This window comes from Podarcis erhardii (assembly GCF_964252035.2).
Source record: "Podarcis erhardii genome assembly, chromosome: 9".
Classification (NCBI taxonomy): domain Eukaryota; kingdom Metazoa; phylum Chordata; class Lepidosauria; order Squamata; family Lacertidae; genus Podarcis; species Podarcis erhardii.
The window spans coordinates 5,413,723-5,557,901 of NC_138512.1; the positions used below are offsets into that span (position 1 = coordinate 5,413,723).

General features: G+C 43.4%; 3 protein-coding genes across 7 annotated transcripts; 2 read left to right on the top strand and 1 right to left on the bottom strand.

Moving 5' to 3' along the window:
* Nucleotides 1–16,953: 16,953 nt before the first annotated feature.
* Nucleotides 16,954–41,511, bottom strand: ACOX3 (acyl-CoA oxidase 3, pristanoyl). Of its 4 annotated transcripts, none has more exons than XM_081876257.1 (18): nt 41,395–41,511; nt 39,849–40,023; nt 38,892–39,125; nt 35,665–35,739; nt 33,653–33,742; nt 32,797–32,940; nt 31,791–31,879; nt 29,738–29,834; nt 29,297–29,479; nt 28,454–28,576; nt 26,699–26,819; nt 26,454–26,576; nt 25,010–25,123; nt 24,019–24,134; nt 21,975–22,149; nt 21,082–21,149; nt 20,432–20,518; nt 16,954–17,846 (listed from the first exon to the last, which is right to left on the bottom strand). In XM_081876257.1, the coding sequence occupies exons 2-18, from the start codon at nt 40,005–40,007 to the stop codon at nt 17,727–17,729; spliced, it is 2,118 nt and encodes a 705-aa protein (XP_081732383.1). In that variant the 5' UTR covers nt 40,008–40,023; nt 41,395–41,511; the 3' UTR covers nt 16,954–17,726. The 4 variants fall into 4 exon arrangements, with proteins under 4 accessions (XP_081732383.1, XP_081732382.1, XP_081732381.1 ...); XM_081876256.1 differs by lacking the exon at nt 41,395–41,511 and adding an exon at nt 41,223–41,387; XM_081876255.1 differs by lacking the exon at nt 41,395–41,511 and adding an exon at nt 41,156–41,387.
* A 421-nt stretch (nt 41,512–41,932) lies between these two features.
* Nucleotides 41,933–64,743, top strand: TRMT44 (tRNA methyltransferase 44 homolog). Of its 2 annotated transcripts, none has more exons than XM_081876270.1 (11): nt 41,933–42,112; nt 42,369–42,868; nt 47,706–47,925; nt 48,579–48,647; nt 49,327–49,434; nt 50,489–50,560; nt 52,057–52,157; nt 54,446–54,629; nt 56,214–56,598; nt 62,109–62,225; nt 64,357–64,743. In XM_081876270.1, the coding sequence occupies exons 1-11, from the start codon at nt 42,056–42,058 to the stop codon at nt 64,599–64,601; spliced, it is 2,058 nt and encodes a 685-aa protein (XP_081732396.1). In that variant the 5' UTR covers nt 41,933–42,055; the 3' UTR covers nt 64,602–64,743. The 2 variants fall into 2 exon arrangements, with proteins under 2 accessions (XP_081732396.1, XP_081732397.1); XM_081876271.1 differs by lacking the exon at nt 41,933–42,112 and adding an exon at nt 43,984–44,101 and having other exon boundaries at nt 42,391–42,868.
* Nucleotides 64,744–66,782: 2,039 nt separating this feature from the next.
* On the top strand, nt 66,783–97,784 carry CPZ (carboxypeptidase Z). Its single transcript, XM_081876289.1, has 11 exons — nt 66,783–66,980; nt 77,253–77,282; nt 77,782–78,156; nt 79,548–79,757; nt 80,311–80,507; nt 81,413–81,574; nt 82,694–82,852; nt 87,490–87,625; nt 92,473–92,612; nt 96,011–96,110; nt 97,231–97,784. Exons 1-11 carry the CDS (start codon nt 66,896–66,898, stop codon nt 97,593–97,595), a joined length of 1,959 nt encoding a protein of 652 aa, XP_081732415.1. The 5' UTR covers nt 66,783–66,895; the 3' UTR covers nt 97,596–97,784.
* The last annotated feature ends 46,395 nt before the right edge of the window (nt 97,785–144,179 follow it).

Sequence of the window (144,179 nt, forward strand, 5' to 3'; positions counted from 1 at the left end):
CCCCCCCACTACGCTCTGGTGGGGAAGCTGGTCCTGATCTCCAACTGCTGCTCTGGGAGTCCCCGCTGGCCCCTTGCTTCTGGAGTGTCCCCCTTGGGACCCCCCTTGCCCTGGCCACCAGCGCCCCCTTCTGTGAATCTTCTGATTCGCTGGAGAAGCTCATGGAATCTCTCGGGCCACTGTCATATTCCCCTACGCTGCCCTCAGATTCTTCCCCTTCGCTCTCCATTTCCTCTCTTCCCTGTGCCTCTGCTCCTGAGCCCCTGACACTCACGTTTAAGCTTAAGCCATTGCCAAAGAGGAGTATAGTACTTGTAATGTTAGCTGGAGCTGGTGTCCTTTGGGACGAAGGGCAGGATATTCATTCAACAAATTAATAAATAATTCTATATAGTATCTCTGTTCTGGATTCACTAGAGGGAAGGGTGAAAAGAAGAATGCACATCTGTCACTACTGTTCACTTAAGTGTCTGTTGCGCAGCAAAATGTTCTATGAACATTTCCCCAAGAAAAATAATAGAATCATAGAAATTTAGGCACCAGCAAAAATGTTTCTCCTTAACCAGGACTTTGGCTAATTGACAGTCTCTGTCTTTCTAAATGTGTTTGTGGAAAGGGAGGTTATTGGTTTGTTTTTGTTTTGGATCTTATTTTCTTCTTTTTGTGTTCTCATCTTGTACTTTTATGTCATGAACTGCCCTGTGATCTTTGGAGGAAGGGCAGTATACAGATTTAATAAATAGTAGTATTTGTAGTAGTAGTAATAATAATAAAATAAATAAACAATTAATAAAAAGAATTGTAGAGCTGGAAGGGATGCATCCAATCCAACCCCTGAAGAGAGGAATAGATTAATTTTATTAACAATTATTTAGGCTCTACTGAGAGGGAACTAAGTGGAAAGGACCTTGTCACACCCTCAATCTAATGCACAAAACTGCTATCTAGCCTGCCAGAAGCCTGCAGGCCACAAAGCTATTTCTAAGTACCAGAGCAGGGGTCCTCAACCTTTTTCAGCAGTGGCCTGGTCCACTGTCCCTCAGACCATGTGGTGGGCCCGGCTATATTTTGAACGGAAAAAAAATGAATGAATTCCTATGCCCCACAACAAAACTTTATAGTCCCACTCCTATGTCAACTCAGCTTCCTACCTGGAGAAAACCAGGTTTTACACTTGCTGAATAATGTCACTAGAGCTATACCTTTCTTGGTGGCCAAATTTCTTTTTTTTTTAGCCTTTAAGCGTCGCAAGACCATAATTGACTGTATTGACATGGGGCTATCTGTTTAGCCCTTTTAGTGTTGGCTAAGCTCTAAAATCTTCCTGGATGATTTAACTGTGTATTGACAAATGTATTTGTATTTTTTTTCTGACTGACGGTCGAATAAAAAGGTTGTTGTTGTACTCATGTAAAACCACGTTGATTCCTGGACCGTCCATGGGCCAGATTTAGAAGGCGATTGGGCCGGATCTGGCCCCCGGGCCTTAGGTTGCCTACCCCTGTACTAGAGAGATCCTGCATTTGTGTGCGCAGACTGGCTGAACCACTCTCAAGCGGAGGCAGCAGCCTTAACTGATGATGGGGTGTGTATCTGAAGAAGTGTGCATGCACACGAAAGCTCATACCAAGAACTGACTTAGTTGGTCTTTAAGGTGCTACTGGAAGGAATTTGTTTTGTTTTGACTGTGGCAGACCAACACGGCTACCTATCTGTAACTGATGATGGGGGTTAGTAGCAGCACTCCCACTTTCCTCCTGAGCTTGGTACACACCTCAACAGAGAATCAGGTTGCATATTTATTAGTTTACTTATTCATTTATTTATTATTATCATTATTATTATACTTTCCACCTGACATGGCTCAAGGCAGCTTCCTGATAAAAATAAGGACTGCTTAAAAACACAGGAAAAAAACAGTCATAAAAAACAATTCAACATTAATAGAATTAGAACGATATACATATATAAAATCTTAAAACCATACAAATAATTGCAGTAAAAACAGCAGGGCACCAGCATTTTCATTAAAAAGTAGTGAGTTCCCCAATAATTAATAATAATAATAATTTTTTATTTTATACCCCGCCCCTCCCGGTTTAAAAACCGGGCTCAGGGCGGCTAACAGCAAATATAAAACATTGATTAAAATGTGACTATAAAACAGCATAAAACACAACATAAAATGCAGCATCAATATCAATCAAATTCAAAAATTCAGGGGTCATTTTGGGGAGGGGAAAAAACAACAACCCAAACAGTAGACATCGAATGATCACCAGGGCTAACTGGCCCAAAGCCTGTTGCAACAGGAAAGTCCACCTGCCTGAGGAAGGACAGCAAGGAGGGAGCCAGTTTGGTTTCTCTAGGGAAGGAGGTCCAAACCACGGAGCCACCACTGAGAAGGCCCTCCCTCTCCCGCGTCCCCACCAAGCTAGCCAGTGAAGGTGGCGGGACTGAGAGAAGGGCCTTCCTTGAAGATCTCAGAGGCCCATGAGGGCATGAAGTCCTTCACCTAGCTTGGACCTAAGCCATGTAGGGCTTTATAGATCATAGCCAGCACTTTGCATTGTGCCTGAAAACTGAGCTGCTGTAGGATTTACCACAAGAAGTGGCACATGCGCACCGTTTCAGCATCACAAGGGGGTGTGGCAGGGCAGAGTTACACGTGTCCTGCTGGTGCGTGTGGTGGCCAGGAACGCGAGTGTTGCCTGCAGGGGCGGAGGAAGGGGGGTTCGGTAGGTGCGGTGTGCCCCAGGTGTCCCCACTGGGGGGTGATAAAATGCCAGGCGGCACTCACCACAGGGCCTGCAGTGCACCCAAAACACACGCCTCTCCTGGAAGTGACACGGTGGCGTGAGCACCTGCAGGCTCCGCGATGCCCCAAATGGTCCACCTGCAGCCTGCCCCTCAGCTGTAGGGCTGAGTGGGAGGAGGCAGGCAGACTCCTCGCAGGCCCTGTGGAGTGTCCTGGCCCTGCCCCACGGGTGGGTGGCCCCGCCCCTGGGTGCAGGGCACATGCGCCGACCCAGACGCCCAATCAGCTTGCTCTGCCACTGGTTGCCTCTACCGTAATGGATAAAAAGGTAAAGGTAAAGGGACCCCTAACCATTAGGTCCAGTTGTGACCGACTCTGGGGTTGTGGCGCTCATCTCGCTTTATTGGCCGAGGGAGCCAGCGTATAGCTTCCGGGTCATGTGGCCAGCATGACTAAGCCGCTTCTGGCAAACCAGAGCAGCGCACGGAAACGCTTTTTACCTACATATTTATCTACTTGCACTTTGTGCTTTTGAACTGCTAGGTGGGCAGGAGCAGGGACCGAGCAATGGGAGCTCACCCCGTCGCAGGGATTCGAACTGCCGACCTTCTGATCGGCAAGTGCTAGGCATTGTGGTTTAGACCACAGCGCCACCCATAATGGATAGTCTTTAGCAAATACTTATCTCTGGCCCCACATATTTATCTCTGGTACAATTTTGTGCATTATACTTGCTCTACTTACTGATCTGAAATAAAAGGCTCCTTTAAATCTTGCTCTGGGCATGTAGTATGGCTGCAAATGACTAGGGCCTGCTTTGGGTGTGCCTGCATTCACTTTCAAATATAGGACCGGAGAGTAAACACTGGGAGAACAACAGCTAAAAGTGAGCAACTTCTTTTTAGAAATAGAAGTGTTGCTTTATGCCACCGCATCGCATGATTTGCGCATGTTCGGTTTGTTGCCCATTACAGATTTGAAACCTCTGAAATCCTGCCACCTGGTTCCTTAAACCCATAGTCTTTCCTCTGCAGAACCCTTCGCATTTGCTGCTGCTATCTGCCCAGCTAATTTTGAATGTATCACCTTTCTCTAATGGTGAGCCTACAAATGTCTTGACAGATGTCACGAAAAAGAGATGAATTCTTTCTTCCCTGAAAAAATGTCTGAAAAGTGTTTCAGGGAAAATAATTGAGAAAACTTGCTAACCAAATAAGGAGCTCTTGGAGCTTTTATGTTCTGATATTGTTATTGTAAGCTAGTTAGCACACATATTTTATTGGGCAGCCGTATAAATATAGGTTAACAATAATAAATGGTTTCCCTCCACCTTCTTTTCTTACAACTCATTTTGAAGCCTTACTTTTGGACGGTTAAGTACTTGAGGCTTTGTTTAAAGCAAGATGTTCAATTGATTTAAAATAAATAACAAAGTAAGCACCCAGTTACTCTTTCTGTGTCTGTGTCAAAGACAAAAAAAATAGGCTTATCACCAAGTCTGGGCTTTGTCTGAGGAAAAACTCTGGCAGCAGTAACTTGTTTCGGTCAAGTTTAGGTCAAGAGAATGAAAGCATGAGAGCTTCATTAGCTAGCTTATTATGTTATTCCCAGAAAGAGGTATCACAAGTCCATCACATTACTCAGAATTTGATCAGAGTCCCAGCATAGTTAATGAGAAAACTGTAGTGGAAACTTGATATGAATCTTCTTAAAGTTAACATAGAAATTTGTGAGACCTCATGTATGCATAAAAGAGGTAGTTGTTCCATAAGAATGAGTGCAATACAATGATCCTATAGATGGGGTTATCAACCAAGAGAGGTTTTCTTTCAGTTTAACCGGTTCTGCACAACCTGCTAGATAGTATATTTGACTGCTAAAACAAGTGAGAGGGGGCTGTGCAATATTTACCCAGGATCCTGGCACAAAGTGGGTTGTGCTCAGTTCATCACAAAAAGGGGGCTCTTGTGCAAGTGCTGCTTCTGGGTCAGGGACCCTCTTGTGATGCAGGTCCAGTTCCACCAATGGTGCCACAGAGGAGTTCCTTGGTCCTGTTCCCTGTCTTCTCTTGAGTTAGGGGTCCCATGGGTTGTGGTGGTCAGGTATGGATTTCATGCTCTTTATTCAGCTCATAGTAGTGAGGAATGGAAGTTCCCCCAGAATGTCTGCTTTATATACGGTACATTATTTACACAATGGGCCCCACACTAATTCACCTGTAGGCCAATAAGGTTGCAGATTCACTTCCACCTGGAGCTGGATTGGGTGGCTCCTGTGGACCAATCAGACTGCTGCATTCTGGACCCTATTGTTCTAGGACCAATCAGACTGCTGCATTCTGAATCCTATTGTTCTAGGACTAATCAGACTGCTGCCTTTAGGATCCTATTCAACTCAGAACATAACAACAGGGAACTCACTGGTTCAGCATAGTGGCTAGGTCTTGAAGAACAGGAACCAAATAAGATAAGTCCAGAAGTTCAGTCTGGGCCAAGTGAAAGATTACAGAGAACCCTGGAGAGCTCCCTCGAAGCTCGTTAGCCTGATACCTCCTGTTAGGCCTGGTCCCTCTGAAGAGCTGTTTGTTATTCAAAGGGCTGTGGTTCTGTTTTGCAGCCACTGGCTCCTAGAGGTGGTCAAGAGGGATGTCCTCTAAGCTGCAGCAGGTGGGCAAGGATGGTCCAGAAGTGGAGGACAATGGTGTCCTCTGCTTCTGAGCTGGATTGCATATTGTTGGCCCAAGAACAGGATACCTAAACATTTTGTTAGTGTCATTGAGTCCTGAGGTGTTGGCAGAGGAGGAGGAACAGAAGAGTGGCATTGCAGGGTGGGCTAAGACTGGGCAAGAGGCGGGAGGAGGCCTGGTAATCCCCCTTCCAAGGAGATGGCTGCCTTGGCTGAGGATGCAGGACTCTCCCCTGGGGAAAGGAGCACAGCAACAGACTCCAGGGAGGCTGTCAGACCAGTGCTGGGGGCTGAGGAACCAGAAAAGGGAAGGGCACAGCCTGGCTGCCCAGGGCCTGGCAGTGCTCCCTTCTCTGGGGATCGGTGCATCTTCCCCAATGCAGTGAGCATTTGCACACTCAGCCATCTCACAAGGCACGCGGATCTTGTGAGTAAATGCTCGGCAGGTGGGAGTGCCAACCCGTTGGGACCATTCTGTTATTATTTGCTGATGTTTTGTGCATTATAATATTCTAAGGTTATTGATTACTTTATTTGATACAAGTTGTTTATTTTAAGTCATATCTTTTATTGTGCCTTATTTGTATGGGATTGGGTTATTACATGATGCATGGTCTTTGCTGTATATTTTGTAGCTTCTTCAGCTTGCAAACTGCCTTGTATATAGAAATATAGCAAGGCAGTGTACAAATTAAAAGTTTGGGTGCTGATGAAGAGGTTGGATCACCGCTTCTAGCCTGGCTGGCCTCACATTTCCTGCATCAATCCTGAGCCTAACAGCTACTGTGATTCATCACCTATTCCTGTCTGCAAGTCTTCTTCGCTTCAACAAATGTCTCTTCCTTACTCTCAAGTAAGAGTCTCTGTTGCCTCAGCCTGGATAGGCATCAGGAGAGCGAGGACAATAGTGGGAGAATATGACAAGATCAATGGGATGCCAGGGAAGGGTGGCATTTAACAAGGATAATTCACACACACACATGCTTCCACACATTTGGGCCCTCTCCATTAGAAAGCCGATTCTGACTTGGTGCCACATGTGTAAAGCCAACTTAGAATGTGACAGGTCAAACAAGTCGTACATAAGATCAGGGTGTCTCCTTGGCCCCCAGTTTAACATTTACTGGAAGCAAATAACCAGTAGTCTAATGACTTAAGTACAAAACCAGTCAAAGGAAGAAAATGTTCCTTGCCTCCTTCTCAGCCTGCCATTGAATGAGTTAAGAATGAAGTCAGAAGGTGCCACAGCGCTGACTAGCAACTGCCTCATCCTTCAGTTGTTTCAAAACAATGTCTTGGCAATTCCTACATTTCTATGGTTACTAGAGAATAATGGGAAAATAGCTGAACTGAGTTGCTACAACCTGCTGGCAAAAAATAGTTCTGTAGGAAAAATACTATGAAAGAAAAACCGTGAGTTGTACATGACTACCCAACCAACAAATTTTGGGGACTTTAGCTTACAATTATAGTGCACCAAGGGGCCAAATTACACTTCTCTCAGGAGGACATAGCAATCAGACAACAGGCAAAAGTTTAGACTCAAAGAATATACTATTAGTGCAAAAGATAATTCTGTTTTTATGTTTGGATTGGGTTGGGGAATTTCCAGTTGACATGCCAATTTTGGTCTACCATGCATGCAAAATTGCAAAGATAATGTGTGGCTACTTCCCCCAAATTACGTCCTCCTACCCATCAGGTGGGACATCATTAATGAAGTCCCACTTGATGGGAAGGAGGGGAGGGATAAATCCTGTGTTGGCTGTCCGTATCTGTTCCCAACCCAGCTCATCAGGTTAAGTCCTGCTCAGTTTGGCAACTTCGAAGCAAACCCCTCCCAGGTTCAGAAAGGGGGTTGCATTAAAAACCAGGCTCAAACAACCCACTTCCCACAGACATTTTAGCAGGGCTTTCCATATATCCGGAAGGGTTTTACATTCAAGCCTGCTGAACCTTTGCTTTAGCAATGGCTTGCAGGGTGCTTATACATTTATATTGTGTCATTGTGTTGTCAGGTGACCGACAGGTTGGAAGCCCCACCCAATATGATAAGGATCTGGCTTGGTAAGCGTCAGATTAATCTATGATATGTAGCTATGGCAGGTGAAAATATGAATCGCTGACAAAAATGGGAATCAGGTTACTTGCAGGAGCATGACCAACTTCAAGTTGATGAAGCCCAGGGGGCTGACGGGATGGGTCCAAAGAGCCTGGCACCTTGGAAGAGGCAGTGAGGAATCCTGTCCTTAAGAGGTCCTCCCTGGATTCTGAGGATTTAAATAGCTACCACCCAGCCACCAGTACCTCAAGTATGCTACTCAAGAGGACTGTGGCCACCCAACTCCAGGCACCCTTGGATTGAACTGATTATCTTCACCCATTCCATCATCATTGTCAGGGAGAGGCAAACGGGGAAAGAGCTAAGGGGAGAGACCAGCACTTATAGAGAGCCAAAAGAGATAATTAGTAGTCTGTCGTCTGACAGCGAAGAGGAGGCAGGGAGGGGGGAGGCTGAGCCCGGAACTAGTCATTCTTTGAACAGAGGAAATCAGAGGCGGGGTTTCCGCTGACTTGCATGTTGGGCAAAAAAAAGTAAAAAGAAACCAAACGAGGCATCTTTGCCGACAGGGTCGGACATGCTTTGAAGCTCTGGAGATGTTCTTTTGAACTTTGTAAATAAATCAAAAAGATTGTAACTGGCAGCGAGCCTGGAGTTTTATCTATGGCAGCACACACCTCTCACAATCATCATCACCATCATCATCATCATCATCATCATTTATTTATACCCCGTCCATCTGGCTGGGTTCCAACAAAATATTAAAATACATTAAAAGCTTCCCTAAAGAGGGCTGCCTTCAGATGTCTTCTGAGAGTCTGGTAGTTGTTTTTCTCTTTCACATCTGGTGGGAGGGCGTTTCACAGGGCGGGTGCCACTACCAAGAAGGCCCTCTGCCTGGTTCCCTGTAACTTGGCTTCTCACAGCGAGGGAACCGCGAGAAGGCCCTCGGCGCTGGACCTCAGTGTCCTTTGACTTTTAGACCTGGTTCTGGCATTGATACAGCTTTGGTTGTTGTGGTGGATAGGAGAAAGACCAGAGGAGGACAACCCTGTCAGTTCTTCTTGAGCCCGCAGCTACTTTGATACAATTGGTCATGCTATTCTCCTGGAGCAGCTCTGTTGGTTGGGAGTGAAACCACAGAAATATGGTGGTTTCACTCCTATCTGGGGGCCATTTCCAGAAAGTAACTTACAGTTAATTCTGCTCAGCCCCAGAGCAGTTATTCTGTGGGGTCTCACAGGGCTCCATCTTTTCACCGAGGCTATTTAACATTTATGAAGAGCCGTTAGCTGCAGTGGTCATCAAAGAGTTTGCAATTCGGTGTCATAAATGTGCTGATGGCACCCAGCTCCAGCTCTCTCTATCATCTCATCCAGATGAATCTCTGTCTGTGATGAATCAGTTCCCGGAGGCAATCATGGGTTGGATGAGAGCCAATAAACTGAAAATGAGTCCCAGCATCTGCATCCAAGATTTAATCCGATGTTCCAGTGTTTTGCAATAGTACTCCAAGATTCAGTGGCTTGATAACATGACAACTTGGATCCTTAAGTCTGAACAGGCACACGCATTATTATCTGACTACAATTCACCTTAATTGCCTTATCTGGATTCGACAGCCATATTTCCAAGAAATACGGACCTCACTTAGCAGGTTGGCACCATGTTCTTTGAGGCACATTCAGCAAAGGGAAGAAACAAGAATCCACCACAGGACCCACTCATCTCACATGGAAGCTATTTTGATCCTCTTTTCACAACACCCACTTTTCCCTGAGGAATTAAAGGTACCAGCCATGATGGCAATGTTCTGCCCATATGTTCTGTTTACTAGTTGAGAGTTGTGAAGGGAACACTGTTGCCCTCAGGGCCTGCTTGCAGGCTTCCTCTTGGCATGTGGCTGGTCAATGTGGGAACAGGAGGCTGAGCTAGATTCAGGAGGGCTTCTCACTTAATGGAGCTGGGTCCTTAATCCCCCACCTGTAAACGCAGGGCTCCTAATCTAACAGCAGCAGCAGTCTGGGAGAGCGAGGCCATTGACCCTTTTCATCCTTGGTTATTTCTGCCATCTAAAGTGCCCACAAACCTCTGCTGTCAGTTTCCCATGTGTGTGTGTGTGGGGGGGAGACAGTAGCTTCTGGTATTGGTGGGGATTTAGTTTGGGGAAATGGTGAAGGAAGGAAGAGGCAGGTACCTTTATCCTCAGTCCTGCTCATCCAAACAATTTAGGTCAGGCTTGGTAGTAGAGCAACTGTTTTGCATGCAGAAGGTCCCAGGTTAAATCCCCAGGATCTCTTCTGCTTCTTCTTCTTTGGCGATTCCTCATAGCCGAGTAAGATTGTCTTCCATAAATATTGTTTTAGCCGTGAGTCCGTAAGTGACTGTGGAGGCCAATTCTGGATCCACACGTCCTTCCACAGTGGGAACATAGGTTCCCAGGTGGGAGTTGATCAGGTGAGTGGTTGGCAAGCATGCCTTCCTCTTAGCACTTTTCTCCCTTTCGTCCTGAGTTTGTGCTTCTTCAAAGTCAATGACACCTTTGGTAAAGGCTGTTCTCCAACTGGAGTGCTCGCAGGCCAGTGTTTCCTAATTGTCAGTGTTTATACTACATTTTTTTTTTTAGATTTGCCTTGAGAGAGTCTTTAAACCTCTTTTGTTGACCACCAGCATTATGCTTTCCATTTTTAAGTTCAGAATAGAGTAGTTGCTTTGGAAGACAATAATCAGACCTTCGAACAATATGACCAGTCCAATGAAGTTGATGTTGAAGAATCATTACTTTGACACTGGTGATCTTTGCTTCTTCCAGTACACTGGCATTGGTTTGCCTGTCTTCCCAAGTGATATGTACATTTTTTCAGAGACACTGTTGATGGAATCTTTTGAGGAGTTGGAGGTGGTGTATATAAGTTCATGTTTCCCAAGTATATAAGTATATAAGTTTCCCATGTATATAAGTATATAAGTCCATGTTTCCCAAGCATACAGTAAGGTTGATAAGTACAATAGCTTTGTAAGCAAGCATTTTTGTTTTCCTGCGAATGTCCCGATCCTCAAACACTCTGCACTTCAGTTGGGAGAAAGCTGCACTCGCAGAGCTCAGGCAATGTTGGATTTGGGCATTAGTGTCGGCCCTTGTGGAAAGATAACTGCCCAGGTAGGAGAAGTGATTGACACTTTCCAACGCTACACCATTGAGTTTGATTTGTGGTGCTGCTGAGGGGTTGATTTGTGCTTGGTGCAGCACTTTGGTTTTTTGGATGTTGAGCAATAAGCCGAGCTTTTCGTAAGCTTCTGCAAATATATTTAGGATGGTTTGGAGGTCATCCTCTGAGTGTGCACACACTACGTTGTCATCAACATATTGAAGCTCTATTATGGAAGTTACGGTAACCGTACTCTTTGCTTTCAGCCTACACAGATTAAAGAGCTTTCCATCTGTTCTATATATGATTTCCCTTTGACAGTGTAGGATCATGGCACTGAAAATAATAAATAGAGTTGGGGTGATAAAACAACCCTGTTTAACACCTGATCCCATAGTGAATGGTTCACTTTGAGAGCCATTGTTATCTGCAATTGTTGCTGTCATATTATCATGGAGGAGCCGAATGATGTTCACAAATTTATCTGGGCAGTCCACAGGACACTCCGATTTACAGTGTCGAAGGCCTTAGCCAGGTCAATAAATGCCATGTGCAGCAGTTGGTTTTGCTCCCTGAATTTTTCTTGAAGCTGCTGAGCAGTGAAAATCATGTCCACTGTCCCCCTAGAAGGTGGAAACCATTTTGGGATTCAGGAAGCCTCAAATATTGTTAGGAGACAGTGTGCTAAGATCCTTGCAAGGATTTTGCCAGCCACAGCTAATAAAGAGATGCCGCAATAGTTTCCGCAATCCGTTCTATCACCTTTTTTTAAAGAGATTGATAATTTTGGCATCCCTAAAGTCTGCTGGGATCTCCTCTGTCTCCCATTTTCCCCCGATGAGCTTGTGAAGTTGTTGTGTTAGTTCAGTTCCACCCACTTTGAAGACTTTGGCAGGTATCCCATCAGGACCACTGGCTTTGTGGTTTTTCATTTGGTTAATAGCTGTACACAACTCACCAAGATTTGGAGATACTGAAAGCTCATCTCCAATTTGTTTTTGTGGAATTTGTGAGAGGACCTCGGCAGCTGTGAAAGACTCCAGCATGAAGCCTTGGAGAGCTGCCAGTCACTGGAGACAGCAAAGAGCCAGATGAACCAAGGGTGTGACTCAGTTTAGGGCAGCTTCCTATGTTCCTAACCCCAAACAGCTGCACCGAAGCTTCAAAAAACAAACAAAAGCACCCGGTGGAGATCCTGATCCCAGTCCTTCTGCGTCATGTCTAGTTTGTCTCCAAGAGAACACGACTAATTGAAAACTGACAGACCCTTCTAAGCATATTAGTGGCAGCTTGGGGGAGGGGGGAGAGAAATAAGATCTTTAGCATCTCTTTAAAGTAGGTCTAGCATCAGATTCATTGGCCTTGTCTTCTCAGGACAGAGATGATGACTTCCATTTGTGCCTGATCTTTTATCATGATTAAAGCACAGGTTGTCGTCATAGAGACTGTAAATGTGTACGGTACAAAAGTGGGTGTCATAAGTATACATTAAATAAATAATGCTTTTTAAAAAAATATGCTCAGCACTGACCACTTTCTTTCTCAGTTGCATTCAATTTCCACCAAGGGGATACCAGCTCAGCTCAGCAAAACTTTACATGCTCACTTGCCTCATTTTATTTGCTGGCCGCCACTATGGTAGCAGAAGTTGTCTTTCATAAATATGTTATCACTCCATTTCAAGGGCCAACTTACTAATGACAAAGAACATGCATGGTTTGGATCTGTCTTCCAGTGTTGCAGGATGAAGGTTTTGGTTTCTTTCTTTGTTTGTAAACAGTTTCCATCATGTGCAAATGTTGCTCCCAAGAGCTTTTGGGAGAAAATTATTATTATTATTATTATTATTATTTATTAATTTTTATACGGCCCTTCCTCCAAAGGTCACAGGTCTGTTCACAAATACAGACATATTGTGCCATCATGTTTCGTCTGCCGCAGCTAACAGTCGCTCTGGGGTGGGGCAATTTGCATATGCAATTGCTCCCACCCCAGTTGTATGCAATAGCTCCAATGCAACCCCCTCCTATGGCTACTTCTTTAAAAAGAAAACAGCATTTGATAGATCTCTTATATTAAATCTGGCTTTAAGTGAGGCATGGCAAATATTTATCAGAAAATAATAGCTCAGACTTGCAGGTAACAGTTCTGCCCCACCCCTGAGGCTTGCCAGCCGGCGAGGTCCTTAATCCCAAAGTTGGCAAATCAGCTTTTTATCATACAAGTGAGCCAAGCAAAGGGCTGTTAACCCACAACTCCCTCCTCCAGAGTAAATGGCAACAATGAAGGCCGCCAGAAATAATTCAACCCACATTATCTGCCTCAGAAAGGGCCAAACTATACATGACACTAAATCTATCCCTTGGAAGCAGGATAGGTTTTTAAAATATTTGTTTGTTTATTCACTAAATTTATACACTGCTTGAGTGTAAAAAAACCCACAACAACTTCAAAGCGGTTTACAAAAAGTTAAAACAAGGAAACGCAGAAAAAAATACAATACTTTAAAACATACAAAAAATTAAAATACTCAAACAGATTAAAATTCATATGAGCACTGCTAAGCAAGTGTGTTTTTAGCCAGTGCTGAAAAGAACAGAGTGAAAGTGCCTACTTGATATCAATAAGCAGGGAGTTCCACAGTAAAGGACAGAATCCTTTGCTGTGATCCTGGTGATTATTAGCAGTTAGTCTTGAAAGAAAAGCTCCCATTGGTTCCCAGGCCCTGAGCAGCTGAAGCACATATGGAGAGCAGCTCTGCCAAAGCCTTGTTCCCACTGTAGAAAAGGGGATTAAAGAGCTTTGCCTTTGTTTTGGCTTGGGTGGGAGTGAGTCAGTAGGTGGAGCCCATATTGCTGGCGGTTCAGCACTTGCTCCATTCAAATATGGCCCCTGGTATAAATTAAGCCCTGCTATTGCCAGCAAAGCCAATTTACACATTGGATCTGCCTAGCCCCATGTGGGGATATATGTCTCCAGTATATAATATGTGAAGCCCAGCACAACACTCTCACCCCAAGCTAGAGGGTCCAGATAGGGCAGTGGTTGCACACAATGGTTTGGCTTGAGATGAGATTTCTGGTGAGGCAGTAAGAAATCATAGATCCAGCCAGAAGATTTGCAAGGCAAGGTGCATAAGAACTTCCTAAAGTCCTATAGCCTGGGTTATTCACCATAGAAAAGTATCAGGGCAACAGGTAGCCAAAGTACTGGTATCATCACTCTCAACCCTTGTGCGTTTAAAAGTATGTTTGCTTAACCTAAACCATAAGGTATTCATTACATTAGATGTACAATAGATTGTTCTGCACAGACTCTACAGTGAAGTCCCTCGAGCTGCCCTAGTTTCCTCAAACCTATTAATCACTGACAAGATGTCTCACACATCCAGTAAAACGGTTTCATCCAAATTCTATGAGTTTTATTCCACATTAAACATTTTTAATAGGAATTTTATGTCCAGCTATTGAGATATAACATTCTAATAACACGTTATTGGATCTCCACCAACTCTAACATATGCTTAACATATGATGATGGTGATGATATAATCTTTATTGTAACAACTATCATTTCAACTGCTCAAAATACACCCCACCCTGATATAAAAGGAAGTGTTTCTGTTTTTAGAACATCTCGCCTAGTGCCCATCACATCTTTGGGCAGCAAATTCCTCGTTAACAATGAAGTATTTTCTTTTTGTCTGCCCTGAACCTGCTGCTAAAGGTGAGTCAAAGGAGCAAATTTCACCGCCCTGGGCACCTTCAGGAGGAAGGATGGGCTATAGCATGGGTTGGCAAACTATGGCCCGGGGCCCAGATCTGGCCCAATTGCCTTCTGGATCTGACCCATGGACAGTCTGGGAATCGCTGTGTGAATTGGCGTGGGGATTCTGATAGTTCGGGCTGCGCCATTCCCCCCTCCCCACTGCGGTGGCGCCTCCTCCCTCCCTCCTCCTGGCTGATCCCCGCCCTGCCTAGAGGAGGAAGGGGGCTGGGCTTTGTTGAGCCAATGTTGGCCGAGCGCCATTTTAAGCAGCCCCTCTCTGGAGCCAGCCCTTTCGCACCACTTATCGTCCCTCCGCTGCTGCCAGCCCCTGCCGCTCGCAAGGCACAGGGAAGCAGCCACTGGGGCTCGTCCGGTGCTGTGGAGAAGGGAGGGGAGAGTCGTGGGGGGGATATCTATTTTCCCCCAAAATGTAGTCCGCCCCCCCACAAGGTCTGAGGAACAGTGGACTGGTCCCCTGCAAAAAAAGTTTGCTGACCCCTGGGATATAGAGTGATTTAATTAATAAATCCAGGCCCCCTTTAAGGCAGGGGCACAGGGGGGAATTATTCCAAGCCACACATGGTGTGTGTGTGTGTCTTTACACATGGAAGCCACATCAACTCTCCAAATGTGCTTCAGCTGTTTGTTACGCATCTATGAGAATTTGGACAATAACACTAAAGGCTTCAGTGTCTAGTTTGCCAAGACGTCAAATGTTCAACTGGGGGAAGAATGCGAAGCTGTAGAGAATACTGCTCTCCAACAAGCAGACAGAGTAGAGAAAACATAGTGTCTGAACCCGGCACGCCATGTTTATTTGCACATTGGACAGAGTTGCACACCATTATTTTTTTGTAATGGTTAACAAAGCGAAGGTTGCCTGGGCCACTTGCAGCTCCTTGTCAAGCCACTGATGTTGGTTTGACCTGAAGATAAGTGCCCTCTGGAGAGCAGGACCACAGATCCTTCAGGGAGACAGGGCATTTTCTGCTTGTGAAGAAGAGAAGCTTGAAGGTCTCAACTGGTCTCCTGTAGAAGAATGCTTCCACTAGAGGGGAATGCTGAGCTTCTTTGGCTGAAAAACTACCAGTTGAAATTGACCTAGGAGAGGAAGCTTAGCACTACCCTAGACTCGGTTTAGCCATTTTTACTGCCTTCAGCTGCAGAGCCACAGAAACCGCCGTCTGCTGCCACCTACTGGAAGCTCCCCATTTGGGGCTGCAGCCTCTCTGCTGCCACCTGCTGCTTGGAATTCCTTATTGCGTGGCTCTCAAATTCTGCTGTCATTGCTTGCATCCCCAAACTAACTGTCAGTAAAGCCCAAGGGCACAGACTTCCTTTGGCAAAGCAGCATCTTGGGAGAAGGTGGAACATTCTGGACTAAAATCTATTTGTGTACTGCACCTTATATTTTCAATCTCCAGTTGATACAGAGATTAGTGTGGTTGTCAGAATATCCCCTATACACTTGAACCTGGTCCTGGGTGCTAAACCAAGGGTTACACCACAATTTCCATTCATTCTATTCTGCCTCTGTGTGGGTCTCTCCCTCCCACACACACCACTCACACAATTTTACCTAAAACGTTTGTGAAAACAGCAGAAATCCCAGGAAATAAAACTGAGGAACCCATTTTCTCAGGTTTCCTATAGAAAAAAACCTAAAACTCAATTGGTCTTCGTGTCCCTGAGTTTGCATTCTTTAAAGACAAGAACTAGAGCATAGTGGAAACCAAACAGGTAGAGCACTGTGTGATGGTTATGCTCAAACTGCGTGCTGATGTACATGATCCTACAGGAAATAAATGTGACTTCCATGTATGAACCTGCAGTAAGTAAAACCTGGAGGTGGCAAGTCCACTTGGATAATAGGCCACAATTCTGTTAAAGTACATTTTGCAGGTAATCAGTAAAATCTCTGACTCTGTTTCCAGCTTTGTAAAAGGTGCTTGTCATCAAAAGTGATTTGTGAAAAGAAGAAGCAGATAAGCTTTTGCAAAACTGCAGAAGTATATCCCAGTGCTGGTTGTTGGTAGGGGTATATAGCCAAGTGTTGCTTATCAGGTAATGGAGGTAGTAGGCATAGGGATAAATAATAAAAGCGTTCCATGCAATATTTGGATTCAGAGTGTGCAGTGAGAATTTGTGACTTGTTTTTCCTGGAGGTGGCCAATGTGTTTGTGGACACAACCTGCAGAAATGACTGAATGCTCTTATGTGCATTCTCTGCACATAAAAACTAGAGGTCAGGAAGAGGTAAGGTTGAAGCCATTCTCTCTGACATCTATCAAAGTCATCTTGTGAAATAACATGCTGACTTTACCTTGTTAAAAACAACAACGGTCTTCTGAACAGTGTGAACAGAAAAGATCCTTGTGAGAGGCTGAGGTTTCTGCACTCAGCATTCAAGATTGTACTTCAAACTGCTTTTTTATTTTCAGCATGTTTATCCTTTTAAAGGGAACCAATAGTGTAGCAGAAAATTAAAGCAGAAATGTTCACTAATTTGATGGATTTAAAAAAAATGCATATAAAATAAAACTATTTTATTCATCATTGTTAACATTTGCTGTATCTTGTCAGCACAAAACATTTTCCCCCAAATATGTAGCAGGTATAACATATATTATGTTTACTAATATTACTAAACTAGGATTTTCTGACACCAACTTACACTTAAAATTAAAAAGTGCGGATAAAATGCAGACTGTTGGTAAGGTGATATAAAGTTCAACATTTTTATTAACTTCAATTGGACCATGAATTAAACAAGAAACTAAAAACATTTGACTACAGATGTACAAGATACGACAATTAATCAAAGTTAGAAAGTCCTTATCTGCTCTGTATTCCAGGAGACTGAACTTGTTTTAGGTCTTTGGGCGAAATTGTGCATGCCCAGTGCCTCTTGTGGCCTCTGCAGGAACTCCAAGGGAACTACATAAGTTTACATGAACAGAGCACACTGCCGACTTTACAAAGGTATAATTTCCCTTCAATTTGTTATAGCTATTTCCATACCTGGAATTCAGACTTCAACTATCATGGCCACTTCAGGCTCTGAGTTGCAGCCCATTTTAAAGTGACTTCATTTCCGCAAGTCCTGACTGGCTGACGCAAGTGAGAAAGGTGTAAACTAAGCTGCACTGTCCCTCACTGGGCCAGTAGTCATGGAAAAGGGCTAAAATGCTATTTCAAAGGCCTTTCCTTCACAAAAATTACCTTCTTCAACATGATCCTTTATCTAATAATTTCAGATTACGATTAATTATCCACGCCCTTGCTGGGCCTCTCCAATTTACATTTACATTCTTGATCTTAGTCTACCTACAACAGGTTTATTAGTACAAAATTCTGACCACCAGGATGGCCTCTCCAACACCTTACTGCCTTGAAGAACGGTGCTCCACAGGTTTTTATACAGCTGGAGGGGGAGAAAAACAGAAATGGTTTCAGCAACAGCATTCATTTCCAAAATGTTCAGTCTTTGCAGTGGTGTCACCTTGATCTCAAGGAGGCACAATGAGACCTTCATTTAATAGTTTCCCTGTATCTTTACATTTGCCCATATCTCTTTTCTAGGGCGTTAGAAAGCACTGCTAATAACAAGGCGAGTGGAAGTGATGATATTCCAGCTGAACTATTTAAAATTTTAAAAGATGATGCTGTTAAGATGCTACACTCAATATGCCAGCAAGTTTGGAAAACTCAGCAGTGGCCAGAGGATTGGAGAAGATCAGTCTACATCCCAATCCCAAAGAAGGGCAGTGCCAAAGAATGCTCCAACTACCGCACAATTGCACTCATTTCACACGCTAGCAAGGTTATGCTTAAAATTCTACAAGTAAGGCTCAAGCAGTATGTGGACCGAGAACTCCCAAAAGTGCAAGCTGGATTTAGAAGAGGCAGAGGAACCAGAGACCAAATTGCAAACATGCGCTGGATTATGGAGAAAGCTAGAGAGTTCCAGAAAGACATCTACTTCTGCTTCATTGACTATGCAAAAGCCTTTGACTGTGTCGACCACAGCAAACTATGGCAATTTCTTAAAGAAATGGGAGTGCCTGATCACCTCATCTGTCTCCTGAGAAATCTCTATGTGGGACAAGAAGCTACAGTTAGAACTGCATATGGAACAACTGATTGGTTCAAAATTGGGAAAGGAGTACGGTAAGGCTGTATATTGTCTCCCTGCTTATTTAACTTATATGCAGAATTCATCATGCGAAAGGCTGGGCTGGATGAATCCCAAGCTGGAATTAAGATTGCCGGAAGAAATATCAACAACCTCAGATATGCAGATGACACAACCTTGATGGCAGAAAGTGAGGAGGAATTAAAGAACCTTTTAATGAGGGTGAAAGAGGAGAGCGCAAAATATGGTCTGAAGCTCAACATCAAAAAAACGAAGATCATGGCCACTGGTCCCATCACCTCCTGGCAAATAGAAGGGGAAGAAATGGAGGTAGTGAGAGATTTTACTTTCTTGGGCTCCATGATCACTGCAAATGGTGACAGCAGTCACGAAATTAAAAGACGCCTGCTCCTTGGGAGAAAGGCGATGGCAAACTTAGACAGTATCTTAAAAAGCAGAGACATCACCTTACCAACAAAGGTCCGTATAGTTAAAGCTATGGTTTTCCCAGTAGTGATGTATGGAAGTGAGAGCTGGACCATAAAGAAGGCTGATCACGGAAGAATTGATGCTTTTGAATTATGGTGCTGGAGGAGACTCTTGAGAGTCCCATGGACTGCAAGAAGATCAAACCTCTCCATTCTTAAGGAAATCAGCCCTGAGTGCTCACTGGAAGGACAGATCGTGAAGCTGAGGCTCCAATACTTTGGCCACCTCATGAGAAGACTCCCTGGAAAAGACCCTGATGCTGGGAAAGATGGAGGGCACAAGGAGAAGGGGACGACAGAGGATGAGATGGTTGGACAGTGTTCTCGAAGCTACAAACATGGGTCTGACCAAACTGCAGGAGGCAGTGGAAGACAGAAGTGCCTGGCTGCTCTGGTCCATGGGGTCACAAAGAGTCGGACACAACTAAATGACTAAACAACAACAACAACTTTTCTAGGGTGACTCAACAAAATAGAGAATTCTGCAGGTGCCGTTCAGCAGAGGCTAAAAGTCCTGCTAAAATTCTCCTTTCTATGCAACAAATGAAAGGAAAAGAGCTCTGCCTTCCCTCACTCTCTTTCTCAGGGTTTCTCAACTTAATAATAATAATAATAATAATAATAATAATAATACCACCTTTATTGTCAATGTACAACCTGTGTACAATGAAATTAAGCGAGCCTCCCCCCCAAACACTCAATCTCATGGTACTCTGTGTGCTTGTCGCACAACACACCAACCCCGAAAGTCAGTTGCACTATATTATTTTCTGTTCATATTTCTGCCTCTCTCCTTAAAACCCCCAAAAGCTAGATAAAAAAAGAGGGAATGGTGATGCCACCCCAGCTTGTGCTAGGGCCCACTTGTGGGTATCAAGGTATCAGGAGAAGACCAATGTTTAGAGCAAATAAACAGATAAATCATTTCAAAAGAACATTATGGCTAAATTGAATTGAGCTGCAGAGTCTGAACAATGCAGTCAGGTTCCGAGATTATCAAAGAGCTGGTGAGCACATCAAATGGTTTCCTCTGTAGCCTGTGCTTACAGTCAAAGTTCTTCAGTTTGTTAAGTTACTTCATTTACTTTGGCCTGGTGGAACGGTTTCCTGGACACCTCTTCTAAAACGGTTACCTTCCCCAAGCAGAGGTGCCTCAAACTCAAGGATCAGAAAGGCTGGAATGTGCGGTTTGAAGTGGATTTACTTCCAGCATCAGAAGAATGCAACATATATTCATGCTGCTAGACTGTGGGTCTTCCCTCTCTGCCACTCCCAAACACACACAGTTTCTAGCTGTGACACAACAGAGCACAAATATTGAAAACACAAAGTTCAAAAAGAGGCACAGTAAACCTGAGTCAGAGCTTTGCAAAAAGACTTGTTTACCTCTCCATCAGCCCTGCCGATTGGCGAGTTGAGAATGAAGTCCGGAGGAGCAATCACATCTACCAAAGCCACAGCCTCTTGCTTCAGCTGTGCAGGAAAAAAAGTTAGACTAGAAACTGATTAGGTTTCTACAACAAGAAATAAACTACAGAGCTGTAGCGTAACTATTTTGGCAAGCCACTAACAGCCAGCAGTTTCATATTTCTAATATGGAAAGCTCCATAATCTTCTCCAATTTTCATAGAACCTCATGGGCCATTGCGTCCAACCCCCTGCAATGCAGGAATCAAGTGTAAAAGAAGCTCAACTATTTTGGGGGTTTCCTAAAAAAACACTAAGAAGGATGTTCCAGGTCATTTTGGGGTCTTCACTTGGGCCTGTATGCTTCCAAATTTCTCTGTAGTGCTCATAAATCACAGCTCTGACTTCACTCATAAGCTAACAACAATGAAAGGCAAGAGTAGGCTCATATACCTTGCAAACCAATTGCTTTGAATGATGCCCACACATTTTACTTCAGAGCTTTCAATCTAAAGGCTAGAGACTTGCACTTTTTGTTTAAAGGAAGCTCAGAGTCTGGGGCCCCTGCTGCCCTTGGACTCTTATTCTACAGTTACTCAGCATAATATTTAAGCCAAAAGGGAACATACCTTTGAACACAGTTCTAGAATTGCATCTTGCACAAATCTGCCAGCATTTGCACCTGAAATGTAGCCACCTGAAAGATATTTATCATGATAATGAAGCTAAAGGACTCATTTTGGATCAAAAAATCTGCTAGATCTGTGGGGTATGAAGAATGTTATCTGAAAGTGAGCAGGTTTCCCCTTCATGGATGAATGGGAAGAGGACTTGGAGTCTGGTGTCCAAGTGCCTCATTGTGGCTCTCTGGACAGGGAAGAATACTGCCGAGTGCCAAAGCTGAGCTGGCCATGGTCAGCGACAGTCCTGGGAGGAACAGACAGAGTTGAGGCAAAAACTTTGTTTTCTACCTTCGAGTTCCTATTCTCCTCACAGAGCTACAATTCTCATAATGGTTTAACAAACAGATCCTCTTCCCAGGGAACTCTGGGAACTGTGGCTGTGTGAGGGGAATGGGGGTTTCCTAACAACTCTCAGCACACTTAACAAACTACAGTTCCCAGGATGCTTTGAGGGAGGCCATGGCTGTTTAAAGTGGTATGGTACTGCTTCAGATGTGCAGTGCAGATGGGGCCTTTAGTTACCTTGCTAGTTTTGCCTTTAAGAAGATTGCACTCCACAGCTTAAGGCAAGTTTTGTAAGAGGCTGGATGTCAGAAGAAAAGGTTTAGGAAATTCAGTATTGTATCTTAAAGCACAGCTCCCCCAAGCTGTGCAATAGAAGAGGACTGGGGCTAAAAGACCAGAGCTGTAAGACTGTATAACACATTTACTGGTTCCTTGGTGCAGAAACTACACTGGGTGCCTGAACTTACTTACTTAAATGCAGTAGTAAATTTGTAAGGGCATTGAAGTGTTTGCAGATTCTAAATTTTACCATGTAGGCAGAATGTTGATCTCACCTTGGTAGAGCACTGCCATGTGCTTATTTAAAGACCATAATCCATACAGCGAACATATATTCTTCAGTACCGGCTGGAGGCTAGCTGGTGTGTTGGAACTGTGAACGTAGTCATGATATCTTTGCAAAACAGTGTGCTCAATAAAAGCTATAGCTAAAGAACGACAATAGTACACCTTGAAAAAAGAAAGAAAAATTCAACCGTAGCTACAAATCCAGGCAAACTGTTCAAAAGCAATAAAGTAAAAGGCACCCAAAAAGAAGTTGAAAGGCCCGTTCTTACTATCCTCTCTATATCCTTCAGGGCAATCTGTGCTGCATAAAAGTGATGCAGATTGTACTCTGAAGCAACTGTGTGAAGGAATGCTGGTGGCATATATAGAACTCAACACGACTGCACCCCAGCTGAACATCTCTCATGCGATTTCAGGGGGACAGGTATGCAAGACGGATCGTGACACTTCTGTAATATGAGGCAAGGTTGGGCATCATGTCTTGCAACTTTCATCACTAATCCGTTATCTGCAATTCTCTTGTTCCTCCCCCGGAGCTTCCTTACAGTGGCTGGGCCTGAGAACGAGGCTACTGTCTCTGGAGTTCTGGTTGGGAAGGCCTTGAGATCCTGCCTCCAGGGGTACTGTACATCACATGGTGTTAGTCTGTTACAGCAAACAAGGAAGCCCTGTGGTACCTTAATGAGTAACAGCACTGTGGGACTCTCTGCTGTATTTAATAAACTGTAGGTACCCTGGCAAATATTAAACTAGGATGAACCATCATAACCAAGTGATAATATTGGTTCCTCCAGCTCTTTAGAAACGTCCATTTCCAACCTCTAGCTTCATGAACTCTTAATTTGGATTGGTCTGCCACCATGACCCACTTTCCCCTTTTCTCGCTAGTATCCGTTCCTGACTTACCCCCACTATTTGACATGCCCATTCATGCGCTGGAGCTCCTGGACATTTTGGAGGCAGTCCAAACACTGGACTTTTTTCTGCTCCTGCTATTTTCTCATGCTCTGCTCCTTCTCTGTTATCTTCCTGATGGAGCAACCCTGAGCCACACTCACTTGTAACCGTCCTCAGCACCTCTTCTCTACCTTTGACTCTCTTCCAAAGGCTTTTGTCATACTCGTTTCCCACCAATGGCAGACTTGAGTACTATAGCACGATGTGCGAGGCCAAAATTTGGTGCCCCCCCCCAGCCCTTGCACTGCCTTCCCAAAGCTGGCTAAGTGAGGTACTGGGTTTGGGAAAGGAGGCACAGGGCTCTGGCAGGGTCCTAGAGCCCTCCCATCTCCTTCCCAAAGCTGGGAAGTGCTAACTAGGCTTTGGGAAAAAGGCAAAAGGCAGGAGGACCCTAGGACCTTCTCAGAGCCCTGTGCCTCCTTCCCAAAGCCCAGTCCCTCACTTACTGGGCTCTGAGATGGTGCCCCCTTGGCTAAGCACCCAGTGCATGAGCATCGCTTGCAAAGCCCTAAATCCATCCCTGTTCCTATATTCACTGGAATCTCTCTGCCTCAAGCTCTTAGGGAAGGCAATAGCATAGTGGGCATGGAACTGAATTATTATTGTTGTCATAGAGAGGGAAGGAACTGTTACTGCCTGGACACAAAACTTAATGCAGGACTTGGGATGCCCTGGACACATTCCATAAGGTTTCAGCCCAGCATTTGGGAGAAAGAAGGTTGTGGCTCATTACACAAGAAATCACCTGATGTGTAGATCACATTTTCCACCACTTGGTGTTAATCTCACTAGTTATTTCTTTTAAAGTAAAAAATGCATGCAGGAGGTTATTTGGCTGTAAGCCTGATGGCAGGGTTTATTCGTTTTAACTTAGTTGCTGCACAACAAAGCATGAAATTTAGCTCCAGCTGAGTTTGAGGTCCTAGGTGCTTTACTTTTCATATTTTTGTGAAAGGAAGTGTGCAATGTATAGTGCGTATGTGTAGGGGAGAGGCAGCGGAAAAGGGCAACATCCATTAAAATAGCCCCGTGCATGAAATTGGTCCGCAACATAAAATCATACAATGTGTTTACCTGACTGTTGTTCCTTGCCTCAAATTCATTGCAACCACATTTTTCTTGGTTCCTCAGCTTCTGGAAACTCTCTCGGAGCAAGTAACAAACCAGCCACTTGTATCCTCTCAGAAGTACTGAAAAAAGAAAGGTCAAAGGTTTAATGTTTTCATTCAAGATAAAATGATAAAAAATCCTTATAAAGCAGACGGCAAATGATGCTGATAGTTTGCATCAGAATCTGAGTTTCTGTAATGCACAGTCTGCGTTTTGCAGAAATAAGGTTGAAAAGCATCCACAAAGTTAAATATTTTGCTGCTGAAACTTAGCTGTCCTTCCTCTGCTCCAACCACAACAACTTGCTGTTCATATAAAGACAGAAGAAATAATTTGGCATTATACCAACTAAATAGAGGATAGACTTGCTTTCATTTTTGATACTTCTATTTAAGGCTAGTGAACTAATTCATGAGCACTTCAAAGCCCCATTTTTCCTATGTAAGACTGTATTCTCCTTCATCTCCAAAGCAGTATCCTCTCCACTCTCATGTTCATCACTAACAACATCGTCTGTACTGAACGTCTTTCCCAGGCATCATCCGCCCACAGGTCCCCTTTTCCCTGCTGATTTACATGCTCCCTTGTTCCCATGCCTCAAGCCCATTCGCTCCTCACAGAGTTTTCGTTTCCACTGTAACATATGGCATAAAGCTCCAGTCATCAAAAGCTCAGTCAATCTCTACAAAAGAATTTAAAATTTATTATGTCAAGATGTTCCCTCCCATTCTACTGTCTCCAAGATGGGACAACCTTCTTCCTCTAGCAACCCACCCTCTAAACTGGTACTTGCCATAACAACCCCAGGGGGCTGGTGTGTGAATTGAAGGGAAGAGAGAATGCACAAGGACTTAACCGTAAGCACTGAGAGGAAGAATAGTCAACGGTTTGTAGGGGAAAGGGGCCACACTCAAAATTATAAGCACATGACAAGAGATGCAATTTGAACAGTTACCGGAAGAATCCATGCAATCTTGAACATTTGACACTGTAAACTTCTGGCAGAGAATATGATCACAGTCTTCCAAAAAATCTACCGATCCCAATGGTGAAGCAATAGGACCTTTGTCTGAAATGCCAATGATACGAAAACTAAATACCAAGTCAAAGTGTGTTAATGTCTACGCACTAATGGCTTTGAAAGTCAATGCAAGTCAAAAATCAGCTCATCGGTGCATTCAGCGTGGATAATCTGATTAAGCTATTTCCCCCATTTCTCCAATTTCAACCAAGCAAACTCTTTAACACATCTATGCTTCTGAGACACGGCCCTTTTATTTCTAAGTTGGAAGCCTTAAAAACCTCTATTAACCTGTATTTTGCACATGATGCACAACTGTGCACTCCTTAGCCTAACTTAACGTTTTAAGTTAATTGGTTTAGGAACTTGAGTCAACTCTTCTTGAACTCACCCTAAGCAGAATAAAAACAAGGTACTCAGCGTGAAACAGTAGTCAGCCCTCCCTGGTATTCTCACATGACAATTAGATTGCTGTTCTGTTGTTTGAGGACACCAGGGAGCACAGACTACTGTTCCACACTAAGTACCTTGTTTTTATTCTGCTTGGGATTAGTTCAAGAAGAGTTGACCCAGGTTCCCAAACTACAGAATATTATGGGTGCTAATTAAGTACAAACACCAATGTGTGTTAAAAATCATGCTCTCTACAGGATGTGCATGCTTAGTTGTGAGGCAGCAAAGTTACAGGTCACCCTCAGTGAAAGTCCAAAACCTGCCAGAAGGAACAAGGATGGCGTCCAAGCTAGATCTTGAACCAGATTCCATGAGAAACCTCTAAAATGCATCAAGACCGCAAAGCCCACAGTTGGGTATTGCCTTTATCAGAATCAAGCAAAAAGGTCACAAAAATCTGGCAAGCTGTTACGCAAAACAGTGAGAGGAGGAAAAACCAAGCTTGTTCAAACAAAGACCACAGGCTGAGTTAAGCCCATACCAGGTGCTACTGATAGCAGGTTACACACACTCTTTGAGAAAACAAAGCCTAGCTTTTAACTTTTGGGTCTGTTCTTAAAAAGGCATCATCCAACTGTGGACTTCTGGATTTCTGCTTACACTGCTTTTTTGGAAATATTTCAGTTTCTGATTGGGAGGTTTCTCTCACCTCTAAAATTAAAACCATCAAAGACACTAACATTTGCATCTACGGAGTCCAACGAACTCAAATTAAGAGTTCAAGTAAGGTCATTGTGACCCCAAACAGTACTAAGAATAGTTAAAAACAGGGTGCTTGAGTGCTGACCACCATTTCAACAGAAACACTGATAGGAATGCAGTAGTTCAACTTTGCAAACACACAACTGCATCTGCTGGCAGTTTTACCCTGTCTCCACTTGGTGGGCTTCTGAGTCAGTGCAACATGCAAGTTCTACATACTAACCTTGGTGTTTGGCGTTCATCCAGCCCAATAAGTAGTTGCTAGTTTGCTGTAGCAGAACATTATTGTCTCCTTCGTAGGTGCAATTTGGGTCGTTGTCGTTACGGATATCACCCAGCCGATTCACTTTTGGAAAGAACAGTTAACATATAGGGACCTTGTATCAGCGAGCTGTGCTTGTGATTTAAAATTTTATAAAACCACTTACTGACAATTATGGGAAACAATTATCCGTCAAGTTCACTTACTGGCCAGATAGCCATGTCCTCCACAAGCTTCTCTGCATTCCTGAGTTCCTTGTTGAGTCAGCCAGGAGGCCAGCGGTTTCCCCGAAGTAGATAAAGCATGGATTTCACGCCCGAGTTCCGCCTAGTAGAACCAGAGCGAACAATGAATATAGAACACAACAGCCAACATGCTGCATTAACCCTTCTGGGTCCTCCTAGGCCTGAGGAACCATCAACTTCAGCACAGAGCAGAGCAGCTATGACGGGCCAAACCAGAGGCCAAGGATGTAAATCAGGGGTTGGCAAGGTTTACCTTGCCTGGGCTGGTTCACTCCAGCGGAGATCCCTCTGTGGGCCGGATCGTGTGCGTGCGCTCGTGCCCGCGATTTTCGGCATCTGCACAGACGTGATTTCCGGCATCTGTGCATGCGCAGACGCAATTTTCAGCAGTGTGGAAGCAAGTCCCCACCTCGTGCTGGTTTAGCGCAGCATGCGGGGACTTGCCAAGCGAGCAGCTCGGTTCGGATCGTGGGCTAGTTAAACAACCCCTGTGGGCCGCTTGCGGTCCATGGGCCTTAGGTTGCCGCCCCCTGACGTAAATGCTCAACTCTAAGCCTCTTTGTGCAGGCTTCTGGGTTACCAACAACCAGTGTTTTTTCTGGGGGGACTTGGGGGTACACATACCCCTAAACATTTTGTGAATCTAAGTTTGGCCTCATTGAGGGGCAGTATTTCAACATGAGTAGGAAAATGAGAGTACCCCTAAACATTTTTTTTAGAAAAAAAAGCACTGCCAACAACTGTGGGAAACTGAACAAGCAGGATTACCAACAAACGTACTAGCAATTTCCTGCTCTTTAGAGAATACAGCTCAGTGCCTGTGCATTTAGAACATGCAACACCTCCCTCCCCCCAAAAGGGGTCAACTGTAAAGTTACTGTACTATTAAATTTATAGATGCAGTTAAAAGAAATTAAAAGCCTAGCAACATCCGTGCCCCTCCTCCATGCTTACAAGTGATGTGTTTTAAAGAATAAATGAAAGATGCATCAGGGAAGAAGAGAAGGAATGTAAAAGGGGAGGAGATTCACTTGAGGTAAACCCAAGACTATTTCTTTTATTTAACAAAATCTAGATATCGCTTGATTGTAATACGGTAAAACCTCTAGGCAGTTTACAAGAATAGTAAATGTATCATTAAGAACAATTTAAAATGTTTAAAGATAAACAAAAAACAACAACAACAACCTGTTTCACAGTTAATTAAAATGTAATTCAGATATTACGAGATGCTCTTCCCCAAACAAATAATAAAATTGGCTTTCATGATGTGTTCTTCTTTACTGCATTATCTTCTCACTATTTATTTGGAAAATACAACCTTTGTACTGCTCCTATGTTGTGTAACTTTGATTAAGTAGTTTATCAACTGTACTTTTGGTTTCACATTAATAAAAAAAAAAGAAGGCACTGAAGAAACAATAGGCTATATTTGTGAAATTTGTTGTGCATACAGAACTGGGTGTTTTGCTCATATTCAGAAAGGTAACAGTGCTGTGCATTTTCCCACAGCTGGCAATATAGTTACTGTTTTCCTCTCATGAAATTGGGGTGCAAGTTGCCATGTTCTGGGCTGCAAAGCGTTTAGAGCCCTCTGGTGAGCAGAATAGGTACACTCTTCAGACAGCAGAATGCTTGAATCCTGCCAGTCCAATAATGGACCAACTCATTTTCCACGCAATGGCTTATAACCAACAATTACTGACAAATCCTTACCTGCTGTGGACTTTTGTCCTTCATGAGGAGACCCATGTGGAATTCTATGGAGTTTATGAACAACATTTTGGAGAAGTGGTCTAAGACATAGGTGGCTGCTAAATACGGCAGCAAGCGCCATTGCTGGAACAAAAATGAAATTTGCATGAGGAAAAACTGAGAGATACACATCCTTTTAAAACACCTTTAAAACACACAGAGGAGACATTTTTGTCCCCTTTGTAAAAGTGGTAATTTTCTTAACTTAATTTCAGTGATCGATTACTCTGAGGGCCTTCTGGCGGTTCCCTCATTGCAAGAAGTGAGGTTACAGGGAACCAGGCAAAGGGCCTTCTTGGTAGTGGCATCTACCCTGTGGAACACCCTCCCACCACATGTCAAGGAAATAAACAATTATCTGACTTTTAGAAGACATCTGAAGGTAGCCCTGTATCGGGAGGGTTTTAAATGTGTGATGTTTTACTGTGGTTTTATAATTTGCTGGAAGCCACCCAGAGTGGCTGGTACAACCCAGTCAAATCGGTGGCATGTAAAAAAAAAATACAATCCTGCTTTATTCTGCCCCTGCAGCCCTCCTCCGCAAGCACTACTTTGGATTTTTCTGAGCCAGGGTTTTTAAAACTCCAAATAGCAAAACAAAAGCACCCCTCCTCATTTAACAAGGAGCCACCATCCAGTTCCAACAAAACAGTTATCCTTGTTCATGGAGGATGTTTGTTTCTAAGGTGTTATATGTTAAAGGTGGACCCACTGACCTATGTCTAAGTCTTATGTTTAATTAAGAGTCTCACTGGGTGCAAAATCTAGCACTTCAGGCTTTTAAAGAGCACTCTAGATTTTCACCTGCATTTGGTATTCAAGAACAGGTATTTCTTCATCATCTGTTGGTCCAAATTGGCGCCGGGTAGCTGAGAAGCGAATTGCTATTGATATGGCGAGCTTTAAATTGACCACAGACATGGATATAATCATAACTCTTCCATTGGACAAAGCACCAAGAGAAACTCCTAAACGCTGCTTGCGATCCTGGAGAAATAAGATAGGATAAGCGGAAAGGCTTTAAGGATTTGTTTGAACATTTTGTACCCGGCAAATTCTCCCCAAGTACACCAACTGTAAACATTCAAAGTATAATATTGTGTTTATGTTCTTAATTATACTGTGATAAACTCTGGAGAGCATGTGTGGAAGAACTAAACGGATTAGGCAATAAAAGGAATCCTTAGTTAAGCGCAATTAAGTTTTGCATTAAGCACACGGAAGTTAGTTAAGCACAATTCATACCTTAAAGGCACTTGCATACGCTCCCTCAGCTGTGACATCTCCGGTTTGGTTCAGCAAGTTGCTTTTGGGTATCCTGACATTGTGGAACATTGCAAAGCTGCCAATCCAAAAAGAATGAATTAAAAGATAACACCTGCACATCCGATGAGCTGTAGAAATCAAATGCTGAATACAGAGACAGTTATTAGTTTCACAGAACCAAGAGCAGACATGATGTTAAATGCATGAATGCATTTAGTGTGCCTGCTTCTCCTTTCAGAATAACAGCTGCAGGGGGACTCCTGAGAAGGATCACGCTGCACGGGGCACTTTCGGTTGCAGTCAAGAGGTCCTGTTGCACTACGAGATCCATCATCCCTGACCACTGGCCATGTGGCTGGGGTTACAGGAGTTCAACATCTGGAGGCACACGGTTGGTTCCATGTGACTTAACTCTATCCTTCTTACATTTCAGTTCTGGTTATAGGCCTCCCTGGAGATGTGAAGGCTCAGGGGGAAATATGGAAAAATTGCAGGAGGGGACTGTTCCCCATTAACAGCTGTAACCACTGCCACAATTTACTAGTTGTGCCATTTTAAAGGAAGCAATCAGGAAAACGATGTGCAGCACAATTCAACTGTCTCTTGGCAGGTGATGTGTGTGTGCACATGCGCGTGAGTGTAACGCAAGGAAGTGACAGTGAGCAACACGTATTTTCTGGAAAGTAAATTCCACAAATAATCCACAGTCGGTGTCTTGCTTCACTTCCTCGCTCAATCTGATTTGCATTTGTTTTGAAGCTTTGCTGGTCATCCTTGGGACCAGACTCTTCAACTCAGTGCTTCCAACCTATAAAATGAGGGTTTTCTAGAACACCTGTTAAATGTTTGTCCATAATAGGCTGTGCATATGCAATCTGTTAATCTCTCGTGTGCTTGTGTTATGGATTCTGCTCGCGCTTTAGCCTTTGCTTTACGCTGGTGACACAGCTGTAGTCCTGTGCCACTAGGCCACTATGCGGAAGTTTAATAACATGTATGGATAGTTTTGCTTGGTGGGCTTGTAAGCACATGCAGGAACTGTGCACTTCAGACGCTGTCCACCCAACCTGCAGATGCAGAGCATTTGAGGACAGGCCAAGGGAGCACTCTGACTGCAGGGAGTCTAAGCCATAGGCAAGAAGGAGAGAGTCTGCAGAACATCTTTACTGCTCAAGTGGTGTGGAAGTTAAGGTGGGCAATCTCCATACTTTTTGGCATATGAATGGGTTTACACAGCCCTTAGCTTTTCTACTAGCTGAAGTTTTTGATCCTAAAATTGTTTCTGCTTTGTGGTCTTGTTCATTCAAATACAATAGAATGAAACTGCATTACTGAATTAATTGTAAAAGGTAAATGTAAAGGGACCCCTGACCGTTAGGTCCAGTCATGGACGACTCTGGGGTTGTGGCGCTCATCTCACTTTATTGGCTGAGGGGGCCGGCATACAGCTTCTGGGTCATGTGGCCAGCATGACTAAGCCACTTCTGGCGAACCAGAGCAGTGCACGGAAACACTGTTTACCTTCCCACCGGAGTGGTACCTATTTATCTATTTGCACTTGACGTGCTTTCAAACTGCTAGGTTGGCAGGAGCTGGGACCGAGCAACGGGAGCTCACCCCATTGCAGGGATTTGAACCGCCGACCTTCTGATTGGCAAGCCCTAGGCTCTGTGGTTTAGAACACAGCGCTACCCACGTCCTGAATTAATTGTACCACTCTCCAATTTGGAATATTTCTGCTCTTTAGACTATCTTTTAGTTGACTTTGCAAAAATGTTTGGGTTTTGCAATCATTCCTTGAGAGGGAGCAGAGATGACTGTGAGATCCCAAAGCTTCTCTCCACTCTTTCATGTAATGGTGCACAATGATGCGGCAATGTGCTTGAACCATCTCAGACTGGGACAGATCAACCTGAAGGTCCTTTCTCTGTGCAATGCACATGCTAGGATTTCTGTTCTCGAGGTCTGCAGAAGTGACTTGTAACTTTTGCAACATTACTTTGAAGTTCAGAGTATTTTGGTTTACACTTACCCATTATCTAATCCATTCTGCCCAAGTTTTCTACCTATATCACCAACCAACACCCCTGGCATGGGAAGAAGCGTTTTCGGATCTCGGATCTGTAACAAATGCCTCCATTAAAACATTTACAAGAAGTCATTGAACCACCTTTTTGTTCCGGTTCAGAACTCTATACAATTAATTAGGAAAATGTGCACATCTGTTTCAATGCATGCAACTGGTTGGATTATATAGCTATGATCTAAAAGGCTCTCACATAGTTCCCTGGGACAAGACCTAAGCTGAGAAGTGAATATATATACTTCTCCGCCCCTGGGGTTATCGGAGGCTGGGGGGAAATGTACTCACCAGAGGGGTGTCTAAGTAGACCCCTTCACTTTCTCTCACATAAATAAGTGTAACTGGGAACCATGCAGCACTAGGGTGGGGAGAACCCACTTAAAACCCAATACACAACTTCACATTTCCCACAGGCGCTTCTATAGGGCTCACGATGTCTCTCAGTACACAGCTCATTGTACGATTGCACTGTCAGGTGTCCTTCAGAGAAATATTTTTGAATCTGCTACAAGGGCATATGATGCTCCCCATCTTCATGGGTCTAAAGTAACACAGGACTCAGCAGCACAGAGCTGTGCTCATCTACAGCTGCAGTGTCTCTGAACCTACTGTCCAAACGCACAAAGAGGGAAAGCAAATTCAAGCCCCGGTAGATCTAGTTTTGCACTGGGTTGTACATTACTTTCTGCTTGGCCAAAGCAGGGCAAGGGCACTTGCAAGCCTTTCATACCCAGTAGAAAGATGTTTGCCTGAAGAGGCACACATTTTAAGCACCCCCCACACCTTTATTGATGCCAGAGTGATCTTATGCAATTCCCAGGCTAGCAAGTGACCGTTCCACAAAAAGTGTTTACAACTAGGATATAGTAATAGGCAAATGCCACTAATGATCCTGGTTAATGAAAAAGCTCTTGGCTTATTCCAAAATTCTAGATTTAGACGAATTCATTCTCACCTGTACGACAAAGGAATGCAATCCATGGCACAGGCCATCCGGAGTATATAGCTGTGCGTAGACAACTGCATGAGTGGCATTCTTCCCCATGTTGCCAACCCAGAACTTTGCTGCTTCAAAATCCGGTGAGTGAATAATGAATTCCTACATAGTTGATAAGAGGGGGATGGGGAGAAAAATTCTAAACACACTGTATATCTTCTCTGAAATATGAAGTTGGATGAATCTATTGACAACCTCTGTTCTGTGCTGTCGCAGCACAACCCCTGTCTACTTGGCGTTCAGCGGGGCTTTCTAAATGGGCACAGGACTGCAGCCTCAGTGAGCAGGACAGAAACGCAATGGAAAATGGTTTCACAGGAGTAAATAATACGTACATTTTAGGAGAAAGGCTTCAAACAAAGCCACAGAGGCATTTTTCTTTTTACCACTGCGCCACAGTCATGGAGCTCTTTTCCAAACTATTTACCAGCAGCAATGTGAGGTTGTAGGGTAGGGCACTTCCCATGACAGGTCCCAATACAGTGGCCTGTCTGGATCAGGCCTTGCCCTCCACCCAGCTTACTGCACAAGGGCTCCGGAAGCATCTCAGGGCCCTTGTACCATCTTCTCAGAGCCTAGCCAGCAAGGCAAAGGACTAAAAAAAGCTCTTTCCAGGCTGGAATTCTCCCGTGCCTCATTCATTCATTCATTGGACCTGAGCCTACGTTTGTGATCATATAAATAGGTTACATATGAGTTGCAGGCCCACTGAATATTAAAGATTAGAGTACCTGGGTTCAGAAGTACAATGTCCTATTTTAATAAAAAGTTAAGTGAAGAATATTAGAGAACTTTACAGGGCACTGCTACTAACTTGCGTAGTCGGGTCATATCTAGCAGTAGTCCGCATGTTCTTGGTATTGCTGCCATGGCTTAATTCTGTCAGAGCAAAACATCCAAAGTTCTGGAGACAAAAGACACAAACTGAGTAAGAACTTGTATGATTCAAACTGGGGTAGCGTAAACATTAGGGCAATGGGGGATCTCTGTTGTAAAAGAGCTGCCCTGGAGCTCCAGCTTACAAACTTAAAGATGTTCATCTGTGAACTTCAAAGTCTAGTCCTTAAATGATTCAGAGTGTGCACACTGCCCTGCAGCCGGGTAGAGGTCACCCACTGACCAGCGGCTGCCCTTTGGGAAAGGGCATCTCCTCTGGCGTGTTAGGACAAAAAGGGGCCAACCCTCTGCCGACTGCATTTGACAGGTGTGTGTGTGTGTGTCGGGTGTGGGGTGTGCCCATCTTTCAAGCTCCTGTCAGGTGGATCTGATCTCTGCAGAAATGCATGGCAAATGCTTCCAGGCATGATCAGTTCCACTCAGGAGCTCTCAACTGAAGTTTTGATCCCTTCTGGAAGCTGCAGGGCTTGCATTAGGATGCTGTTTAAATTTGGCACCCAGTGCAAATGCCAGCATCCTTCTTTCAGCAAGGATTACAGCTACTGTCAAGAGTTCCTGACTGGAACTGGTCCTGCTTGGAAGTAGCGGGCAGCAGGGCAGCATCGTAATGCAAATGAATTATCTGGATTGTCGTCTGCCTCCTGATTTTTCCTTTGAAGCCACGGCTGTGCTTGTCCCACACCTGGCTAGGGACAGGTGGCCACACATGGCTATTGTGAGGCTGCAGCAGCTCTAAAGTGAGCCCTGAAATGTACTATATCTATCATTTTTTAGCCATTTATTAAATTTGGATACCGCCCTTCATCTGCAAATCTCAGGGCAGTTCCTCCTTTCCCTCTCCTCCCACCCATCTGAGCTCAGTGTTCATATTACAATTCACAGGTGTAAACGTTTAGGATCAAGTCAAAAGGTAAATGTTAACACCAGGTCACCACAGCAACAAGCAAAATCCAAAGCAGGCATAGGCAAACTTGGCCCTCCAGATGTTTTGGGACTACAACTCCCATCATCCCTAGCTAACAGGACCAGTGCTCAGGGGTGATGGGAATTGTAGTCCCAAAACATCTGGAGGGCCGAGTTTGCCTATGCCTGATCCAAAGCTTAGTCAATGTATTAACAGTGAAAAAACACAAAATGAAAAAGTTTCCTTAAGAAGTTAAAAGAAAACTCTTTGCTTTATCCAAAGGAGTGTGCATAGAGTCCTTTAGAAGGAGGATCAGCTTTCTCAAATCCCACTGTTCAGAGAAGCACTACTTCCCTTTCTGAACATTTTTTTTATGCCAGGGTGGGGATTCTGTGGCCCTGTACATGTTGCCAGACTACAACTCCCATAATCCCTGACTGCTGGTTGCACTAGCTGGTGCTAATGGGAACTGGAGTTCAACAACATCTACACGGCAACAGGCTTTTCATCCCTTGGCTAAGTTTACACCTTTTGAAAACTGTTTGGTTGTGGGAATAGGGGTCATGCACACAGAATTGACGTATACAGCTTGGGATACGCATGTGGAATCCTGCTTCTACCTGCATCACCCTTAACTGAAGCAAGGTGAGCATCTTTTGGACAGGTAAGTTTGTGGCTTTGTGCTGAAGGACTGCACTCTGCTGATTTGATGGTGCAAGGCACTTCTTGAACTATTGCCTTATAAATTTGTATTAGATATTGGTGCTGATGATCCTGCAATAGTTTCATAAATGATGAATAAGCAAACTGATCCAGATAATTCATCACTTCCACTCTAAGAAACTTTAATTATGGTTTTCCGACAGAAACAGAGAAGCACTAGTAAATCAAAATGAAGTAACTCCATATGAGATACTATTTTACAAGAGATTTGCAGATATTGCTTCATTAGAATATGTAGCTAATAATCTTGTTTTTAGAAACACCATTAACTCAAAGATTGATTTAGGTAGTTCAAAGAGTACCTTCATATTTGCATTATCTTTAATAAATTCTTCATGTCTTTCAGAGCCAGAACTCTCAATTGCACTTTTGAACACCTGTAAACATTAAAGACAATTAGCTAATGTAAATGATAAATAGTAAAAACCTTTTTGTTAAAGTAGAGGAAGGGGTCAAAATGACATGTTCAATAAAGATTTGAGATAGCAAAGCATCACTGTTCACAGCTCAAACCACAAGTCAAGTATTAAGTTGCTCCCTTCCTAGGAGAAAATGCTATTCTGTGATATTTTACGCTATTCTGCATCAGGAAACACAACTTCATTACAAGAAAATAATTTTCCTCCTGGTTTCAGCTGCAAAGTGAAATAATGAAAATAAAAATGAATGATTCCTTGATCTCTGGATTATTATTAAGCAATAGTACAATATCTTCTCAAGGCCGGTGAAGAGAACAGGTTTCATCCTAGAGCACTTGCCACCATCCCAAAAAGGGGGTATTTGCAACTGGGCAGTAGTCGTCACAAAGCAATGGGCCCAGGGTGATTTTTTCTGGGAGTGGCTGGATCACTGCCTCTTTCAAGATGACCAGAACCACTCCGTCCCAAAAGGATGTGTTGGCCACACCCAGGATGCATGTGATCACACACCCAACATGAAAAGAAGGGCAAGAGCCATGAAAATATGTCCCCAGGACACATCCATTGATCCCAAAAGGGTGATGAGGCTGAATTGAACTGTTGAGTAAGTTTGACAATCACAATAAAATCAAACATGGAAGATGTTCGTTTTCAACCTTTGACACGCAAAGGCTCTGGTAAAGATCTAGTGAGGATATAGAGGTAAATCCTTCCACTGCCATGATGATGATGACGACCATGACGACAACAACAACAACGATAATTAATAATAATAATAATAATAATAATAATAATAATAATAATAATGTGTTTATATCCCGTCCTCCCCAGCCAAAGCCGGGCTCAGAGCGGCTAACAACAGTAAAATAATACAGCATTCTAAAATTAATTCGTTATAAAATCAGTTCAAATCAAATTAATGGCAACCATTGGGCTAGAGTTCTGTGGGGATTACCAAAGGAGGGGGTCAGGCTGTGCCCTGACCAAAGGCCTGGTGCAACAGCTCTGTCTTGCAGGCCCTGCGGAAAGATGTCAAGTCCCGCAGGGCCCTAGTCTCTTGGGACAGTGTTCCACCAGATCAGGGCCACAGCCAAAAAGCCCTGGCTCTGGTTGAGGCCAGCCTAACCTCCCTGTGGCCCGGGGCCTCCTAGATGTTTTTGTTTGAAGACCGTAAGGACCTCCGTGGGTCATACCAGGAGACATACCATGTTTCAGGTCTTCCCATCATGCCTTCTCCTCCTCCTAATGGGAAGCTGGGGAGCGTTTATTCTTCCTATTCATCAGGACTTTTGTGTTCAAGGCACTGCTGCCCACTGGTGTCAGAATAATGATACTACTTGTTTAAAAGGGTTTAGAGAAGCCGAAACATCTGCCAGAACTAAGCATTTTTATTTTTTTTTAAAGTAAGTTGCTTGGAGACCTTTCAGGCAGTGCTATTTGTTCTAGAAAAAGAGATGCCAGAACTCACCATGAACACCTCCCTCGTTCTCTTAGAATGGCAATGGCGCCCACCTGAGAGGTGCCAGAACAGTGTTCCTGTAAGTTCCCCCGGAAAAAATGCCCTGATTTTAGGCAACAAGCAACTGATAATAAAAACAGTAATGGGATGTCAGGTGGGAATTCAGGTGGCACCATCCGTGTCTGTCCAAAAGGGAAAACTTGAGGAAGATGCTACATAACTCTTTACACCATTAGGTGCTTCTTAACCCTAAAGGTTTCTTGGCCAGCTCTGATCACTGCTGTGTGCGACTAGGAGGTTTTGTAGACTGTCTGCTTTGCTCTCTCCATGACAAAACCCACCTTAGCTTAAACCCAAAGGAGACAGTGCAATTCTGTTAGCTTCAATCAGAATCTGACCAAGCTCTGTATCAACACAGGGAAATAGTTTAAATAAAAGTAGAGAAATAGTAGTTTAATCATTTCTCACAGTTAGATGATTAAATGACATGATGAGATAATGGTTTATAATTCTGATACCAGTTTTATAAATTTATTTATAAAAATATTTATATACCACTGTATCATAAAAACATATCACAATGGTTTTCAACCATATAAAAATATACCGTAAAACCAAAGAATTGTTACAATATGAGTACATCGCAGCTGCAAACTGGCAGCTTGTTTACATCACATGATGTGGCTAGTCCTGGGAAAGAATCTTCCAGGCAGTTCACGGGATACACAAGGCTTTGTTCAGTGGGTAATATGAGACCTTCCTGTTGCGTTTGTAAAGGAAGTCTGAGTCACTTACTTGGAGAAGTTTGAACTGATCGGACATGTTTTCTGTAGAGTTGTACAGTCAGAAATAAACAAGATGTAAAAGGACTTTCTGACTATTCTTCTTTCCCCTGTGAAAGGGGAGATGGGGGTGTGCATCTTCCCCACTGGGAGATGTCGCCTATCAAGATCTCCCTGGTCTGTCTGGGATGCCAGCCAGAGGAAGATCACCGGTAAACAAGCTCCGGGAGCGGGGAGAGAGGCCAGCCTCTCCCGAGGCGGCTAGTTTTCCAACAAGAATAACATCCTAAAACCACCCTGAGACCTCCGGGTATAGGGTGGTATATAAATTCAATACTAATAATAATGATACAGTGGTACCTCTAGTTGTGGACACGATCTGTTTCGGGGTGCCATTCACACCCCAAAAAGTCCGCAACTAGAGCGGCGCTTCTGCGCAAGTGCGGAGTGCAATAGAGCGCTTCTGCGCATGTGCAAAGCGCACAGAACGCTGTGTATACACTTCCGGGTTTGCCACGTTCGCAACCCCAAAATCCACAGCATGAAGCGAATGCAACTAGAGGTATGACTGTAATAATAAGCGAAATAATAATAAGTGAAAAGCAATTTAAAAGCAAAAAGAAATTAAAAACAAATATCAATAGACTATTATGGAGGGTGCATTTTCAAGCAATGAAGTTTTCACTACAATTACCACGTGAAAAAAGTGTCAAGCCACTATAGCCTCTAAATCAAAAGCGTACATAGAGCAGCTCAGATGCAATCTCCAAAAATATTTATCCAAAATAAAAATGGAATGGAATGCTTCGCTAGTAGGCTTGAGTCTTTAAGGAAATCTATAAAAGAGCTTACACCTGCATTGTACATACCTGGGAATTTAGCAAATATTTGGCTCCTAGAGACCAGTCATACATCCCCAGGCAAGTAATCAGCGCTACAACTTTTAATGGTTTCTCAATTATGTCTTCTAGCCGTAGAAAATCATATTCAAAGAGTTTCCTACAGCGGAGGAAGGTTAGTTCACGGTATTTCTCAAGAGGTAATTCTTCTCCAGTGTGACGAGCAAAGAGAGGGTCATTTTCAAGAGCTGAGAATATTCTGTTCTTCATGGAAGAAACACATCAGAATAGTTGAACGTCAGATTTGAATTTAACATTGAACTGAAGTATTCGTATTTTATATATTAACACATTCAGTCATTTCCCAATGCCATAAGAAATGTACAAGGACAAGGACAATCAGGAAGCCGTTTAAAACTTAATAAATGTCAACCATCTTAAAAGCAATATTACATAACTTCACATCCAAATGTTGCCTCACTGATTAAAAGCTCTTTGAATCATTATTATAGATATTGCATTTCATGTACTGCACTAAAAGCAGTAGAAGTTTGGATCTGATAAAGAAGTGCATAATTTCAATTTTATACCAATATAATTGTGTGGTTTTCCTCCAGATCAAAAACACAATACAAAAGAAACCTATCCCCTCCTCAAAAGGCTTCCAATATTTTTGAGAATATTGTTTTTACCCAGTCCTAGATGGAAAACCCTTTAAGCATGAACATCATGCACAGTCCTATCAAAATGTAAAGTAACTTACTGGACGGCCATTTACACTGACAAAAACACCTCAAATCTCTGTTTATCAAGGATCATGGCTCACTTGACCTAAGAAAATGTCCCTGGCCATGTGAATCCCTTGGCCAGACAGGCCTCACAGGAACCAGAATTTAATGGTACATATTGGATACTTTAAGGGGGGTTATGGCAGATTGTGTTTAATTTGCAACATCGTTTTTAAAGAAATATTATTCTAAGCCTTACTTTAAAACGGAGGAGATCTTCTTCCTCTACGAAGAGTGCCATCTCTTTCCAGTTGAAGGATGCTTTCTTCCGGTAGGCATCCAGCGGTCCACTGGGTAGGTCTGCGAGCACCAAAGTGTTCCAAGAGCTGACCTTTTCCCGATCACTGACAGATGCCATCTTAACATGCAATGTTCTGTAAGCAAACCCAAACATCATTCAAAACAAATGCCTGTTCAAAAAAGAAGAAATCCTTCAAAAGTTACTTGTGGAGGATAACGGAGCCAGTGTAGACCATCCTCTCAGTGTACATTAACAGCTCCTGGTGCTGTGGGTTAAACCACAGAGCCTAGGACTTGCCCATCAGCAGTTCAAATGGGGTGAGCTCCCGTTGCTCGGTCCCTGCTCCTGCCAACCTAGCAGTTCGAAAGCACGTCAAAGTGCAAGTAGTACGCCGGCTCCCTCCGCCAATAAAGCAAGATGAGCGCCGCAACCCCAGAGTCGGTCACGACTGGACCTAATGGTCAGGGGTCCCTTTATCTTTAAAAAAGAGGTTGCTGCTGCTAAAAACTTTCCCTTTTCTCTCTCTGACTGGATAGGGGAACTGCCTTTGGTCAATGTAAATAAACTTCGACCCTGCACAAAGTAAGCTACAAGGGGCAGTGGCGTAGCGTGGGTTGTCAGCACCCGGGGCAAGGCAAGTAATTTGCACCCCCTAACCCGTGGATTTGCACCCCCTAACCCGTGGATTTGCACCCCCTAACCCTAACCCCCAGATGTTGCGCCCGGTGTGGCCGCCCCCCCCCGCACCCCCCATGCTACGCCCCTGACAAGGGGTGCTTAGATACACGAAGGAGCAGCTGGTTTGTGGGCCTGTTGACACGTCCACTGCCTCTCACGCCATTGCTTTCATAAGCAGATAATCGCTAGTTATGCAAGGCAGCGCCCGAGTCCAACTTGCACGGACTGCGCAATCGGACAGGTTCGTTGGGCAAGCAGCTCCCACTCCGGGCAAGGGCGCTTCCCCGGCCAAGGCGCGCAGGGCGGCCCCCCAGCCCCCGCGGAGCAGCCAGCGATGCGTTTGCGCCCCTCCCAGCGATGCGTTTGCGCCCCTCCGCCTTCCCACGCGCGGCAAAGGTTCCCGAGGGGATCTTGCGGCGAGTCGCGCAAGTGAGCAGGAGGCTTGGCGGGGTTGGGGGGGGGGAGAGAAGGCGGGACGCGCCGCCAAGCAGCCGTTGGGGGAAAGAGGTGGGGGAGGCCCCTGCCGACTCCCCCGGGGCTTGACGCACCCGCACCCACCGTCTCTCCCCGGTCGCCGCGCTGCGCACCTTCCCCGACGGCGACAGACTTCACTCCGCGCCCCGCCCCGCGCGCGCGCAGAGAAACAGGCGCCACCCTCTCGTGGGACGCGCGCAGAAGCGCCAGCGCCGCCTCCCGCGGAGCCCCGAGGCAGGGCGACGAGGCCCCGGGGCGCGCATCCAAGCCAGCCCCGGACGGAACGGGCTTCCTGCAGCGCGCCTGGGCTCTTCATCGCCGCTGATGGGTCTCAATTCGTGTTTGAACTTACGAGACGCCGCCTCTCCCCCCAAGATCCCAGGGCGGTTTGCGGCGCGGAGAATCGCGCTGCGCGGGACTTGCGCCCCTGCGGCTGCCTTTTCTTCCGCGGTGAAAGCTTTGCAGCCGCCGTGAAAGTTTCATGGAAATCCTTCCAGTAGCACCTTAAAGACCAACTGAGTTAGTTCTAGGTATGAGCTTTCGTGTGCATGCACACTTCTTCAGATACACTGAAACAGAAGTCACCAGACCCTTCTATACAGTGAGAAGGTGGGGAGGGGTATTACTCAGAAGGGTGGTGGGATTGGGTGATTGGCAGATAGCTGCGATGAGCCTGTTGACGACTCTTAACGACTGCAATAGGTCTTACAGGAAAAAGCGAGGGGTGAGAAGGTGAAAAATGGCTTTGTCATGTATAATGAGATAAGAATCCAAGGTCTTTGTTCAGACCAGGTCTCTCCATGGTTTTAAGTTTGGTGATAAGTTGCAATTCAGCAGCTTCTCTTTCCAGTCTATTTGTGAAATCTGTCTATTTCCATCTGTAACTGGAAATCCTGCCTTGCCCCCTGGTTGGTGGATGGCCACCTGCCGTGGATGCTTTGGTTCAGAGTCCTGCCTTGCCCGGGGGTTGGGCTAGATGACCTCTGGAGGTCCCTCCCAACTCCCCCCCCATCATGCTATGTTGCTATGACTTCCTCCAAATGGTGCCAAAGGGGAAGAGGTTTCTTATCTCTCATTCAAAACAAAATAAAAAAATTCCTTCCAGTAGCACCTTAAAGACCAACTGAGTTAGTTCTAGGTATGAGCTTTCGTGTGCATGCACACTTCTTCAGATACCTTATCTGAAGAAGTGTGCATGCACACGAAAGCTCATACCTAGAACTAACTCAGTTGGTCTTTAAGGTGCTACTGGAAGGAATTTTTTTATTTTGTTTTGACCATGGCAGACCAACGGCTACCTATCTGTAACTTATCTCTCATTGTTGTTCTTGCAAGCGACTCCTCCCGGAATATCCCCATGAGCAAGGGAAGCGCGCCGCTCTTGGCCTTTTTCATAGCTCTCTGGGTGGGATGGAGCGGAAGAGCGGGGCGGGGACAGCTCCTTGCCCGGACGTGACGTCGTCATCCCGCGCCGGCCGCCATGGAGCTGCTGGCGGAGGCCTCCCTGCGGGACTCGGCGCTGCTCCCGGGGGGCTTCTGGGCGGCGGTGGGCGTGTGGCTGGAGAAGCCCCAGGTGGCCAACAAGCGGCTGGGCGGCGCCCGGCAGGACGGGGCTTGGCGGGCCGCTCGGCCCGGGGCAGGCGGGGAGGGGAGCCCCGGGAGGCCGGCGCTGGAGGCCGCGTGCCAGGCCTTCTGCCGCTGCTGCCGCGAGGACTTCGAAGCCCTGGGCCTGGCCGGCCCCGCCGAGGAGGAGCTGGAGGTGGTGCTCCGGACGCTCGTGCCCAAGGCTTGCCCTCCCGCGCCCGCCAGGGAGGTGGTCGTCAAAGGTGACTTCGGGGCGGGAGGAGGAGGAGGAGGAGGGATCGGGGCCAGCCTCGCGCCGGCTGCGGCTCCCCAGGGCGAGCTCGGCCTTGGGGCGGCTTGAGGGGCTTGGCTTATATGCCCCGCCGCCAAAGTTAGCGCTGAGTGACAACAGAAGGCAGTCAGGTTTTCCGCCATGGAAGGCAAAACTATTCTGCGGGGCAAGCGGAGAACAAGCTAAGGGCTTGTCCACAGTTCCACTTGGCCCATGCCTAAAAAGCACAGGTCTGAGCAGTTTCCCGTTTGTCCCACCGCTTCCCCCAGCAAAACTTGCTCTTGGCTGCAGAATTGGGAGCAGTTGCCCATCCGTGGAAAATCCAGTTGACGTTTGCACTGATTCAGCGGTAAAAAGTGGGTTTCTTGGGGCGGGTGGAAGCAATGTGGCGAGCAGGAGTGTGGGTGAGCCCTAGCTTTGTCCAAAGTGGCCCAAAGCAAAGAGAAAACATTCAGAACATCAAAAATGAAAAGCATTGGATATATATATATATATATATCAATCACACACACACACACACACACACACGGAGAGAGGAAGTCAGTAAATTCAAAAATCAGCTCTGTGCTTGATCTTGGTGGGCAGAGACACCTTATTACTACAGTGGTACCTCAGGTTACATACGCTTCAGGTTACAGACTCCGCTAACCCAGAAATAGTACCTCGGGTTAAGAATTTTGCTTCAGGATGAGAACAGAAATCGCATGGCGGCGGCAGCAGGAGGCCCCATTAGCTAAAGTGGTGCTTCAGGTTAAGAACAGACCTCCAGAACAAATTAAGTATGTAACCAGAGGTACCACTGTATAGGCAATGGCTTTCCTGTATCAGTGTGGCTCCGCTAACTAGCAGCACTGTGTATTTCTATGTTCAACGCAGGTGGGGAATTAAGCATTGGGCCTTGAAAGGGTTTGAGCATCAAAGGGCAAGAGCCTCCACAGCCATCCACAATAGGGTGTTGATAATAATGCTGGCCTGCTTACAATGTTATTGTAAAGGTTGTAGTAATATGATGTATACTACGTAAGTCTTAAACACTACTATGTTTCCCAAAGGTAAATAAAACCTACTGTTGTGAAATATTTACAGATACATTTAATGGGACCGTAACTTTTTTGCCGTTGGTACAAACCCATGATGGGAAATACAAGATCAAGAAGAGCAATATTTATCAAATTCGACTTCTGCATACACAAGACAATGAATGGTGGGTGCTGAGAAGATTTTTCACTCTTTGGAATGTATTTGTCATGTGGAATTATTACGGTGTGTGTGGTGGCTAGAGTATAACATTTTTGGAAATTTATGAAACCATTAAATAAAAATCATGCACACCCAACTTACACATTGAAATATAAGCAGTTGACTGCTTCCTGACACACCTAAACCTATTTCACTACTTTGGTAGCATAAAAAGCATTTATAACTGAGGTGGCATACAGGCAACTCCCCATTTATGTGTGGGTTCAACTGCAGGTCTATCCTCTTCTGGGGCTGAAAACAGCATATGTGTCAGCAGTCACGCATCACTTAAGTGCACAGAAAATAATTGGCACCTGTATATAATTTTTACTATTTAGCCTATATATGAAATTTAAAAAGCAGTCCTATCTCTGTATGTTTACTCAGTCTTACCCTGATATATGGAGTGTTTCCCAGTTGTACACATAGGACTGCAGCCTCAAAAGTATGGATGTCCAAATTAAGTCAAGCAAAATCATGAATACTCCCAATCCTAGAGAAGAGTGCTCCAAACTTCTGCACGGTGCTACAATAAAATTTATTTATTCCAAAATTGTCTCCTGCTGTCATGGTATTAAGGGCAGAGCACAGCATATTATTTGTGGCAAATAAACACCCTTAAATGCTAGTATGCAAAATAGTAATATAGTAAGCCCACAACTTACATCATAGGAGTTACATTCCAAGGATTTGCCTGCAAAGGCAAAACTTTGCAAAGTCCAGAAGACCCCTGGAACCACCCCTGCATTACTTCCTGCATTACTAGGTTCTGGAAAGGTGGTCTGGAAGGCTGTGGGAGGCTCCCATGAGATCCAGTAAGCAAGGTGGTGGGCTTAAAAGCCCTTTTTGGGCAGGAAAATCTGGCACAGGAAAAGCTTTTTAAGTAATCTGTCTCTGGTAAACCCAGCTCTGGGGAGGTCATGCAAGATCTAATGAGGCCTTTTGAGATCTTGAGACGGCCCATTCTGACCCGTGATAGAAACTCAGATATGTCAGCTAATCACCAAATGGTACCTTAAACCTAAGTTATGGTCGCCATAATGGAACGTATTTTTTTTTAAATGAAATTTATTATTATTATTACTTTCATTTCTACACTTTATAGTTTAAAGAAAATAATCTCAAAGTGGTTTGCCAGCGTGGTGTAGTGGTTAGAGTGTCAGACTAGGATCAGGGAGATTGGGGTTCAAATCCCCACTCAGTCATAAAGCTCATAGGGTGACCTTGGGCCAGGCACAGCCTCTTAACCTACCTCACAGGGTTGTCGTAGGGATTAACTGAGCAGGGTTTAACTGAGCAGGGTTTAATCAGGATTAACTGTGTACTCCTTGGAGAAAAAGGTGGGAGATAAATGCAATAAATAATCTCCTCTTACCTACTTAAGAAAGCTGGAGGGGCCAGCCAGGAGGAGACATCAGTTGACAGTCTGGCATCCAGAGATCTCCACATGGTCACAATTGGACCCCCGGCAGTTGCAAAATGTGCCTGGCACCTGGGGAATTTCCAACATTGCTTCTGACACTCTTCCCTACTCTCCATTTATTAATTTTTCTGCCACTCATTCAAAGCTGCAATCGCATAAGTAAGCCATGTGTAAGTTGCAGCTCTGCGGTACCATAAATACTATCATCTGTAATCAGAATCTGTTTCTCCATGATTAATAACTGAATCCGAGGCTTCATTTTTATCCCCATGGATGGCAAAAAAAGTTGAGTTTTGCACAAATGGGACCAATGTTTCCATCACATCTTGGTCATATCATTTGGTGTGAGAATTCTAAACATGGGTCAGTTTATTTCATGTGGAGGAGTCTGAAGCATGTACATAACAGGAGTCGGAGGCTGCATCACACAGATCTAAGTGTTGTATATCTCTACAGAATACACAGAACTACAGGCGTCCCACATTTACGTGAGGGTTACCTTCCGGGCCCCCACATGAATAAGCGGAAATCGCATAAGTGGGAAGCACCCTCTAGAAAGCCTCTAAATGCCATTCCTGCCCCCCTCTCCTACTCTCTCTCCAATCTACTTTTCTTTCAACTAAAGTTGAAGTTCTGCTGGCTGGAGGACATATGGAAAGTGGCGGCAGCTGCTGTGCTACCACCTGCGTCAGCTGCTAGACCTAAATGAAGCCCCACTGTGCCGCCAAGTGTCTGGAGCTTCTACCATCCCTGAAGTCCTCTTTGGGCTCCCGGGGAGCCAGAAGAACGCTCCAGCTCTCTCTTGCCATTTCCTGGTTTGAATCTATTTCCAGACCCCAAACGTCTACACGGTCATGTGCAAATCAATTGCACTTAAGTTGGACGCCTGTATCATTCTATAATGCTATTGATTGTATTACCTAAAACGCTTCCTGCAACACATTCTTTGAGAGTGTAAACCATTGTCTTAAAAAGGATTTCACTAAAACAAAATTCTTTATCGTCCTAATTTATCAGTTTTATCACTGGGGGGCAAGGTGACATGCCCTCTCCCCCCCCCATTGTTTTCCTCATAGACCTCTGAATCTCTTATCCAGACAGCTAACTTGGGAAAAAATATTTCTTCAAAGTTTATTGAATTTTTTCCATTAATGTGGTTCAGTTATGCCAAGCTTCTCTCTTTTAAAAATAGCCAGCCTAAAACTTAAAATTGCATTTAATAGAAATTAGGAAGGTTGGACCCAGCCATGATGACATAGACCTTTGTTACTGCCAGATTGGTTTTGTTGCAATGTGTTTTGCATGGGGAAGTCCATGGAAACATAACCTCTGGCCACCTTTAAATCCCTAAGTGGTTTGGGCCCATGATACCTAAAGGACCATTTCTTTCCGATACGAGTCTGACCCTTCAGGGTCTAAAGGAGAGGCTGTTCTTCACATTCCCAGGAAAGTGGAGGCATGATTGCTTGGGATGCCAGAGATCGTATTCTCTATGGCTATTCCCAAACTGGAATTCCCTTTTCCAAGAAATTTGGTTGACCTCCCTTCTTCCAGACTTGTGGTCAAACATTTTTCCAGCAGGTGTTTTGGCCTTGTCAGACTGAGTAGTTTTTAAGAGACCAGTCCTCTGTAGGTTTTGAGGTTTATCTACTTTTCTTGCCTTTGATCTTCAAGGTTTTATGATTGTATTGATTTGTTTAATGGATTTTGTGGGTGTTTCTAAAAGCATTGTGTTTGCAGTGCGAGAGCAGGGTATATATATTTGTATATAAACCAAGAAAAATAGGTGGCATAAGTCCAGCTTGGCTTGTCTGTCATTTTTCTGCCTTGTCTTCTGATAGGAATGAGCACATACAAAATTGAGTAAGGTAGGCTAATTAGGTAGTGTGCTACGCCTTCAAGTCATCTCAAAACCTATTAGCCTTCCGCTTATTTCTTTCCCCATTTCCTGGAAAGAAAGGTTTAGCTGACAGAGTTAAATTCATGCATCCATACCATAAACATGCAAGAGCCATTCCTCAGAGGTAGCTTCCTATTTTTGATACCTGATAAATTCATAGTCAGACACACACTGAGCCACAGATGATCTCAAGCATTTTATTACTGAGGAGCTCTGATTTCTTTTTTTCTTTTTTTAACGTTGAAGGTCTATTTCAATGTTTACATCACCTCCAGAAAACTACATTTCAGATGGAATTCTGTGCCCTAAAACAACATGGCTTGGAAGTGAACTGCTGCCAAAACTTGCTAAATGGTCCACAGAGACCACAAAACGTGAATTTAAGAACACTCTCTCTCTCATTTCTGTTGCTAGATACAGCAAAATTTATCAAGATCTAAAGGAAAAGTACAAAGACATTGTAAAGGTAAAGAGCAGAACGACCAGATAAACTTTCTGCTATTCAATTTTTTAAATTAAAATGTATGTGACAGTGTTTGTATTTCAAATCTGAATCCATGCTAAAGAAACTTCATTGGAATCTTTCACTCCATATCTAGATATTTGTGTGGTGGGGAATGTTAGTATTTGTAATATGGCACAGTGATGAGCAAAAAGCCTTGACTTTAGGGATTTTCAAGACAGCTTGCCTCCAAAACATCCCTCCCTCAAAATGCTCCAACCTTGCCAAAGAGGCAAACTGCCATTGCTCAATTCCCGTCTTCTTATTCGTACAACTGGCTCTGTGGACCTGCAAAATCTACAAAATGGAATCTACAAAATGGGGCTCTTTCTAGAAAGGCCCACCATTCTGGTGAGTTTTCTGTGGGCTGTATATGTGTGTATATTTCCTGCCCGGAAACCTATGTCCCCACTGTGGAAGGAACTGTGGATCCAGAATTGGCCTCCACAGTCACTTAGGGACACACTGTTAACACCATATTCATGGAAGACAATCTTTCTCAGCTATGAGAAAGAGTGATACTACTATCTACTATGTGTGGGTTTTTTTGTATGTGTGTGTACAATTCTGAATATTCACAGTTAAATTAATTGTCATTTTTGCTTGTTTACCTGCAGATATGGCCTGAAGTAACAGATCCAGAAAAATTTGTATATGAAGATGTTGCTATAGCGTCATACCTGCTGGTGCGTGGTGGTACAAAATATCTCTTAAAATGTAGATTTATCTTTTTTTAAAGAAACAGATTTCACATAGTGCTTGTAAAAGACAGGATGGAATTTTAACGAATGGAAATGTGAATTTGACTTTAAAATGCACAGTTGATATAAAAGTCTGAAACAGAGACAGAATAATGGTCTCAGCTTGGAAATGCATTTCCAAGGGATGACTGATAATGAGAGATGATGGCTTTGGGTTTTAAAATATTTGATTTACCATGTGTATGTTACATCTATGAAAAGGAAAAGTACAAAACTCAGTGCACAAAAAGAAGAAAATGCATTGGCACACAAGAAGACAAAGCAGTAAGAGCTAAACATTTGTCTTCTTGTGTGTCTGCATTTTTTTTCTTTTTTGCGCACTGAGTTATGTACTTTTCCTTTAAGAGCTATTCTTAGTACAGGCAACGCCCCACTTATGCGGGGGTTAATGGAGTCTCTGATTAACTTACATTTCTTAAATAATGTAGATGGACATTTCTTTATCCTTCTTGTCAAAATAGAATGTAGCCACGTATCCCTGTTGCAAACACCATTAGAAAATCATCTTGATTTCTGTAAACTAACAAACCTATTTATAGTTTTCATTAATGCTGGTTTTGCCACCAGTGGTTTTTTTAAAAAATGGGTTTTGTCTTTTTCTTAGATCCTTTGGGAAGATGAGAGAGCTGAGAGAGGATTGTCCAGGAAACAGTCTTTTGTGGATCTTGGCTGTGGAAATGGTCTCCTGGTTCACATTTTAAGCAACGAGGGGGTACATAATTTGAAGTTGTCAGCTTATTTTATTTCTTTATAAAACATCTATATACTGCTACCTCATTATTGTGAATAACTTCAATATTTTTTATAATACAATAAAAGCACACAAAAATTTAAAACTCAAGGCTATCAACTAACTATTATAGAAAGATTTTGCTTCAATGTCTGCAACAACCCAGCAGCATAGACAAGTTTTCAGCAGGCATTTAAAGGTTGAAACAGAAGGTTTCTGCTGTTACTCATGCATTCTGCTATATAAGCTGAATTACTACTGGGTTTCTATGTCCCTTAGTCCTATGCCTGCCTGCCCAGAGTATATTTTCTCTCACTTCTGCAATCTCAGGACAATGGGCAGTTGGAGCAGAACGGTTTTCCTGGTAAGGTGGGGAAAAGCAGGTTCTCTGCAGCTGCTCCTTGCCTGGCTGATGGTTGTGGCTCGAATGATATTTTATTTGGGATTGAAGGCTTGCAGCCTCTAAATGGGCTTTTGGCTGCTGGCTAAGGCCATAGGGGACGTGGATCTGTTTATTTTTTAAATGTATGCGTCTATTTTTGTGTTATAATTTCTTTTAAGCTTTCGGAGACCTTTTGGCAGAAAATCAGCTCCCAGATATGTATAATCACTGCTTCAGCCTCTAACAGTGCATAGCATTCTCGAAGGGGCTTCAATAGGGGCATTCTTATTAACAGGAGACAACTGCAACATTTTGTTGTAGGACTCACATAAACACTGTATAAAAACTTGTCTTAGCGCTGATGAAGTAGAATCAGGCAATACATTGGGATGAGGGGTAAGGTAAAAATATGGTTTTACAATCAGGCATCAGTCCTGTGAGAGTCCCCTACTTTCTTTACAGTTTGTGCTCCATGTGCCTCGCTGGACTCCTTTAGGAGGAAGCATGGGATATGAATTGAACAAATACTAGAAGAATTTATGCTGATTTCAGGATGTATGGTGGCATTCTGTTCACTGTTTGTATCTTTTTTGGAAGGAGCGTCTAAAAAGTAAGGTACAGTTTAACTGATAATTCACACATGGAATCTTTCAGCATCCAGGCAAAGGGATTGATGTCAGAAGAAGAAAAATATGGGACATGTACGGCCCACAGACACACTTGGAGGTATTGTTGAAACATGGGCTTTCTGGATTGCATCTTTATAAACTGCATCTTACTCAAAACTGCCTTTTGCAAACAAGCTCACTTCCAGTTTTGTCCTGTGCATGATTACTAGGAAGTAAGTTTCATTGAGTTCAGTGAGGTTTATTCCAGGAAAATGGATATAGGATTGCAGCAGAAGGGCAAAAGACCCACAGCTTTATGTAAAGCATATCAAAATGTAGCCTAGCCCATTTTGTAAGTCTGTATTTGTGCACAAGATTGTGCAGAGAAAACATTATATCAGCTTCCCTTCTCCACACCCCCCCCCCAATTGGTTCTGTTGTTAACACTGGATACTTATATTTTGATTTCTCAAACGGAATAAGAGTAGTGAACAGGAGGCAGAGAAGAGGGTGAAACTGCAGCCTTGCTGAGCAGTCTTAGGTTGACCATTTGTAGGGTTTCCACAGAGACCTGATGTTCATATACTTTATAAGGACTCTTTGTATTACCTGTGTCATTTGTAACTAAGCTTTTGTCGTTGCATTGTTTTATGCTGTAAGCTGTCCTAGTTTCTTTTTAAAGAAGAGTGAGGTAGAAACTTTGTACAATGAAGAAGTAAAAAAACAAATTAATCTGGCAGTCACTTTAATTTGGATTGTTGATTCCTTCTCTCTCTCTCTGTCTCAACCTGTCTCAACCTTCCCCATCAATGTGAGAGAGAATACCACAGTAATTGACCTATACATTATGAGAGAATACATAACATATTAAGGTGGTTTAGGGGAAAGGTTGCATTTTTTTATTTTTAATAGCCTTTGGAATTTGCTATGACCCATTGCATAAAAGAATCTTGCTCATAGTATAAGCTGCAATGGATACAGAGAAAGGGGGTGTATTAAACAGTCTTTTTGCCTCAGGTGTGAGGTGGCACTGAAGTGAAGACCCTTTGCCGAAGTGATCAAGAAGAAATCCAGATTTTCTATTTAGTAGGAGTGGATGATATGAAAAGCCCTATGGGCTACAACCTAGAGTTCTCAAAAGAGATTTTGAGTCTTAAAGGTTTACTACCAAAACTTCTGTTAGAATTTCTCAGAAGGTAAAATAACCTTCCGTTTTCAACTTCCCTCTTGTTTTCAAAGAATAAGCTTAAATACATTTGAATTGTTTTTTTAAATGTGAAAATAAGAGTGGTATAAATGTAGGCTTTGAAACATATAAGAAACATAAGACTGCAAGGAGATCTCCTGGGTCAAAACAGAGGCCCCCACCCCATCCAGTACTGTGTTTTCACCATGGCCTCTGAGAAACCCATGGGAAGCCCAGAGAGATGAGTAAATCAAATTGTGGACCATTCTCAAAATGCACAACATCACTAACTCTAGCTATTTTGGAAATGTAATCAAACTGTAAATCTGATGTGAATGATAATGGATTTCAGTAGTAAAACACTACTACCAGTTTTGTTTACTTTATGTGACATACTGTGTAAAAGACATTGTTTTGTTTCCTTTTAGGAAAATACAGTTAGTCCAGACAATCTGTATCCGGATGTTGACTGGCTGATTGGAAATCATTCTGATGAGCTGACACCATGGATACCCGTAATTGCAGCCAGGTACCAAACCTCCGTGCTTTTAAAAACAAAGTGGACGCTCTTATCTTAGGATGAAGAACCAGTATGGAATGATATATCTACTAATCGCCTTTCTGCCATGCTTCATGGAACAAATAAAAGCAGAATAAGGATAGTATAAAAATCAACTACAGCGGTACCTCGGGTTACATATGCTTCTGTTTACAGACTCCGCTAACCCAGAAATGTTACCTTGGGTTAAGAACTTTGCCTCAGGATGAGAACAAAAATCGTGCTCCAGCGGCGCGGCAGCAGCAGGAGGCCCCATTAGCTAAAGTGCTTCAGGTTAAGAACAGTTTCAGGTTAAGAACGGATCTCCGGAACAAATTAAGTACTTAACCCGAGGTACCACTGTATGTCAAAAACAACAACACACACCACAAAATATGGTTTTTGGGGAGAGGATCTGAGCTGAAGTAATGACGCCAGTGAAAATGGCAACAAAAGCTTCAGTAAACGCAAGTGTTGCAGAAATGAACTTTGGGTGAAAGAAACTCCTCTGAAGCCTAGGAAAGTTGGGTTTCTTTAGAACAGGCTTCCTCAACCTTGGCCCTCCAGATGTTTTGAGACTACAATTCCCATCATCCCTGACCACTGGTCCTGCTAGCTAGGGATCATGGGAGTTGTAGGCCAAAAACATCTGGCGGGCCGAGGTTGAGGAAGCCTGCTTTAGAACATAATCCAGAGAAAAGAGCAACATAGGTTTGAGTTTGCTTCAAGGGCCCTAAATACCTGAAAGGTTCCTCCACATTTGCTGTACACCAAACGCCACGAGAATATGGCTATTGGTGGGAGATGGACAGCCTTGGAAGGGCAGAGAAGCAAACTGAAGCAGTTGCTAAGGGATTGATGTGGAACTGCTAGTGGGTGGGTTGTTTATGGTAATGATCTCTGTGTGTTCTATTAATGTATAATTGTTTTAAATGACGTTTTTAGCTATTTCTGTTTTATCTGTAAGCTGCCTTGAGTCCTTGCCAGAGAAAAGGACAGGATATAAAATTTTAAAACTATTGTTATTTAAATTCTTACTTCCTCTTCACCATAACTTCCCAGGGCAGGTTAAACCAGTGTAAAATGCAATATTTAGGTGAGCTAAAACCATCTGAAAACGGAAGAATAATAGGTAGAGGTTGGTGGTGATGGGGAGCAGAATTTTTGGTGACGGATAGTAGTGTGAACAGCCACCAGGGGGCAGCAGTCCATTTAGATGAGGTACATCAGCTCAATTCAGTTTTATTTCTGTATTGGCTGCGGGCCATGAAAGAATACAACATTCTACTTAAAAGAATATCTATATCTTACTGATTATTATAGAAAATGAGTCAAGAAAAGAATATTTAAACGATTCCATTAGCAGTCTACAACTGCAAGGGAAATTGGAGCTTGAGATGGAATAGAATAAAAAGCTTTCGAGAATCTGGTGTCCTTTTAGCTGGAAGCCAAATTCCAGGAAGTCAAGGCAGCCTTGGCTCTTCTATAGTCCAGCTTGCCAGGAAAATGCTCTGACCCAGGCTTCCTCAACCTCAGCCCTCCAGATGTTTTTGACCTACAACTCCCATGATCCCTAGCTAGCAGGACCAGTGGCCAGGGATGATGGGAATTGTAGACTAAAACATCTGGAGGGCCAAGGTTGGGGAAGCCTGCTCTGACCTTAGACTGCATGGCAGAGTGAAAGGGGAAATAGGAGATCAGTCTGATCTTCATAAACCCTAAACTGTGACAACAGCTTGTAGATTTTGCATAAGTATTTGCAGATGTATTTTCAATAGACCACATAACACCAGTCTTGAAAGACCTACATTGGCTCCCAGTACGTTTCCGAGCACAATTCAAAGTGCTGGTGTTGACCTTTAAAGCCCTAAACGGCCTCGGCCCAGTATACCTGAAGGAGCATGTCCACCCCCATCATTCTGCCCGGACGCTGAGGTCCAGCGCCGAGGGCCTTCTGTCGGTTCCCTCATTGCGAGAAGCAAAGCTACAGGGAACCAGGCAGAGGGCCTTTTCGGTAGTGGCGCCTGCCCTGTGGAACGCCCTCCTATCAGATGTCAAAGCGATAAATAACTACCTGACAATCAGAAGACATCTTAAGGCAGCCCTGTTCAGGGAAGTTTTTAATCTGTGATATTTTAGTGTATTTTTTGTTTCTATGGAAGCCGTCCAGAGTGGCTGGGGAAACCCAGCCAGATGGGCGGGGTACAAATAATAAATTATTATTATTATTATTATTATTATTATTATTATTATTATTCAGCACATTTCCCTTTTTGCAGGTCTTCCTATTCTTGCCGCTATTTTCTGTTGCCTTGCTGCTTCTTTGATTTCTATGGAAAGTACAACCGAAGGCAAAGTAAGAAGACCCAGTATAGAGAGTATCTTGATTTTGTTATGGAAGTGGGATTTGTATGTGGCTTTCGTGTGGAAGAAGATTGCCTTAGAATTCCTTCAACGAAAAGGGTAACTTCCACATGCATTGTTCTTAATCCATTTTAATTGCTTCATATAGCCTTGAGTTTTAAAAGAAGATCTTGCTGTAGCCTGGCTGAATGGGTGGTCTTGAAAGTAGTGGTGGGAAGCTCTTGCTCCCCCCCCCCCCCCGTAATTGCAATTCTCCCAGTAAATGTCTAATAATCCTGATGGGTTGGATTTCCTTTGAAATAACAAAGTAAGGCAGGAAAGTGTTTGGTTAAGGAAGGCTGCATGGTCAAAGAGCTAAAACTGGCGGCATCTTAATAAACCTAGATTGTAAAGCTGTAGCAGACCTATCAGTGCAATACATTTTAGCAACTATCTCAGACAGAACAGTTGAGAGTATAGAATCTCACTGGTTTCAAAATGGACTTGAGTCCATTTCAAAATAGACACTGAAATTATCCAGACTAATTGGACATTTAAAATACAGTGGTGCCTCGCAAGACGAAAATAATTCGTTCCGCGAGTCTCTTCGTCTTGTGGTTTTTTTCATCTTGCGAAGCACCCCTATTAGCGGATTAGCGGCTTAGCGGCTTTGAAAAAGGGGGGGGGGAGCGAAAAAATCTCAAGACTCGCAAGACGAAAACGTCTTGCGAAGCAAGCCCATAGGGAAATTCGTCTTGCGAAGCGCCTCGAAAAACAGAAAACCCTTTCGTCTAGCGGGTTTTTCGTCTTGTGAGGCATTCGTCTTGCAGGGCACCACTGTATGTTATTAAGTTGTGTGTTTTTAATCACTTCTTGTTTGCTGCCCTGGACTCCTTTGAGAGGTAGGGCAGGATATAAATGCGGTAATTATTAATAAGAATCAGTCATGTGGACCCTGCATAACACTTGCATGGATGAGGAGCACCAATCCCACCAGAAACACCTCTCTGTAGAGAAGTTTTCTTAGTGAGATAGGTGTTGCTTATCTATAAATGTTTTATACTGCATCCACATGAAGTTGGCATCAAAATGCACAGTATGTTGTTTTGAACCTTGTAAGCTCAAATCAACTATTGTAAAGCAGACATCACAGATGGGGCTTTCATGTCATCTAATACCCCGCTGAACAATGCATCACACTGTAGGCGCATCAGAAATGCAACTTAAAATGATCAAGTTATTACATGGTAGACTTTTAAGGTTAGGAGGGATGCTGTTCTCTCTTGGTGGTCCTTTTCCCCTCTGAGTCTTCCACAGCCAAAGACTGAATATTAAGACAGGTTGGGCTAGTATCCCGAGGAGTGGTGAAGTTCTGATTGCATAGTTCCTTATTCTGGGATTGCGGGAGTGGAGGCTGAAGCAACTTCCTAGCCCCGTTTGGCTGGTGATTCTGCTGAGTTTTCCCCATCCCCGAAGCTATAGTCACTTTAAACAAGAGGATCATGCTCTGATGTGCTGAACATTGTCTGATCCAGATTTAATGTGGGAGGATAATACATTGGTTGTTGTTTGGAGGAGAGTGTTGCCTTATGGCCCTATAATACAATAAAATTGAGGCAAGCTGCTTGAGTGGGAGGGTCTCTTTGTTCAGGGCATATAATTTTGTGTTTTGTGTCTAACTAGCATTAATTCTGCTGCTCTTAGGTATGCCTCATTGGGACGTCTAGAACATATCTAGCAACGCAAGGTGCTGTACTTGATGAACAGCGAGCGCAGTATATCAGTCGGCGCCAGTCAAACTTCATGGTAGCACCAGATCATCAAACAGATGGATTTCATCAACATGACAGCCTCCCAGCTGCAAGCGATGTCACCATCTGCCCAGCAGCAGATACAAAAGTATCCCAAAAGACAGATGTGGGGAAAGTCCTAATATCTGGATTTCTGCCCAGGGGAAAAGAACAAGTGAGAAACTGTACTACTCTCCCCCAGGATTTGGTAGACAAAGTGGTTTTGAAGGTAGCAAAGTTACTGTTAAAGGAAACCAAAGGGAATCCGCTTGAAATGTCCAACACGTGGAATCGAGGAGGTGAGATTTTTGCTTCATATATTATTTTAAAATGGAAGTTTCATATAAATTGAAATTGTCTATTATATTTGAATTCACAAACCTCATCTGAAGGATGTTAGAAAGCATGCTGAATTCATCATCATACAGAACTGTAAATTGCAGGCACCCATTGTTTAACAACGCAAATATTATGGAGTTTCTGGAATGGAAAAAGTTGACATCCAGCAAGTCGTAAAAATATATTGTGTTATAATGTCACAGTAAAGGCTTGACACAGACAGCATGCCTGGAAAGAAATTATTCTTTAGATACAGCCCTTTATTAACCAGAGATTTCTAGGCTTATTTGGGCCATAGCCCTCCTTGGGTGCACCCAAATAATGGTAGAATTGCTAATGTTTTGGGGAGAGGGTATTTCTTGGAGATAGGGGAGAAACCAAGAGTGGATTTTTGTAGGTGATAAATGTGTATAATTCTAGTAGAGGAGATGGTGCTTCATTTCCACAAAGAGGGGCTGGGGGCCGGGCCTGAGTAATATGTCTGGTGGTGAGCCTGGATTCTTGATTTTAAATGTATGTGGGTGGATAAGTTGTTATTCTTAGCAGTGTGTGAAATGCATTATTCACATGCTCATAAGCAGTTCTTCCTCTTATATTCTAGGACTTAGCCCAAGTATCATAAACAGATTTTAGGATTCATCCCTGGGATGCTCAGCGTAAATAGTACTCTGTCCAAGGCTTTGTTTTGTCTGTTTTCAACTTTTTGTTTTTGTACTGAATAAATGTGAGCATACAGCAGAGAGAAAGTTTTTGGAGACCTTGCCTCAGTTGGTTGAGATGTAACCAAAAAATAAATGGTTTGATTCTGTGTGGACAAGGCTTGTGCTCTGACTTCCCTGCTTACATCTGACCTAATTTTCTGTTAGTCCAGTTCAGATTCAATGGTCTGTTCACACTATAGATTACCCACTTAGGGTGCAACTTTAACTATAATTACCTAGTTGTTCCAAGGTAAGGAAGCCTTTAGTCCTGGCATGTACCACTTCTTCCATGGCAGGCTGGATCCTCTAGCAAGAACATCACCATGGAGGGGTGTCCATCAGCTTCAGGATCAGCCCTGCTTGGTTAGGGGCAGCAGGGCTCTAGCATCGTTCATATCACATCGTTTGAATTATACTTCTGCTTTTGCTTTTCTGGGGGAAAGACACAGTTATAGGGAGGGACTCAGGTGATCATTTTATTGCACCGCAGCCCTGAAGTTCTTGGCTCCCCACTCTCAGTTTCTCCCTTGGAGCAGGAAAGCAGTTGGTGCTGAACTAAAGTGTTACTATTCGTTTCTCTCGGCTTCCAGCAGAAGAGGGGTAAAAGGACTGCTTGGTTGCAGAAACCACAGTCTGTCACTTGGCCAGATCCCCTGCTGTTCTTCACGCAAGCGGCCATCAGTTTGTCTTGGAGGCACCATTGCTCTCCTCAACAACTAGGGAACACAGATGCCAAGAAAGCAGTGAGAAGTGTTACGAGTGATATCCCCAAGAAGTTTGATGCGTATTCTCTTGCTTTCTTTGCTTTATAAACACCAACATGGTTACCAGCAGTGAGATCACCACTTTCCCTGCAGTGATGGTACCTTGGGAAAGGATGGTAGATCTCAGTTTCTCCTCTCTTTAGCAACATCTCTTCCTTCAGTCCTCAGCTTCAAAAGGGGAAGTGTAGCATGAGCAGCAGCCCTGAGGGCTGGCGGATCAAGTATCAACAAAAAAGGAGGAAGATGGCACCTCTGGGTCTCCCTTCCTCTCCTGAGTAAGCAGCTCCCCCTTCGCATTCTGAACACTGGGTTGTAATTCAGTATGAGTAAATAACAGAGTCGAGGGTGCATTCTTTTTGAAATCAATGGAGAAATTAATCCAATAGGCCCCATTTATTTCAGTTGAAAACAAATGTTACCATAAGTTCCAAATGGAAATGTGTTTCTCATTTGCCCTTATGTCTGTTTCCCATCTGCTCAGCTTCGCCCCTTGGCCAGAGGATCCTCTTGCTTGTTCCCTTGTCTCCTATAGAAGACCGTAACCTCCCAAGTACACCAATACTTGCAGATTCTCCCTTTTCAGATTTATTGTGTAAATTGTTAAGAGATGTTGTAAATTTACCACGACATCCTTTATTACGTTCATGACAGCTAGGAGACATGAGTTTCTCATTGAGTTTCTGTCTGTTCTACCCAAAAGCCTTTTTATGTTGACTATTGCTGCTTTACCACATTTGTAGAATCAGAGAACTGTAGAGTTGAAAGGGACGTCGAGGGCCATCTAGTCCACTCCCTGCCATGCAGGAATCTCAACTAAAGTATCCATGGCAGATGACCATCCAACCTCTGCTTAAAAACCTCCAACGAAGGAGAGTAGGAGAGTCCACAATTTCCCAAGGGAGGCCAATTTCCCGAGTTGAGCAGCTCTTACTGTCAGAAAGCTCTTCTGCATGTTATTCAGAACCATTTTTCTTGTAACTTGAATCCATTGGTTTGGTCCTAGGCTTCAAAGCAGGAGAAAATAAGCTTGCTCCATCTTCCACGTGACAGCCCTTGAGATATTTGAAGCAGAGTGTCATAAGTCCTCTCAGTCTCCTCTTTTCCAGGCTAAACATACCCAACTCCCTCAACCATTCTTCACCAGTCTTGCTTTCCAGACCCTTGATCCTCTTGGTTCCCCTCCTATGCACAGGTTCCAACTTGCCAATATTCTTCTTAAATTGTGGCACGGTCTGACCAAGGCAGAAGAAAGTAGTACCATTGCTTCCCTTGATCGGGACTCTATTCTTCTGTTGATGTAGTCTAGAATAACATTAGCCAGTGGTTTTATTTCCAATATTGTCCTCTCTCTCCCTGGGCCATGATCTTCAACAGGAAGGATGAAAAAACCACCTGTGCCCCAAGGCCCTTCAGCTTCCTGCCCAGAGTTTCATAGTCCCTTGCCATGTGTCAAAGGCTCTGTCTGGCATTTGTCTGGTACTTGTACCCACGTGAATCAGAAGGAAGGCGTTGCAGTCAGAAGGCTTTATAAAACTTGGCAACTTTTCTGTCACATTGTGAATCTTTGCACCTGGAAGACAGCACACCTCCCAGGACATCCTGTTAACTCCGCACACCGCTGCCTCTGTCCCTCTCAGTAGTGAGTCACTTACCAAAACCCTACGTCTCTTCCTCCTCTGGGGTGTGGCAAGAATTGTTCTGTGCACCGTACCTTCCACAGCCACCTGTTTTCTGAGGTCTGCAACTGCTGTTCTTGCTTCTCTGGCCCAGAATCAGTGACCGAGGTAAGGGCATGGAATCAATTTTGCAGCTCCAGTGACACAGCATGGCTTCTAACGGTTCTGCTTCTGTGTGTCAGGCTCCTCCAGAGGGTTGACTCCCCCATTGAGTGATCTTCTTCCTCCCCTAGGGGTACCCCGCCTACGTCTCTGTTCCACTCTGGTCTAGTGAGAAATTCCTCATGTGGATACTTGGGCTTCAAGTTGCTGTACCTTCTCTTCCAGCAAGGCAACCAACTTGCACTTGCTGCAGGTGTACCTTTGCACATTCCTAGGCAGGAAGACAAACATGGCACAGGTGTTGCCCATCACTTCAGCAGCTCCTTCGCCATCCATGTCTCTTGGTCCTACATACACCATGAGGCAGCACTCCAGGCTCTGCTTCCAGAGACTGCAATAAGCTAAACAGAATAGCTGCTGGCTGCTAATGCCTCTGCCAGCTCACTTGCATTCAACTGATGGTCGTAGGTTTTCTATAATACCAAATTGGTCACATGGTAAGTTTAATGGTAGATTAATAGCAAACCAATTTGTTAGTTTTACCTCTTTGTTCTTGACGTGTTTCTCATAATACTTGCATACATGTTCTGACCCTGTAGAACAAATTTCAAGGAAGTCCTCCATTGCCTTGTAAGCCAAAGGTCACAGGGCAGAGCAAGATTCCCTCAGCACTATTACCATCTGGCAGCACCCATCCAGAAATGACCAGAACCACTGTAAGCCCTCTAAGCCCAACGATAATAGACAATCCAGAAGGATACCATGACTGATGGTCTTGAAAGTCTCCAAAGTGTCTAGAAGAACTAACTCTTCTTTTCTTTGCCCTCTCCTTGCATCCATTCTATGACATAAGTCATCCACCGTAGCAGTCAAGGCCATTTCTCTTTCAGACGTAGGCCTCAAGCTAATCAAAATAATCAGCAGCATGAAAAGTTTATGGTGTTACAAAGTCAAAACCCACACAAATACCTTGCTGAAGAATGGCCAATGCCACAAGATCTGAATTTGGCCTTTTTTAAGGAGTGGCTTCACAACTACCATCTTAAAGCCCCAAAACCAAAGTCCAGACTTCCACTCTTGATTTTACTGATTTAACCAGACAAGGTGGGCAGGGAGCCAGCAAACAGGTGGCAGGGCTTCAAGAACACTGCTAGATAGAATGTTGGTCCTGTCAACCTGTGACTCTTATCCAGGTCATCATGGGTGTGAGTGAATATATCTGGGAAATGCTTAGCAAAATGTTCACAGCAAATCTTTAAAGGCTTCAGGTGGTACTCAGAAGATGCTTTACCACTTTCAAAAGTTGTGCTGAATAACACTTCCAGGTAACAAAATAGTAAAACCTCTTAATCACCATCACTGTATTGACATTATATAACTGGGCAACATGTTGAAACCGTTCTCGCTGTGCACATCAACTTTACCAATGCAACACACATTCCATCTTGAAATGAAGCATTTTCATTGAAACCTTAGACAAGATACATTCACGGAGACATGTTTGATGCTTCACCGCCGGCTATATCTCTTTTCTCCATATACCACTTTCTGTAGTCAGCATGCAAGATGAGGCCACAGACAGTGTTATTATACTGCACAGGGAGTTTTGAATACCCCCCCTTTTTTTTTTGGTCAAAGCTCAGCATCCTGTCATCACTTGCACAATAAGCATAGTGGTCCACAGACAGTTGTATAGAAAGAAGTGGATATTGTTTAATGTTGATATACATTATAGCAGCTTAGGCACGTGAATTTGGAAGTTCTGTAACCATCAAAATTATAATAAGTATGTATGAAAATTACAGAAAGTAGATTCCTTCACATGGCAGTAATAGCTACATTTCTCTGTATTGGTCAGAGCTCTTGTCTTATACAGGATGACAACTTACGGTAGTTCCTGGGTGTACAACCTCCAATTCTGAGTGCACAAACCTTGTGTCTGAGGAACAACTGACCTCTTAAAAGAGCAACTTACTGCTTAAAAGTAGTAGCTAAATATGCTGGTGCACACATGGCCAGTGAGAGCATCTTCCTTTCGTGCCTCTTACAGCAAAATGAAGCATGCCGAATGGAGGCATAAGGTGTGATTTGTTTCATTTGCATACATAGACAAGGGTATTTTCCATAGCACTCTTAAGAATAGTGGCCTGCTGTTCTCAGAAGCTCAGAACTGAAAATAGTGCTGAGGGTTAGCAATTACTTTACATAAATATATTGCTTTCTGCAGAGAGTCTCCCCCTGAGTGAAATTGCAGAACATTTGGACAAGGACACTTTAAAAAGGCTGAAGAATGAATATGGAGGCCTCCAGACCTTACTTAGAAACAATCATCAAGTGTTTGAAGGTAAGGACAAGGTTTGTTCAGTGACTGGTAGTCTCTTATAGGTTGGTTTAAGTATGTGGAAGATGAATGATCTTAGTCTAAGGACTGCTTCGCCTCTGTCACAAGCATGTTGGGTATTGGATTCAAACAAGAGCAGAGGGGTAGCTGGAGGCCATTGGGTGCCACACCACGGCGGGTGGCACTTACTGCCCCCGAGCCATGCGTGCCTTCTGGGAGTGACGCGGTGGCTCGGGTGCCTGTAGGCTCCGTGCTACTCAAAAAAGCAACGTGGGCCTGCAGGGCGCCAGAGTGGAATGGGGCTCGGGCACCGGGATTCTGGCATGCCCCGCCCTGCAGGCGCCTCGCCCCAGGTGCCCAAGTGGCTAGCTATGCCGCTGAACAGGAGTGTAAGCTTCCTAGGAGTTCTGAAGCTGTAAACTTGGTCTTGGTTCCACATCATATCTGCTCCTCTCCAGCCATGGCTTAATAATAATTTTATTATTTATATCCTGCTGGGTTTCCCCAGCCACTCTGGGCAGTTCTCAACAGAATATTAAAAACATGATAAAACATCAAACATTAAAAACGTCCCTAAACAGGGCTGCCTTCAGATGTCTTCTAAAAGTCAGATGTTTATTTCCTTGACATCTGATGTGAGGGAACCGCCAGAAGGCCCTCGGAGCTGGACCTCAGTGTCTGGGCAGAACGATGGGGTGGAGACGCTCCTTCAGGTATACTGGGCGGAGGCCATTTTGGGCTTTAAAGGTCAGCACCAACACTTTGTTGTTGATAATTATACCTTCACAAGCTCATGGGAGAGGATTGTGGATCATGGCAGGAATGAAGTAAATCTACCTTGGAAACTTAGCTCAACAGATCCAGGCAGGCTGCAGTAATTTAGTCAAGATACAACTTGAGAAGATAACTCTTTATGGTACAGGATGGGTGTTCTTTGTGGAGATAATATGCTTTTTCAGTGCTGATGCCTAGCAGAAAATATTTTTCTAATTTGATGTATCAGTATGTAGGTAGTATCAAATTTGCCTTTTTTAATTGTAGTACTGTACTTCATTAAGTATTGGTTTACTTCCCCTCCAAGGCATCTCACAAATTAGCTAGAAAATATATAGTAAAAATATTTTAGGATGCATTGTATTTTCTTTTTCTCTCTTTTTTATTTAAAAAAAAACAATGTTTAGAAAAGTAAAGTCTTTTTAGTTGTAATTAACATTTCCTGATAATGCAGGAGAGTATTCTATTTACAATAATTCCTCAATAGATTAGAGGGGCCTGTCTGTCACTCATCCTGAGAGATAGCAACTCCCAGTTTAGTTCTCTTTTCTGATTGGAAAGGCAGAGTGTTCCAGTATTTCCCCCTGCCTCCTTCCTCATAATGTGGAATAACAGAATTACCAGCTCACTGGAACATTCCCTTTATATAGCTTATACTTTCTTATGTGCGGGCTGAAACTGGGTAATGGTGAATTAAGAGCACTGCAAGCACACAAGGATAAACCCTCCAGGATTTCAAACAGGCCTATTTTCCAGCCCTACCTGGAGATAAAAGGGATTGAACCTGTGGCCTTTTGGCACGCAAAACATTCTGTACCACGAGCAGTTTATGTTAAGTATGATCAAGCACAAGGGAAGTTTTCCCCAGCTCCTTTTTTAAAAACAAAACAAAACACAAAAGCTGAGCATTTGAATTCAGCTTGAGATGCATTACAGAAATTGAGTTCAATGTTGAAGGCACAAATTCTTTGATTTTATTTTATTTTTTGGATTTTTCTTTCCCCCGATCTTTTATTAGCAGATTGTTGGTACCTGTAACCCATTTGAGTTCTTCTATATTACCATTCATATGCTTGCAGATGTAATGTAGCTTTTTCCATCCAAATATATATTTAGATTTTATACGCCGGCCTCATTCACATGTATTGCCAAGCCAAATGATGCCCGTTTTGCTTCTCCCCCAGCTAAGCTAAGGGTTGTGGCACATCAGAGACTAGCAAATCTCACATGCATATTTGTCGTGTTTAAATTTACTCACCCAAATTTCTTGTGGTTCTTATTCTGGCACTAATTCTTGTAACCCTTTGTTAATATCCTGGTCTGTGTGTTTCTCCTTTCCCTCCCCACCCTTTAATTTCAGTTCTAAATGGGAAAGTTCATATTCGTGATTGGAGAGAATGGAAACCACCAAGGAAAAACAAGCCTGGCAAGCAGCTTAAGCAAAGACTTCCTTCTAAAGCATTTAAAACGCGCCTGTGTTGGTTTCACATCCACCATCCTCAGGGCTGTCCGTTGTCTTCTGAACTCTGTTGTTATGCTCACGGTAGTGAGGAGTTGAAGCCATCTCTGAAAACAGCGACAAATGATAAAGGATTTGGGAGTTAAACATATGCTACTTGGATGGATTTCTGATGGAATTTCATGTACATTGATTGTACAGTGGTGACATTTATGTTTTGTTCCACTTTATGTCTGCTCTTCTCTGAGAATCCCCTCTGTGGTAAGAGAATAAAGGTTTTTAAATCTCTTCTTGGCGGGATCCATGGTTGGATGGTTGATGTGCTTTCCTAACAATACGAAAGTCCATTGGTCTGTTGAATTTCAGCCTTGATAGTCTTCTGAATTCTCTGAATAACTCAGAGGTTATAGTTTATAGTTGTCATTTTGTTTCAGTCATATCTCAGAACAACCTTGAGCCAAATCTGCCTCTGAAATTACATATCTGATGGGCAAATGTCACTGTATGACTTTGCGATGCCAGTTGTCTTTGCGCTGTCTCAAACACATCCAGGCACACATTCTTTTTACATGTTTGGTGTAATGCAAAGAACACAGAATTAATCATTTTTGTTTCTGTGAAAGAGGAAGTGGAGAAGAGTTTTGGTATATAAACTCTGAAGACGTGTCAGTGCTAGGGAGGCGCAGATCTGAGCTTTCCTGAGCTACGTCCTGTAAGTTCCTTTTGGACATATGTGCCCCTTTGTTATCCTGCTCTGATTTCCATTTAAACAAGGTGAGCTAACCTGTTTTGGGCAGAGGACCACATTCACCCATGACACACCTACTCGCTGTGGGTTTGCACATTAAAGTAGCTGGGGGTGGGGAACCTTTTTAATAAACTGACAAAATGGGGAAGGGGGCTTCTAAACCCCACACTAATAGGGTTTCAGCACTTTGGAGACCTGAATCTTAGTCTACTTCCTTCACAAATAAATATTTTACTGTTTGTGTCTGTTGTATTACACTGCTTGTGGGGAGCCATGTTACAGAACCTTGAAGTCCCTAACATTAAAGGTAAAAGTAGGGTGTGTTTCTACAACAAACAAATGCTGATAAACTGAAGCTTCATTCAGGTAACTCTACTTTGTCTTGGGGGGGGGGTAGACTCTAGCCCAGGCATAGGCAAACACAGCCCTCCAGATGTTTTGGGACACAACTCCCATCATCCGTAGCCAACAGGACCATTGGTCAGGGATGATGGGACTTGTAGTCCCAAAACATCTGGAGGGCCGAGTTTGCCTATGCCTGCTCTAGCCTGTTCTGTTTGGCGTTACTCTTCCTGAAAAGATCACATTCAGAACTTGACCAGTCTCCCTTTTGGCAGTTCTAACTTCCCAGGAAGGGGCATGAGCAAAGAATGCTGAGTGGGGCAATATTTAACTTCCTGTGACTCATGGAGATCATCTGGTTCCAGAAAAGCATCTCCCCCACAGCTCTGTGACTGACTGACTTCTTGTGTGGAGAAAGGAAAGAGGCTGGTTGGGAGGCTAGAGCTTTTAAGAGAGAAAACGGGGCAAGCCTGTGCCATTTCCCCTAAAGAGCTCCTGAGGTCTGTCACCTGGACCGCCTATCCACGCAGAACAGTTGGATGCTGCAGAAACGGAATGTGTCAAAACTTAGTAAAAAGAACCTCAGAATGGGCATGAGAGAAATGTGCACCAATGTGCACCCAATAAAGCCATGGCATTTGAGGATATTCCAGGAGAGGGAAAAGCCACCTTTGTTCCCTTCCACATTCCAGGACCCCTTCCGGCCCCCACCCTGCTAAATAGCAATGAAGCCCTCTAGTTTGGGGCCGGTATCCTTAAACAAGGTCGCCAGAACAGAGCTTCTGTTCCAGGTTGGCTTGGCTGGATCCCCGGACAGGTGCGCTCTTGCCGCCTTTCCTTCTACCTTTCCCTGGGCGCTAAGCGAAGAGTTGGGGGAGGCTGGCCGAAAGATGCCTTGACCCTGGGTCTTGACCCACGTGCTAGTCGGGGGTGGGTGGTCGCGGGGGCTGGTTTTGAAGCATCGGTGCACTAGCAGCTGCAGCAGCAAACGTGCTGCCGGGGTCTTGCTCGCTCCGGGAGAAGGAGGAGGGGGCCGTCCCTGGAGCGGCCAGATCTGGCAGGATGTGCGCGCCTGGCGGAGAAAAAGGAGCCCCCCACCCCCCGCTTCCTCCCTATTCCCCTTCCCAGCCCGAGGCTCCTATAAATCTGTTTTTCCACCCAGGAATACCAGCCGCTGTAACCCGATCCCCGCGCCGTATATCCCATAATAGGCGGGCGCGCCCTTGCAGCGCGCTCGGTCCCTTCGCGGCTGGCCGGAGAGCAGCGCGCGCGTGTGGCTCCATCGACGTGGAGGAGCCGCTGGCCGGTGCTGCCACATCACGGCGTCGGCCACGCGCGAAGGGCCCCGGCATGTGGCTCCTTCTGCTCGTGGGCGCCCTCGTGGGCGCCCTGCACCCCGCCGCCCCCGCCTGCCAGCCCGGCCAGGGGGCTCAAGGTAAGGCGATCAGCCACAAAGCGGCGCCTCGGGAGAGGGGGAGCTGGGGGGGGGGCTCAGCCACCCGGGGGTGCTTTTGCCATGGAAGCGCCGGCTCAAGGGCTTCCTCCTGCAGAGCAGAGCAGGATCGCACCGTCCCTGCAGCGGCTGGAAGCCTCGGAGGATGCGGAGAGACGTGAGATTTCCTCTTTCCAGGAACAGAGTCTTGGCCAGACTCACTCATCAAAGGGGACGGTCTCTCGCCTGTAATTTTGTTACAGATAGGTAGCCGTGTTGGTCTGCCATGGTCAAAACAAAATAAAAAAATTCCTTCCAGTAGCACCTTAAAGACCAACTGAGTTAGTTCTAGGTATGAGCTTTCGTGTGCATGCACACTTCTTCAGATCTGAAGAAGTGTGCATGCACACGAAAGCTCATACCTAGAACTAACTCAGTTGGTCTTTAAGGTGCTACTGGAAGGAATTTTTTTATTTTGTTCTGTAATTTTGTGTGCGCTCTTTGGGTCTCCTGTGCATTTAACTTTGAGCGTGGCCCCCTTCAAAAGAGATAAGGAGGAAAGGGCTCCTTAAAACCAGTAAGTTTCATTCCCCGGTGCCTCCTCCATCGGGCCCTGGGAAGCCATAAGGGGACTTCAGCTCCCGGTTGGAGGAAGCAGAAAGAGGGGGCTAAAAGGGGGGGGCGGCTCTGCTCATCTTCTCTTCTCCTACTCGCTGCCTTCAAGAACCAGGTTTTCAGAACCAGGTTGGCAAACTCTGTAAAGATCCTTCTTTTTCCTCCTGTATGATACTCATCTCCATTCTTTCTGTTTATTATTATAAATATTCGGAAGCATTTGTAGCGGCTCAAAAAGTTTTGGGGGAGGGAAATGATTCCCTTCATTGTACCCACTTCCACGACCTGCCCCTAGAAAGCAGCCAGGGAACTGATCCCAGCCTTGACATTTAATGCTGGTAGGCTTGGGCCAGCAACGCAGGCAGCAGGGTCCCTCGTGGCATATTTTCGTGGCATCCCATGGGTCTTTCAGAGCCAAGGAACCTGCTCCAACCCTGAACTGGCCTCCTTGGGCAATCTGAGCCAATGGGGAGGGTTGGCTTCCTAGCAAGAGTCGGGAGAGGAGCTTGGTGCAAGGATGGGCATCTTATCAAGCATCAAGCTCTGTAAACCAGCACCTTGACTTGGAGCCAAAAATTGACTGGGAGCTGGTGAAGATGGCAAAACAATATGATGTGCTCAGATAGATCAGATTCAGTTAACAGTCTTTTAGCCATCATATAAACTAGGTGGAGTTTCTTCACTGTTTTCCAAGGCAGCTCTATGCCTACCGTATCCTGGTAGGGCTGCAGTTGGCATGGCAGTCTAACCTGGAAAAAGGTACTCCTGCTCACAGTGGCCACTTGTCTCTCTAGGGCCGGGCTGGTCCATCCATAAGGCAAGGTGAGGTGACTGGCTCAGGCGGCAGGACCCACAGGGGCAAAAGATCAGACGTCCAAGGAATGCATCGCCCACTGCTGCCGTCACAGTGGTAGCAATGGCTACAGCACATTCATTGGAGCCCCCCCCCTCCAATGCTGCCTCTACAGTGGCCTCTTGGGGAAATTGGAGGAGCTGCTGGTCTCCTACCCCTAGGGAGAAAATGATGGGGGGCTGCCTGCTGGGTTCTCCTGGGCTCTGTGTCCATCCAGCATGATTCAGAGCAGGCCTCTTCTCTGCCCAGCCCTACCCCCCATGGCCTTTGATTCCCACAACTGTTGGATAAGGTTGATTTGATTTCCCCATCCTGTTCCTGATGTAGATCTTTACTCCTCCCCCATGTTCCTGATGTAAATCTTCACTCACCCCTTCTTCCCTTGTGGTTCACCTCAGGCGCCAAAATGTCTCAGGCCAGCCTTGTTTCTGCAGGGTCAGCCTGACATGAAACAGGGGCTATCCTGATGACGCTGGGGAATGGGCAGATTCCTAAGGTAGGAGATGGTCCTTCAAGTATCCTAGTCCTAAGTCACCAGCACTTTGAAGTGGACCTACAAACTGACTAGCAGGTCATGAAGATCTAGCAAAGAAGTCACATGTTCCTAGTATCTGGAATCAGTCAAAAGTCCGACTGCAGCATTTTGCAACCAGCTGAAGTTTCTGGACACTCTTCAAAGGTAGCTCCAAATGAAGAGCATTACAGTACTCTTTGATATGACTCAGTTATGTGTGACCATGGTCAAATCTGCCTTCTTTACAAATTGCTGAAGCTGGTGTACCAGTCTCAGCTGGGCAAAGGCAGTCCTTGCCACAGCAGCTCCCTGAGCATTCAGGAGTAAACCTGGGTCCAGGAACACTACCTAGCTGCACACCTGATTCTTCAAGAGGAGTGCAACTCCACAGCAGTGGAGGAAGCCAAAGCAAATTGCATCTGCACTGACAGATCTAGAGGTCCTACTAAGCAAGAGCATTTGTCTAGATGGATTTTCTCTCTCTCATTCATCCAGCCAGCCAGCCAATGACCTAGAGTGGCCACTTATGCACTGCCACAAGGAGGATAAAGGTAAAGGACCCCGACAGTTAAGTCCAGTCGTGAACGACTCTGGGATTGCGGCACTCATCTTGCTTTACTGGCTGAGGGAGCTGACGTTTGTCCACAGACAGTCTTTCCGGTTCATGTAGCCAGCATGACTAAGCCGCTTCTGGTGAACCAGAGCAGCGCACGGAAATGCCGTTTCCCTTCCCGCTGGAGTGATACCTATTTATTGCACTTTGACATGCTTTCAAACTGCTAGGTTGGCAGGAGCAGGGACAGAGTAATGGGAACTCACCCCATCGTGGGGATTCGAACTGCCAACCTTCCGATTGGCAAGCCCAAGGCTCTGTGGTTTAACCCACAGCGCCACCTGTGTCCCACAAGGAGGATAAACATCACCAAAAAGAGGAAACGAACTTGCATAAAACATACATGCTAATGTATATATGGGTGCAAATTTCAAAATTAAAAACTGGAATTTAAATTTTGGTGGCACCTCCATCCCTTAAGACAAAAGACCTACACACATATCCATAGCACCCCCAGTTTATTCAAAACTGTCTCCATATATCTCTGTAAACTGAGTTGCTATTTTAAGGCCCAGGAGCAACTTACCCAGAGCTGGCCCACCCACTCATGAGGCAACATGAGGTGGGCTCTCCAGACAGCAAATGTGGGTCTGAGGACTGTGGTGTGCTGCCTCTTCTGCTGTGAGTGCACCCCACCCCCCCGCTGGCTCCTCTGGCACCGGTATGACCTGCCACTGCTGCTGGTGGTGGTGGCGGCATAGCACAGCTGTGGAGGAGACAGTGGTGGTGCTATGGCATGCTTGCAGAGGAGGAAGAGGAGGAGGCAGGGCATCCCAAGCAAAATGCCAAGGGGCAGGATGGCCCCGGCCAGCCCTGCTCCCCCCCATTACATGTGGTTCATCTGGCTACCTGGGGCTGCTACTGTCAGAGAGAAGAGGAGGGTGGCAGCCATGGCCAGAGCTATCCACAACTGACTTGTGGTAGCCAAGGCCCCAGCTGTAGCTCGCAGGAGCAGTTAGAAGAGCCCCATCTCTACTTCTAAGCGCTGGGTCAGCTCAGTGGCAGACACAGGCTCCAGTCATGTTGCCAGGCATGGTGAGGCCCCGTCAGGGGAAAAGGAGAGGAAGTTGGAAAACCTGCCTCCTTTTCTTTGTTTATTTTTCCTTTCTATCCAGCTGTAGGAATTACCATTGTGCATTATGTCCATCCATCATTTCTATTTTATTTTATTTTTTAATATTTTTATTGGATTTTTGTATAAGCTTATCAGAAAAAACAAAAGAACTCTGGATCACAAACACGGGATATTGGATTCAGGTCAATAGTGCATATGTAAAGGGTACATGAAAGTTACAAATAATAAGAGTAATAGTAATAACAATAACAATAATATAATAATAATGTCAGTCCGTTTTTAAGGACCACATGCTCCATAAGTCCAGGGAAGCAGCAGGTAACATTTGATGCAACTGATAGGTATTTGCATAAAAGATAAATTCCTCCCATACAGAATGAAAAGAGACCAGTTTTGCAGTGCCATTAATAGCCCTAAATGCTAAGTTATCTTTTCTAGAAAAGCAAAGTTCCAAACATTATTTAGTCATGAGGAAATATAGAGGCCATATAACGTTTTCTATTTTTGGACTATAGAAAGGCTTGCAGAATTTAAAGTTTATTGGATTTCATGTCATTATTACTACCTTCAAACAAAGGCAAAAGGGAAAGCTGTGGGGCAAACTGAATGTAGTGGTACCTCGGGTTACAGATGCTTCAGGTTACAGACACTTCAGGTTACAGACTCCGCTAACCCAGAAATAGTACCTCGGGTTAAGAACTTTGCTTCAGGATGAGAACAGAAATTGCGCGGTGGCAGCGGAAGGCCCCATTAGCTAAAATGGTACCTCAGCTTAAGAACAGTTTCAGGTTAAGAACGGACCTCCAGAACAAATTAAGTTCTTAACCTGAGGTACCACTGTACAGTAAATTCAATTTCTTTGAAAACTGCCAACCAAAATAATTAAACCAGGGGGCACTCCCACCAAAGGTGGAGGTATGTAACACATATCCTGCAATCTCTTTAGCAATCTGGGATACGCTACAAATCATATTGGAACGTTAGATTGGTTAAGTTTAACCTAGGGTTATGTTTTAGAGAAAGTTTCCTTCCATGTGCAGAGATAATTTCTGTTGGTTTATTTGTCATCCATCCATCATTCCTTACAGGGTAAATTCCAGAAATACAAAGCTGGAGAAACTATTTATTTAGCTATGCAGCATTGGAATGTACATCCCATTTTTTAAATGTGTGCAGCGACAACAATATCTGCCTTGTATCTGCTGTGTTTTGAAAGAGCTCCACCCGTTTTGAATCTGTGCTGTATCATTTTGATTCAGTATTTGGGTCCAGCTCTGATATGTTAAATTTGAAGCTGTTTCACTCCCATTGACTATAATGGGAGATATAAAACTTGCTATTAATCCCCCCATTTCACATAAGTGGATGAAATTTGCTGTCAAAGGAGTGGTTTAAACCTGCTTGATTTCAGGCAGATCCATTCAGGGTTTTTTTTGCTTATGGAATCTTTAGGGCTGTATCCAAGTGAACAGTTATGCTTGTGCAATAACGTTTAGCTGTGCAATGTAACTTCCCCACTCCCTGCACTCCCCCCACAAAAAAAATCTGCTCCGGAAGGTTGGGGGAACCCTTGGACAAAATTTGGCACAAGAAGAGGACAGGGAAAATACATTGTTCAGCTAAATGTTGTTACACTAGCATAGCTGCTTAGTTGGGTACTGCCCAAAGTCTCAACTTTTTTCTGAATTAGATGCAAACCAAAGGCAATTTAAAACTGAAGACAAGGCCCCCTCTTCTGAGGGGATGAAGACTGCCAGATTTCAGAAAAAAAATAGACACAGCGGTTCTCCTACAAGCTCACACTTTTGTTTTCCCACCCTAAATTGGCAATCAAGTTCTCTCCCTCAGTTTGTTATGGGCAAAATCAGTTTGAAAACTGGGGAGATGGAGGTGGCAGTCCTGGGTAGGAAACTCAACGAAGTTCCTATAAAAGGTCCAGGGACTTTTTTTGCTAGGTGATTTTATATCTAGCTATCATCTAGCTATCATCTAGCTATCATCTATCATCTATCTATCTATCTATCTATCTATCTATCTATCTATCTATCTATCTATCTATCTCTATCTATCTCTATCTATCTATCTATCTATCTATCTATCTATCTATCTATATCTATATCTATCTATCTATCATCTATCTATCTATCTATCTATCTATCATCTATCTATCTATCATCTATCTATCTATCTATCTATCTATCTATCTATCATCTATCTATCTATCTATCTATCATCTATCTATCTATCTCTATCTATCTATCTATCTATCTATCTATCTATCTATCTATCTATATCTATCTATCTATCTATCTATCTATCTATCTATCTATCTATCTATCTATCTATCTATATCTATCATCTATCTATCTATAAATCTATCTATCATCTATCTATCTATCTATCTATCTATCTATCTATCATCTCTATCTATGGAAATAAAAAATAGGGAAATCATGCTTTTCAGTCCTTTCTGAAAGTACCCTTTGTGAAGAAGAGAAAGAGAAAGAAATGATGTTTAATTGTTTGGTAGGAGGAAGAATGATTGGGAAGAAAGCAAGCTATCCCAGTAGTCAACTCTAGCTGCTTGCTTTTCATAGCCAAATGGATTGTGTACAAGAATGACAACCCAACTGAAGAACAACTGTTTATTTACTTCAACATCTTTCCCCGCAAACACTGTGATTGCAGTGCACTGGGGAAATAATTAAACGTCTGTCGATCCCTTCTACCTCTCTACCCCCTCTAGAGTTCTGGGCGTTTCCCCAATCAGTCTGGTTTCATTTCTAAGAAAAGAAAAGGCAAAGTGGGGGCAGGGGGAAGGCTGCACATCTAACTTCTTTGAGGGGAAACAAGGCCACAGAGGGACCTTGAGAAGCCTTGTTAATTCCATTTGGGCACATGAAAACCTGCCAGAATCACTCCAATTTGCCGTGTTATTTGGGGCACACTCAGAACATATCTCTACCAAGGTAAGGCAAGGCAAAGGACTCCTGGACGGTTAAGTCCAGTCAAAGGCAACTATGGGGTGCAGCATTCATCTCACTTTTCAGGCTGAGGGAGCTGATGTTTTTCCACAGACAGCTTTCTTGGTCATGTGGTTAACATGATTAAACCACTTCTGGCGCAACAGAACTCCGTGCATGGAAACACTGTTTACCTTCCCGCCGCAGTGGTACCTATTTATCTACTTGCACTGGTGTGCTTTCAAACTGCTAGGTTGGCAGAAGCTGGGACAGAGCAACAGGAGCTCACCCCGTCGCAGGGATTCGAACTGCCGACCTTCTGATCGGCAAGCCCAAGAGGCTTAGACCACAGCGTCACCCGCATTCCTTATCCCTAGTATGCATCACTCACAGAGGCCTGCAACAAGTAAGGCCACAATTTCACACTAAAACTCGAATATCAAGATAACATACTCAGCAGGGCAAAAGCTGGTGGCCATGCAAAGTGCAACATGACTTGCAGAACAGCAGGCAGGGAGGCGAGCAAGCAGCCCAGGCGAGCTGCAGAGGAACGGCCAGGACCATCCTGCTCCGCTGACACTCTCTTTTTTCTTTTTTTAAAATTAATATTTATTAAAATTTTAAAGGTTACAAAAAGAAAAAGTAAAAACACCATATTGAACAAAAACAAAACAACACATCACAATAAGGAAGAAAAAAAACCCACAGCTAATCTTCCCATAACTTATCTTTCATTTGCTTGTTTCCTTGACCTCCTCACACCTCCCTTTTTTGTATTCTAGTTCGGTTAACTATTTCAGCAAATCCTTTCCATCTTTTCCAATTTTTGTTCTGTAATTTATCTTAATATAATGTAGCTTTACTTTCCCTCCTTTCACAAATTAACAGTCTATTTTTTCCTAAACCCTTATAACATTTCTGCTAAAACCACATAACTTCATTCCAACATCCTTCTAACATTCATTAATTTTACAATGTTTCTGTAGATAGTCTTTAAATTTCTTCCAATCTTCCTCCACCAACTCTTCTCCCTGGTCTCGGATTCTGCCAGTCATTTCCGCCAGTTCCATATACTCCTTCACCTTCATCTGCCATTCTTCCTGGGTGGGTAGATCTTGTGTCTTCCAGTACTTTGCAATAAGTATTCTTGCTGCTGTTGTAGCATACATAAAGAAAATTCTATCCTTCTTTAGCACCAATTGGCCGACCATGCCCAGGAGAAAGGCCTCTGGTTTCTTCTGGAAGGTATATTTAAATACCTTTTTCATTTCATTATAGATCATCTCCCAGAAAGTCTTAATCCTTGGGCATGTTCACCAAAGGTGAAAGAATGTACCTTCAGTCTCTGTGCTGACACTCTCTCACCTACCCTGCCACTAAGGCCACAGCAGTGCCCTGGTGTGGTGTAGTGGTTAAGAGTGATAGACTCGTAATCTGGTGAACCGGGTTTGATTCCCCGCACCTCCGCATGCAGCTGCTGGGTGACCTTGGGCCAGTCACACTTCTTTGAAGTCTCTCAGCCCCACACACCTCACAGAGTGTTTGTTGTGGGGGAGGAAGGGAAAGGAGAATGTTAGCCGCTTGGAGACTCCTTCAGGTAGTGATAAAGCGGGATATCAAATCCAAACTCTTCATCTTCTCCTGGTCTGCCCCACCTGTTATGGGCAGAGCTGTAAGGGGAGGGGGCAAACAGAAGCAGGGTGGGGTAGAAAAGGGGAGGCCCTATCAGTGCAGAGTGGCTTTTGCAAGCCTTCCTGTGGCTCTGCTGGCCTCAGGAGAAAGGCTACTGCTGTAGCCGCCAACTCTTAATTAATTAATTGATTGAGTTTACTTTAATGCCACTTTTCCACAATGAACTGTGCCCAAAGCGACTTAACAGATAACATTCAAAGCATCAAAATACAGAACATAGGAAATACAAATGTACAAAATGCAGACCATGTCAGTACAGTGGTACCTGGGGTTACAGACACTTCAGGTTACAGACTCCGCTAACCCAGAAATAGTACCTCGGGTTAAGAACTTTGCTTCAGGATGAGAACAGAAATTGTGCTCCGGCGGCAGTGGGAGGCCCCATTAACTAAAGTGGTACTTCAGGTTAAGAATAGTTTCAGGTTAAGTGCAGACCTCCAGAATGAATTAAGTTCTTAACCTGAGGTACCACTGTAAATTAAAACATGACAAATATCAACAACTTGGCCAACAAGGAATAAATTCAATATATATTTATAAGGCCACAATCTGGGCTTAAGTACGTAAATACAAAGCAAAATGAGACTTATATGCCAATAAATTCTCTGTACTTTCGTTACTCCAAGGAGCCTGGCTTACAAACAATGGGGGGGGGGGCATTTCCAAAAGGTGGTGCTTGATCCTGAATCTTAGGCAAGTCAATCGGAAAATCGTGTTTTTATCGTTTTTGTAAAGAAAAGCTCAACAACAATTTCGGTGGTTTCCTAAAAAGAAGCTCAACAATGTTGAGGTCTTCCTAAAACCTCAACAACTTTCAGGGTATACTGGTTTTTTCTTGGCAACCCTACTGGAACTACCAACTGCTGGTGCAGGTCTTATTGTGCTTTGAATTATCTGGGCATGGCTTTGGCATCTGTGAAGGATGGGTCAGGTTTTGGGTGATCTGTAAGGAGAAGGAATTGGGGCATGGGTAGCTGGGGGGGGCAGTTGCCCCCCTAGATCAGGTAAAACAATAGAAATACTTAACTAACTGACCAATCACGTTGGTTCTGACCCCTCTAACCAAAGCCCCCCCCCCAAGTCCTGCCTGCCCCTAACAAAAATCCTGGCAATCTCCATAGATTGGGGGAGGTGTAAAGGGAGGGGGTTGGCCAGGGAGGGTTTTTTGTGGTGTTGGTAAGCAATGTGAGCACAACCTCTAGCAGTTTTGTTAATTTGCAGGCTGCAAAGGCTCCTTTAAAGATCTGTCTATTACAGTGGTACCTCGGGTTACATATGCTTCAGGTTACAGACTCTGCTAACCCAGAAATAGTACCTCGGGTTAAGAACTTTGCTTCAGGATGAGAACAGAAATTGTGCTCCGGCGGCACAGCAGTAGCAGGAGGCCCCATTAGCTAAAGTGGTGCTTCAGATTAAGAACAGTTTCAGGTTAAGAATGGACCTCAGGAATGAATTAAGTACTTAACCCGAGGTACCAATGTATATGTTTTCTGGTTCATCAATCTACTTTCCCTCCCCTTCCCTGGACTTTCTATGCATTAGTACTTAATGATGAGATCCGTGAATGAGTTTTGGAAATGACTTAACTCTCTCTGCTGCTGTCTGTATTGCCACCTAGTGACTAAAGTGCAGATTTAACCTACAATATTGAATCTTTAATACGGTATGTAAAGTTACACAAACCGATGATGAGGGTTCTTCCTGAGCTAGTTACAGACCATAAGTTGTTTCTGCATTTTCACGGACATTCAGATTTGGCATCCAATCACGGAACTCACTCTCAAAGCAGAAGTTATACATTTAATATTTTCGGGTAGGCAGATGGTTTCGATGTGTAAAAATGGTTTCAGTGTGTAAAAATTCTATCTAATATGCTGCAATTTGAAGCAGTCACGTTTTAATTTATTTCATTACAACCTGTCCCCCCCACCCTCCACCTTTGTTTTCCAGCTCAGTGTCAAACCCCATCAGAAAATAAAGGTAAGATATCTGTTTTTGTTCCTTTTTTGAATTTAAATCTAATGTGCAAATACTGAAAAATCTTCCCAGATTTCCTCACACATTGAGAGACAAAAGTGCCCATATTTCACTCAGAGTAATTAATGCTATTACTTCACCCCATGTAAGACCTTGGCCAACATATCTATGAACCTCTTCATATTTAACATAGGGGTGCTTTGCGATATCACTATTAACCTTCCTGAATAATAATAATAATAATAATAATAATAATAATAATAATGCTCATGGAACCCTTGTTTTAAAACAGCTGTCCTGGATGCAGTTTGCTTCTGGGCCCAATTCCATGTGCCAACATGTTTAAAGCCCTAAACAACCTAGATGCCTCAGTCCTGTGAAGAGTTTCCAGACAAGCCACTAATGAATAAATTCAAGGAAAGTGCTATGTTTAATACTAGATTGTTTTAGGTAGAATACTTAACAAGAAACATTTGTTTACTTATCTCCTGATTTCTTACAGCGACATGTGTGGACATCAGCTTGGGATCCTGCAATGATGTGTCCTATTCAAAAACAATTTTCCCTAATTTGCTGGATCAGAAGTCCAGAGGAGTGATTGAATACAGCTCCGAATATATCTTGATGAGTGTGCTCCATAACTTGCTGCAGGGAGAATGCAATCCTGATCTAAGGATTCTAGGCTGCTCTATTATGGCCCCAAAATGTGAAGAGGGGAAAATTGTTAAGCCTTGTCGTAAAGTTTGTGAAGCTCTGAGGAAAAATTGCCTTCCTGCCTTTGATGCAATTGACATGGCATGGCCATATTTCTTAGACTGCGATCGCTTTTTCGTTGATGAAGTGGAAGGATGCTTTGATCCATTAGCAAAGCTGCGAGGTAAGAACCAAAGCCATGTCTGCATGTTGTATATTAGGCTGCGACGATCAGATCCAGTCAGCAGGCCTAGAAATTTGGCATGTCCTTGTAAATAAAAGGCCTAAAGGTCCTGGCCACAATCCGAAGTATTTATGTTTGTAGCCTACAGAATAATTCCTACCAATATAATTTCAACGTATTAGGGACTTGGACTAGGAGTCAACTGAGTTACTCATTTTGTTACAATTGAATATTGGTTGCTGAAATCAACTTGTTTCAACCTGAGTTGAATCAGATGATGCATTTGTCATCTGGATTGCCAATCAGCCAGTCTTTTAAGAAGGAAAGCGGAGATGTCAGTCACCTAATTAGATATGTAGCTGATAATTTATGCACAAATAAACTAACCAGATTACTGGCATAGCCTGTACAAAACTACCTTGGGTTGACATCAGTTTAGGTCCATGTAAATCAGTCCTGAATGAAATAAAGTATTTGGTGTCCAGTTGGGACAAAGGTTTTTATTGTACATCACCTTGAGGCAGTTGCGTAGAAAGTGATCAATAAATTGATGATTTAACATATCCTGCACACAGATTGGTGAACTCTCAATGTGATTTTAATGCCAAAAAGGTCAGATTAAGATTAGTTGATGTCTTGGAGTTGCAATCATTTGATCAGGAGGGAGCAGAAAAACATGTCTCTTTATAGTACAAAGAGGTATCACTCCAGCTAAAGGAACCAAGATTTTATGTCTTCAAGCATGAAGATCTCTTTTGCAACCATTTTATTCTTCCTTCATACTTCACAACAGGCTAGCCTGAGAGCTGGTGATTGACCCAAGGCAGGAAGGGAGCAAAAAACAACGATGAATTAAGTGGAAGTGAGTTTAAAATGTAAAACTGTATATGCTCAGATTATTTTCATTTTGGTTATTAGGCTTGACAAAATGTTTTTTGCTTTGGTGTTTTGTTAAAATTTGTGAAACTCTGCAGGCTCAGATCACTTTTTTGTAGTCCACAAAATCTTATGCCACAACAAACTTGTTAGTCTTTAAGATGCTACAAGACTTGTTTTATGATATTCCAAATGCCTCTGAGACGTTCACAAACAGAGCATGATGGAGAAGAAGGTCTCCTGCACATAGTTCTCAGAGACATATTTTCCTTAGGGACCAGTCTGCCTGCAACCCAGGGAACAAGATGACTTAACATGGGGTAAGTGTGATCCTAAAATAGAATATTAACCACCTACTTACAATTGGGTATCATGCTTGATTTACACATATCTTTTCATTTCTTTGAATTACATTTGTCCCAATTGTGGTATGTCCTCAGATGTTGGGATAATCTTCTACATGGGCATAAAAATTAGTGAGCAAACACAGCTACATCAATTTTCTTGCATTGCAGGGGAAACTGAATTTGTGGAAGATGCTCCCAGTGAGGTTCCTACTTTCATTCAGTTCACCCACCACTCGTACTCACAAATGGTGAGAGAGTTGAAAAAGGTAGCATCCAGATGTTCCCACATTGCTAAGTTGTACAGTATCGGCCGCAGCTTTGAAGGGAAAGACCTCTTTGTGATTGAGTTTTCTACTAGTCCTGGACACCATGAATTGCGTGAGTAATGGACACTAGAGCTATATGAAATTTGTTCAGAGTATTGGCGTTGCTTGAACCATGGCAAACTGGAAAGAATACTTCTGTCACTTACTGTTATCTACACTAAATTAAACGTATTTATTTTGCTGTTTGGTAATAGCAGTGTGCAATTACTGTAATATTTATCGAATGAGCATGTCAAATAACCATAAATGAACTATTGACTTGTTGCATGTTTATACCAGATCCCATTTCCACCCTCCCGCAGTGGTGCAGTGTGGGTTGCCAGCACCAAGGGTGCACCTGCTCTGTCCGAAACAGAGCCCCACCCCCCGGAAAGAGCTCTTTGGTGGTGGCATACCTGTGCCTCTCACCTTGAGGCATGAGAAGGCCAGCCTGGGGCAGGGAGAGATCAAATGTCTCCCAGTGGTTCTTATTTTGGCAGTTTGTAACAGATACCTTGATGAGGGCAACACAAGCCACTGTGACTACTGAGCCAAGTCTCACGGTCTGTTCCTTGAAAGTCATCTTGAAAGCCAGATAAAACATATCCTGGTTTATCTCTTCACAGTTAAGCCAGAATTTAAATACATCGGCAACATGCATGGAAATGAAGTTGTGGGCAAAGAATTACTGATCTACCTTGCCCAGTATTTGTGCTCTGAATACCTTACTGGGAATTCCAGAATCCAGACGCTGATCAACAACACTCGAATTCATCTCCTTCCTTCCATGAATCCAGATGGATATGAACTCGCAGCAGAAGAGGTCAATACCTAGCAGGGGATTGGGCAGAACATTTGTTTTGTTTTGAAAAAATATAGTGCTAAAAAAAATAGTGCCCAAGGTGTCTTAACAATGAATTCACAAAACAATATTTAAAAAACGAAAAGACCTCTTTTGCTTTTCTTTGGCAATAGTGTGTGATTTGCATTTTTTACCTGAGTCATCCAGAACAATTTATTTCGGGGTGTGTGGGGTGGCTGATGTGTAGATCCTTCTGCCTCTTGGCAGTGGCGTAGCGTGGGTTTTCAGCACCCGGGGCAAGGCAAGTAATTTGCGGCCCCTAACCCGTGGAGAGTGAGTGAGCCAGGTAGGGGCAGAGAGTTGCGAGTGCGAGCACGAGCACCCCCCCCAGATGTTGCGCCTGGTGCGGCCAGCCCCCCCTGCCCCCCCATGCTACGCCACTGCCTCTTGGTCAGGAGTTTGTGGTCAGCAGTTCCTTCAGCTCTGTAAGGCTGTAGCACCCAAGCTCCCCCCCTCCCCCTCCATAATCCCAGGTAGAAGGAGATCCTGCAACGTTAATATGTTGTGTCTTCTCCAGTTTTCAAAGACATGTGCAGGAAGATGAATCAAAGGAGATACTTTTGGAATTGCCACCACCCATCTCCTCCCCTCTGCTTCCCCCTAAGGTAAAATTCCTCCCCTTAGTGACCAGGGCAAAGTAGTGCAGGCAGGAGGCCCCCTCAACCACCCCAATATCTGAACTGACCACTTGAGTTTTCTACTTCATTTTCAGGGCAAGCAGGCCCACTTCTAGCTGTGACTGTTTTGTTTAGATTACATGTTAGTTGCTGTTGCGGCTCTTATGGATTTTCTCTGGTGCTTCAGTGCACCATCTCAAAGTAGCACCAGAGTTGTGGAGCTTATCCTTTTGTTCACTGCTTGACCAGGGGGCTGGCTACAATGGATGGACAAATGGGAGACAAACAGCGCAGAATCTGGATCTTAACAGGAACTTCCCAGATTTGACGTCTGAAGCTTACAGGCTATCAAGGATCCGAGGGGCTCGTACTGACCACCTCCCAGTTCCACAGTCTTACTGGTGGGGTAAGGTATGGATTGCAAAAGTTTATGAAACATGTTCTATTTTATAGGCCATTAAGATAGTATCTAAAAAGGTAAAGGTACCCCTGACTGTTAGGTCCAGTTGTGGAGGACTCTACGGTAGTGGCACTCATCTCGCTTTATTGGTTGAGGGAGCCGACGTACAGCTTTCGGGTCATGTGGCCAGCATGACTGAACCAGAGCAGCGCATGGAAACACTGTTTACCTTCCCGCCAGAGCGGTATCTGCTTGCACTTTGACGTGCTTTTGAACAGCTAGGTGGGCAGGAGCTGGGATCCAGGAACAGGAGCTCACCCCATTTTGGGGATTCAAACCCCCGACCTTCTGATCGGTAAGTCCTAGGCTCAGTGGTTTAGACCACAGCGCCACCTGTGTCCCCTAACATAGTATCTAACTGCACATTTAAAATATCCTTAGATCATCGGGGCTAAAATACCTTTTGGTGCATAGTCTGCCTTATTTCAGTAATGCGTGTCAAAATGACCTCAGTTCTTAATTTCATGAGCTACGGTGATATCCTTCTTTACAGAGCACTTTCATTAAAATAATAATAATAATAATAATAATAATAATAATAATAATAATAATAATAATTTATTATTTATACCCGCCCATCTGGCTGGCGGCTTCCATAGAAACCAAAAATACAGTAAAATCACACGTTAAAAACTTCCCTGAACAGGGCTGCCTTAAGATGTCTTCTGAATGTCAGGTAGTTGTTTATCGCTTTGACATCTGCTGGAAGGGCGTTCCACAGGGCGGGCGCCACTACCGAGAAGGCCCTCTGCCTGGTTCCCTGTAGCTTTGCTTCTCCGCAATGAGGGAACCGCCAGAAGGCCCTTGGCGCTGGACCTCAGCGTCTGGGCAGAATGATGGGGGTGGAGACGCTCCTTCAGGTATACTGGGCCGAGGCCATTTAGGGCTTTAAAGGTCAGCACCAACACTTTGAATTGTGCTCGGAAACGTACTGGGAGCCAATGTAGGTCTTTCAAGACCGGTGTTATGTGGTCTCGGCAGTAATCTTCAGGCTGTGTTTTCCATTCACAATATCTCAATGAGGCCATATTAAATGCATCTTAATGTGATCACTTTAAAATGTTCTTCAGGTCGCTCCTGAGACGAAAGCTGTGATGAAGTGGATCAAATCTATCCCATTTGTCCTGTCTGCCAGTCTCCATGGGGGGGATCTGGTTGTTTCCTACCCTTACGATTACTCTGTACACCCCCTGGAAGAGAAAATGTTTTCCCCCACCCCAGATGAAAAGGTAATATTGCATGACAGACCCATTCGGAATAATGCGAACCTGTGTGAATTTGCAAAATAGCTGACCAAAGAATTTGCTAAGAATTGCCTGACAAGAAAAGTGTGATAGTTCTACAAACAGCAATTGCTTGCATTTAAATGGCTCACCACGCACATCCATTGCAGTTTAGAACAAGAGTCATTGTATTTAAGAAGAAAATGGCTGAATCCATTCTCCCTGGAACGCCAAGTCCCCAGGATCAGCAGGAAACATTGAAAGAGCAGCTCTGAGTAAAATTAAAAGGCAACAGAAGGGGGCAGTAATGTCATTTTTATTTAGTCTGTCAGAAGAAGCCCTTTTACTCAATTTCTTTGGGGTTGCAACTCCCAAAGCATCTTTATTTAGAAGCCTATGGGATCTCCTTCCAAGTAAATTTGTCTAAGATTAGAGTGAGCTATTACCCTCTGAAGAACTTTAAAATGCACATTTCTCATTTTCCTCTTGTGCATTTTATTGCCTTAAATCGCTGAATTACAAGAGAAATATTTCACTTTTATCTCATAAAATGCTCCCCACCCCTTTTAAGGCAATCGTACATGTAGTATTATATATCTGGATTCATCACACCAAGCAGGTAAGATGTCTATAAGATGGAGCCCAAGATATTTTGTGTGGATTCTCAGGGCCCAGGCATCATTTTGGGAAGGCCAGTATAGACTTGGAATATGGGTCTCTTCCCACACATATATCATAATCCTATCCTATACATTCAATCTCATGAGTCATGGAAGAAAAGTGTTTCTCCAAATTCTGAAATGACATTTCTAACATTTCTGAAATTGCACCATGGGCAATGCTAGTGTTTGTCTACTAATCCCCAAAACACACACATTTTTTCTTTGCTATTATTTTGCTTTTTTGGGTTATTCTTGTAACTTTGTGTTGGTCTCAGTAAAGGAATTATACCACCAATGTTTTGAATACCACCCCGCCTTAATGGATTCACAAGGCTGCAAACATTTTATAAAGCATGCCATTCCCTTCAAAGTTTTATTTTTATGGTCTTTTTTCATTGCAAAATCATGAATTATCTCCCAAAGGTCAATTTCTTTTGGCAAATATGTACTTGATAGACAAAATAGCTAAGTGACTCACAGAGCAATCCTATGCATTAGAGATTAGGCTGACTTTGTTCAGTGGTGCTTACTTCCCCCTAAGTCAGCATGGCATTGCAGCCTTATCCACTCTGGGGTTCTGATCAAGCACGTGCAGTTTTTAATGAGTGGCCCTTTACACTATTCGCAAGGCTGGATCTTTGCCAAAACAAACAAACAAACAAACAAACAAACAAACAAACAAACAAACAAACAAGAATCAGACAGTACAGCTCTATTCTCTCCTGTTTCTTGTGAGCCTTTTCAATGTGGTGATGCTAATGGTGCTATTACCTGTCTTTTGAAAGCATTAGACTGGAGTCACGTGATGCTTGTGGCCCATTGTCTTCATCATTTGCCAAAGACAGTCTCGACACTGAAATAATCTTATTCATCAACTTCCCTAGTTAGTATATTACCCGAGTCAGACTGCAAAATGGCTTGTTTTTCTGGGAAAAGGCTAGAGGATTGTTGGTGTCGTTTAGCTCCCCTTATTTAACTTCCTCACATTTCTGACTCCTTGACTGATATGTATAGCCAGTCCCAGAAACAGTAGTGTGCTGTGTGAACAACACATTTACTCACATAGATTTTGGGCCTGTGATTCCTACCAGCATCACGGGCTCTCACTGTCCCTGGTTATTATGGGTGCTTTGTCCCTTCCAGCGGCTGCATCCCTCTCCTGCTGTGTACAAGGAACCCAGGGACTTGCAGTTCTTGAGAACACAAGCACAAATCTTCCTGTCTCTAAAACTACAAATGCTAGCTTTTCTGCAGAAACACATTCTCCCTGTCCTAGACAAGGGTCCAGTTGCACAACTCATTGTTTGGATAGTTAGTTCTTCTTTCCTAACACAGAATCTGATTGATTGACTCCAGCAGATCTCACAAAAAGTATGTAGATGTAGGTGTGGTACGCTGGTTTGACATCATCTGACAGGAAGTGCCTACAGAGGGTGGTGAATACAGGACAAGATATTATGGGCTGTCATGTGAATCCGCTGGATGAAATAGCAGAAGAATGTTGCCTCAGGAGAGTGAGGAAAATTCTCAGGGATGATTCACACTCTGGCCGGCACTTTCTTGATCTCCTGCCCTCAGGCAGAAGATATACAAGCATGATTAGTTGCACCAACAGGGTAAAGAACAGCTTCTATCTGTGGGCTGTTAGGCTGCTGAATGAAAAGATAACAACAGGGCAACTGACTTTTGGGTTTGGTGGATGTGCGTCAGTAAATGAGGGGAATTAAGACTAAGAGAGCTGAGTGGGGGGTGCTCGTGTAATCTCACTGTATACAAGTTGTACAAGTGACAATAAAGTATTTCAATATTTCAATTTCAATAGATACTGGAAAAATAATTTCCCATAAATATTCTGAAGCATGATCTGCAATTTAGTCAGTTTGGACCAGGCTCTGCTGGTGCACCTAATGGTAGAGTCAAGGGCTCCCACAGTTTGATCAAGTGCTGGAGCCAATGCAAGACTGGATTCAGCAAACCTGAATGTTCTGCTGCCTAATCCCAGATGTGTTGGATTGTGCTGTAGCTATTCAGTCAGGAGGAAAATGCACGCTGTCTTTCTCAGAGGCAACTTTGCCAGTTCTAGTGAGTCCTGGCATAGATGAAGACCTGATAGCCTCATTCAGTGCATGGAGCGGTCTGGTAGGCATTCTCTGACACCCTGCAGTGTTGGGTATCCAACTGAAAGGGGAGCTAGTCAGGCAAGAAGAGGTATTGAGGGGAGAGCTAAGGACACAGTGTCCCCCAGCCCAACAGGGGATAAAAGTGGGGTGGGAGATACATTGGGTGGGGGCCCCAGCCACTAAGAAAGCGAAGCCCCCAACCCAAAAAGGGTGAGAGTCTCACCAGATAGCTCTGAACGTTAGAGACGTACTGGAGCTCTGAAGGCATTTGTGACCCACAAAGAAGTAAGAGGGGAACCCTCCGGATTGCCCATTGTCAGCCTTGGCTTTTGGAGCCCAGAAAAATCTAGCCTTGTTCCTTATCCACAGCTGCTTCACATACTGCCCAGAAGCAACAACAAAGAGAGTGTGAGCCACCTGCTTCAGGTTGTTGTGCAAAGGCAAAAACTGTTGACAAGGTTTTAGTTTGGCTCCAGGCAAAGCACCTGACACCATCTTTACTGCTGCCACTTCTGGGTTCTATGTGACATGGACCTCAAAATATAAACAAGGGGAAGCTTAATGCCCGCAGCCTGCTTTATCTGTGGTTCCTGCTATTAGTTAACCTAGAACTTGGAGTGAAATGTGCTTCACCAAGGGAGGCTTGCCTCTTCTTGCTGCTGCAGCCTGTCTGCCCTTCATCCAGAAGCTGCTCCTCAGCTGCAGCCCCTCTGCCGGCTGCCCGGTCACAAGTCCTTGGGCCTTGCTGTCTCCCCCTCTTAATCTCCACGGCACATGTGCTTCTTTGTGCCTCCATAGCATTTGCTGGTTTCTCTCCTCCAGACACTTCACCACCAGAATATTTTAGCTAGGCAAATGCACAGCTGAGTGCCTTTCTCTTAAGGTTTTTCAAAGGCTGTTAGCAGAATATCTGCAGTCTAGTACAACTGACATCAAACCAGGGCTGAAATAAGCCTTTTTAATTTATGCCAAGAGAACAGAGGTGCCCTGGAATGGGCATTTGTGACTTCGCTTGCCAGATCTATTCAAAGAAATGCTGAGCATTTAACACCTTTGGAAACATATAAGAGAGATTTTTAAACTTTGTTTTATACCATCACTGCTCGTTGCCTAGAGAATATATTTTTATTAGGCAACTAATGAAAATAAGCGTAACAACCCGAAGCATTTGCAGTTAGAAATTGTGCTGCAGTTTAAAACACACAAATTCTAAGTGGTGGTTGGACACAGATGTGGAATCATTATTAATGACAATATGGTAATAAAAAAAATTAATGACCAAGAATCCTCACTCTGCTGATGTAAAATTAAAATAGCAATAAAAACTTCACACAGAACAGGCAAGGATCCAGGAGGGAGACTGACAATCAAGGTTCCTTTGTTGCACCTACAAACGAATCTCATCGGGTTCAAAACTAGACTGCTTCCTCTCTTTTTTTCATTCATTAAAAGAAGAAGAAATGAAGTGAGCAACAGAAAGTAACATGTTAGGAAATTATACAGGATCAGAAACTGTAAAATTTTCTTGTTTTTCTTTTTTTATCTTTTTGTAAATGGCTTTGAGGGTACCCCCACCAACAATCAAACTCCGTCTAAATTTAAATAAAACCAGCAAGCCAGCCAAAACGTTATGCCAAACATTTTCAGCCCATTTAACTAGAATAGGCTGGGGGTGTTTCCCATAATATCCCAGTACTGGTGGGCTGCTGTGCAGGTCACAACCTGTTTGAAATGTCCAAATGCAAGTGGTAACATCAGGAATTTAATGGACATGTGCTTGCAACGTGCGTGTTTCAACAACTGGAAGGCAAACAGCATTTGGAGTAAATAAAAATAATTTAACTCTCTCTTGTTTTTTTAGATGTTCAAATTGCTGTCTAAAGCCTACGCAGATGCACACCCTGGCATCTCGGACAAGTCAGAAATGCGTTGTGGTGGAAATTTTGTGAAGCGAGGAGGCATCATAAATGGTGCTGAGTGGTACAGCTTTGCAGGAGGTACATCTCTTTAGCAATTTGATAACTCTGCAAGAAGTCTGAAGTTTCTAATCTTAAATTCTCAAAGGAAATTTCAGTAAGGCTTTTGACAAAGTCCTCCATAATAGTCTCAGGAGGAAGCTGGTAAAATGTGGGTTGAATGAGGAAGCTGTTAGGTGGATTTGTAGCTGGTTGACTGACTGAACCCAAAGAGTGTTCATTAATGGTTCCTCATAATCCTGGAAGAAAGTGACAAGTGGGGTGCCACAGGGTTCTGTCCTGGGCCTGTTGTTGTTCAACTCTTGGAAGAAGGAATTGAGGGGATGCTTATCAAATTTGTAGATGACACCAAACTGGGAGGGGTAGCTAATGCCACAGAAGACAGAATCAGAATTCAAAATGACTTTGATGGATTGGAGAATTGGGTACAAGCTAACAAAATGAATTTCAATATGGACAACTATAAGGTTCTGCGCTTAGGCAGGAAGAACCAGCTGCACAAATCTAAGATGGGGAACACCTGGCTTACTAGTTGTACATGTGAAAAGGACCTAGGGGGTCTTAGTGGACCACAAGCTTAACAGTGTGATGCAGCAGCAAGAAAAGCTAATGCTATTCTAGGCTGAATCAAGAGAAGCATAGTGTCCAGATCTAGGTCCCACTCTATTCTGCTTTGGTCAGACCACACCTGGGAATACTGTGTCCAATTCTGGGCACCACAATTTAAGAAGGATGTTGACAAGCTGGGATGTGTGCAGAGGAGGGCGACCAAGATGATCAAGGCTCTGGCAACTAAGCCTTACAAGGAGCGCTTGAAGGAGCTGGGTATGTTTTGCCTGGAGAAGGGGAGACAGAGAGGAGATACATTAGCCATCTTCAGATATCTAAAGGGCTGTCACATGGAAAAGGGAGCATGCTTGCTTTCTCCTGTTCCAGAGGGTAGGATCTGAATCAATGGTTACAAGAAAGGAGATTCCGTCTAAACATCAGGAAGAACTTTCTGACAGTAAGAACTGTTCAGCAGTGAAACAGACTCCCACAAGAGGTGGTGGACTCTCCATCCTCGGAGGTTTTTATAGGTTGGATGGCTTTAGCTGATATTCCTGCAATGCAAGGGGTTGGACTAGATCAGTGTTTCCCAACCTTTTTTGGGCAAAGGCACACTTGTTTCATGAAAAAAATCTCGAGGCACACCACCATTACAGCCCCGTGACGTCAGCGCGCAGCGTCACGCCGGGAGGGACGCACGAAAGTGTAAGTTTCAATTTTTCCCCCTCCCCTTGCCTTCCTTCTGTGCCAACCGCCAAAAAGCCAAGAAAAAAGCCAAGACTTTAGGGCAGCAGGTCGACACGGAAGAAGCTCCTACCTAAGGACAGGTGCGACGGCCGTGTCCTCTTCTGCCACACTTGGCAGCCCTGCCTCACGGTCGTGACTCCCACCCTGATTTCTCCCCGCAGGTCGAGCGGCACAGGCAGCCCAATGTGTCCAGCCCAGACACAAGCCCCGCTTCCCCACTCTAGATCCTGAATGCGACCAAGTGCTCTGGACTCCCGAGCAGGGTGGGAAAGAGGACTCGCATCTGGTAGCCTCCGGGCTCCTCGCCTGCTCGAGGGATGGCATTGCAGGCAAGCTGCCGGCCGTCGCCATCGCCGCCCCCTCATGCGAGTGGACCTGCCCGGAGTGGTGGGCCGGGGGAGGCTCGCTCTCTGTGGGGATGTGGCCCGCACGCGCGGCCCCGCTTCCTCCTGCCCAGGGCTGAGCTCCTTACCCGCGATCTCGGTCTCGCGCACGCGGATCCCACTTATTCCGAAAAATTAAAATTAAAACTCGCCCGAAGGCCACCTCTCCGGATATCTTTCGAATTTTTTAATTTTTCCCGCGGCACACCAGGCAACGTCTCGCGGCACACTAGTGTGCCGCGGAACACCGGTTGGGAAACACTGGACTAGATCACGCTTGGATCCCTTCCAATTCTAATATTCTATGAAATAGACTCTTAAGATGGACAATTCATACAATATTTTCACATATTATGGCAATTCTTAGAATTCCATGGGTCAGTGTCATCGTAGTATGTCAATGAAGCTATTGCGAGTTGAGAAAGAGAAACTTTGGCTAAGGGTGCTGATTTGTTATTTATTTCATTTCTATCCCACTTTCCCCTCCAAGGAGCTCAAGGTGGCTCTCTGCTCCTCATTTAATCCCCACAACAAGAACCCTGTGAGGTAGGTTAGGCTGAGAGGAAGTGACTGGCTCAGGTTACCCAGCGAGCCTCATGTGGGGATTTGAATCTAAGGCTGGATCAACCCTGATAAAAAAAACGCTAAGAAAAAAAGTTATATCTGTCAATGCAATTTCCCATTGGCTGCTGGTGTCGCATTTTTATACTGCATTTATAATGTTATAGCTCACCAGTATAGATTAGTCCTAAGGACTAGGTAGTCTCCCAAGTCCTAGTCTAATTCTCTAACTGCTACACCACACTGGCTCTAATGTAGGCTTGCCTAATTTGTGATCCATCAAACCAAATGTATTAAAAGGGAGAGAATGATATATCTGCCAGCATTTCACAGATGGAAACGGTGATGTGTTTTTATCTTACCAAGAATTACGTACTTCACACTGTTGGCAAGACACATCACTACCTGCTTTGTTCGCTTGTTTTGCAGTAATCTGTCCTCTGCTGAATTTAGAGCCAAAAGTGTGATTCACTGGAAGCAGGGAAATGCTGTGGACACATAATTGCCCCACAATCTGTTATGGATAGTTCAAAATATCTTAGCAACTGTACAGTGTGAAAAAACAACAACAACAATAACAATGTTTATATCCTGCCTCTTCTATAAAGAGATCCAAGGTGGCTTATGGATAAAATAGAAACAGCTAAAAGCATAGAAAAAAATAAAATTAAAAGCGATTAAACACTGATTAGTATTTAAAACAGTGCTTTTTTCAGGGGGTACTTGAGGGTACACAGTACTGGCACCTTGTTGTTGTTGTTGTTAAAAAGTGTGACACTTACTGTAACAGCTTCATAGTGAGTACTGGCACCTATTTTTCTAGAAAACAAAGCACTGATTAAACACACAGACATATAAACACACACATATAAAAGATATATTAAAACATACAGATAATAACAACAAGAACATCACAACACCAGCCCTTTCCTTAAAAACAGTCAGGCAGAAATGGCAGGCTGTGCTGTATTTTTCACGCACAGATGTTTACCTGCATGCGCACTAGAGACAAAGTGCATCCGTGCACCTTCTAAGAGCTCTAATCTCGACGAGGGAGCCGAACACTGAAGACTGACTCCTCCAGCAATTCACCATAACAAAAACGTAGCATGGCACCCCTAAGGGGAGAACGTAGGGGAAATGCTTTGCCAGACAATAGGCTCTTTCTCTGGCTGATACTGTGGGTGAATGGGAAGGTTTCTGAGGAATCGTTCTTCAGGCATCTGTTTCTAGAACGGCTAATGAGACAAGAGAAAAGTGCGAGTGAACCAGGCGATTTCAAGCTACACTGGACCCACCTCCCATGTTGAGACATGACTATCTGAATAGGGAACTGGGCATTTGGAATGGACTGAAGAAGTCCTAGTGGAGCCTGGAAGTGGTCTCTCCCCCACCGTCAGTGACAGTGGCGTAGCGTGGGTTGTCAGCACCCGGGGCAAGGCAAATAATTTGTGCCCCCTAACCCGCACACCTGGCACCCCCCCTCCACAGTGGGCGGCGACCCGGCGACCCGGCGGCTCAGATTGGATTCGCACAGCAGTGAGAGAGAGTGAGTGAGCCAGGTAGGGGCAGAGAGCTGTGAGTGCGAGCGCCCCCCAGATGTTGCGCCAGGTGCGACCGGCCCCCCCTGCACCCCCCACGCTACGCCACTGGTCAGTGAGACCTCCTGTGTACCAGGAAGCGGTGAGACTGCTACCCACTTGGCACAGAGATAACCACAGTGGACTGTGGGATCTATTCCAGATGATACAAATCCATTCCAGAGTTTTGGCAGAACAGAATGAACTCACAGAGGTATAGAATGATAGAGCTGGAAGGGACCCCAAGGGTCATCTAGTCCAACCCCCTGGAATGGAGGAATCTCAACTAAAGCGTCCATGGCAGGTAGCCATAATTCCTCCCAAATTTTCTGGAGAGGAACTCCAAATCCCTACTTAAGTCATATTCGCATTTCACATGACTATGTGAATCTATATTGATTAGAATGTGATTCTGTTCCAAAAATAATCTCCCGTTTTCTGTTCCACATTCACACAATGCGGCAGCTAGACTCGTGACTGGGAGTGGCCACCATGACCACATAACACTGGTCCTGAAAGATCTTCATTGGCTCCCAGTATGTTTCCGAGCACAATTCAAAGTGTTGGTGCTGACCTTTAAAGCCCTAAACGGCCTCGGTCCAGTATACCTGAAGGAGTGTCTCCACCCCCATCGTTCTGCCCAGACACTGAGGTCCAGCACTGCGAGAAGTGAGGTTACAGGGAACCAGGCAGAGGGCCTTCTCGGTGGTGGCGCCTGCCTTGTGGAATGCCCTCCCTGCAGATGTCAAGGCAATAAACAACTATTTTACTTTTAAAAGACAACTGAAGGCAGCTCTCTTTAGGGAAGTTTTTAATGTCTGATGCTGTATTGTTTTTAATATTCAGTTGGAAGCCGCCCAGAGTGGCTGGGGAAACCCAGCCAGATGGGTGGGGTATAAATAAATTATTATTATTATTATTATTATTATTATTATTATTATTATTATTAAACTAAACCCTGGGAGGCTCCAAGTTGCTTTAGTGTCGTATCAAAATGCCCCCACCAAATACCATAACTGATGAACCTTCCAATCTTCCTCTTTTCAAGGAATGGCAGATTTTAATTACCTTCACACAAACTGTTTCGAAGTTACGGTGGAGCTTGGTTGCGAGAAGTTTCCCCTGGAAGAAGAACTGTATTCACTCTGGCAGCAAAACAAAGAAGCTCTTCTGAAGTTCATAGAAATGGTAGAGTTTCTTGTGACTTCTTTCTTTCTCCTTCCTTTTACTGAGCTGCTCACCAAGGATGGTTTGTGACACGATTTGACTCAAGGGACCCAGCTGACTTTTCCACAAATGGGCTGCAAGCAGCAGTCCACAGATAACTCTGATGTAACTTCCTCCCTTATTTGAGATTATAGCTGAAGACCGAGGGCAAGCAGTGTCCAAATTCCTGCTGTCAAGCCTGTTACGTGTGCTCATTTTTCATTCTGTTCATCCTGGGCAGGGCCGGCCTGTCCATGAAGCAGACTGAGGCAGCTGCCTCAGGTAGCGGAATCCAAGGGGCACCGCCATGAGCCCCCATCACCGCTGCCAGAGAAGTGAGAAGAAGCGGCTGAGCTCTACAGTTCTTTGATTCTAATGTGTAGTGCAGACAGTGTATTTTCGTGGATGTGCTGAAGGGTACAGGCACCTTTTTTCTAGAAGAAAAGCGCTGAATTCAAATATCATTTTTACAGTCATTTTTGTGCAGGGCACTTCAGAACAGACCTTCTTGAAACCCTTATTGGGGAGGCTGCAGCTTATGTTTTTCAAGCAAATGCTCTCTTAGATCAGTGGCCTGGCAAGCCTACCAGAACAATAAGTGGCTGCAAAATTAGGAGCAACAAGACATCCCTTTCCAGGTCATTAGCAGGTATCTGTTGTGTATTGTTCTGAGGAGCCTGGTCATAATAGGGATTTAAAGTAGTTAGGAATATGCCCGTTTCCCTTCACGGGCATTAAGTTACTCCTCATTAAGCATCCCTGTTTTATTTGCAGTATCATCTTTCAATACAAAGTCCAGCCCAGACCCATAAATTTATTTTTATTTTACAGCTGATCTGCTTTAGAGAATCCAAATGGGACTCACTCGAGACAAAAGGGCCTGTGAATAAATGAGCCCCTAATAGAGATGACAGAGTCAAGTCACTTTGATTGTGTTTAGCCATAGGCCATTGTAACAAAACACTGACCTCACCCAGTAAAGTCTGGCAGAGGAACGGGAGTGCGGAGGGAGCGAACCAACCCCGGCGCCACTATTCCGGTAGGGTGCTGTCACAGCGGCCCCCCTGGACACGTGCCACGCACCCCCCATGCCCCAGGAGCCATGCCCCCAGAACACACACCACACCCTCGCGGGTGGCATGTCACACCTCTGCGGATGGCGTGCTATGCCCCCGGGATGCACATCATGCCCCTAGGGCGCTAGCCATGTCCCTGCCTGCTCTCCACCCCCGGTAGTGGAGCATGCAGCTTCGCCACTGCTGGGAGGAGCCCTGAATATATCGCACAGGGAAACCAAGGAAATTTCCTGAACAACCGAGGGTCCTCTCAGTCAAAACTTTTGCCTCATTCTGCCCCTGCTCCCCAGTCATTGCAAAAAGGGCCACTCTGTGCATGGTAGATAAATCTTCACATGATAATCAATCCTAAACATTCCTGGGCTCAACCACCTTTTTCAAGTTCAGTAGATGGTATTGTGCCATCTCATAAAGTTTCGCCCGAAACAGAAATGTAGATTGATGGATCTCACAGCAATAGATGGAAATCCACTCTCTGCTCTGTGGAAACCCCTCGGGGGAAAGCCTTACTCTCCAACATCTCTTCTTTGTTCAATAAGCAACAATTAACTCTATAGCGAAGTAAAAATTAGAAACATGAGCTATTTACAGGCTATTTACAAAAATGTTTCATACTCGAAATATTTTGAAGATAACAACCAAACACAGTTACTATTTTTTTAAGTACACAATTTTTCATAAAACCGTGGAAGATTGGGGGAGTGTGAATAACTAATGAATTTGTAACATTGAAGAAGTTGCACCCATCATCAAAACCTGATGAAAATTCAGTTAATTCTGTCCTGCACTTTTCTGTCTTCTTCACATCTACTTCATGTCAAGAAGATGGGGAAACATGGACATGATTGGAATACACTCTCTCTTGCAGACAACAGCCCAGGCCCAAGCAGCAACTTTATTTGTAGTTTCAAACAAGGTTGATGGGGCTGATCAGTTGGTTTTACTCAGTCCTGGGTTGAATATACATTCCCCTGCAGGCCTGACAAAGTCACTCTAGAGTGCCTGCTGTGGCTGTAGACACCAGTGTGGGAGAGACATGTTTTGTTGCAGCTGGAGCAGATGAAACATCCAGGAGTGTTGCTACAGGTGCATGATGGCATTTCTTCTCGCCTCCCAGAGGTCATTCCTCCTCTGGTCACTGCACAACATGAGTGTCTGTCTCTAGGCACTGTGGTTGTCTGCAAGGGATTCCCACATGGTAGAGGTGATGTTGCCAACCTTCATGTCATGTTTGCAGACATCTCTGTCTTCTTCTTTGGCGATCCCCCGTAGCCGAGTAAGATTGTCTTTCATAAACATGGTTTTAACAATGAGTCCGTAAGTGATTGTGGAGGCCAATTCTGGATCCACACATCCTTCCACAAGTGGGGACATAGGCTTCCGGGCAGGAGTAACACAGAGTTGGTCTGCCAATGGGCCTGGTGCCTGAAGCCAGCTCCCTGCAGATCACATCCTACCATCTTCCATTCTGTGGATATGACCAAGCCAGTGTAGACGTCACCGAGACAAAAGAGTGAACATACGGGGAATGTGGCCTCAAGAGAGCACATCTTTAAGACTCTGTCCTGCCATGTAATGCCCAAAATCTTCTAGACGCAGTGCATGAGATGTCACTCCTAACAGTTGTAAGTTGCCTACATAAAGCAGCATGCTCAACACACAAGCCTGATTGACCTTCATCTTGTTATTGGATATAGGCATCACATTCTCCCAAACCCTTTTGGAGAGGTGAGCCATTGTCATAGCATCCTTGCCAATATGCTTGTCCAGCTGTTGGTTATGATGGAGCCTATGTAGACAAAATTGTCTACCGTGTGCGGTCAACAGTGCTGATGTGTGGGGTGCTGGCGATGTCTTGACCCAGGATGTTGGTCTTTGCCAGGCTGGTGGTAAGGCTGAACTCCCCAAAGACTTGGGGAAATGGTCGATGAGTCTCTGTAGAGCTTCCTCAGAGAGCGCTGTCAAGGCTGTGTCATTTGCAAACAAGACCTCTTGGATAAGGACTTTTGTCTTGGTGTGGGTCATGACTGTTTGAACAGACCCCCATTGCTTCTCAAATGAAAGTCCAGACTGTCTTCAGTTGAGCTGAAGGCAAAAGAATATGCTAAAGAGAGTTGGGATGAAAACACAACCCTGTTTCATACCATACAATTAAAATCATAAAATAAAAACCACAAACAACCACAGAGGTAAAATGCCATTAAACTCTCACTACACATGCAGATTTTAATGGTGCTAGTGAGGAATAGATACAATAAGTTACTTTATTACCACCTGTTAAAATTGCTGTCTCTTTCTTTGTAGGCTCATCGTGGAATAAAAGGAATTGTATCTGACAAATTTGGAAACCCGATAAAGAATGCCCGAATTTCGGTCAAAGGCATCCGTCATGATACACTTGCAGGTAATAGAATTGGATGGAGAAGCAAATTAAGGCCTGAAACTTTGAGGTGGGGTTCATCTGAATATCACAATATTCTTTTTTCATTTCGAATACAGTAATATTTTATTAATTGATTCACTTATGCAACAATTTCTTTACCTTCAAGTCAATTTACAAAATCCAAAAGCAATAAAACAACTTGGACATTAATTGTAATTAATAAATTAAACTATCAAAATACAGTGGTTCCTTGGTTTACGAACTTAATCTGTTCTGGAAGTCCGTTCTTAAACCGAAACCGTTCTTAAACTGAAGTGTGCTTTCCCTAATGAGGCCTCCCACCACCAGTGCCCTTCCACCGTTCAGCTTCCATTCTTAGACTGAGGTAAAGTTCGCAAACTGGGACACTACTTCTGGTTTTGTGGAGTTCGTAAACCGAATAGTTCGTAAACAGGGCTGTTCTTAAACCGAGGTACCACTGTATCAAAGGAAAGATCAAAACAAGGGAAAAGCCACTGTGATGCTCTCCAGATGTTGGATTGCAGTTCCCATCAGCTCTGACCATTGGCCATGCTGACTAGGGCCGATGGAAATTGTAGTCGCTTCAGGCAGTGGAATCTGTGTGTGGGGGGGGTGTCCATCTGTCCCTGCCACCACAGCAGAACTCACAGAACTCTTGTGGAAGTCTTGACACCAGTAGGTGAAACTTTGGGGTAGCAAAGTAGGATGGGCTGCCCCTGATTGTAGGGCAACAACATTTTGGGGGCCACATGTTCCCCAGGCCTGTGTGAGAATAACATGGAAAGAAGCATCCCTGTCTCTGGTTCTCCAGTCTTGGTCGCAAACTACTATAAAGGTCTAATAGTGACAGGAAAGTTAAATGAGCATGGCTTCAAACTAGAACTGAGATATGAATTTCAACAGGGACAAATGTAAGATTCTGCACTTAGGCAGGAAGAACCAGAGTGGGGGCTTAAAGCTGGGTCCCCTCAATCCTAGTCTATGACTACATTATACCATCTCCAGAGCACCTCACTTTCAATAAATCCTATACTACTGAAATAGACCAATGAATATGCATATGTGGAAGTATCATTGTATAATGTTTGAAAATTTAAAACAAGACATTGGTTTCCTTTAGCTGCCGGTGGAGACTACTGGAGACTGCTGCCTCCTGGTACATATGTTGTCAGTGCTCAAGCTCGTGGCTACAGTAAAGTCCTGAAGAAAGTGACTTTGCCTGCCAAGATGACCAAGGCTGGACGGGTGGACTTTGTCTTGCGACCCCTCCTTAGTAAGCCCCCTCGAATTGGCCATGGGGCCATGGGCACAGCATATGAGCATTATGACCCACTGGAACACTTTGACCCTCATGCTCAACATGCCCAGCCAGAACCAAGAGATGATGGGGGGCAGTCTGTCCAGCCGAGAGAAAAACCCTGGTGGTGGTCTTACTTCAGCTCTCTTGATCAACACAAACCTTTGTGGCTGCTTAAACATCACTAAACTGTTCTATGTCGCACTCTTCATCTGAGCACACTAGCAGTAAATTGCATTTCCAGCTCTACTTTTGATGATAACAGAAGTATTTGAATCTGATTCCATTGTGAATATAACATTGCCTTGCTTTCCCCCTCCTTGCATTTCCTTTATTTCAAAATACAAAGAAAATATTAAAATTAGTATGCTCTTAAAGCTGGATGTAGCGGTTAATATTCCCTAGTACTGTGCTTCCCTTGTGCCATTGTTGTTAATCATCAGATTTATTATTTATTAGGACCCTAAAGTACCTGAAGAGAAATCTTTGTGATCCTTTAATGCATTTTCATACATGTCTTAACACATTCATTACTGCGAGTGAAAACACCCTTTAGGAAAAATTGGAAAAGCCTTTTCTTCTATACACATTACTTCTACTTAACTTGATACATTAATTTCCCCATCTGAAATGGTTTCTTAAAAAATATCACTTAACGTCTACATTGGTTTTCATGTAGGCTTTTGAAAAGTATGAAAGAAGAGATCCTCATTTAAGCCAGCAATGACTTAAATGGGGTAGCCGGATTCTTTCAGACTGAAAAGGAGATCGTGCTCTTGCTGAAACGAAGATCCAGCATGCGTTTCTCAAAAACAAGTCATGCTAGATGAATCTCATTTCTTTTTTTGATAGAGTTACAAGCTTGGTGGATCAGGGGAATGCTGTGGATGGATGTAGTGTATCTTGATTTCAGAGAAGTCCCCAGTGATATTCTTGGGAAGAAGCTGGTAAAATGTGGGATGGACGAGGCAGCTGTTAGGTGCGCTTGTAGCTGGTTGACTGACCGAGCCCAAAGAGTGCTTATGAATGGTTTCTCCATCCTGGGTTTTCTGAAGCTTTAATTTTGATGCCATTGTCTCCTCCTCTTGTTATTTAATTCAGATGGAACTACTGAGGAAAGTGCTTCTGGTAGTTTTTGAGACCCACCAGCTGCCCAACAGTTTGTGTCAGAGCACATCCCACAAGGACAGGGAAGCAAATACAGTGGTGCCTCGCAAGACACAATTAATTCGTTCCGCGAGTTTTTTCGTCTTGCGATTTTTTCGTCTTGCGAAGCACGGACTTTGGAAAAGCTTCAAAAATCACCAAAGTCTTCAAAAACCTCAAAAAAAGGCTACCACACCGCGTGCTATGAGTTGCTCCTTGAAGTGAATGCACGATTTTAAGAAAAAGGAAACAAACTTGCAAGACGTTTTCGTCTTGCGAAGCAAGTCCATAGGGAAATCTGTCTTGCGAAGCAACTCAAAAAATGAAAAACTCTTTTGTTTTGCGAGTTTTTTGTCTTACGAGGCGTTCGTCTTGCGAGGTACCACTGTAATGGGAATAAGGATTCCAGATAGATACAGGAAGGAGCCAGGCCAGACCATGATTTCAGCTCAATATTGTTTAACTATTTGTGTTCTGGATAGGACAAGGTGTATTTGTGTTCACTCCTGACCTTGTCATCATGTGTCCTGAGGGAAGCAATTAAGATGCAAATATGGGGTGTGTGTGTGTGTATGGAGGGGGATTTCCCTCTCACTAAACATTGCTGTTTTGAATGCTCAGGAAATGCAAATCCCCTGATGAAAGAGTGCTAGCTTGAGAAAGGACATCTGAATGACATACAAGCCAGCTTCCTGAAAATAAAACCATATAATAAATAAACGCAATGCAAACTAACTTGCGCACACCTCTCTCTGGCCGAGTGAGAAAATGCACAGAAACATTTGAGCCTCTTCAGTTTGCAAGAAAGCACATATGGACGGGGTTTTCTCAGGCATGGAAGCAGACAGGTCAGCTAGAAGGGAGGGAGCAGGTCCATGTGGCCCCAACATGTGGCCTGAAGGGGCCAGAAGGAGGCACTCCAGGAAAGCCAAAGGCCATGAGAAGTGGGGGGTTGCCCCCTCCTGCTCCAACACTCCCAGGCAAAGCAAGCTGCCCATCTTGAATAGATTAAGTTGGGATTTTTCTGGGAGGCAAACAGGGAGAGCAGCAACAGGAAAATCATAATAGGGTTTCACGTGCAAATAACGGTATAATGGTGTTGCCAAATGCGGATGTTATTACCAAGGGAGGTTTTTTTTTTTATTATATAATGTTGGATGAAATTAGCATAAAGGCAGAGATTCTGCATGCACTTACCTGGAAGGTTCTGAGAATGACTGACTTGCATGCTTGTAACTGGGCTCTAACTTGAAGCTCAAAAGCCTCTCTCTCCCACCCACCCACCCCCATCGCCACCCCCGCCGCCACCTCCCAAGAAGAAAGGCATTTTCTTTGCATTTCTATTCAGTTCTATTAACCCACTTCTATTAACCATTTCTAAAATAAAAATAAGTTTAGGTTCTTGAACTGCAGCATTCCAACCTTTCAGACTGGAAGCAAGCTTGGTTTGTTTTAGAAATTGTTACTCTGCTTTTTGTTATTCTTCTTCTTATTCTTCAAATCCTCAAAGCAGCCTTTATCATAGCAAATACAAATTGAGTAAAGCTAATGACCTGGGGAAAACTTTGCAATTCTTTGCCATCAATCATTGTTTTGTAGAAGCAGAGGGAAATCTTCTCATCTCATACTGAATGAACTTCAATGGAGCATTGATAATTTGTTTACTTTGCAATTATCTTCCATCAGTGGAGGCAAATTGATTTGAACAATAAAATTGATGGCAAGTGCAGTACAAATGTCGTCCAAAACTGAAGAAAGACATAACTAGTTTCAATACCTGGGAGCACAAATTTACTCAAAAAATACATATCTTATTTGATAATGCACTGCATTGTGTATTAGGACTAGGAGATTTGCATATAAGGTATATTTTGTACATTTAAGCAGCCTAAGGATTCAATTTTAGAACTTATTGTCAATGTAATTACTAATCCCTCATTGGTTTTTAGAGGTTCTTTTTTTAAAAGAAGAAAATAATGTCAATAAATATTTAAAGGAAGCAAAGTAATTGAATGGGCTTCCTTTTTTATATACCGGTAATATAATACTTTTGCTGGATAAAAGAAAATGAAGTTAACACTTTGGATAATAATTGATAAAATATTATGAATAAAAAGCATCTCAAAATACATACCAATTAAAATGAGGTTTGCATATTAGAAAAGAGCAGAACAATCTTTTATGCACATTGTACTAGGACGCCTTGGGCTGTCTGTGGGTTTTACCCTGTTTTTGCATTTACTGGCTGTGTGTTTTTCCCTGCTCCTCATTGACTGAGCAAGTGTTGAACACAGCAGCCGTTCTGCTGGAACAGAAGAGATTGCAATGTATGCAACGTTATATTTTGTTAATTACTACATTTCCCCATGTATAAGACAGTGTTTTTTGCTAGAAAAAAAGTCAAAAATTGGGGTCGTCTTATACATGGATGGGGAATGCATAAGGGTTAAAAAAAAAACCCGCACTACTTCCCTTCCCATGGCTGCTGTGAAGAAGTTGCCAGAAACCCTGGAGCGCTGGAGATACTGTCGCTCCTGGGTGCCCAAATTTGGGTGATCTTGGGTGTTGGTGGGGCACACTCTGCTGCTGCCCCCCCCCAGTGCCCCAGGCACCAGCAGGGATTGCTACGCCAGTGCCAGTGCTTTGAATAGTTAATAAAATATAAAAGTTGTTGTGTTTGATGTTTAAAATATTGATTCCTTAATTTTGGTTTCAAAAAAATAGGGGTTTTCTTACACATGGGGGCATCTCATACACGGAAAAATACAGTATAAGTATTACTAACCCTACTTGCCACCATGACCTTAATAATTGTGCTAAATAATGCACATCTTTTCTTCCCAAAAAGGGGAGCCCTGCAGGAGCAAACCAATGGCCCATCAAGTTCTCACGGTGGCCAACCAGATGCCTCTTGGGAAGCCCAAAAGCAGGACCCCAGCGAATCAGCACTCCCCCCCCCCCGCAAGTCCTAATATGTCTCAAAAGATGACACTAGGAAATGATGGCAGATGCAAGTAATGGACTATATGGAATTGGCTGAAATGACCAGCAGAATCCGTGACCAGGGAGAAGAGTCGTTGGAAGAAGATTGGAAGAAATTTAAAGACTACTTACAGAAATATTGTAAAATTAATGAATGTTAGAATGATGTTCGGATAGAAATTAAGCGGTTTCCAGCTGTAATGCTTTAAGATAATATGAAAAAAGGGTTACAAACAGGTAAAAACTTAATGGTAAGGATTTGCTGAACCAACAATTTGAAGTGGAATACAAAAAAGGGAGGTATGAGGAGGTCCGGGAAATAAGCTAAAGGAAAATTAGCAATGGAAAATTTGTATGTTTTTAACTATTTTTATTTTGTATTTTTGTTATTTTCTTTTTTCATTTTATTGTAATATTCTAAAAACCTTAATAAATATTCTAAAAACCTTAATAAATATTCTATTAAAAAAAAAGGAAATGTACTATTTTATTTCTAATATTTGTATCTTATACAATTCACTGTTATTAAAACACAGTTGCAAAGATTGTACAATTTAACACATTAGCCCTGCAATCTTATATCCTCTGAGGCAAAAGGAGAGATCTCCTCCAAGGTCAGAAAGAGAGAGCCAAACTTAAAGAACTTTGGGCTCACTTTTCCAAACCCAGGTGGCATCAAATATTGCAGAACCTGAACAAATCATAGATGATGCAGGTGTAGTTTAGTAGCCATGCAAGTCTAGACCATGGGGGAGGCATGAATGATAAATTCAAGAGAAGTGCCCTTTTACTACTTTAAATGTCAAAGGAATTTGGGGAAGTGTATTTAGAAATAACACCCAGGATAACTGCCTTTTAAGGAACTCTAGTAGAGTGTTGAATCAGAGACGCTCAAGGGGGCACCATTGGTCTAAGTCAGAAAATAGGCTTTGTCACTGTACCTAATTAATTGATATTTTCTTACAATTTTCTTTTTTCCTTAGGATCTACTTGCACCATTTGGTTTCCAAGGGCGTCTTGGAATATTTTCAGTTGGACCTGCTCCAAAAATCCTTTTTAAAAAAACAAAAAACCAGTAAATGCTTGTAAATTATTTTCTCAACTTCCTTTGTTGTGGAAATTTGCTGAGACAGGTTGAAACACCCAAGAGAATGAGATATTGAAACTTCTGTGCATTAAACCATGGAACCGTGTTGCATGAGGCTGGTTCTAAAAATCGCAGCGTTAACATGAACACTGGAAAATGGCAAAATCTCATCTATTCTCAGAATCTGCGCTTTAAAAGTTCATCAGGGTTGCATTACTAATGTTGTCAACTTTGCAGAAATGCAAGATCACTGTTAAATGATAACAGTATTTCTTTTTGCAAACTTTAAAGTCTGGAGGAAAACGATACTTCACAGTTCAAGCACATTTGACTGGGCTAATTTACAAGGTAAACAAATCATTCTGAGCCCTGATCAAAGTGCAGATCTAGGGCCCAGTGACCTGATCTTTAGGTGTGAGAAAGAAAATTGGAGGAAGAAAGTCCCATGCTTGAAGCCTTAGCCATTGGACTTTGACTTGACCTGCCCGCTTAGCTAGGAGTGGTTCCTCCAGCTACTAATATGGGATAAGGTGAAAGGTTACCAATTAGTTGGAGAAGCTAAGAAAGTTGTAAGCAGTTGCTCTCGGCTGTCGTTTCAAATTAGTATTGGGCCACTAGTAGGTAGGTTATAGCGGTCAATGCTTCACTGCACTGCATTGGTTGCTGATTCAGAGACAGTAAGAAGGAGACATTTTTCTATCAGTTTATTGTGCCAGGCTGCTGTAATTTACAGTAGGATTTTAGTAGGGAAACCCATCATAATGATTTCTGTTATTTCCACGTCATAGGTTTCTGCTTAGCCGTGAAAGTATTTTTCTTTCTTTCAGTGAGTCGCATTCTTCTGCAGGGTTGTGTTTCTTTGGCCATTTCTGCAGTATAAAGGAGGTCTGCTCTTGCTTCGTTTTAAAGAACCAAGTAAAGTCCACTCTTTTAAAAACGTAACTAATATTGCAGATTCCAAATTTTAATACAGTGGTACCTCGGGTTAAGAACTTAATTCGTTCTGGAGGTCCATTCTTAACCTGAAACTGTTCTTAACCTGAAGCACCACTTTAGCTAATGGGGCCTTCCGCTGCTGTCATGCCGCCGGAGCACGATTTCTGTTCTCATCCTGAAGCAAAGTTCTTAACCTGAGGTACTATTTCTGGGTTAGCAGAGTCTGTAACCTGAAGCAGCTGTAACCCGAGGTACCACTGTATTGTAAACCAGATTCCAAACGTTATGGTATTATTTTGTGTATGTGCATGTTTCTAGCGGTGGACAGTGGGGGGGGCACTTGACCTCCTGTGGGGATTGGCTACACTTGGGCATTTCCACTGTGCCAACCTCTCTCACTCTACATCCCGGCAGGCAACAGCAATGCAGCCAGCCAGAGGTCAGGTGAGCACTGCTATCCAACCCTGAGTGTGCACATTTCTGTATTGTTATGCACACCACACTCTCCAGCCAAGGAGAATTTCTGGAACCCCAGTGCATGCCTTTTTTGGTTCCCTTCTAATGACGGTCACTGGAGACTGGGGGCATTTCTGTGATACTAGGCTTATTTACACGCATATACAGGCTGAATGTGCGATGGAAGGCTCACAGCATTGACTCTCCAACAGATCCTGCTTCCCCTTAGCTTCCCGCAGGGGCAAGTAGTACAATACTCTTTTTCTGCAGGCATAAAAGGGCAGGGAAGCCAGAGACCTGGTTGCTGGGAGTGTGTCTGCATGAAGTTCCTGTCTCTTTTCCTGCTCCAGTCCCTTGAGTGCTAATTTCTTTTACCCTCTTATATAGTGGAGGCTGGCCTACTAAGGCTATTGGGGCCCAGCCCTCCCATAGAGAATGCCAAACAATATTTTTTTTACCCCCTTCCCTCCCCCCCAAAAAAAATCTCAAAGCTATTTCCTGTGCTACACACATTTTATACTTTTATTTGAACTCTCAGAAGCTCTGCAAACATTCCTGCCTATCTCCCATTCTCTGGCCAATGGGGTCTCTGCAGTACTCGGCTAACCCTAACCCAAAAATGTAGCTATGGCAAAGATGTCCCGCCCCTGAGTTTCGAAGCAGGAAAAACATGTGACTGAATGGGCTGCCTGAAGGCTCCTGTCCATTATGAAGGCTATCCAGCATTCTCAGTGTTGGCCTAGTAGGGCCACCTTTGCATGCTCAGAACTGTATTTGTGTGTGTGTGTGTGTGTGTGTGTGTGTGTAGCTAGACAGAAGAAGGATGTTGTTTAGGGTTGCATTTATTTTTGTGAATGGGGGAGGACACTTGAAAGTGCTATTGGAACAGGAGGGTTTCTAGGTGTGTCTCTAGGTTTGAGATCTATAGAGAAATTTTGCATTTCAGTTTTTCTTAAGGTTTAGTGTGCAGGTTTACTCCCCCCCCCCCCAAAATTTTTTTTTTATTGGTTTCCAAAATGTTTTTTAAACAAACAAACAAACAAACAAACATGAATCTCAACCGTATTCAAACCGAACTTACTAACATTGTTAAGTGACTTCCTCGTATCCCCCTGGTTGAATTTCAGTGTATATCATTTAATGGTTTTCCAAAACCAAAATTCTTATAAAATTAACTTAATCACTTAATTCCCCCCTTTCAGTTCAGTATTAAACATATTAATACAACACATTACCTATTTAAATCCTAAGCCTAACAGTTGTTTGCAAGCATTCCAATTAATTTAACTTAACATATTTAACTAAATTTCTTCCATTCTTCCTGGTAGTCCTCGTCCTCCTGGTCACGGGCTCTTCCAGTCAGGTTGGCTAGCTCCGAAAAGTCCATCATCTTCATCTGCCAATCTTCCACTGTTGGTACTTCTTGTGTTTTCCAATTCTTAGCTAATAAAATTCGAGCAGCAGTTGTGGCATACAAAAATAACTTAACATCTTTCTTGGGCAATTCCAAACCTGTTATTCCAAGAAGAAAGGCCTCTGGTTTCTCGATAAATGTATATTACAACATTTTTTTCAGTTCATTATAGAAGTCTTTCACCTTGGGGCAGGTTCACCACATATGATAAAAAGTACCCTCATTATCTTTACATGTCCAACATAAGTTATCACTGTTATGGTAAATCTTTGCTAATTTTACAGGAGTCAAATACCATCTATACATCATTTTCATTATATTTCATTTCATTTTCATTATATTTTCCTTTAACACAGTACATGTAAGTGAACTTGACCCCTTTCTTCCACAGTCTTTCCCAGTCCTCAAACATTATGTTATGTCCCACATCTCTTAATGTTTGAGGACTGGGAAAGACTAGGTTTGAGATCTATAGAGAAATTTTGCGTTCCAGTTTTTCTTAAGGTTTAGTGCACAGGTTTACTGCACAGCACACCCAGGCAAACTTATGCTAAATGAGACCCCTTTTCACTTTTCACTTTCTATTTGTAAAATTTTAGTGCTTCAGCGTCCAAAGTAGCTTTGCAAGGGAGAAAACCAGAACAACTTGGCCATGTTCCTGTGAACTTCTAGTAGTCTAGCAGGCACCAGCTGCCACAGCTCTTAGGTGCACACAGACCTTGACGGCATCCCCTCCAACTGGGAGAGGAGGGGGAGACATGTCCCTTTCTGCTAGCTAGTTTCTATAGTAAGCCTTTGGCCCAAGCTTTTATAAGGAAGTAGATGCTTAATAGACCTGGCTAGGCTATTTACAAGAAACTGTTCTCACCATTTTGCAGTTGCCTATCTTTGCAGACCCCTTCATGGATCACTGCCTTGCCGTGGCGAAGGGGCTTGAATAACTCAGAGAAGCTATGAACTATGCCGAGCAGGGCACCCAGATGAACAGGTCATAGTGGAGAGTTTTGACCAAACGTGATCCACCTGGAGGAGGAACCGGCAAGCCACTCCAGTATCCCTGCCAAGAAAACTCCATGGACAAAGACAACAGGCATATAAAAGTTATGACGCTGGAAGATGAGCCCCGCAGGTCGGAAGGTGTCCAACATGCTACTGGGGAAGAGTGGAGGACAAGTACAAGTAGATCCAGAGCTGATGAAGTGGCTGGGCCAAAGCCGAAAGGACGCTCAGTTGCGGATATGCATGGAAGCGAAAGGAAAGTCCAATGCTGTAAAGAAAAATATTGCATAGGAACCTGGAATGTAAGAACCATGAACCTAGGTAAGTTGGATGTGGTCAAAAATGAGATGGCAAGAATAAATATTGACATCCTGGGAGTCAGTGAACTAAAATGGACGGGAATGGGCGAATTCAGTTCGGATGACTATCATATCTACTACTGTGGGCAAGAAACCTGTAAAAGAAATGGAGTGGCCCTCATAGTCAACAAAAGAGTGGCGAAAGCTGTACTGGGATGCAATCTCAAAAATGATAGAATGATCTCGATACGAATCCAAGGCAGACCTTTTAACATCACAGTAATCCAAGTTTATGCACCAACTACTGGTGCTGAAGAAACTGAAATTGACCTGTTTACAGGATCTAGCTAACAGTGGGATAATTTAACTATCAACTATTTCCAACCCCCAGTGTGAATATTCTACTGCTGAGGCTTGAGTGAATGGATCTCATCCAGTGCTTGCTGCATCCCCTGACATCCAAGTGAGCACCAGCCTGGCTCTGAGCCCGGCAGCAGTTATATAACTGTCCCAATCTCCTCATGGCCTCAGGTGTGTTGGGAGAGGCCTGCCTCATCACCCCACTTGCTCATTAGCTTTGGCTGAGTGAAGCAGCTGCACCCCAAGAGAGTCCCGGAAACAGCTCCATCTCAGGAAGATGGCCCAGTAACTCCTCTTCGACCCTGCAAGTGACGTGTCAGGGGCCTCGCCACCATCTCCTCCTTCCTACGCCCTCTTTATCCCCACTGACCTTCTAACAGGAAAGAACAAGCTTCCTTCGTTTCGTATTTGTGTATGCAAAAGCATTTCTAAACTGTTTATTACTAAAATAATCTCTAAGCAGTGTCCAATATAAAAACATACAAATACAATAAAACATTAATGTAGAAACCTAAACCATGAAAACAGAACCAAAAGAACACAAGGTACAGGGACCATGGTATACTGAGCTGATTTAGAATATTTGGTCCATTCTTTGAAGTTTTTTGGTCCATCCTTCCTATTTTTGTATCAGCCTAAATGAGACAAAGGATAAATGTGATGAGAAATAAAATGAAGTAAAAGGTAAAGGTAAGGTAAAGGTAAGGTAAGGTAAAGGTAAGGTAAAGGTAAGGTAAAGGTAAGGTAAAAGTAAGGTAAAGGTAAGGTAAAGGTAAGGTAAAGGAAGTAAAGGTAAAGGAAGTAAAAAGGTAAAGGTAAAGGACCCCTGACAGTTAAGTCCAGTCACAGATGACTGGGGTTGTGGCGCTCATCTCGCTTTACAGGCTGAGGGAGCCGGCATTTGTCCACCGACAGTTTTTTCTGGGTCATGTGGCCAGCATGACTAAGCTGCTTCTGGCGAACCAGAACAGCGCACGGAAACGCCGTTTACCTTCCCGCCGGAATGGTACCTATTTATCTACTTGCACTTTGACGTGCTTTCGAACTGCTAGGTTGGCAGGAGCAGGGGCAGAGCAACGGGAGCTCACCCCGTCGCCGGCATTTGAACTGCCAACTTTTTCCTTAGGATCAGGGGTGTCTTTCTCATAGAGGCTAGTGGTGCAGGGTACCAGGGCACCAAGTTTTGGAGGGCACCAGAGAAGAGGTGGATGCCTCCCAGCATCAGCTCGCCACCCTCGCCCGCCTCCACCATGCCGCCTGCGCCAAAGCAGCACCACGCCCGGAGCCTCCTTCTGCCGGCATGAAGCGTCCGGCATGAAGCGTCCAGCTGACCCGGGAGGCACCGCATTCAGCCTTGGCCTATTCCCAGTGAGAGGAGCCGCCCTCCAACTGCCTGTCTCCTCCAGCCCCATCGGCAGTGCCGTCCTCCCTAAAAAAAGGTTGACAACTCTGGGAAATGGGGGCGGTGCCGGAGGGAGCTTTGCACCACAGCGCCGGATATGCTTAAGGCAGCCCTGCTTAGGATGTCCCTATTTTCATCGGATAAATGTTGGAGAGTATGTTGCTTGAAGACCCCACTTCTGCCTTCGCTGCCACCAAGTCTTCTCCTTGTTTCTGCTTACCAAGTGCCCCCAGGAGAAAGGAAAAACGGTCTTCTGTGGAAACAGACCCATTAACTAACAGGCACATGTTCCTCCCAGGCATGCTGGGACATGTTGCCCCTATGCTGTCCTTATTGGGAACATGAAATTATTTTAAGAAGCTGCTAAGGATCTGGAGCCCCACAATGCCATCTTCATTTCAACCACCTCTCCCTTCTCTGCCCTAGGAAAGTTTGGGATCTCAGGGTGTGGGGAGGAAAGGGGAAGCTGGCAATGAGAGCTCAAGATGGGTGCTGAGTGGGCACTCACTCCCTTGCAACTGATCCCAGGCATTTTTTGTCATGAGGACCTCTTTGCCATTATATACTTGCAAGCTGCAGGATCCTGAGCAAGGTTGGCTCATCAGTGAGGCTCTGTGAAGCAATTTGCCTCAGGCGTCAGATCCAACCCCCACCATTGCTCCACTGCCAGCCCCACCATGGCTTTTTGCTTCGGTGGCAGTGGGGAGGTGGGGGGGCATATACCATATGCCTACAGTGGCAAAACATTACAGGCCACCCCGATTCCAAGGGAGTGACTTTCCAACTCACTTAGAATCATAGAATCATAGAATCGTGGAGTTGGAAGAGACCACAAGGGCCATCGAGTCCAACCCCCTGCCAAGCAGGAAACACCATCAGAGCACTCCTGACATATAGTTGTCAAGCCTCTGCTTAAAGACCTCCAAAGAAGGAGACTCCACCACACTCCTTGTTCCTGGTTTTTTTTGTTATTGCTCTTTGACATGGCACCCAGCATCTCCACACCACAAATACTTACCATTACGACAATAGAATATTCTGCTCTTGACTTTTGGCTGTGCACAATGTGCATTTGTAGTTGCAGTGGCTCCACCAACAGTTGCTAAACAAGAGCCTGGTTCTTCAGCTGGTTCAATCTGTCTTGCGTGTTTTATGGATTGACCCAACAGGTTGTGAAGATGAAACTGCCCGTGGATTTCAGTAGTTGCACATGGAAATTTTCTAGCGTTGTCAAGACTTCTGCAGAGTGAAACACACACTAGTCCATGCATAAAGGAAAAGAAAACTGAACATGAGAAAAATGTGTTGCACAGGCTTGCATCCAAAAATGCCCCAAAGAATGTTAGCATTTAGTCAGAGTTAATTGAGCAGTTCTCCAGTTTGAAAGACATGACTATTAAATCAAGCAGAGAACCATAAAACATTTCTGGCAGTTTATTACAAGGCTAACTTCAGACTGAGAATAAAATGTCTGTCAGGCCTGTAGGAATATGGTTGGAATGGGGTGGGGTGGGGCGGAGTTTGAAAGGCAGAGGAGAGGCCATAGCTTTGAACATAGATTGCTGATTAATAAAGTGTTTTTCTTGTTTCAGTTAGCTTGGTCTGTATCAAGCTATTACTATTACATTACTATTGGAATCTACATTTATGCTTAAAATGAAAGGCAGGGGGGGAAATGCCCCAAAATAAACTTCATGGAGGTCAAACCACAAACCAGACAAGGATAATAAATGTGAATGACTGGCAGCTGACAGAGTGACAGTAAAAAGAATTCCCCTCCAGGTTATTATTTTTATTAAATTTGTCTATCTTGAAATTCAACATTTTTTTCAGGTTTCCCCCCCTCTATATTTCTCTCTCACACACAAGCACACACATTTTTTGACATGTGGAGATGCAATGGATGGCTAGGAGAAGGAAATTGTAAACAACTGGATATGAAACATCCTTTAAAAATGATGTGTGAGTCCATTTTGTTTTAAAGGGATTGCCACCTTACATGAAATGACAAAAGGCTGTGTCTGCAATCTCTGCTTTATGGGTCAAAGGGTCATAAAAATAGTAATCACTATGACTAGTCTGGACTTTTCAAATCATAATCAGATAATCAGATATTACCCATCTCTGTTACCTGGCCTTGCACTGATTACTTGAATGTGCATCTATTCCCTATTAGATGTCCAGAGAAAGTTAACAATTTTTTGGTAAGGTATAGTACAGTTTAAACAACACAATTCTGGATTGGCCTCCACAGTCACTTATGGAATCACTGTTGAAACCCCTATTCATGGAAGACAATCTTACTCGGCTACAAGTGACTGCCAAAGAAGAAGAATCAACACAAACATTTAAGCAATTTATATAAAAGTTGGTTGCACTTACTTAAGCCTACTGAGGTCAATGACATTTAAGTTAGAACTGGAGTGAACCAAAACCGAGGGCATGTAGGTAAAGGACCCCTGGATGATTAAAGTCCAGTCAAAGGTGACTATAGGGTTGCGGTGCTCATCTCACTTTTCAGGCCGAGGGAGCCGGCGTTTGTGCACAGACAGCTTTCTAAGTCATGTGGCCAGCAGGACTAAACCGCTTCTGGTGCACAGAGGACCGTGACGAGTGTCAGAGCGCACAGAAACACTGCTTATTTTCCTGCCGCAACAGTACCTATTTATTTACTTGTGCTGGTGTGCTTTTGAACTGCTAGGTTGGCAGGAGCTGGGACAGAGCAATGGGAGCTCACCCCATCATGTGGATTTGAACTGCCAACCTTCCAATCAGCAAGCCCAAGTGGCTCAGTGGTTTAGACCACAGCGCCACCCACTGAGCGCATGCAAGACTTTCACTTTTTGCAAAAAGTACCTCCCCCTTGGCAATGATTTAGAGGTCACTGTGAAAGGAAGTGGAAGTGGTCCCCTCTCCCCCTCCATGCAGAGGCAGGGGTTGGGTGTGGGTGGCATCCTGTCTCCACTGCTGAGTCCACTGGGCAAGATTTCCATGCTCTGCTACACTGCAGGCTGTGCAGGTGCTGTAGTACAAGATAGGAAAGGAGCTTCAGCCCAGTTGTCAAGGCAATGCAATCCATTCTCAGTGATGCCTGTTCAGAATGAGGGCAATAGGTTTAACTTCCTTTGCCTTTTTTGGTGGCTAATGGAGGTGCAGTATCACATGGCGAAGGAAATCCAAAGAATGTTGACAGAAGGATGCTGAAGCTGGAGAAGATTAGGGTGGTGAAATTGTCAATGTTTTCAGAGTTAGTGTTTATAACATGTTTGCCTTTTCAAAAGCCCACCTTTCACTCTCAAAATGTTCACAGGAGAGCATCTGGCACAGATCTAGTTCTGATGGGCATTTTCAGAAGGACTTCAAAGGTGCTTCCCAAGCAATGTCGAGTTTTCTTTTTCAATGGAAGGTGGTTGATTGACTCATGAGACCATTTTGGGGAAGCCACACCCACCCTACGCCCGATGCCTTCAAGGTGTCAGGTACAGGGTGGGGAATGGTGGGGCTTTAGAGGAACTACCAGAAGTTTAACAAGGACTTCTCATTGTTCTTTTGCGGAAGCAGGGCATGCTCCCTATCAGCTGATGGGTGGTAGAGGCACACCTTGCTCAGGGAGGGAGAAGCAGTCTCCATTCAATAGAAACTGCTTCTCCCTCCCAGTGGAGCTCTCTGAAACCACCCTCTATGGCTCCTTTCCTCCTCCTCCATTGGAGGAAGAAGCAGTGGCGGAGGAAGCTTCTTCGGCACCTGGTGTGAACCATCCATAGGAGCGGGGCGAACCACCAGCCAGCGCGCAAGTGGTGCGCATACGGACGGCACATGAGCACCCTTGACCGCCCTACAGCTGGGGGGGGGGGAGCCAGCAGGCAGACAGCTCAGAGTCTGTGGGTACCCAAGACACGTGACGTGCGCGCACTGCCGGCCCTGTGGTGAGTTCTCCCACCATTTGTCACCCCCCCCACCTTCCTATGCGCCTGGGTAGAAGGAAGCAGTGTGGGTGGCTTTCAATCCATAGAGCTGGCAATGCCCCTTGCACTGTGGCACCCAAGCACGGGATCCCTACGCAGTCCGTTTTGACAAGGGAGTGGAGCAACTGATTTGTCAATCACGTGGCATCATAATTATGTCGTGTGATTGACAGGTGGGTTGCCTGCCCTGCCTACCTGTGAAAGCTGGCCCATGGATTGGGGCCACAGAGAGATCTGGCTCCCTGCTCTAGAACTTCAGGTATATGTGACTGTCATCATATTTCAGCGACATCGGAAGAGCCTGATGGGCCGGGTCTAGTGAAGCACCTGTTCTCACAGTGGCCAATCAGATGCTTATGGGAAGCCTGAAAGCAGGACCTGAATTCAATGGCTGCTCCCCAGCAGATGACATTCAGAGGCATACAGCTTCCAACAGTGGAGGCAAAACACAGCAATCATGTATGGTAGCCACTGATAAGCCTTAACCTCCATGAACTTGTCTAATGTTATTTTAAAGCAGTGTTTCCCAACCTTGTGCCTCCAGCTGTTTTTGAACTACAACTCCCATCATCCCTGACTAGCAAGACCAGTGGCAAGGGATGATGGGAATTGTAGTCCAAAAACAGCTGGAGGCACAAGGTTGGGAAACACTGTTTTAAAGTAATCCAAGTTGGTAGCCATCACTGCCTCTTGCGAGGGATTAATTCCATAGTTGAACCATGTTCCACTGTGTGAACTTTCTTTTGTCTACCCCGAACCTTCCAAAATTCAACTTATGTCCCTGAGTTCTAGTGTTATGAGAGGGGGAGAAATGCCTTTCTCTACCCACTTTCTCTACACCAGGAATTATTATATATACCTCTATCTCTTTGTACTGGCCTAGATTATTTGATTCAAAGATCAGGCGACTGTTAATAAGCCCCAGAGGTGCAAACTGTTATGCTGTTGGGCACTCAGTGCCCCAAATGCTATTTCCTCATTTATGTTCCTTTTTACTTTCTTAATGATTCGGTTCATGTCTTTGAGTTTTCTTCTACCACTACTTGATGTAAAGAAAAAATGATCCTCATTCTGTCTCCTTAGCATCAAAGATAAATTAGGTACATTCTGTCAATCTGCGTCCACCTAGATGGAATACTTAGAGCGCCTCTGCTCTACATTATATTGTTTCTCTCTGTAATAATAGTCCTACTTACACCCTTGAGGGACAACATCTGCTATTTCCCAATCACCAGATTTATGTCATCTTTTCTCCCTCGGCAATATCCTTGACCACAGTGATGTGGTAATTTTTTTTATGTATTTCAGATGTGTTTTTCTCAGGGTCCTAAACATCAGAATGTACTCAGCCTTTATACTTTTCATACTATCTCAGCAGCATCAGGTTTGTGGAGGGTAAACCTTTTAAGATAATTGTAGCCCTTGAGGTCCATCCAAGTAAAAAATTGAAGAAACTAAGCAATGGTTTCAGCTTAGTATCAGTTTCTTATCTGTGTAATAAGAAGGATAGGATGTCCAGGCAAAGTGTTTGCCCCTTGTGGTTCGGTAAGGAGCTCTGATTTCTCAGAGACTAAGAAACAACTTAAATGTAGTTGGGCAATAGAGTCTTACATTCTTGCTTTCAATTACATGCAAAGAACAAAGCCTTGTTTACAGTTACATCTCTGTCTGAATGAAGATTATCAGGGGAGCCTTTGGAGTGTGTTGAATGTCAGAGGGAAGATGGCTTCCTCTCAAGAAGCACATAGCCAAAGCAGAGGGGCATTTGAGTAATTAGTACCAGTTGGGGTGGATGAGTCATAGCCGCAGCTTCTCAGAACCAGAAAAAAACAAATATAAGATGGGCCTCACTTTATCACACTAACGTAGGTGTAGTGGTTCTAGGGGTTGCTCGTGCGTAAACCAGCGCCACACCTGGCTGGGTTGCCTGAGTGAACCTTTTCTGTCCAGACAGCCACTCGCCCGTGGCTGTCTCAATCGCTGGCAGAATCCGTCAGTGGGCGTTTCTTGAACTTCTTCCAGCAAAGAAGCTCTTTGACGCCTAGTCTCTGCCTACTCTCCCTGCGCGGAAGCCTTCTGCGCAGGGAGGGTGTGGGCAGCGGAGGACCCCTACTCTCCCCGCTGGTCCCCGGCAAGGAGTCATGGGACCGCCTCGCCGATTCCCCCATCTGCCCCCCTTCTCCACTGGTGCTATGCTGATTCCCTTCCCCAGAAGATGGGCTGCCTCTCCCCATCCCAGGACGCTCTCTGGAGTCCCTCTGGAGCCCGCTCTCTCCCTCTGGCCCTGATGGCAGTTCCCTGACAGTAGGGTTACCAGACGTCCCCAGATTTGCAAATCTGTCCCCAGACAAATTCCATCCCTGGAATGTTCCCAGATTTACAAATCTGTCCCTGGGAAATGGGGCAGCAGCAGACTCAGCAGCCCAGAGCCAGCCTGGTAGTGCAGTTGGCTCTGGCTGGCTTCAGGAGCTGCTCGCTGCCCGCTGCCGTGGCACCCGCCATTTTTCCTCGCCGGAAGTCCCCATATGATGTGTTTAGTCCAGCCAGTCATAACATTTGTCTTAAGGTAACAGAAGGGAAAGAAGGGAAGGACCTAAATACTCAAATACTGCTTTTGACAGCTTACTGATTTATATTAATTGTATTGTCATATTTCATATTCCACCTTGAATTTCAGCATAGGGTCTGGATCTTGTTTTTTTCTGCAGTTTATTTATTGTAGTATTATGACTGTATAATGGCTTTCTCTTTTGTAATATGTAGACATCAGTGAAGAACTATATATATACAGCTGTTAAGGTTAGGTGTACGGCAATTTCTAGATGTCAGGAATCAATCCAAATAAACATTAGGCTAATTGAGCAAGAGCTAGCAAATGCCCAGACCAGTCATAGAGAACATGACATGTACAAAATGTACAAATAACACAGGAACCTGAAGAAAAACAAGGAAAAACCTTGTCTTTTTCCCAAAGAAAGCTAAGAGACATCAAGACAACCAAATCAATGGATGGATGACCTCACAGTTCATGTTGTTTAAGCCCAATCAAAGTCTGAGTTGTGGAAGCCTCCCAATGGTTCTCAATTCAATTAGCTTTTTATAAGTGAAGAACAGACAGCATACATTTCTCCTATTATGACTTTATCTGATAGAAACTCTACAATAAAACAGGACAGTGCTCTAGGGGTGAGTCATATGGTGCTAAAGAGTCATATCATGGAAGGTTGAGAGCCATTTGGAGATCCTGCCACAGGCTTTGTAGTGATGGCAGTAAGTAAGGGTGGAAATAAGAATAGAGCCACGCAGGAAAAGGGTCCAAGATTCAGTTACTGTTGCATTTTGGATAAGAGAAATATAAGCTTAAATACAGAATAGCCTATGCTGGATACAATATAAGTACAACCAGATATTTTTGTTGTTATTGCTATTCTTTTTTATAAATGGTTTCCGTATTTGCAGGGTTGCTGAAAATGGAGGATAATGCACACCCTTCTAATTTGTATGTGAAATAAAAGCTTGCCACGCTAGACAAAAATCCCTTGGTTTACCTATGTCTTTCAATAGAGATAATCTAGCTGCTATTATGAGTAATATAAGCAACTCTGAGATTAGGATACCCTCAAACAAATAGAAAAAAGTATGGGTTCTTTCAAAAACAAAGAGATTATCTGTTGCACTTTCTCCCAGAAAGTTACAGCCATCAGACAAGTCCAGTAGAGGTGATAATATGAGCCTCAGTTCCCACAATTATGCTAGCAGGTTATGGAAACACCATTTACAAAATGTGCAAATTGTAGTTTTGTCGTATGTCATTTATTCTATACCAGTTTGCATGGATTTAAATAGCCAAATAGATTTACAGTCACAGTCATCTATAAATAGTTCCGTAGCACTTTCCCAAGTTATCTTTAAACCAGTCATGGTAACAGTTTTGGTTTTAATTAGTTCCACATATAGTTTTGATACTAGACCCTGCTCTGAGAATTAGTTGCTTCTAACACATTTTTTTAAAAGCAGGCAGTTTGCATGCATTTGAATCCCATCCTCTTTAAGAATATATTGTAACTGATGTATTTGTACCCAGTCTACTTCAAATTCTCCAATATCTGTTCATAATCGCTCCGTGGTAATTGGATTGCCACTTTAATAGAAACCTCTAAGTTTGAAATAGCATTTTTCTTCCCATTTTGCTAGTTTATATTTAGGTGGCGCTTCGGATGTGGGTGGCGCTGTGGGTAAAACCTCAGCGCCTAGGGCTTGCCGATCGTCAGGTCGGTGGTTCGAATCCCCGCGGCGGGGTGCGCTCCCGTTGCTCGGTCCCAGCGCCTGCCAACCTAGCAGTTCGAAAGCACCCCCGGGTGCAAGTAGATAAATAGGGACCGCTTACTAGCGGGAAGGTAAACGGCGTTTCCGTGTGCTGCGCTGGCTCGCCAGATGCAGCTTGTCACGCTGGCCACGTGACCCGGAAGTGTCTGCAGACAGCGTCCCCGGCCTCTTAAGCGAGATGGGCGCGCAACCCTAGAGTCGGACACGACTGGCCCGTACGGGGAGGGGTACCTTTACCTTTACCTTTATTTAGGTATATCACATTTGAATCTTCCTTTTTTTAAAAAAACTTGTACATATTTCTCATGTTTCAGGAACATCCAGGAAAAAAAGAACTCCCAATCAGAAATATTTCCTGTGTCTAGAACCTTCCCATTTTTATTTTATGTTATTTTGTACTCTGACTGACAGCAGCTTTCCAACATCTCTCAGACACAGGTCTCTTCCCAGCCTTTTACTGACAATCCTTTAATTGGGGGTTGAACCTGCATGCAGATACACACTTAACTTCTGCTAGTCCCCGTCCTAATTGCACTGCGAAGGGCAGCCAGGAGGGAGAAGTGGAACTAAGCTTCACACCACCAAATCTCTCGGCTCTGCACTCCACCAGATAGGTCAAGATGCAGATTACGGTAAGTTTCTTTGAGCCAGACTTTATAATTGCCATCAGCAAGGAAGCACCAAGAGAGAGAACCTTAAAGAAGAAGTCTTCATGTTTTGCAAGGACTGCTAGAGGAATTTTTAAAAAATTGTGATAAAAGCAGAGAGATCCAATCCCAAGCACCATGAACCTTGCTAAATGTCAAGGTTTTGTTCTCATCATTAAGCAAAGAATCTCAAGAGGATATATTGTTAGTATATATGGCCAAAGTGATGTAGCCCTTGTGCTTCATTATCATTATGTACAAAATCAATATCAGAACAATCCAAGTCTAGACACATAAATGTCAAACTATTTAACAAGAAGCAGTTAGAGTGGGAGCAGGAGAAAACCCACTTAAATCGCCACTGAGGTGGTCTGAGTAGCTTCCCAGGATTTTATGTAAGATTAAGAAACTGTTTAACTGAGCATGTAGAACAAAGCCTGGGGCCTTCTGGTCATGGAGAATGAAGTATATATGGGTCTCTACGAGGCGAGACACAGTGGTAACAGCAAGAGACTTTATTGCGCTAACAGAACAGAACAAGGGCAAAGCAACTGCTTATATACATTTCTGAAGGCCTGGGCCACTCCCACTCTCCATGTGATTGGCTGTCTAAACCACCAAGCTACAAATCGTAACTCAGATCTGGAGAGCCTATTCCAGTAGCCCAAATCCTGATAATGCTATGTGATTGGATATCTTGTATTGAATCAGAACACAGGCGCTCAGATTCCTTAGTCTAGACTCAAACTCAGGCGAACACCACTGAATATATAACAGGGAATATCAGAGGGAACAATTACAGAGTTCTTTATTGTACCTGTCTGATGGTAAAAATGGGCTGCTTTGTCAAAAGGAAAGAGATTCTTTAATCTAATTTTATCTTTCTCTAAAGGTTTTAGGTTACCTAATCAAGTTACCAAATATGGAAAACAGCATATTCCTCCGACTTTGAGAGAGCTGAAGTTACTCACATCACTTTCCTTAACCTTGGCCTTGTTGGTTCTGTATAGATTTATGAGCCAAAATATTTCTTGTAGTAACACAGGAGAAAGCAATGAAGGCAGATTTCACCTGTCTGTAAAATCTTTATTGGCCCAGCATTATTAGTCCTATTAGTGTTTGCAGTTTTCTGGTTTTGTGCAAATATGAGGAATCAAAAGAAAATTTGCTTATAAAAAATGCTGAGCTCTTCATATACCCTTACTAGGATGCTGGAAAAGAAATGCAAGCAATTTTAAAATCTCAGCACACACTTTTCAGATTACTGCCCATTATATAAGGTGTAGAAACTTTTAATGTGATTTCCTTATGCAGCTTTCTGGTTTTGTGCAAACATTAAGAATGTGTGTGTGTGTGTCTACACTCCTCTGTTCAGGAGTGTGCTGGAAAGAGTTATATGTACTGGTGGGAATGTAAGAAAGTAAAAAACTTCTGGGAAATGATATATAATGAGATGAAAAAGATGTTGAAACATACATTTAAAAAAAAACCCAGAAGCATTTCTACTTGGTATTATAGGTGAGGATATTAATAGACAAGATGTTAAATTGTTTTTATATGCAACAACAGTGGCAAGAGTATCATTAGCCCAGAAATGGAAGCAAGAAGAAAATCTGACGAAAGAAGAATGGCAGACAAAATTAATGGACCACGCAGAATTAGATAAAATGACAGGAAGGATTTGAAACCTGCGGGACCAGAGATTCACAGAAGATTGGAAGAAATACACAAACTATTTGAAGAGCAACTGTAATCAACAAATTACATTAGTAGGACTACAAGAAGTTTTTTAAGGAGAATTACGTATGTGAAACATTGCAAAGTAGAAAAAGAATAGAGATATTAGTTATGAGACTTAAATGTAATAGTGAAAGTAAGAAATGTATATTAAGTGATTAGATTGGAAAATTTTCAGATGTGACTGATGGAAGTAAAAAAATTGCATAAGATGTAAAAGTATGTTTAATTACTGTTGAAAATGATACGTTAAAAAAACTAATAAAAATTATTTTTAAAAAGTGGAAAGAGTTATAAGTGCAGCCAGAAATGAAAAGAAAACATTGAGGAAGCAGTGAACATGGTAAATGGAGTAGCAGACAGTAATGACTAACCTACTCCCACTCCCATCCATCCTTGCTCCCCAAAAAACTGAAACAAATAGTCTGCAATTCTGAGTGGAGTGATCTGGTGTCTGATTTCCCTCAGTTTATCAGACAAGCCCAAGGTTGCCCACTGTAGACTATGAAGTGAGGATTCTGCCAAAGGTAGGTTCTCCCTTCACCATAGTCATACAACTCTGAAATCCAAAAGGATATTGAGAGTCAAGTGATAGTTGGATAGAGAACTGGCCAGCCAAACTTCTAAACCGTATTGGAAGAAACCTCAGGCAGAGAACAGGAGAAGGAGCAAGCAAAATGAACCATGCCCAAATGCCTGAATAATCATCATTGTTTCAGCAAATGCCCCTTTAAGAAGATGGCCATGCTCCTTTCTTAAGGGAGGGTGATCACCCCTTGGGTTGCTGGGGTGACAATGCCAATTGAATTAGGGGGAGGCAGATTTATAATTCAGAGGGCTGGTCTTGGAATTATTCAAGATTAATCTGGTAAAATAGTAGTTTACTTTGTGGATTTCTTTGTGATTGTTTCTTTAGAAAATAACCCTAGCATGTTCTTGAATTAATCCATCATATCCAAGAGAGCATCTAATACTTTTGTGGAAGGAAAGCTGGAAGGGGTTGTGTTTGGAAAGAACATCATGACCTTCATAGAGCAGAACTGAAATAAAAACTGGAAGACCATCACAAATAACTTTCATAGCTCAGTTTTAAAGAAAATTAGAATACTCCCTTTTCATCTTGACCCATTGCCATTGAACTTATTGTACTTTTAATACAGTTTTCACCATTGTGCTAAATAGTTGAATTAAAAAATATAATGTTATGTAATCCACTGTCAAGATCTGTGTTGCTTCAGTTGTTTATATTGTTCATAATGGCTTTTCTAGGGTCTGTATGAAGATTAACCTGTCTAGCTTGCATTGTGCACACAGATTCACCCATATTGATTACTGAGATCATTATGAACTTCAGTTTGGACATTTTTCTTAGATACATTATGGACTCAATGGCTCTTGTAATTATATGAAATCTGAAAGTACCCAACACTTAACTCATTACTCATTACTTTGATTTTTATATAGACCACAGTGTGTGCATATGCATATCTCTCTCTCTCTCTCTCTCTCTCTCTCTCTCTCTCTGCATAATATAGCCCTAAGAACAATCTATACAGCTATCCTTTCCTTGCTCATCTGTTGAGTAGATCTGCAAGGTCTGTTACATCAAGAAAATGGTAGTTCCATGTTAATGAACCAGGGCAAGCTGCAATTTAAGTGAAGATGTGGGCTGGGGTACTGCCGACTTATTCATTCATTATTCTTTTACTTCCTGTCATCCCTTCAAATAGCTCAGGGTGGCATAAATTATACCTTCCTTCACTTCCCATTTTCTCTTCATCACTCTGTGAAGAGGGCAGTGCTGATAAACAGCCCAGGGCCAATCAGAGAGCTTTCTAGCAATGCAGGGACTTGAACCTGGGATCTTCTGGTCCTAGGCTAGTACTGGCTGGCTCTCAGGTGCCTGCTGAGCATGTGGACTGAGAATGGGAGACATAATAGTTGGCTACTTTGCAGGAACTCCCACAAGCCATCTTGTGGTGTGGGTCCATAGCTCAAATGTAGGACCCCACGTCAGGTGCGAACTCTTCTCAGTGGCCAGAGCAGGACTGCCTCATGCACAATATGGGATGCCTCCAACAGGCAAACCCCTGTGGGTCCCAGACCCATATAGGCAGCTTTTACCATTACTTTCCTAAGAGGGACACAGCTGCCAGATGAGATTGGCAAAATGCCATAGCAGCAAAACTATCAGGTTCAGAAGCAACCCAGATCTGAATGTGATTCTTCTGGGGTTGAGGAATAACATTTTCACTTCCTGTGCTTTCCCTGAGAATGATCTGTATGCCTTACACCTCAAAAAAGATTCCACATAAAACATCATAAGAACATTGCTGCTTCACGATGCTTTGCTTTTTCAAAGATCACTGAACCTCCTCAAAGGCCTTTTTGTACAGAAATATTATAAATCCCTTGTCTGCAGAGACTTGAGTACGGGCAGATTTCTATGTCAGGAACGTCAAAGAACTTTATTTGCAGCTATGTTATTCCCTTTAACAGCAAAATTAGCTGGTGTGCAATGGCAGGCCTGTAGGAGAAAAAAGAGGGAGGTATCAGCAGTCTCAGGACGCCCCCTCCCAAAATCCCAAAAATTGTCTTTTGGGGGGCAATCCTATTAGTGCCAAAGGGACATGGGTGGCGCTGTGGGTTAAAGCACAGAGCCTAGGGCTTGCCGATCAGAAGGTTGGAGGTTCGAATCCCCGTGACGGGGTGAGCTCCCGTTGCTCAGTCCCTGCTCCTGCCAACCTAGCAGTTCGAAAGCACGTCAAAGTGCAAGTAGAAAACCCACTCTTTAGCTCTAAATTGGAGCAAGTGTCAAGCAGCGGGACACCATAAAGTGGGGATAAGCCCTCATTGGGGAAGAAGGTTTTGTAGATTAGAGTCAGGCATCAGGTGAAATGGACTGCAGTCCATGAAAGGTTATGCTATAGGCATTAATGTGTATTTACGGTACTAAACAACGGTTGTTTTTATGTTGCACGTTGGGAGATAACTTTTCTGTCCATGTTAATTCTTCAGCCTGTAAAGGAAGTTGATTTCTGCATTGAAAATCAGAAATTCAGTTCTTCAAGTTCCCCATACTGTATATGTTTAGACATAACAAATATGTTAAACCATGTTGCTATATCATAATAGTTCATTTCATGAGACAATATGTTACATTATGTGGTATCTACTGTAAAATGTTTTGAGGATTTTTACAAACAAGTGGTGTATAAACAAACAAACAAACAAACAAACAAACAAACAAACAGTGTTGATCTACAAAGATAATTACATAATTTCAGCCATGTGATATAGGTGAAATGATCTGAATATTTTAAAATGCCTATTAGTAGTTAAATAAAGATATTTTTGCTTTCTAAAGGCCTCTGTTTTTCATTTCACATGCCCACAAATTGAGCTTGTATGATAATTTTCATTGGATAAATGCTAGTTTAAATAATTTGCATTTGACCTTTAAGCTACTATTAAAATGTTAAAACAATTTATGCTGTTAAAATGTATTGGATAAAATACATGACAATCACTCTTATAGAATGTGAAGCTGTTTTGATGATCTTTAAAGATAGTGGATGGTATTTATGATAACAGCTCAAAGCACCTTTATATCACAGCTGTGGTGAGGCTTAATGTGGCAGCAACTGTCAGAACAGATCAATACATGCTTTTCAGGCAGCTTTTGGTGCTGTAATCCAGTCCCTGCAAGAAGTGACCTCATGAGCAGCTAAGCTCTCTTGTTCTCGTTCTGTTTGATTAATTGAAGAATATCCAGACGCACTAAAACGACAAAGCGGGACAAAAGCTAATTACCAAAGAAAAACAGTGAAGCTGAGGGTGAGCCTAGCTCAGCTTTCTTCTGAAGAAGAGCCTACTCTCTCTCTTTTATTTTGGTCTCTCTTCTGCTAAACATAGTTTTCAAGAAATGAACTGAGAAATGCACGTTACTGGTAGGAAATTAGCATAACGATACAAGGCTTAGCAACTGCTGAGCAGTCCAGTTTGCGCACACGTTCACAGACTGATGACAAAGCATACTTTAAGATGCTTTGCATTAATACATTGTGAGATGTGGTTTTTGCAGGGAATTAGGATGCTTACAGAACGCACCCCTGCCAGATTCCTCTCTGAATATTGGGGTTCCGCTTCACTGGAAATGTTTACGAAAGCAGAACCAACCATATCAGAATCCACAACAGCAGAATTGTTTGGTGGTGTGTGTTTTTAATGACACAGAATAGTTTATTTGCTGACACAGGAGTATTTCCTTTAATATTTCCTTTATTTCCTCCCCGCCCCCCTTCTGATTACACTTCAGCAGAATGGAAATTTTAAAAAATGATCTGGAGAGGAAACCCATTTCTAGAACCATTTGAAATTGTACTCTTAAATCACCCTGTCCACAATGCTCAATTTAAAATACCCATGCTAGGAATGTGGTGTTAACTTTTCTTCCAAAGGATCTCAATTTTGCTCCTTCAGGAAGGTTTTATTAATTTATATTTTTTCATTCTTTTTTAATGTTTGGGAATATTATTTTATATATGGATTTACAGTTTACACCTGGAACATTACATTCATAAACTCAGTGCTATTTTTCTAGAAAAAGAGGTGCCAGAACTCACCATGAAAGCCTCCCTTGTTTTCTTATAATGGCAATGGTGCCCACCTAAGAGGTGCCAGAACTGAGTTCTGATGAGTTCCCGCTAGAAAAAAGTCTGACATAAAAACATGATTCTACACTGGAAAAGGTAAAGGTAAAGGGACCCCTGACTATTAGGTCCAGTCGTGGCTGACTCTGGGGTTGCGGTGCTCATCTCGCTTTATTGGCCGAGGGAGCCGGCATACAGCTTCCGGGTCATGTGGCCAGCATGACTAAGCCGCTTCTGGTAAACCAGAGCAGCGCATGGAAACGCCACACTGGAAAAACCCTCATATTAATTCATTCATTTATTTCAAAGCATTTATAAACCACTTAATAGTTCAAAAATCTCTTAAGTGGTGCAAAGTCTTAAACCCCTCCCCAAAATATCAGTAAATCAAAAATACAACCTAAACCCAATTAAACAGTGGTATAAAAGTACATAAAAGCAAATAAAACAGAAATCCAGAGGACTCAAACATGTAAAACAGGGTCCAGTCTTATGGGTCAGAGAAAACCTTGACAAATGCCAAAAGAACATTTACCAATGTTTGTTTGTGTTTGTGTCTAGAGAAGGCTAGGTACAATGTTGTAATATTGCTGCAATTTGATGCTTTGCTTGAATAATTATTTTACTGATCTCACTTTTGGTTCCATGTGCAGAAGACAGTGGTCTGTACATTATAAAAAGAGGCTGGCTAGCTGAGTCAAGAGTTAAGAATTTTTAAGTTTATAGCTTGTTTAAATTTAACGTACGACCAACCCAGCTTCCCTGTTGCTCCAGATCTGCAGAGCAAGAAAATTGAGATGGAAAGACTAGGGGGTAGTTTGCAGGGATGGAGGCAAAGCTATGAACAGGCACATGCTTACCGCATGTAAGGTGTGGTCATTAAATATGGATGCCTTAACTTACAATTTCTATACTTTTTGGCAAATGAGACGATGTGTAAGTGTCTTATATATATATTCTGCACTATAGGAATTAAACCAGTAGAGCTCTGTATTTGCATCATCCTTTGAAGGTAGTTACTCTGAATCAAGAATACCATGGAATTTCTCCCCTTTGTTTGGTCAGCAGAGGTCTCCAGGCGATAAGGATTTGAGTCTGCAATTTACCTTTACCCACTATTCTATATAATGCTAAAAGACTCAAGATTGTGCCTGGATATCAGCCCAGAATCTATTGCTATGTATCTGGGGAAAGTAGGAATTATAGTTTGGATAAGAGATTCCCTCCACTTCACAATATTTCACAATCTATCCATTCTATTTTAGAATTGTATTATTATAATAGTATATAAATCCAAAAGTAGAAAGTTATGGGGGGGGGTTAATATATTAATTAATTCATGCAATGTACCTTGCTCCAAAGCCAAATTGATAGTGTTTAAAAAATAATAATTCCATTCAACGTGATCAAAAGCTTTTTCAGTATCTGAGAGCAAAAGACCACAGGGCTTGTTTTGTCTCCTAGTGTTATGAATCACATTTAATGCCTTATACACATTTGTTGTTAACTTGCCCTTATTAATAAACCTGTCATGGACTGGCTGGAAGCAGATGCATGGTGGGAGGCACCAGCTGGTGAACCCCCCAAGGAACCACCAGGGAAAGAAGGCTCAAAGCCAGGGGACTGGTGGTGGGACAATGCTTGTTCAGAAGGAGAAGAGGGAGCAGACTGGGAGCAGGAGGTGTCAGAAGCTGAAGAGGCAACAGTGTTTAGTGAGCAGGAAGAGGCTGGGGCAGAATCCAGCCTGCCAAAGAATCCAGGGAGTCTCCCCCTCCTGCTGCAATCAGCTCTCATCACCACTAGTCTCCCAGAAATGCAGAGAAATTAAGAGGGTGGATCAACAAGATACAAGACAACAGAGGCTTAGGCTGCTGGGGAAGGAACCAGGAGAGGAGCCTTAGAGAGCAGTGGGAAGGTGGGGACCTTCAGTCCTTGCAACTGCTTCACTGGGGAAAGACCTGCTGGAAGGGTTGCTGTGACCACTAGGACTGAGCTGTTTTTGTTTCTTTAAATAAAGAGTTAACTTCACTGACAACTGGTGCTTAATTGTTTTATTGCTGGCCTATGCCTGACTCTGGCAAAACCCTTACTAATCTTCAGTTATTTATCCTTCAATCTTTTGGCCAGATTATTTCTTCCCAGCTTGAAATTTTGATTTAATAATGCTATAACTCTGTAACATTCTGGACAGATCTTTATCTACTTTATGATCAGAATAATTTTTGCCTCCTCCTATGTTTTACGACTTTATAAGATGACATGACAGAGTTAATTGTATTTAACATGAAGTCTGCTAATAAGGTCAAAATACTTGTAATATTCAGTTGTTGAATCATGTGGATGATTGTTTCTCAAACCCTTCACCACTAGTGTTAGCTCTTGAAGGCTATATCATTCATAGCTAAATGAGACCGCTATAATTTTCTCAAACATTTGCATCTTCCTCATGTTTGAATATTCTAATGAATACAGTTTAGCATAAACTTCTTTAAACCTATATACTATGTCACTGGAATCTGAAATATCCTTTTTTTTGTACTGCATTAGGGTGTGTTTAATTTTTCAACTTTCAAATGATGGGTGTTAAAAAGTTGTAACATGACTTGGGAATTCAAAAGATATTTTGGTAAAATCAATATAATTTTGTTTTGCTTGGTAAAAACTGCATTAAAATATTGACTTTTATCTTTTTGTGGAATTTCCAATAATTCTAAACTTGTCTTATTTTTTAAAAAAAAATTGTGGGGAAATGTGTGGATAGCATTGTTTGCATGTACTACCCCTGCTGGTTTAGCGTCAAATAAAAGGTTCAACATCAAATAAAACACTAATCTTACCTTGACTGGAACATAAGATTAAATAACCATGAACTCTGCACAGCCAAGCTGCCAATACTGCTACACCCTTAAATCAAAATGTGTTAAAGAAACACATACACACATATCCAAATCAGAGATAGAATCATAGAACTGTAGAAAGGGACCCTGAGGGTCATCTAGTCCAACCCCCTGCAATGCAGGAATCTTAGCTAAAATATCCATGACAGATGAATATCCAACCTCTGCTTAAAAACCTCCAGGGATGCAGAGCCCATCACCTTCTGAGTGAGTACATTCCACTGTTGAACAGCTGTTTCTTGTAACTTGAATCCATTGGTTTGAGCCCTACCCTCCAGAGCAGGAGAAAACAAGATGGCTCCATCTTCCACGTGGCAGCCCATTAGATACTGTAATTATTTTAAAGAATGCCTAAAGGGACTAGAGTAACAGTAGTTATAGAATTGTTTAAAATTGTGAACTCATTAGAATATGAATTCATAGAATTGCAAAATTACATTTCCTATAAATAAAGCTTTAATTAAATAGATAATCAGTAAAGTCAATAACAATACATAGTCCATAGATCATCAAGTAAAATTCATTAATAGCAAAGTTCTATATTTTATAAGCTGTAGTTTAATATTTAAAAGGAAGTTGTAGTTTATAATTGATAAGGGGTGAGCTGGTATTTCTAAGCTTTGGAACAGAGTACCGTATTTTTCCTTCTATAACACGCAGATTTTTTTCTCCTAAAAAGGAAGGGGAAATGTCTGTGCGTGTTATTGAGCGAATGTGTGGTCCCTGGAGCCAAATGGTGCGAGGGGAGGCAAAAAAAAGCAGGCAAAAATCAAATTGCACGTCTCGGAGAAGGGAAACCTGAAAAGAGGAAGCGGCTGCTTTCCTGCATTCTGCCTCAGGGTCTTACTGCCCACCCACCTCTGTTTCCTTGCTGTGTTTGCTCAAGCGGAACAAAGAGCAGGGAAAGCCCCTCCCCTCCAGGCAAGAAGAGGGGAAAGCAGAGTGTCGTCTCTGTGCTCCGTGCTGCTGAAAACATGCAGGAGGGAGAGAGAGAGAGAGAGAGAGAGAGAGAGCGCGAGAGCTGGCTGGCTTGGGTGGGTAGGTGAGGGAAAACTTTTGCCTTCCTTTCCTCCCTCCCGTTATACCCCTCTCCTGCATTCTTAGCCAGCTGCTTCTCTGCACACCCCTCTCGTGCTCCTTGTCCGTTCTGTGTTTTTCCTTCCCTCCCCACTTAAAATGTGGTTAAAAAGCATGGATCCACATGGATCCTCAGGATCTTTGCATTGGGTCAGCCCAAATTCACCATCAGATCACATAGCATGTCCATGGCTACAGCCTGCCCCCCAAAAATCACGCACCCACTGTTGCCTGGGGCTGCAATGGTGCAAAAATGTGGTTAAAAAGCATGGATCCACATGGAAACTCAGGATCTTTGCATTGGGTCAGCCCAAATTCACCATCAGAGCACATAGCATGCCCATGGCTACAGCCTGCCCCCCCAAAATCACGCACCCACTGTTGCCTGGGGCTGCAATGGTGCAAAAACGTGGTTACAAAGCATGGATCCACAGGGATTCTCAGGATTTTTGCATTGGGTCACCCCAAATTCACCATCAGATCACATGTCTGTGGCCACAGCATGAAGCACAAAAATGATACATCCACTGTTTCATTCAGAATGTTTTTTCCCTTGTTTTCCTCCTCTAAAAACGATGTGCGTGTTATGGTCAGGTGCGTGTTATAGAGCGAAAAATACGGTAATCAATCTTGTTAAATAGAGCCCTGAATATAAAATCAAAGGGAAATGGTAAGAAACACTTAATTCACAAACAACACAGAAAGATGTTCACAGAGATATATTGTAGCATAGATTGGCTGAGGATATTTTCATAAAGAACAGGTTCATGTTTGTTGAAAACTTTGAATGCTCCTTTTTACTCAGCCTCAGAACCAAAAAGCAGCTAGGATGTTACTGTGGAGATAGCAAAACAAAAGGAGGTTAATACAAAGCAGGTATATTGAACAGCCCTTGCCTTTAAAGTTCCAAACTTCAAAGATAGGGTTAAATTGAAACAGTGTTGTTAGCAAGGTGTCACTACAAAGAAAATTAATTGTACTGTAAACTTTTCCCCTATACCATTACAAAACTCAAGTCAGCTGTGGATCTCATAGAAACATTGAAAAAGGGGAGGAGGTGAATATGGAAACTTAAGATAATTCTTCCTTCTAAGTTTCAGTCCTTCAAAGCTTCCCAGATAAAGTCAATTACAAAGGTAGTACTATGTAGAAAATTAGTAAAAGATGCTGCATAGTCTGAACTCACAACTCTTCAAACTGGTACTTGTGGGGAATCTTCTTGTGTTCATGGGTCAGATCCTTAGCACCATCAGCTGATCATTCATGTTTGCAGAGAGCCTTCCATGGGGCTCTGACAAGGGCATCCATTGAAATAATTGAGAGAGGCAAGGTTTATGACTTGTAACTACAGGCTATTGACTCATGACTAAACCCCACACGGCATTACATGAGAAGCAGCAAGAAACAATGGTGATTTAGTGTACTGTATGGGATGGTATACGGACGTGGGTGGTGCTGTGGGTTAAACCACAGAGCCTAGAACTTGCCAACCAGAAGGTCAGCGGTTCGAATCCCTCGAATCCGTGCTCCTGCCAACATAGCAGTTTGAAAGCACGTCAAAGTGCAAGTAGATAAATAGGTACCACTCCGGCGGGAAGGTAAATGGCGTTTCCATGCGCTGCTCTGGTTGGCCAGAAGCGGCTTAGTCATGCTGGCCACATGACCTGGAAGCTGTACGCTGGCTCCCTCGGCCAGTAAAGTGAGATGAGTGTCACAACCCCAGAGTCGGCCACGACTGGACCTAATGGTCAGGGGTCCCTTTACCTTTACCTATGGGGTGTTATATTTCAGAATGAAATCTAACCAATTGCTGTATTTGTCCATTTAATAATAACAGAGTAAGGCACTAGAAAGACAAGCAGCTTTAACTTGCCCATTGAACAAGAGTACTGTAGGACTCTAAACCAAATAAGAATAAGAATAAAACATCTAAGGCTGACTTTCACACCTTTTACCTTTTACACAGACTCTGCCTAAGCTGCGGTGAATGCCAGATATAGGATCCGAAACAAGTCAGGGTTTTTTTGTTAGCACTTGTCCACCTACAACATAAAGGAAAATATAATACAAAGTGGATCACTCTTTAAACAAAAACTGGACTCTTCAACGGTCTTGGCCAAAAGAGTCAAGAAAATTTTCTATGAATTTCTCCTTGAGATAGGTCTTCAACTTTTCTCTATGGATGCTCAACAAACACAAGCCAGACAATCGATCTTCAGCCGTTGTCAAACGTAGTCCTGTCTTCACCCTGCGCAAAGTGCTAAAGGATCGTTCAATTATGCATGTTGCAGCCGGAATGGAAAGTGCTGCAAAGATAGTCATTTTAATAGCAGGCAACCATTTGGCGTAGTCCTAGACTTCAGTAAGGCTCATGTTGCATAGGTCACATGATGATGGGTGCATTTCTTTAACATGTCTTTTTGCCCACGTTTTGTACCAAGTCATAGCTTCATCCCCCAAGTTTTCAAATTTGTATAGTTCCTGAACTGAATTGATATGAGTTTATAAATTCTTTTTCTTCTGTGTGGTATATCTGAGATGGTTATAGTTTCAGAAAACTGTGAGCAAGTTGGCTTTCATGACTAAAACAAGTCCTCGGTGAGGCAGGGAATGTAGAAGAACTGCTGGTGGCTTTTCTAGGTGCTTTAAGTTAACTTCATTGTCCAGTTTCTTTCACTTCTCTATTATTGTGCTAATAGCCTCTTGACTAGCTCCCCTGTATTATTCTGTTATTCACAGAAATTCTCATATAGCTGCTTTCATTTCCATTACAGTGGTACCTCTGGTTAAGTACTTAATTTGTTCCAGAGGTCCGTACTTAACCTGAAACTGTTCTTAACCTGAAGCATCACTTTAGTTAATGGGGCCTCCTGCTGCTGCAGCACCACCAGAGCACGATTTCTGTTCTCATCCTGAAGCAAAGTTCTTAACCTGAAGCACTATTTCTGGGTTAGCGGAGTCTGTAACCTGAAGCGTATGTAGCCTGAAGCGTATGTAACCCGAGGTACCACTGTACATCTAACAGCACAGATTGCAGAGCTTGAATGACTAGCTTCAGCATTGAAGAATATTTGCTTATGATGACAAGGCAAACAATAAAACTGGCATGAAAGATATCGTCTTTTGGTGTCCCTTGATTCTGCTAATTGCTTGAGTTGTGAGAAAATGCTTGGGTAATTTTCTGTAAACAGATAGATACTCCACCATGTTTTGTATGTTGGATATTAGATGTTGTCTTTGGGTGCTTTCACAGAAATTTTTTCATGGTGGCTTTCATTGTGCCAACTGTATTATGCACACGACTTCCACCGTTGAGATCATTTACAGTGAGATTACAGTATGTCTAGGGATGAGCAGTGGACAAAGGTTGCCTGAGGATATGTTGCCATGATTTGTGCTCAAACTCCACCTTCATCATATCCTTGTCCAACTAACTTACTGAGATCTAGTCCAAAATCAGAGCAAGCATGTAAGATTGTGTTGGCTATGCAGACAGCAGTTGGGTTTAAGACTGAAATGAACCCAGAGAATTCCTCATGTACTTATGCTTCCCATCACTTTCTTCCACAGACCTTACATGTAGAGACAGTTGTTCTATGCGAGAAATATCTGATGTTTCATCTGTTCAAACTGAGAATCTCGTGGACACATCATCCTTCACAATGACAGTTTCCCTCAGAATTTGACCATAGATTTTATTAACTCCTTCTTCATTATTGCAGATGAGTACTTAGTATTGTCTGACCCAGTTTCCAAATATTTCTTTTAAAAAAAAAATTAATCTCCTGCCTCAACACAAAACTGAAAAGGGCTTGTCGTGTTACCTGTGACACTGGCCTCACCATGAAGAGCAAGGTCATGTGGCTCACAGAATACAATGACTGATACTATTGAGTGCAGCTTCTGATTATTTTCGTCTATAGGTCTTGCATGTGATGTATTAGGTTGCTGGTTCAAGTGACATCTTTTTCTTGTTCATGACAGAAAGAATCGAAGCATCTGCAGGTGAACACCTATGAAATCAATATTCTGCAGCAGGATGCGACCTGCCAGGCTCTCCCACAGCTGCAGAAGGCAACATCAGGACCTCCTGAGTCCCACAGCTGCTTTTTGAAGTAGTTGTGGATATCCACAGGTAAACAAACAGAAATACTTCTTGTTCTTTACCATGCCTTCTACCCCACTGTTTTAAAATGATGTTGTGCCAATCAGTTGTTATCCCACATTTTCCAATGCATTTTCCTTTCATGTTCCTTATTGTAAAAAGTCCAACTTGGGGGTGTGGGTGGGGGAAGTGGGTTTGTTGTACACGAGCTGAAGACCAACCTGATTGGCACAACTTGAATTTACTGCAGAGGGACACCCTCTGGAACATATTTTGATCCTGTGCAGAGGCTGCAGTGGAGACGAAGTGTGTTTGCATGAGTGGCAGTTTATTGCCACAGCTGGATATCACCCAGAGTGTTTGTTTGAGAAGCACTGAAAACAGATCCATAATAAACTGCAGTCCAGGACAAATGCAATCAGAATTAGTAATCTCTAAACGCCACTCCCCTATTTGCTCTTCAGATGACAAGACTCCCACCCATACCTTCCCCTTTCAAATCCCCTGTCCCACTTACCTTAACACCCCAAATTCCAAATGATCTCCCCTTCCCTCCCAATACACTTCATTGCATCACTCTAATATTTAAAGCTGAGCATAGCTGAGAGCAGCCAAAAAGGAGATGCTGCTGCTCTTTCACAATTAGGTAACTAAGGATACAAAATCTGAGCCGAGCACATTACTGTATTGTGCTCTGAGGCAGGAAAGTGCAAGCATGCATAGAATATGCAGCTGATCATTCCCATGACAGGCTACTGACTGGGGATTGGTGGAGAAGGTGTGCTAACTCTGCTTCTCAGGCCTCACTGGGATTATCATTTATTTTATGTGATTCAGGCAATGAGCCATGCAAGCAACCATGTATGTAGACAACCGCTTAACAAATAATTTGTTTTCAGTGAAAGCATCCTCTCATGGTTTGGTATATTTACACAGGCAATTCATCTATTTTTCTAGCTAAAAGAATTAAATCAACAATGCACCAGCTTTAATGTGTTTGGAGGAAAAAACATCACTGAATATTCTGGAACATAAAAGAAATATCATTATCCACCAGCCCTTTGTTAAAACATGGTTTTATTTAATCCTTGGTCACTGTGAAAAAATATTAAGCACCTGTGGTTCTGAGACAGTAACAATAATGATAAGATTCAATAATATAGATGTTAGGTGCAATGTAAATTGAGTGGTTAATGTGAATAACAACTGGCCATTGTCATGGAGAATGTGCACATAATCCATCCATGAAATGGGAATTGTGCACATTTCTCAGTCAATATACTGCACATAACTTCCAACAGGTCTTGGGGATGTGCATATCTTGACCGCATTGTGTACATTTCCTGGCAATATGCATATATATAAAATCTTCAAGAAATATGCTTTTTTCAGAAACCTGCAATCTGCACACATGCACTGGTTGCGTCTAGCCTTACATGCTCATTCTCCACGAGGCAGGCCTGCTGAATGGGCGCAAGGGCTGGTTGTCATGCACATTAAACATTCAACTTACATTACTCCCAACACAGAACATATGATAAGAAGCTTGTCAATTTCAAAACTATGTGAATGGCTCAAGGAATTAGCCAAAGAAACATTTGAATGTGTGAATGTGAAAAGAAAGGCAGAAAGTCTTATTTGTAAGTAATGCTACTTTACGTGTGTCTGAGGTCAACAGTACTACTGAAAAAACAGTTTATCTCTCATAAGAAAAAAACAAAATCAAATGTGTGTATGATTGGTGGCAACAACAGCAATGACAGAACTTACATTACTAAAAATAAAATAAAAAGGTATCTTGCAATCAACTTTGGTCAGAGAGGGAGCCAAAATTGTGGACAAAAAAGTGTTCTTAGGGGTGTAAGTCTTACTTAAGGCAAATATTTTAGCCTCTGTAGATGTTCATATAGAAATGTATGCATGGGGAGGAAGAACTCCATGTGTTCAGTGTCCCATATGCCTAGGGGCCTGTGACATAGATGGCTGAGCTCCCTCTGGCTGATCTCTACCCTCAATTTTTGCAGTGTACAGATTGTGTTAGGAGTCCATGTTTCTGGCTTGATAACACAGTAAGTGTATGTAATTAAAAATCAGAATTTATTGCAAAAAAAAGCAATTATTGCAAAAAAAACAAGCAATTATCTCCGGACAGCTCTAGCAAGCCTCCGGCCCCCATCACTCAGTTGACCCTTCTGAGGAGTTCTTCCTGTGTTGGCAGAAGAGATTGAGCCTTCAACCTTAACATTTCTTATTTTGCTTCCTGTCTAGCAGCCTTCCTATAAACCTACACCTTGGACTTATTTGGTCAGCTACCGCTCCTTCCTGTTCCGAAAAGCTATCTCTGTGGCTTTCCGTGCCTGTTTGGGCTTCTGAAGAGCTTTGGCTGTGTTCCAGCCTGCTCTCCATTCCTCCCTTATCAGCCAGCCATCCAAGGTTGGGGGAGTCGACACTGGCAGCTGTGGGCTCCCCTGGGCCGGCGTAAAAGCCCAGCCTCCCTGTTCCTGACTGCATTCTGCAGCTGGCTAAGAGATTACACTTGGAGCTGGTGTGTTCATGACAGATTGGATGTAGGGAGCTTTTGCAGATGGGACATTAAACATTTGGTGGTCAAGAGCACAACCAGTGGCTGTTCCTCTGTCTTGTTCCTCTACAGTACTATACACAATGTTTCCTGGCTCCACCAGTTGTCCAAAGGTAATCTGGTTTGTACACCAATATCTTAGTTGTAATTTCTACTTTGGGGCTTGCAGTGAAGTTGCCGTAAAGTGGTTCTAAGCCCAACCTCCTGGTCTAAGGGCAGAAGCAGAGGACATGCCAGCAGCACTGCCTCAAAGATCAGCGAGCCTTATAGAAGGAGCTCAAGTTCCCAAATCTGGCTAAGGAAATTCCTGGACATTATTTTGAAACTGAGATCAAATTTCTGTAAGTTGCTTTACCCCTCTAAATGCTGGGTGGAATTCACAGAACCAATTCCACTCCCTTAATTCACCTTTAAACAGTTAACCTAGGGGTAGCAGTAGTTCTCCCCAGACAACTACTAACTCTCTGAGGTCATTTCTGTTACCCTCCTAAGTTTATTGTATTCTCCCTCCCTGCAGCAAGGCAGCTGTCATGACACCTTCATACCACAATTAAATGTGACGTTTTGTTTTAAAACTGGGTTGGCTTGCCCTCGCTTCCTTACTTTTAAGTTTGTATTTGAGCCTGACCTCTTGCTGTTTTTAGATTATTTTTTTAAGAAGGCAAGGAAGTCTGCACATTTAATGTTAATGTTCAGATGCACCTGCAGCTCGACCTTCATAATGCCATCACTCTGCCCATTTCTGCCCTTGGTCCACAGTTGTGCCATTAAACGGAAAGCTCTCTCTCAGGATGCATTAGATACAGGAATGGAAAGTGCAGAAGAGACCATCATCTTCATTTGGTTGCCACTGACCTCTGGTATTCATCTGAAAACCCATCTACATTCTGCTCCTTGGAGACAACCTCTTCCTCTGCTTGTTGTAAAACACAGTAGTCCTCATACAAATTACCAGTGCAAGTTGTAACCCTATTCCACTGAAAAATTCATTAAAACTTAAATAACAGAATTTTTACAAGAAATACTACTGATAATCACACTTCAGCCATAATTTGTGAAACTTTAAAAGTAGTAATTAGAGGAGTCTTAATAAGGAAATATAGTAGAATTTTTAAAAAGACACAGACCCAACTCAGAATCAACTGGTTACTGATATTAAACATTTGGAATATGCTCACAAAAAGAGAGACAACTGATTTTTTAAAAAGGATGCAATTTAACATATTAGACGTTCTCTCCAATATTTAAATCAGGCCTTCTGTGAGTTTGCAGATTATGTACTATAAGATTAAAGAATAAGAGTATCTCTTAAAAATGCATCTGCAAAACAAACAAACAAACAAACAAACAAACAAACAAACAAGTAAAGTCCTAGAGAAAATAAAAACCTTTTATTCAAATTTGTATTTTTCCCAGTCACCTAATCTTCAAAAAATTCAGGAATATGTAGAGAAATACTGGTTTAAAAAACTAATACTAAACTGTATTGAATATTTCAGTGGAGTAAGTGGCCTAGCCGTCTGACTTATTTGTAAGAGAGTTAAGGGCCTGAAGAATTTGAAACCAATAATGCCTATAATCTTTTATGTGTTTTTTATTTGATCCCTTTGTTTTGGTCTAAAAAAGGTAAAGGTACCCCTGCCCGTACGGGCCAGTCGTGTCCGACTCTAGGGTTGTGCGCTCATCTTACTTAAGAGGCCGGGAGCCAGCGCTGTCCGAAGACACTTCCGGGTCACGTGGCCAGCGTGACGAAGCTGCTCTGGCAAGCCGGCACCAGCGCAGCACATGGAAACGCCGTTTATCTTCCCGCTATAAAGTGGTACCTATTTATCTACTTGCACTTAAGGGTGCTTTCGAACTGCTAGGTGGGCAGGAGCTGGGACCGAAAGACGGGAGCTCACCCCGCCGCAGGGATTCGAACCGCCGACCATACGATCGGCAAGTCCTAGGCGCTGAGGCTTTTACCCACAGCGCCACCCGTGTCCCCTTGTTTTGGTCTACTGCCTATCTAAAAATCCATTAAATGAAAGAGGCAAGGAGCTTCCCATTTTGAAAAGATTGAAATTTATCATTCATAAAATAAAGGTTGACTTAAGATAGGGATCAGGGGTGAGAGTGAGGCTGTTAGTATTTTGCTCCATGTTTTCCATACCATCCAATTGTCTTTTAGGAAATTGTCTTGTTGTTTTGAAAGGTGGATTAAATATGGGAGGCCATAAGAGTGTATACAAGTCAACTCCTATGGCAGCCATTTTATGATGGCCCACAGGTTCACAAGGATTGAGGATCCCTAAATGTTGTCCAGCTCTGCTGGATGAATTACCATAATTCTGGCTCCTCCCAATAACCTAAACTCCCCACCACTTGATTCCCTTACAGTTGTACACCATCTGGTTCTTTCTTGGTTTCCAGTGAGACTACACAGACTAGCACAAAGGGCCATGAGACTGTGAACAGTGCCCACAAGATTAGTTCAATGCTTTACCTGTCATGCCTTACCCCTTTTTGGATCACTTCATGTGTATAAGAATTATCAAAAGAATGTTTTGCATCAGTTTCTTCCACACAACAGAGAACAACTTGCTTTCTGCTCCAGCTGAAGAAGTATAACATCTATGCATTCTCTTAAGGATGGTGACATGTTGTTGTTGTTGTTTACCAAGTAATCACTGGGCTACAGTATTTTTTTCCAGGATTTGCATGACATGACATTCTGCTAGATCCTCAGTTCTGAAAGTCATCAATTCTGGTCCCTTTTGTTTACCTCCTTCAAAACCTGAGTTCTGTGCCTGCCAAGCTCTGAGCCAGTTTGGGACTAGTAGACACCCATTCAGTTGCTACCCCACCAGAAAACAGTCATGACCTGCTTGAGCTATGCTGAACGTATGAAGTTATTATTTTAAAAATAGTTGCCGTGCTAAATTCCCACTGGGCGGGTTGTATTAATACACTGATAGTCGGCATTTATAATACACATTTTTTGCTGTAGTTTTTTTTAATAAGCCTGGTTGTTCTTCTTTGATGTATGTCATTGGCAAGTTAATTTATCTCCTTTGAGAATTATTAAAAACAAATGCTTACCTGCCTGAGTAGCATTTGTGTTTCTACAGAATGTTAAAGATGAGAGGCACAAATACAAGATGGGTGACACTTGGCTTGAGAGCAGTACATGTGAAAAGGATCTAGGAGTCTTGGTTGACCACAAACTTGACATGAGCCAACAGTGTGACGCGGCAGCTAAAAAAGCCAATGCAATTCTGGGCTGCATCAATAGGAGTATAGCATCTAGATCAAGGGAAGTAATAGTGCCACTGTATTCTGCTCTGGTCAGACCTCACCTGGAGTACTGTGTCCAGTTCTGGGCACCACAGTTCAAGAAGGACACTGACAAACTGGAACATGTCCAGAGGAGGGCAACCAAAATGGTCAAAGGCCTGGAAACGATGCCTTATGAGGAACGACTAAGGGAGCTGGGCATGTTTAGCCTGGAGAAGAGGAGGTTAAGGGGTGATATGATAGCCATGTTCAAATATATAAAAGGATGTCACATAGAGGAGGGAGAAAGGTTGTTTTCTGCTGCTCCAGAGAAGCGGACACGGAGCAATGGTTCCAAACTCCAAGAAAGAAGATTCCACCTAAACATTAGGAAGAACTTCCTGACAGAAAGAGCTGTTCGACAGTGGAATTTTCTGCCAAGGAGTGTGGTGGAGTCTCCTTCTTTGGAGGTCTTTAAGCAGAGGCTTGACAACCATATGTCAGGAGTGCTCTGATGGTGTTCCCTGCTTGGCAGGGGGTTGGACTCAATGGCCCTTGTGGTCTCTTCCAACTCTATGATTCTATGATTCTAAGATTCTAAGATGTTGCATTTCAAGTGCAGAAAAATAATCTGAGGAAAGCCCCGGCCTAATAGTTGCAGGTTTCCCACAGGCCACTATGAGAACTGGATGCTAGATTAGATGGGCCACTGGCCGGATTCAGCAGGGTCTTCTTATGCACTTGCAAATAAAACCTGCCTGTTTCTTACCGCACCAATATGTGTCCCGTCTTTGTCCCTGCCTTCCAATTTGTTGATTTTGGAGAAATGAAACTGGTGTCCAGGAATCAGCAGAGCCATGGGCATACCTTTTAATTTTTTTATTAAAAAAAATGTATCTGTGGAGCAGCACACATGTACTATCACACAAGTTTGTGTGTGTGCAGTTTTTCTGGTTTAGTCGTTAAGTCGTGTCCGACTCTTCGTGACCCCCTGGACCAGAGCACGCCAGGCACTCCTGTCTTCCACTGCCTCCCGCAGTTTGGTCAAACTCGTGTTGGTAGCCTTGAGAACACTGTCCAACCATCTCGTCCTCTGTCGTCCCCTTCTCCTTGTGCCCACCATCTTTCCCAACATCAGGGTCTTTTCCAGGGAGTCTTCTCTTCTCATGAGGTGGCCAAAGTCTTGGAGCCTCAGCTTCAGGATCTGTCCTTCCAGTGAGCACTCAGGGTTGATTTCTTTAAGAATGGATAGGTTTGATCTTCTTGCAGTCCATGGGACACTCAAGAGTCTCCTCCAACACCAGAATTCAAAAGCATAAATTCTTTGGCGATCAGCCTTCTTTAGCATCAATTCTTTGGCGATCAGCTCTCACTTCCATACATTACTACTGGGAAAACCATAGCTTTAACTATATGGACCTTTGTTGGCAAGGTGATGTCTCTGCTTTTTAAGATGCTGTTTGGGTTTGTAGGCGTGCAGTTTACTTTATATTTAATCCTAGAACAACTGGAAGTTCCCATTGCGGAACAGGAAGATGGCAATGGACAGGGGGAAATGATGCAGTGAGAGCTAGGAAAATAATTGTTTTCCAGTATTGCCCAAATCTGATAGGTTTGTTTTAAAATCCATGGTTGTAGAGCACACCCACCCACCAAAAAATAGAAATAGGTACCCTACTACTGGAACAGAACTGGCATTAGGCGGGTTTGGGGGATGTATAAGATGAGGAACACCTGGCTTACTAGCATTACATGTGAAAGAGATGTAGGGGTCTTAGTGGACCACAAGCTATAATGAATCAAGAGAGTGATGCAGGAGGAAAGAAAGCCAATGCTGCTCTAGGCTGGATCAACAGAAGTCTAGTATCCAGATCAATGGAAGTAATAGTTCCACTCGATTCTGCCTTGGTCAGGCCACACATGGAATACTGTGTCCAATAATGGGTACCACAATTTAAGAAGGATAAGGACAAGTAGAGGAGGTGACCAAGATGAATAAGGTTCTGGAATACCAAGCCTTATGAGGAGCGATTGAAGCCGCTTGTTTTGTTTAGCCTGGAAAAGAGGAGACTGAGAGAAGATATGATAGCTGTCTTCAAATATCTAAAGGGCTGTCACGTGGAATGGTCTCCCTCATGAGGTTGTAGACTCTTCTTCCTTGGAGGTTTTTAAGCTATGGAAGCTTTAGCTGAGATTCCTGCATTGCAGCAGGTTGAACTAGATTCCCTTTGAGGTCCCTTTCAACTCTACGATTCTATGATTCTATGGAAAGGAGAATAGCAAAAATGGATGCTTGATCCATGCCTTCTCTCTTGAATAAGGTTGTTCTGGAACTGCATTTTTCAAAACTTGCTGCACTATGTCTTGATCAAAGAAATAAATTTTTCAGAAGAACACCAGGACAATAGGAGCTTTTGGAGGGGCACGTCATGTTAATGACATTACTTAAATGGGAGTTTAAACTGTAATCTGCTCTGTCCCTGTCCCTGTACAGTGGTGCCTCGGGTTACAGAAGCTTCAGGTTACAGACTCCACTAACCCAGAAATAGTACCTCGGGTTAAGAACTTTGCTTCAGGATGAGAACAGAAATCGTGCTCCGGCGGCGTGGCAGCAGCAGGAGGCCCCATTAGCTAAAGTGGTGCTTCAGGTTAAGAACAGTTTCAGGTTAAGAACCGACCTCCAGAACGAATTAAGTTCTTAACCTGAGGTACCACTGTATTTATAACTTCCGGTGTTTTTTTAACCATTTCCTTTCATTATTTCTGCAAGGAACAAAGTCCTTGTAACATAAATTATTTGAATAAAAGTTAACACACTTCAGCTAATTCTGAATGTTTTTATTCCAGGCTTATAAGCTCCTGACTGCTGGCATATAAATGAAAGCATATTTGTTCACAGAAAACTTATACATGACATACCATTGTCTTTGCCCCATCAATCATAAATGCCTACAAATTCTCCACCTTGGATCAATTTTTGTTCACCAATTCAAAAGGAAATAGATACGCCTGAGGTGCTGGGAACCTTCCATTGTGCATATGGATATTATTACAAGTTTATTGAATTCTCCCTGTGATATTTCCTTTTTTCCTCCTGAAGCTTTTTTTAAACACACATGCACAAACACACAATATAAACAGGCCTGACGTAAATCAATTTAGGCCAGGAATATATTTAACTAAGATTAGCATCCCTATTTTAAAAAAATAAAAGTATTTGTTACAGTGATAGAGAATTTCTGCTAGGATTCCAATTCTGCTGCAATTTTTAAACATAAAAAGTTGCAGATAAGATTTTTTCCACTTTTATTTAAAATTTATATAATTTAATTATAGAAATAATTAATATGATTTAACTTTTTGCAGCCTTAAGCAGTATAGTTCAGAAACAAGAGCTGCAATTCTATGCACACTTCATTATAAGAAAGCCCCATTGAACTTAGTGAGATTTACTTCTGGGTAAACATGCTGAAGGATGTGTTTTAATTTTACCTCTTATTTCATTTTAAACAAAATAATACATATCTGAGCTTCAGTGCGCAAAGGGTGGGAATTATTTTATAATTATGTGCGAGACCTGGGAGAAGAGAGGATTGAGGAAGACTGGAAGAAATTTAAGACGTATTTACAAAAACATTGTAATTTGGTTGAATGTTAAGAAGGATGCTAGATTATAAAAAATTGGCCACCACTAAATTAGATTTGAATTTGATGATAAGTGAGATTAAAGAAAACATAAACCTTTTGGAGAATTGCTAGATTATATTTAAATGAGTGGATATAAGATCGTAAACAAGTTGATAATTTGCTTGGAAAAACCTTTTAACGATGTAAATGGGAGCGGGAGACGTGAGGGAGTCCAAAGAAGTGATGAAACAACGTTATGATATAAGTAAGGTTGTTTATTATTTGTGCATTTGTATCCAAAAAAAATTTAATAAATATTTATATATTTTATAATTATGTGATAATCCAATGTGATTTTTTTTACTGGTTAGAAAATGAATTCCCTTGCCCACCATAACCCATATAGGGCTCTAAAAGAAAACCCACTGAATCTCCTGAGGTATTAATTTACTTCTGGTATCTATCATCATATGGGTTGTAGACTAACATTGCAAAAATGTACTTTGCAATGGTTGATTTCTAGAGAATTGAAGGGGTGGGTTCCACCCTCTATTGTGTGTGCAGGGCGATCCTAACCCTACCTGGTCCACTCGCCTGGCAACACCTCCCCAGAGGGGATTGGCTAACTGTCTGAGGTTAGGAGGGATCCTCCAGGTATCCAGCAAAGCCAGGCTGAACTGCCGGGGATCATGTAGGATCAGGTGGCTGTGCATGACCCCGCAAAAAGCGGGGTGGGGAGCGGTCATTCTAGAGAAGAAATGGCAGAAGCCTGAATTGAAGGGGTGGAATCCAACACGGTGACAAGGCAGTCATTCCATCAATGAAAGGATTTCTACTTGTTCGAAGGGATGTTCTCCCCTGCAGGACCCCTATATCTATTCTAGGGGTTTTCCCCAACAAGTGCTGCCTGAGAAGAAACATGTGCTGTGGGTGAGGGGGCACAGAAAGGGCAGTGGCGTAGCGTGGATTGTCAGCACCCAGGGCAAGGCAAGTAATTTGCGCCCCCTAACCCATGGATTTGCGCCCCCTAACCCGTGGATTTGCGCCCCCTAACCCTAACCCCCAGATGTTGCGCCCGGTGCGGCCGGCCCCCCCTGCACCCCCCACACTACGCCACTGAGAAAGGGGAGTAGCTAAAACGAAGGATTGATCCACCCAGTGGCGTAGCGTGGGGGTGCAGGGGGGTTAGGGCAAATCCACGGGTTAGGGGGCGCAAATTACTTGCCTTGCCCCGGGTGCTGACAACCCACGCTACGCCACTGGATCCACCCACAGGGAGAAACCTGGTGCAAAATATCTGCTGCTCCAAACGTTGTGGCCTTGGGTCATTCTTTTCACCACTTATCAGGTTAATCTAAATTTAGAGGGGCAAATTCGTGAGATCATAGTTCTTTGTAGTGTATGTCACATGGACAATGCTAAATTAAGGAGAACCTGAGTAACTTTGAATCTACATTATATTCTGGTGTGAAAAAACACTAGGTAAGTGATAATGCCATCTGCTTTGGTGTCTGCCGTGAGAATGTATTGTGGGAGATTAATGAAAATACAGGGATATATTAAGTGCTATGTGGAGCCACAATTATCACTGAACGTCCAACTGATTGTGGAAGAGTGAAAGGTCCTTGTGTGGAAAGGACCAATGATTTGTGGATGTGCTTAACATCGTTTCCACTCGCTCTCTTCTAATTGCTGCCATTGACTTCAAAGAACTAGGAGGATTCCATATTTTCTCCTGTGGCGTTCTTTGCTTCAATTTCTTATGCACAAGCTTTTCCACGAATCTCTGCTTAGTAAGTATTAATTTACCCTCAATTACTAATGACAAGTAAAAGAAATTCTTGCATTCATCAGTGCCACTGCCTTAGGACACCCATTTGTCCTTCAAAGCGTTCAACCTTTTAGTGATTAAAATTAATAGTTACTCCAGGCTATAGACGAGGAAATGTGGCCAATCGTCCTTATGCTCCTTTTTTGCAGAAAGGAATCCTGATAGTTGCAACAAGCTCTTGATTTTCATTTAAGAGAAAGTCAAGGAATTAGGCACAATTAAGATGTGACTAGTCAATTGTTACCTACTAACCATGGTAAATATCTCTTCTTCATTATAATCAGAAACATAACATAAAAGCCAAACCTAATGAGAAATTTAAACGGCTTCATGGAAAATATTGTGTTTATACCACAGGACTCAACAAACAGAGAGGAAGACAGCATGTTACGTTTAAATATGTTCACATGTCCTATGAGAGTGCTGGACCAAAATACATGAATCACCTGGCCTCTGCGAAAGCTCGGAAGCAAAAAATGAGCATCCCGATTTTGATCAGCACAATGTTGGAGGGGATGAAATCTGTAAGAGAAAGGGAAGATTGTTCCTGGGGTGCTGTTGTGAAAGTGCACAGACTGCAGTCCTATGCATACTTTTTGAGGAATACATTAAACATAATAGGTCTTTCCCTCAAATAACCATGCACAGGATTAAGCTGTTCATTTCCTTTTCCAGGTGTCTACCATGGCCTAGACAAGGCGGTCATCATCGAATTATCTGGACATCTCCTGTATCCTTCCCTTTTCTGGAACCACAGTATAGACTGTAAAGTCCAGAGGAATTCATAGAATCATAGAATTGTGACGCATTCACCACCACGTGGAGCTCACTGCCCAGCCCTGTCTGACTTGCATTTATGAGTCAGGATGGGCAAGGGTCAAGAAGACAAGTGGTTGGTTTCACTTGTCCACATCCTTGGAGGTAATAGGTTAAAAATGATCCCCTAGAACTTGACTTAGAATCATAGAATCATAGAGTTGGAAGAGACCAC

Bases quoted from the DNA above. Each gene is read 5' to 3' on its own strand.
- ACOX3 (XM_081876255.1), bottom strand. From the start codon at position 41,358: ATGAAGAGCCCAGGCGCGCTGCAGGAAGCCCGTTCCGTCCGGGGCTGG. The intron at 39,126-39,848 runs GTAAGGCTTAGA...TCTTCCATGAAG, and splicing joins AAGATCTCCTCCGTTTTAAA to AACAGAATATTCTCAGCTCT. The intron at 21,150-21,974 runs GTGAGATCAACA...AATATCTTTCAG, and splicing joins CATGGCAGTGCTCTACCAAG to GTGGCTACATTTCAGGTGCA.
- TRMT44 (XM_081876270.1), top strand. From the start codon at position 42,056: ATGCTATGTTGCTATGACTTCCTCCAAATGGTGCCAAAGGGGAAGAGG. The intron at 42,869-47,705 runs GTGACTTCGGGG...TTAACGTTGAAG, and splicing joins CAGGGAGGTGGTCGTCAAAG to GTCTATTTCAATGTTTACAT. The intron at 52,158-54,445 runs GTACCAAACCTC...CCCTTTTTGCAG, and splicing joins ATACCCGTAATTGCAGCCAG to GTCTTCCTATTCTTGCCGCT.
- CPZ (XM_081876289.1), top strand. From the start codon at position 66,896: ATGTGGCTCCTTCTGCTCGTGGGCGCCCTCGTGGGCGCCCTGCACCCC. The intron at 66,981-77,252 runs GTAAGGCGATCA...TTTGTTTTCCAG, and splicing joins GCCCGGCCAGGGGGCTCAAG to CTCAGTGTCAAACCCCATCA. The intron at 81,575-82,693 runs GTATGGATTGCA...AATGTTCTTCAG, and splicing joins AGTCTTACTGGTGGGGTAAG to GTCGCTCCTGAGACGAAAGC.